This window comes from Oncorhynchus kisutch, linkage group LG6 (assembly GCF_002021735.2).
Source record: "Oncorhynchus kisutch isolate 150728-3 linkage group LG6, Okis_V2, whole genome shotgun sequence".
Taxonomy (NCBI): Eukaryota; Metazoa; Chordata; class Actinopteri; order Salmoniformes; family Salmonidae; genus Oncorhynchus; species Oncorhynchus kisutch.
Genome location: NC_034179.2, coordinates 29895169 through 30039347, shown reverse-complemented (window position 1 = coordinate 30039347; position 144179 = coordinate 29895169). Strand labels below are relative to the sequence as shown.

The 144179-nt window shown below is 41.6% G+C and overlaps 2 protein-coding genes and 1 long non-coding RNA gene across 10 annotated transcripts in view; 2 read left to right on the top strand and 1 right to left on the bottom strand.

Moving 5' to 3' along the window:
* LOC116374379 (uncharacterized) overlaps positions 1-9236 on the top strand; it is a 29942-nt gene extending 20706 nt beyond the window's left edge. For all 8 annotated transcript variants that reach the window (XR_004210271.1, XR_004210270.1, XR_004210273.1 and 5 more), the window contains 5 exons: positions 4079-4224; positions 4340-4451; positions 6534-6617; positions 6879-6926; positions 7008-9236. This is a non-coding gene — a long non-coding RNA (uncharacterized LOC116374379). The remainder of the gene's footprint in view (positions 1-4078; positions 4225-4339; positions 4452-6533; positions 6618-6878; positions 6927-7007) is intronic.
* A 9659-nt stretch (positions 9237-18895) lies between these two features.
* Positions 18896-32340, bottom strand: LOC109891785 (uracil phosphoribosyltransferase homolog). Its single transcript, XM_020484269.2, has 8 exons — positions 32317-32340; positions 25938-26007; positions 25737-25799; positions 25333-25512; positions 24550-24612; positions 24254-24275; positions 20398-20499; positions 18896-19739 (listed from the first exon to the last, which is right to left on the bottom strand). Exons 1-8 carry the CDS (start codon positions 32338-32340, stop codon positions 19670-19672), a joined length of 594 nt encoding a protein of 197 aa, XP_020339858.1. The 3' UTR covers positions 18896-19669.
* Positions 32341-71071: 38731 nt separating this feature from the next.
* Positions 71072-143967, top strand: LOC109892666 (neurite extension and migration factor). Its single transcript, XM_020485371.2, has 3 exons — positions 71072-71462; positions 136499-136623; positions 137618-143967. Exons 2-3 carry the CDS (start codon positions 136548-136550, stop codon positions 141613-141615), a joined length of 4074 nt encoding a protein of 1357 aa, XP_020340960.1. The 5' UTR covers positions 71072-71462; positions 136499-136547; the 3' UTR covers positions 141616-143967.
* Positions 143968-144179: the final 212 nt, after the last annotated feature.

Here is a 144179-nt window from a genome sequence, read left to right as displayed (position 1 = left end):
GCCATCGTCAATGGTGACGACATTGTGATTTGACGACAGAAGATACCTATTTCAACTTGACTGGCACCATGCAGTAAAGAGCAAGGCAGTGCATGGGTGACATTCACAGTAAATTGCCTATATTGCTATTTGCTGTAGCCTATTCAAATAAATGTTATATTTACAGAATGCAAGAGAACAATGTAGCACCAGCTGTTCTGGATGACTGTGTGATAACGCTCTCGGTAGCCGATGTGAGTAAGACCTTTAAACAGGTCAACATTCACAAAGCCGCGGGGCCAGACGAATTAACCAGGACATGTACTCAAATCATACATGGACCAACTGGCAAGTGTCTTCACTGACATTTTCAATCTCTCCCTGACCGAGTCTGTAATACAGTTGAAGTCGGAAGTTTACATACAGTTAGGTTGAATTCATTAAAACTCGTTTTTCGACCACTCCACAAATTTCTTGTTAACAAACTATAGTTTTGGCAAGTCGGTTAAGACATCTACCTTGTGCATGACACAAGTAATTTTTCCAACAATTGTCTACAGACATTATTTCACTTATAATTCACTGTATCACAATTCCAGTGGGTCAGAAGTTTACATACACTAAATTGACTGTGCCTTTAAACAGCTTGGATAATTCCAGAAAATGATGTCATGGCTTTAGAAGCTTCTGATAGGCTAATTGACATAATTTGAGTCAATTGGAGGTGTACATGTGGATGTATTTCAAGGCATACCTTCAAACTCAGTGCCTCTTTGCTTGACATCATGGGAAAATCAAAAGAAATCAGCCAAAAACATTGTAGACCTCCACAAGTCTTTCATCCTTGGGAGCAATTCCCAAATGCCTGAAGGTACCACGTTCATCTGTACGAACAATAGTACGCAAGTATAAACACCATGGGACCACGCAGCCGTCATACTGCTTATGACGGCTCCTAGAGATGAATGTACTTTGGTGCGAAGTGTAAATAAATCCCAGAACAACAGCAAAGGACCTTGTGAAGATGCTGGAGGAAACCGGTACAAATGTATCTATATCCACAGTAAAACGAGTCCTATATCGACAACAGCTGAAAGGCCACTCAGCAAGGAAGAAGCCACTGCTCCAAAACCGCCGTAAAAAACCCAGACTACGGTTTGCAACTGCAAATGGGGTCAAAGATCATACTTGTTGGAGAAATGTTCTCAGGTCTAATGAAACAAAAATAGAACTGTTTGGCCATAATGACCATCGTTATGTTTGAGGAAAAAGGGGGAGGCTTGCAAGCCGAAGAACACCATCCCAACCGTGACGCACGGGGGTGGCAGCCTCGTGTTGTGGGGGTGCATTGCTGCAGGGGGGACTGGTGCACATCACAAAATAGATGGAATCACGAGGAAAGAAAATGACGTGGATATATTGAAGCAACATCTCAAGACATCAGTCAGGAAGTTAAAGCTTGGTCGCAAATGGGTCTTACAAATGGACAATGACCCCAAGCATACTTCCAAAGTCAAGGTATTGGAGTGGCTATCACAAAGCCCTGACCTCAAATCCTATAGAAAATGTGTGGACAGAACTGAAAAAGCGTGTGCGGGCAAGGAGGCCTACAAACCTGACTCAGTTACACCAGCTCTGTCAGGAAGAATGGGCCAAAATTCACCCAACTTATTGTGGGAAGCTTGTGGAAGGCTACCCAAAATGTTTGACCCAAGTTAAACCATTTTAAATGCTACCAAATACTAATTGATGCAATGCTATCAAATATTAATTGTGTATATAAACTTCTGACCCACTAGGAATATGATTTAAAGAAATATAAGCTGAAATAAATAATTCTCTACTATTACTGACATTTCACATTCTTAAAATAAAGTTGTGTTCCTAACTGACCTAAAACAGGGAATCTTTACTAGGATTAAATGTCAGGAATTGTGAAAAACTGAGTTTAAATGTATTTGGCTAAGGTGTATGTAAACTTCCGACTTCAACTGTATTTACATGTTTCAAGCAGACCACTATAGTCCCTGTGCCCAAGGAATCGAAGGTAACCCTGGGGCGGCAGGGTAGCCTAGTGGTTAGAGCGTTGGACTAGTAACCGGAAGGTTGCAAGTTCAAATCCCCGAGCTGAAAAGGTACAAATCTGTCATTCTGCCCCTGAACAAGCAGTTAGCCCACTGTTCCTAGACCGTCATTGAAAATAAGAATTTGTTCTTTTATTTTTTTTATTTTTACCTTTATTTAACCAGGCAAGTCAGTTAAGAACACATTCTTATTTTCAATGACGGCCTGGGAACAGTGGGTTAACTGCCTGTTCAGGGGCAGAACGACAGATTTGTACCATGTCAGTTCGGGGGTTTGAACTCGCAACCTTCCGGTTACTAGTCCAACGCTCTAACCACTAGGCTATGCTGCCGCCCCTTAACTGACTTGCCTTAAATAAAGGTTTTTAAAAAACTCCCTAAATGAACTGCCCTGTAGCACTCACGTCGGTAGCCATGAAGTGCTTTGAAAGGCTGGTCATGGCTCACATCAACAGCATCCTCCCGGATACCCTAGACCCACTCCAATTCGCATACCACCCCAACAGATCCACCGATGACGCAATCGCACTCCACACGGCCCTTTCCCACCTGGACAAAAGGCACACTTATGTCAGAATGCTGTCCATTGACTACAGCTCAGCGTTCAACACCATAGTGCTCACCAAGCTAAGGACCCTGGGACTAAACACCTCCCTCTGCTACTGGATCCTGGAATTCCTGATGGGTCGCCACCAAGTGGTAAGGGTAGGCAACAACACGTCTGCCACTCTGATCCTCAACACTGGGGCCCCCCATATTATTTTAGTAATGTGCAACCTACCTCCATCGCATAGTAGCCTAGGCCTAATAAGTGAGGAGGATGTGAATCAGTTTAATTATCCAGTTCTATGGACAGCAGAGTTGCTTGCTCTGCAGACTGTAGCCCATGATTTTACAACCCATCACACGACTCGCAGGCAGCGCCAGCGAGTTTCGTTGACTGTATATCCCTCTCTCCACCCGTGCGCTTCGGCACTCAGCGCTACTTATCTCTTTCGTGCCACGGTTACACCAGAGTGGAATCTGCTACTAGAAGATATTTGGCTACACTATACTCCCAAGTTTTTGTCAATGTCATGGTTCCTCTTGTGCCTCTCATAGCATGCGAGCTCGTGCTAGCTGACTCTTATTATTTATTTTTTCTTTAATGGATGGCCACTAGGGGGGCGATAATTGTCTACCAGGCGATCATGATAGGACAAAAGTTGACATCGCCCAACCCTAATCTTATGTCAACCCAATTTATGTAGACTAGTAAAACTCATAACCCATACTCCTACTGGCTGCCCCTCACTCTGTTAGCAGCTTTGGGCCTGTGCGTTCTTATCTGGTTTAGACATGCTCTGAATCGCCCTTTAGTTGTAATTGATGCTGGCTCATAAGCGATTGGCTCAAACACTCACAAACTTTGTTTACATGCAGTCAATGAATGTTAGCATGTAAACAAAGCTGAGGTAAAATGGGGTCAAGCTGTGTAGCAGGGATGGGTGCCAGAGATCTGAGTAGTAAATGTTTGTTTTTCAAGTGGCATACCTTCCAGGCTGGGGATGGCAGGCAAGTGTTGTAATTCTGCCCTACTGATTGATAATCACCAATTTGAGGTTAAAAAGATGCATTGATTTGCACTTGAATTCTCACAAAAAGGCACTGTCCTCGCCTTGTCCTCTTGTAACTGCATTTAGGAACAACATTGCATTTGATTAAAGTTGTTGAGCCCTGACAAGTAGAGTAGTTGTGGAATGTTAAGCATGTGAGTGGGTGAATTGAACAGGGGGGGGAAATAGGCTTGTCTGGCCACATGAACACTGATCGACTGTAACACAAATCAAAGCCCTGAGCTTTAAGAAAGACTGGTCAGAAGTCCGGTTGAAAACCATTCAAAGTTTTCTCTAGGATATTGACCATTTAACCTTTTGCATTGTGGTTTAAGAAATCGATGTGCATCACTGATCCATCTCAATGTTATGACTTAATGCTTGTGATATTGTTTTTCTAATATAGTTTTTCTCTCTCAGGTATTTTTCCCCTGTGCGAGCCAGAAACAGACCCCAGACGGCACCTGAATATCCAGGCCCTCCCTCCTCTCAGCCCTCTGCCACGGCAAACCATCAGACCCCTTGGCACCCCAAGTCAAACTCTCTCAGCCTCTTCTACAAAAAATGTAAACATTTCACTAGATAATAGTTGGGTCTACAGTAATCCTCTGTGAGGTGTTTGTGTATGACTGGCTGTCTGTCTTTGTAACGGGTTTCTAACTTGCTGTCTGTGTTCTGTAGTGTACCGTCTGGCCCACATGACGCTGAAGATGCTCTATACACACCTGCTGACCTCTCACCCTGAGCTGGAGCCAATCATGTGGACTTTGCTTCAGCACACACTACAACATGAGTATGAACTGATGAGAGACCGCCACCTAGACACACATACTCAAATGCAATTCAGACATGCAATCAAAACACACTAGACATTAGTGTTGTCATGATACCAAAATGGTACTAATGATACCAGGCCAAGTGTCACGATGCTGAGTAGTATCGCAATACCACGGGGAATTCAGTGGCCCCCGACACTTGTTCTCGTTTTTTAAAAGTTATATGCATGTGCTACACAACACATGTCACTGATATTCACACTTGTACTCAATACAACACATATTGCATTTAACTTCACACTGTTCACTGTGTAATAGAATTCTGCATATAATGGATAATATTTGCAAAGACCTACCTGTGATTTGGCTGGAGGGATGGGAGGTGGGAATATACTGTGGCAAGAAAATGTGAACCCGTTGGAATTACCTGGACTTCTGCATAAATTGGTTATAACATTTTATCTGATTTTCATCTAAGATTCAACAATAGACAAACGCAAACAAACAATTATACGTTTTCATATCTTCATTGAACACACCGTGTAAACATCCACAGTGCCGGGTGGAAAAAGTATTTGAACAATTGGATTTAATAACAACTGGTTGACCCTCCTTTGGCAGCAATAACTTCAACCAAACATTTTCTGTAGTTGCGGATCAGACCTGCACAACGGTCAGGAGTAATTTTGGACCATTCCTCTTTCCAAAACCGTTTCAGTTCAGCAATATTCTTGCGATGTCTGGTGTGAACCACTCTCAAGGTCATGCCACAGCCATCTCAATCGGGTTGAGGTCAGGACTCTTCATCTGACTTTTATTCTGTTGAAGCCATTCTGTTGATATTCTTCTGTTTTGGGTCGTTGTCCTGTTGCATCATCCAACTTCTGTTGAGCTTCAATTGGCGGACAGATAGCCTTACATTCTCCTGCAAACTGTCTTGATAAACTTGTAAATTCAATTTTCCGTCGATGATAGCAAGCTGTCCTGGCCCCGAGGCAGCCCCAAACCATGATGCTCCCTTCACCATACTTTACAGTTGGGGTGAGGTTTTGATGTGGCTGTGCTGTGCCTATTTTCACCACACAGTGTTGTGAGTTCCTTCCAAACAACTCCACTTTTGTTTCATCTGTCCACAATATTTTGCGCTACAGGAACATCCAGCTGCTCTTGCGAAATTCAGACGTGCAGCAATGTTTTTTTTTTTTTTACAGCAGTGGCTTCTTCTGTGGTGTCCTCCAATGAACACCATTCTTGTTCAGTGTTTTACGTATCGTAGACTTGTCAACAGAAATGTTAGCATGTTCCTGAGATTTCTGTAAGTCTTTAGCTGACACTCGGATTCTTCTTAACCTCATTGAGCATTCTGCGCTGTGCTCTTGCAGTCATCTTTGCAGGACGCCCACTCCTAGGGAGAGTAGCAACAGTGCTGAACTTTCTCCATTTATAGACAATTTGTCTTACCGTGGACTGATGAACATCAAGGCTTTTAGAGATACTTTTGTAACCCTTTCCAGCTTTATGTAAGTCAAGCATTCTTAATCTTGGGTCTTCTGAGATCTCTTTTGTTCGATGCATGGTTCACATCAGGCAATGCTTTTTGTGAATAGCAAACTCAAATTTTGTAAGTGTTTTTTATAGGGCAGGGCAGCTCTAACCAACATCTCCAATCTCGTCTCAGTGATTGTAGTCAAGGTTAGCTGACTCCTGACTCGAATTCACCAAAAGCTCATTGATTAGCCTAGGGGTTCACATACGTTTTCCAACCTACACTGTGAATGCTTAAATTATGCATTCAATATAGACAAGAAAGATATACAATACTTTGTGTGTTATTAGTTGAAGCACACTGTGTTTGTCTGTTGTGACATAGATGAAGATCAGATCACATTTTATGACCAATTTATACAGAAATCCAGATCATTCCAAAGGGTTCACATACTTTTTCTTGCCACTACATGCATAATGATCTACATGTCATTGTGGTAGTAAAGGGAGAACACTGCATGAAACCTTTACTCTTAGCACAGACCAACACTCTCCCTCCTCCCTTCCTCACACACTGTCTCCCTCATAAATGGACACACCTCTCTCTCCGGAAGGGCCAGTATGTGTCCATCGTTTTCTACAACCTGGTGTTCATGCAGAAACTGACGACCAACATCCTGCAGTACGCCTCTCCAAGGGTGAGACAGACAGTCAGTGCCCCCATTTGGCATCATAACATACTTCACATGGTCCTGATCTCTCATATGCATGTTCAAAATGACTGCCTACCTAATGTGCTAGTATTCTCTACTGACAGGACGAAGCTGACGGTAGGTAGGACACTTCCCCAGCTAACTAGCTTGAATTACGGTTATAGTTGACAGCAGAATGTTGTGTTCATGCAGAGGTGAGGCATGGCTGGTACATATTGCTGTCTTCTTGCTCTCTTCTCATCACAGGAAACCTGATGGAGATTTGACACTGATTACAGAAGCTTTCAGAGATAAGTGAGTTAGCGTTTTATCTTCATCCTCAAGTGCTGGAGTCTCTTAACTGTAATGAAACTAAATGTCTCTGTTTGTTTCCAGGCTCCACTTGGACCTGCATGCAGGAACAAAATATGAAGGAGGATGCAGAGTCAGAGAAGGACAAGCCTTGAACTTAACTGAAGGACTTACTGTCCAGCATTGTTTGAGAGTATAGATGCCAGATACTACTTTCTACCCCCCCCCCCATCTCTTTTTAAAAAAGGAATACTTTGAGAGTAATTTTGTGAATTCTAAAAGTGGATGTTTTAGATGAGTGCTTTTAATATATTTTTATCCTTGTTATTAAATAAATTTATGGGGGATCATGTGAGTATCACCATGTTTTATAGAGAGACACTCGTTTTAAGGGTCTGCTACAGTTGCAGCCAAATATATTGGTTCCCTTGCACTTTTCTTAAATGATTTCCTATTTCTTCTAAAATAAGTTGAACTTAAAATGCATTTGGTCTCCACACCTTGTTATTGGATTTTCAACATTGCAAAACCAATTATATTTTTGTAAACTTAAGTTTTTAATTAGGAAAAGTAAGACATAACATGGACAAACTTATTTGCACCCATGGAGCTTGTTCTTGGTTATACAGCCTTTGCCAACATAACTGCAGACAAACACTTCTTGTAGCCATCAATGAGCTTGTTGTACATTTCTCCTGGCAATTTGGACCACTCATCAGCAGCAAACTGCTGTATGTTTGAGGGGTGGCCTCCAAGTGCTGTTTTCAGATCTCACCATAGGTTTTGGATGGGATTCAGATCTGGCCACTTTGCTGGCCACTGCAGAACAGTCCAGAATTTCTTCTTGAACCATTCCTGGGTGCTTTTTGAGGTGTGTTTGGGGTCACAACCTTAAGTTGAGATCCTGTTTTTAGACACTGGGTAGAACTCCAAAACACCTTGATAATCTGTTGATTTCATTATTCCTTGCACATGTTCAAGGCCTCCAGTACCAGAGGCAGCAAATCAATCCCACATCATTATCAATCTTCCATGTTTGATTGTGGGTAGGGTTCTTTTAATTGAATGCTTAATATGGTCATCGATAAACAGCTGAACTGTATTTTTCAATGGTCCACAGAACATTTTCCCCAGGATTTAGAAGTTTAATCAGGATTTGTGTATCCTTCAGTATTGTGGTCTATATTTACCAGTGACCCAAATGAAGCATTCAAAGAAAAGAGTGCCCTCCCTACAATCAAACATGGGGGAAGTTCGATAATGCTGTGGAATTTCTTTGCTGCCTCTGGTACTGGGGGCCTTGAACGTGTACAAGACATCATGAAATCGGTAGATTATCAAGGTGTTTTGGAGTGCAATGTTCAACCCAATGTCCAAAGACGGGGTCTCTGTTGAAAGATGTTGGTCTTTCAGCAGGACAACACCAAACACATTAGAAGCACCCCGAAATGGTTCAAGAAGAAGCACTGGACTATTCTGGAGTCCAGATCTGAACTACATCCAATACCTCTGGCAAGAGCTGAAAACAGCAGTTGGTGGAGGCACCCCTCAACCGTTGAAGAATTATAGCCGTTTTCTGCTGAAGGGGCCTCATTGCCAGTTGAAAGGAGCAGCAAGCTCATTGATGACTACAAGAAGCATTTGTCGGGAGTTATCTTGGCCAAAGGCTGTGCAACTCCAGGGAGCCAATCATTTTGTCCATGCCATTTATCTTTATTTTCTAAAATAAATATGAAAATGTAAATAGACAAAGAATCCAATAACCAGGTCTTTGAGAAGAAATGGGGATTTCTTAAGAAAAGTGCAAGTGTGCCAATATATTTGGTCGCAACTGTATACAAAATCCTTGTTTCTTGAAAAGTCAAGGTGTATAATTTTGTATAATTTCAGCCACTAGTTTTGAAAGTGGTGTTCACGAGCCAAAACGGATCCCCCCCCTTTTTTTTTAGTACTACGTCATCCATTTTGTGTGACGTTACAAATTTTGCAATTTGTATGATATACAATTCGTGTGACATGTTATGAATCCAATTTGTGCAATATGATACGAATTTGTAGGGCTTAGGATCTTTAAGGTGACTTGAAGTAACCTCATAATTCTGAACAGGCACACCTGCATATGTTTTTGACAAACTATACGCATCTTAAGTTCATGGACATCCTGACATGTTTTATAAATCATGTGACTATACAACCTGTAACTCAATTTGCTTTCTAAAGCATTAAAGATTGCAGCCTTGCTATAGTAACATTAGTTACCTTTTCAATATATCAAATCCATAAACGTGTATTAAAATCTCCTCTCCACATTGACTTTTGAATGGCTACATAGGAATGTTTGGTTTTATGTATTAAGGACATTCTTTACAGTTCAAAGGGACTCAGTAGCACTTTTTACAGTACAGAAAAGACTTAGAAATAATATTTTGGGTAAATGTGCAACTCAATATTAGGAAGGTGTTGCTAATGTTCGGTGTTCTCTGTATAAGTGGCATTTCGGCAACTTTGAAAAAAATCAACTATCGGAGTTGTGCATATTGTCATAGAGAGGACTCATCACGGATATAACTCGTTTTAGCATGGACATTGCCATTGAGGACTTCCACCATTTTAAAGTAGTTACTGGGTGGGGATTCCTATAAATTAGGAGCGATCAGCCAATGAAGAAAATTGACTTCTTTAAAATGGAGAGCCTCAATGGTGCTGCTTTGCACTTTGCATCTACCCACGAGTACGTAATGATTCCAACTTTCTACACTGCCAGAGGGCGCTACATACATGACATATTGTCTCAGTCTGACATAGTCCTGAAATGTGAACCATTCTTTGCCTAAGCATACTACAGTGGGTTGAATGTAATGGACTGGTCAGATAGAGGGAAAACATGATTCTATTAGGGATGTTCAGGTGTGTGAGGATCTTCTCCTGGATTCCTGTCCTCATCATCACCTCTGTGGTGTTCAGGTCATATTATGCCCACCTGGTTCAACTTTGTTGCTATAAGTACTTCTATATATATATATATACTTTCGGTGAAAAAGCTGAAAAAGTTTGAATATATAGTTTAATATAAATATATTTAATATAAAGTTTGAATATATATATATATTCACCGAAAGCTGAAAATGTCCTCAATTTGAATTACCACTTTGAGGAAAGACTAGAGAGCAAACAGCAGATCCTCCTGGAGATCTCAGAGACTTCTCGTTTTCTCCCGCTCTGTGTCCGGAGGTACAGTAAGCAGGCTGATAATGATACAATAGAAATACAAAGCAGAGTACGTTTTCCCTAGAGGTTCAGGTATACTTCACCTACAGTAAACAAACGGGTGCAATTAATGGGATAGACACCTCTTGAGTGGAGGGTGCATTATAATGTGGCAAATAATATCTCTAATCCCCATAGTAATTCATGTTAGTCTGTGTCCCAACACTTCTTCCCCTCAGGTGTAGCTGAACCACTTCAGTCCACAGCTTCCTCTTTCATTTCAGCGCTCAAAACACTCAATTGGGGAAATGAATATCCTAACTGACAGAGAAATCTGAGCATGCCTCCCTCTTTCCTCCCACCCTGGCCCTAAGGGCTCTATGATTTAAAGATGAAGTGCTGTGTGACATCAGAGGGCAGGATAGCATGGCCGCTACCTAGCACAGAGGAATCTATCTGTGCTTAGGGATCAGGCTTGCAACATTTGTATCATGGGGGTGGAAGGGAGTGTAGGGTGTGGGATCTTATAGCCCCCTCTGGCCTTTTAATCCCAAGCGAAATGTCAATTTAATTTGTATAGCATTTAAGTATATTAAATAAACTTACAATGATCTAAATGCTGTGCGTCTGCAGCTATCAGGCTCTGACAAATCTGCCACCACTGCTCCGCCTGTGAAATGTAAGTCTTCTGTCCTTGTTCTTTGCCCCCTCTTCTCTTCGCAGGGGAAGTAAAAAGAGGATATGTCGCTCTCTCTCTCTGTGCCTGTGTCCAGAGCCCTAGAAAATGGTTGCAACATTTATCTGTGTCAACACAAGAAATCCTGGAAAAGTGTTTGATGAGGGCAGGAAGCAGATGCTCGGTGTCTTACTACATCCCATCTACAGCATACTGTATGTAGTAAGACACAGAGCATCTGCTTCCTGCCCTCATCAAACACTTTTCCAGGATTTCTTGTATTGACACAGATAAATGTTGTAACCATTTTTGTGCCTTAAATTCAAGTGCTCGGTTTCATTTCTCTGCCTTTCAATCCCAATCGGAATGTCAATTTTATTTGTATAACATAAGTATATTAAATAAACTTACAATGATCTAAATTGGGACACTTTTATTATATTATTTTTGAGGGGAGGGGGTAGATCAGCCTTAATATTGCATATTGTAGCTTCCATCAATGTAAGTGTCTGCATCATTTCCAATCCCTCCTATATATTTTTGTAAATATATTTCCCTTTATTTTCCCTTAATCCTACCACCCCTCCCTAATTGGAGTAAACTAATGGACAAAAACACTTAGGCTTCTACTTCCAGCTTATACATATTATATGTACTTGTGCATGTGACATTATAAATTGAAACCGTATACATTTTACAGACTGTATATTTTACAATAGTTCTCTTTTGTATGTTTTTAATCCCATCCTTCAGCTACCCTCAACCCCTCCCATCTACTGTGTCTCTGAATTTGTATTTGCCATATATTTTTAACTGTGCTGTTACACAAAAGATCTGAACCTTTATACATTTTACTGACACAGTATGTTTTACATTAGTTATCTTGTTGTTATTAGTCTCACCCTTCAGCTCCACTCAACCCCTCCCATCTATCTCTGAAAACCATCCAATTTCTATTTTTCAACTGTGCTGTGACTTAAATATATTTAGTATAGTATATTAGAGCAAAAAATCTATACTTCAAATACATTTTATGTATATTTCTCAGAAATTATACTGAATTCAAATATAAATGCAACAATTTCAAAGATTTTACTGAGTTATCATTCATATAAGGAAATCAGTCAATTTAAATGAATTCATTAGGCTCAAATCTATGGATTTCCCATGACTGGGAATACAGAAAAGGCAAGGGTGTGGATCAGAAAACCAGTCAGTATCTGGTGTGACGGCCTCATGCAGCACGACACCTCCTTTGCATAGAGATGACCATGCTGTTGATTGTGGCCTGTGGAATGTTATCCCACTCCTCTTCAATGGCTGTGCGAATTTGCTGAATATTGGCGGGAACTGGAACACGCCGTCTTACACGTCGATCCAGAACATCCCAAACATGCTCAGTGGGTGAGATGTCTGGTGAGTGTGCAGGCCATGGAAGAACTGGGACATTTTCAGCTTCCAGGAATTGTGTACAAATACTTGCATGGGACCGTGCATTATCATGATGAAACATGAGGTGATGGCAGTGGATGAATGGCATGACAATGGGCCTCAGGATCTCGAAAATTCCATTATATACTCAAACTGCCAAATGTTGATCTACTGTAGAGGAAGTCATTCATTCATTTATTCTCACTCTCTCACAGGCCTGCTAAATTACATGTGCTCTTCCTCATGCTGATGGCTCTGATGTTCTTGGTGACTGTTGTTCCTGGGTACCACTACTGGCTGGTGGCCAAAAACAGATCCACATTGGGTAAGTACAAATGCCTTTATAGCTACATCAAACTGAAGTTTAACATGTGAGATTATCATTAATTTAGTTGAATCTAAGATCATTTTAAGCATGAAATACATTTTGTACATATTCTTATCTTATCACAACATGCAGGGGTTTGGGTGTGGTTTTATGGAACAGTTTGTCTGTTCCAATCCAAGGCATCTAATGTAGATGGACGTCTTGGAGCGGTGCCGAACACTATCCAGCAGGGAAGAGCTCTGTAGTGCCTGACTCCTGAGAATCGCATAGCCAGCTACTGTTCATCTGCCTGTGACTGGATGAATGGCCCATACATTCAGTGAGCTCTTGGAGCAATAGGAAGGATTGTGGTGAATACTGTAGTTTCTATGTGTCTATGGCAACTGGAAGCTATGTTTTTCTCTCTGATTAAGATAATTTAATAGGTAATTATAGCACTTGGTAGAAAACGAAGTGGCTCTTTAGGTGCACTGACAATTGCCAGTAATGACGTCATGTCTTGGTGCTGGTCACAACAAATAAATGACTGTATAAGAGCAGTCTTCCATTGGTGAATATTTTTAAGCTGTTCTAAATGGGGCCTCTGTCTCGGTTGAATCAGATCCCTTGTTTTGGGAAATCACCATCAAATCAAATCAAATGTATTTATATAGCCCTTCGTACATCAGCTGATTTCTCAAAGTGCTGTACAGAAACCCAGCCTAAAACCCCAAACAGCAAGCAATGCAGGTGTAGAAGCACGGTGGCTAGGAAAAACTCCCTAGAAAGGCCAAAACCTAGGAAGAAACCTAGAGAGGAACCAGGCTATGTGGGGTGGCCAGTCCTCTTCTGGCTGTGCTGGGTGGAGATTATAACAGAACATGGCCAAGATGTTCAAATGTTCATAAATGACCAGCATGGTCGAATAATAATAAGGCAGAACAGTTGAAACTGGAGCAGCAGCATGGCCAGGTGGACTGGGGACAGCAAGGAGTCATCATGTCAGGTAGTCCTGGGGCATGGTCCTAGGGCTCAGGTCCTCCGAGAGAGAGAAAGAAAGAGAGAAGGAGAGAATTAGAGAACGCACACTTAGATTCACACAGGACACCGAATAGGACAGGAGAAGTACTCCAGATATAACAAACTGACCCCAGCCCCCCGACACAAACTACTGCAGCATAAATACTGGAGGCTGAGACAGGAGGGGTCAGGAGACACTGTGGCCCCATCCGAGGACACCCCCGGACAGGGCCAAACAGGAAGGATATAACCCCACCCACTTTGCCAAAGCACAGCCCCCACACCACTAGAGGGATATCTTCAACCACCAACTTACCATCCTGAGACAAGGCTGAGTATAGCCCACAAAGATCTCCGCCACGGCACAACCCAAGGGGGGGGCGCCAACCCAGACAGGATGACCACAACAGTGAATCAACCCACTCAGGTGACGCACCCCCTCCAGGGACGGCATGAGAGAGCCCCAGCAAGCCAGTGACTGAGCCCCTGTAATAGGGTTAGAGGCAGAGAATCCCAGTGGAAAGAGGGGAACCGGCCAGGCAGAGACAGCAAGGGCAGTTCGTTGCTCCAGAGCCTTTCCGTTCACCTTCCCACTCCTGGGCCAGACTACACTCAATCATATGACCCACTGAAGAGATGAGTCTTCAGTAAAGACTTAAAGGTTGAGACCGAGTTTGCATCTCTGACATGGGTAGGCAGACCATTCCATAAAAATGGTGCTCTATAGGAGAAAGCCCTGCCTCCAGCTATTTGCTTAGAAATTCTAGGGACAATTAGGAGGCCTGCGTCTTGTGACCGTAGCGTACGTCTAGGTATGTACGGCAGGACCAAATCAGAGAGATAGGTAGGAGCAAGCCCATGTAATGCTTTGTAGGTTAGCAGTAAAACCTTGAAATCAGCCCTTGCTTTGACAGGAAGCCAGTGTAGAGAGGCTAGCACTGGAGTAATATGATCACATTTTTTGGTTCTAGTCAGGATTCTAGCAGCCGTATTTAGCACTAACTGAAGTTTATTTTAGTGCTTTATCCGGGTAGCCGTGTCTGTTGTTAATGTCTAATTCAACAATGTAAGTGTATGACTACTGGGTGTACGGTAACAACCACACATACTGATTGAGCTATGAGGTACAGTGCCTTGCAAAAGTATTCACCCCCCGTAGCATTTTACTATTTTGTCATTTAAATCAATTTATTTGGATTTAAATCAATTTATTTGGATTTCATGTAATGGACATACAAAATAGTCCAAATTGGTGAAGTAAAATGAAAAAAATAACTTGTTTCAAAAAACATTTAACGGAAAAGTGGTGCGTGCATATGTATTCACCCCCTTCGCTATGAAGCCCCTAAATAAGATCTGGTGCAACCAATTACCTTCAGAAGTGACATAATTAGTTAAATAAAGTCCACCTGTTTGCAATCTAAGTGTCACATGATCTCAGTATATATACACTTGTTCTGAAAGGCCCCAGAGTCTGCAACACCACTAAGCAAGGGGCACCACCAAGCAAGCGGCACCATGAAGACCAAGGAGCTCTCCAAACAGGTCAGGGACAAAGTTGTGAAGAAGTACAGATCAAGGTTGGGTTATAAAAAAATATAGAAACTTTGAACATCCCACGGAGCACCATTAAATCCAATAATACAAAAATGGAAAGAATGTGGCACCACAACAAACCTGCCAAGAGCCGGCCGCCCACCAAAACTCACAGACCAGGCAAGGAGGGCATTAATCAGCGAGGCAACAAAGAGACCAAAGATAACCCTGAAGGAGCTGCAAAACTCCACAGCAGAGATCGGAGTATCTGTCCATAGGACCACTTTAATCCATACACTCCACAGAGTTGGGCTTTATGGAAGAGTGCCCAGAAAAAAAGCCATTGCTTAAAGAAAAAAATAAGCAAACACGTTTGGTGTTCGCCAAAAGGCATGTGGGAGACTCCCCAAACATATGGAAGAAGGTACTCTGGTCAGATGAGACTAAAATTGAGCTTTTTGGCCATCAAGGAAAATGCTATATCTGGCGCAAACCCAACACCTCTCATCACCATGAGAACACCATCCCCACAGTGAAGCATGGTGGTGGCAGAATCATGTTGTGAGTATGTTTTTCCATCGGCAGGGACTGGGAAAATTGTCACAATAGAAGGAATGATGAATGGCGCTAAATACAGGGAAATTCTTGAGGGAAACCTGTTTCAGTCCTCCAGAGATTTGAGAGTGGGACAGAGGTTCACCTTCCAGCAGGACAACGACCCTAAACATACTGCTAGAGCAACACTTGAGTGGTTTAAGGGGAAACATTTAAATGTCTTGGAATGGCCTAGTCAAAGCCCAGACTTCAATCCAATTGAGAATAAGGGGTATGACTTAAAGATTGCTCTACACCAGCGGTACCCATCCAACTTGAAGGAGCTGGAGCAGTTTTGCCTTGAAGAATGGGCAAAAATCCCAGTGGCTAGATGTGCCAAGCTTATAGAGACATACCCTAAGAGACTTGCAGCTGTAATTGCTGCAAAAGGTGGCTCTATAAAGTATTGAATTTGGAGGGGTGAATAGTTATGCACGCTCAAGTTTACCGTTTTTTTGTCTTATTGCTTTGTTTGTTTCACAATAAAAAATATTTTGCATCGTCAAAGTCGTAGGCATGTGTAAATCAAATGATACAAACCCCCCAAAAATCTATTTTAATTCCAGGTTGTAAGGCAATAAAATAGGAAAAATGCCAAGGGGGGTGAATACTTTCACAAGCCACTGTACATATTCATTTGCACTAATTACAGGTACTCACTCAATCATTGTCAAGACACCCCACATGTTCGTTCACTGGTGTACCTATTGGTCATCTACATGTCATAGCAGTCCGGAAATAGGTTAGGTTGGTTAGTATGATGATAGGCAGCCTTGCTAAATGGTCTGTGGACAAGACATCTTTCGCTCTCCAAGCTCTTCATAGATATGGAATTTAATCATATTTCCCGATATTAATCTTCTTAGATTTGATTAACTGTTCAAATTAATAGTGGTTCCTTTCCCCTCATTATATTCCAGACTGGCAGAATGCATAATAAACTGGTGACTGTTTGAAATCAAACATGCTCTCTATCCTTGCCACTTAACACACTTTAGAATGACATTCACCACAAATGTAATTAATGTGCCTGAAAATCATGCCAGTGCACCAGAAATGCAGTTTGTAGTGCCACCTAGTGGCCAGAGGGTTTATCACGTTGAGCACTTTGTATTATTATGTCTCTGAACATTTTCACGAGAGCCTCAGTGAATGGTGTTTGCAGAGCAGAGGTATTGTTTCTGTCGGTGTTTGCCGTGTTGACATTTCATTTCAGGATGGTAAGTTGGTGGTTGAAGATATCCCTCTAGTGGTGTGGGGGCTGTGCTTTGGCAAAGTGGGTGGGGTTATATCCTTCCTGTTTGGCCCTGTCCGGGGGTGTCCTCGGATGGGGCCACAGTGTCTCCTGACCCCTCCTGTCTCAGCCTCCAGTATTTATGCTGCAGTAGTTTGTGTCGGGGGGCTGGGGTCAGTTTGTTATATCTGGAGTACTTCTCCTGTCCTATTAGGTGTCCTGTGTGAATCTAAGTGTGCGTTCTCTAATTCTCTCCTCTCTTTCTTTCTCTCTCTCGGAGGACCTGAGCCCTAGGACCATGCCCCAGGACTACCTGACATGATGACTCCTTGCTGTCCCCAGTCCACCTGGCCATGCTGCTGCTCCAGTTTCAACTGTTCTGCCTTATTATTATTCGACCATGCTGGTCATTTATGAACATTTGAACATCTTGGCCATGTTCTGTTATAATCTCTACCCGGCACAGCCAGAAGAGGACTGGCCACCCCACATAGCCTGGTTCCTCTCTAGGTTTCTTCCTAGGTATTGGCCTTTCATGGGAGATTTTCCTAGCCACCGTGCTTCTACACCTGCATTGCTTGCTGTTTGGGGTTTTAGGCTGGGTTTCTGTACAGCACTTTGAGATATCACATTTGTCACACTTAAATGTTTCAGATCAAACTAAATTAAATATTACACAAAGATAAACCAAGTAAACACAAAATGCAGTTAAGTGATGATTTTATTTATTAAGGGAAAAAAGCTATCCGAACCTTCAAGGCCCTATGTGAAAAAGTAATTGCCCCCTAAACCTAATAACTGGTTGTGCCCACCCTCAGCAGCAACAACTGCAATCAAGACTTTGTGATAAATGGCAATGAGTCTTTCACATCTCTGTGGAGGAATTTTGGCCCACTTCTTTGCACAATTGTTTTAATCCAGCCACATTGATTGGAGGGTCTGAGCATGAACCGCCTTTTTAAGGTCATGCCACAGCATCTCAATCGGATTCAAGTCCAGACTTTGACAAGGCCACTCCAAAACCGTTTAAAAAAAAAGCCATTCAGAGGAGGACTTGCTGTGTGTTTTGGATCATTGTCCTGCTGCAGAACCCAAGTGCGCTTCAGCTTGAGGTCACGAACTGATGGCTGGACATTCTCCTTCAGGATTTTTTGGTAGAGAGCAAAATTCATGGTTCCATCAATCACAGCAAGTCGTCCAGGTCCTGAAGCAGCAAAGCAGCCACAGACCATCACACCACCACCACCACCATATTTGACTGTTGGTATGTTCTTTTTCTGAGATGCTGTGTTACTTTTACGCCAGATGTAACTTGACGCATACCTTCCAAAAAGTTCAACTTTTGTCTCGTAAGTCCACAGAATATTTTCCCAAAAGTCTTGGGGATCATCAAGATGTTTTTTGCCAAAAGTGAGACGCGCCTTTGTTATTTTTGGTCAGCAATGGTTTTCGGCTTGGAACTCTGCCATGGATGCCATTTTTGCCCAGTCTCTTTCTTATCAAATCAAATTTTATTTGTCACATACACATGGTTAGCAGATGTTAATGCGAGTGTAGCGAAATGCTTGTGCTTCTAGTTCCGACAATGCAGTAATAACCAACAAGTAATCTAACTAACAATTCCAAAACTACTGTCTTATACACAGTGTAAGGGGATAAAGAATATGTACATAAGGATATATGAATGAGTGATGGTACAGAGCAGCATAGGCAAGATACAGTAGATGGTATCGAGTACAGTATATACATATGAGATGAGTATGTAAACAAAGTGACATAGTTAAAGTGGCTAGTGATACATGTATTACATAAGGATGCAGTCGATGATAAGAGTACAGTATATACGTATGCATATGAGATGAATAATGTAGGGTAAGCAACATTATATAAGGTAGCATTGTTTAAAGTGGCTAGTGATATTTACATAATTTCCCATCAATTCCCATTATTAAAGTGGCTGGAGTTGAGTCAGTGTCAGTGTCAGTGTGTTGGCAGCAGCCACTCAATGTTAGTGGTGGCTGTTTAACAGTCTGATAGCCTTGAGATAGAAGCTGTTTTTTTATGGTTGAGTCATGAACACTGACCTTAACTGAGGCAAGTGAGGCCTGCAGTTCTTTAGATGTTGTTGTGGGTTCCTTTGTGACCTCTTGGATATGTCGTCACTGCGCTCTTGGGGTAATTTTGGTAGGCCTGCCACTTCTGGGAAGGTTCACCACTCTTCCAAATTTTCTCAATTTGTGGATAATGGCTCTCACCGTGGTTCGCTGGAGTCTCAAAGCTTTAGAAATAGCTTTGTAACCCTTTCCATACTGATAGATGTCAATTACTTTGTTTCTCATCTGTTCCTGAATTTCTTTGGATCGCGGCAGGATGTCTTGCTTTTTGAGATCTTTTGGCCTACTTCACTTTGTCAGACAGGTGCTATTTAAGTGATTTCTTGATTCAACAGGTCTGGCAGTAATTATGCCTGGGTGTGGCTAGTGAAATTGAACTCAGCTTTCTAAAAAATGTGATTAACCACAGTAAATTCATGATTTAACAAGGGGGGCAATTACTTTGTCACAGGGTCATGAAGGTTCGGATTGCTTTTTCCCCTTAATAAATAAAATGATCACTTAACTGCATTTTGTGTTTACTTGGGTTATCAGTGTGTAATATTAAAATTTGTTTGATGATCTGAAACATTTAAGTGTGACAAATGTGCAAAAAAATAAGAAATCAGGAAGAGGGAATATACTTTTTCACAGCACTGTACATGAAGATGACTCCGTATCCTCTACAAATGTGATATATTCCATCCTCAAACCTGCTCTGAAAGAAAAGGGGCATGCTTTGTCAATACATCCAATAGACTGAAGAGTTCTCAGAATGTAGTTAATCATTCACTGTTGTATTTCTATGGGTTTTATCTGTGTATTCCTTGTCAAAAGGGAAATGTCTGAGCTTCTTTTTCTCGACTTTTCCACTCTGAAATGTCCAAATTGTGCATACCATCAAATTCCACTTTAGATCTGGTCAGCGTTGAGTGGTTTGTTTCTTCTGAGTTTTATGATATATTAAAACAGTTTGTGGCAATAATAATGACAATAGAATACATTGAAAACACTTTTTTTTTGTATTTGACTTTTTTAGACTTTCTGTTGAGGGAAAACAACCTAGAATGAACTACCATAACTGAATAAATAAAATGGCAGCAGTACATGCAAGCTCGCTAGACTAGTTCCTAAAAGACCTGCATGGAATGTGCTTGTTTCCAGGAAAATCTTTGCATTGTTTGTGTCAGACTGAGGAGCACAGGTTAAGGCGGAGTACACAGCAAAGCAGAATTCTTGAGCGGGGTAACAAGTCCTTTTGAAATAAGCGGACAAATTGACATCAGACAGAGAGAGGGACAATTCAATCGTTGGTTCTCATAGTATGGTATCCCAATGAATGGCCCTGGAGGGCTGACTAGTCTGTCCCAAGGTACCTCTGGCCAAAGTGTGTGGGAAGCACAGGGTACACCTTGGTGGTCAGTATGGTGATCTCTGGGAACTCTTGAATGATGGACACAACCATTAGACTTGCAGTGCTTTCAATAAGACTGAGGGCTCTATTTTAACAAACATAATGCCATGGTAAATCTTAGCGCTGGCAGAAGCGTTATAGGTTTGGGAGTGTGTCAGTAATAATTGCTATTTTCACAACTGGAATTAAGGGTGCAGTAGCTGGTGATGGCACGAAATGGCTGGGTTTTGATTTAAAAAAAAGTTGTGGATGTGTCAAGACTTGTGTCAATGCTTGGACCCTCACTGGCCAATCAGAACATGCTCCACGGCTAAATACACTACTGGTCAAATGTTTTAGAACACCTACTCATTCAAGGGTTTTTCTTTATTTTGACTATTTTCTACAGTGTAGAATAATAGTGAAGACAAACTATGAAATAACATATGGAATCATGTAGTAACAAAAAAAAGTGTTAAACAAATCAAAATCTGTTTTATATTTGAGGTTCTTCAAATAGCCACCCTTCGCCTTGATGACAGTTTTGCACACTCTTGGCATTATCTCAACCAGCTTCACCTGGAATGCTTTTCCAACAGTCTTGAATGAGTTCCCACATATGCTGAGCACTCATCCCAAACCATCTCAATTTGGTTGAGGTCGGGGGATTGTGGAGGCCAGGCCATCTGATGCAGCACTCCATCACTCTCCTTCTTGGTAAAATAGCCCTTACACAGCAGAGGTGTGTTGGGTCATTGTCCTGTTGAAAAACAAATGATAGTCCCACTAAGCCCAAACCAGATGGGATGGCATATCGCTGCAGAATGCTGTGGTAGCCATGCTGGTTAAGTGTGCCTTGAATTCTAAACAAATCACAGACAGTGTCACCAGTAAAGCACCCCCACACCATAACACCACCTCCTTCATGCTTTACGGTGGGAATCACACATGCGGAGATCATCCGTTCACCTACTCTGCGTCTCACAAAGACAAGGCGGCTGGAACCAGCAGACCAGAGGACAGATTTCCACCGGTCTAATGTCCATTGCTCATGTTTCTTGGACCAAGAAAGTCTCTTCTTATTGGTGTCCTTTAGTAGTGGTTTCTTTGCAGCAATTTGACCATGAAGGCCTGATTCACGAAGTCTCCTCTGAACAATTGATGTTGAGATGTGTCTGTTACTTGAACTCTGTGAAGCATTTATTTGCAATTTCTGAGGCTGGTAACTCTAATGAACTTATCTTCAGCAGCATAGTTCACTCGGTCTTCCTTTCTTGTGGCAGTCCTCATGAGAGCCAGTTTCATCATAGCGCTCAATAGTTTTTGCAACTGTACTTGAAGAAACTTCCAAAGTTCTTGAAATGTTCCGTATTGACTGACCTTCATGTCTTAAAGTAATGGTGGACTCTGGTTCTCTCTTTGCTTATTTGAGCTGTTCTTGCCATAATATGGACTTGGTCTTTTACCAAATTGGACACTCTTCTGTATACCACCCCTACGTTGTCACAACTGATTGTCTCAAACGCATTAAGAAGGAAAGAAATTCCACAAATGAACTTTTAACAAGGCACACCTGTTAATTTAAATGCATTCCAGGTGACTACCTCAAGAAGGTGTTTGAGAGAATGCCAAGATTGTGCAACGCTGCCATCAAGGCAAAGGGTGGCTACTTTGAAGAATCTCAAATATAAAATACATTTAGATTTGTTTAACACTTTTTTTGGTTACTACATGATTCCATGTGTTATTTTGTAGTTTTGATGTCTTCACTATTATTCTACAATGTAGAAAATAGTATAAATAAAGAAACCCTTGAATGAGTAGGTGTCCAAACTTTTGACTGGTACTGTACATTCAAATTAATAAAATTAAATCAATATATTTGACTGGTACTGTATGTTTTTGTGCAATATACCAAATGGCTGTATGGCAAGAATCAAGGTTTTGTTGTTTTTATGAGGGTTTGAGTTATAACGTTGGCAAATGCGACATCTTGCTCTGTCAACCCATAGTGAACCGAACCATGTCCCAACACATGCACAAAAGTTGTCCACAAAGCACAATCCTGGCCAGCCTTTCCCCAAGTTGTAACCATGCTCATGAAGTGTAGCGGCAGGCATTCTACAATGGGGAAGCCAGCTCAGCCTCTTGTGAGCATGAAATCATTCCCAAAAAGGGTAGCAATGTTTGTTCTATCATAAGGAAGTGGTTCAGGTTTGAGAAGTTACATGTTCAGCAAACCAATGTCCCGTGCAAAGTGTGTCGAAAGACAATTGCTACGAAATATGGCATGCCATCGCGCGCATGTTGATTTTGTCCATCCACACCAGATGTGATCAGGACGCGCAGGTTGAAATATCAGAACGAAGTCTGAACCACCATTGTTATTTTGTGATAGGTTCGAAACGCATTAAACATTCATGGCCATTTAGCAAGCTTGCTTTTGCTAGCTAATTTGACCTGGTATATAAACGTTGGGTTGTTATTTTACCTGAAAAGCACAAGGTCCTCTACTCCGACAATTAATCCACAGATACTTAGTTCGTTTTTAGTCATCTCTCCTCCTTCAGTCTCTTTCTTCTTGTTATGACTTTATATGGCAGTTGGCAACCAACTTTAAGGTGCATTACCACCACCACCTGGGCTGGAGTCTGGACCTCAGTTCAGATTTTAAATCCCCCATGTGGGTATATGCTCCTAAAAACTAATGAGGATATGGGAGAGGCGGGACTTGCGGTGCGTCAATCATAAAAAATTGAACCAAGTTGCATTTTAGTGCCTGTAACATGTACATTTATTTTGTGTCTTTCATAAGAACAGCCTTTAGCCTCGGGCCTTATTGCTTAAATATACCATAGCCGCATAATTTTCAAACATCATCCCATATGACAAGAACTTTGAGGTGGAAGGAGATAACAGGTGCGGTGACCTATCATATAGCAAAATATATGGTCCCCTTCTATACAGTGGAGAAGCCTGGCTTCAAAAAGCTACTAAACACAATTGACCCCAAATATCAGCTACCAAGCCGCAAGTATTTTGCAGAAGAAGCAATGCCGCGGTTATACATTGATACCCGCCAAAGAGTCACTGAGAAGCTGGCTAATGTGTCTTACTTTTCCACCACAACCGATCTATGGTCGAGCAGAATGTCGGAGCCATACCTAAGCTTGACAGTCCCACCAAATAGATGAAAAATAGACATTGCTTAATGTATGCCTCAAGACGTCATACTTCCCCGATGACCATACCAGTTAAACAATAGCCCAGGGTCTCAAAGACGCACGAAGACAGACAGGTGTGCATGACAACCGACAGAGGGAGCAACATGATAAAAGCATTGCGCTTGAGCAGGTATGTCCTTAAAAACCAGCGCAAAAGTTACAATTTCAAGCAGCGTTAATGGGAAGTTTTAAAAGCACAGTGCCCATGGAAGGAGAGGTGTGCCTTTTGTTCTGGTGAATCTCGTAATTAGAAACATAAAAATACTATTGGTTTCCCCCCATTTCGTTTAATTTGATTAAAAGCCAAGTATAGCCTGCCCGCCCCCTTAATCAAGGCTGGTTTAGCAGCAACGCATAGGTGTGTCTTTTTGTCCTCGTCATTAACCAAAAGTAGCCTATAGATAAAAGGGGGTTTAAATGGTCTACTGCGAGTGCTTTGAAATATTTTGGAGGGTTTTTACTGTAATGCTTTTTAATTATTTACAATTCACATGCCTGCATTTGTCTTGTTCAAGTAGGCTATCCATCCCTATTATCATAGAGTTCCCCTCGACCGGTGGCCATATTTGAGGTGTGTCCTTAAAAACAAGCCTCAAATATGGCTACCCCTCCCACCTTAGCGCAAGCAAGCTGATATTAAACGCGTAAATTGCCAAACCGGGCGTTAAGGCTGGAAAATGCCACTGTGTCAGTTTTGCATGACGAAATTGCAAACTAACACACGCTTCACACTTGCGCAGTTACAAATATAGCCCGGAATGAATGGAAAACAGGGTGTAGTATGAAACCCTAGAATGTTGAACCTTATGAAGTCTACTTCCATATTAAGGTAGGGACTATAGCTGAGGCAGTGTTATATAGGTGAGGCAGTGTTATTGTGGTGAGGCAGTGTTATATAGGTGAGGGGTGGAGTTTGGCCCGGAGACCATGTTCAGTCAGAACTCTCACAGCCTCAATCACTGTGTTATCTGTACCTGAAGGCAGAACATATGTATATTAGATAGCATAAAAACAGGACAAACATCACAGTGACTTGACCGAGGAACAGGCAACATGAATGAAGTCTTGAAGAAAAGTCTGTCCTTAGTACTAGCCTTGAGTGATCGTTACTATGACTCATCTGCTGATACTTTCTATAAAATAATAAAATGTCATTTTGATCTGTCTCAAGGCAGGTGTTCCATCCTCCCAGAGAGGGATTCTAGTTAGTGGACAAAAAGATGACCATTACTTCACTCTCAGTGGCTCCATGTGGCCTATTCATAATTTTCATTGCCGTCCAGTGAGCTCTTTATGGTTTCCCTTAGAAATGTGTAATTATCTGCCTGGGGTAAATTATGCTGAAAAATATGAAGCACGCTACCTACCAAGGTCATTTTCAGAGCCGAATAAAAGACACCTTCCCACAATTATCTTAGCTGGAAGGTGTAATTTAACAGAAATCGTGTTGCAAAGAGCAAATCAAGTGGAAAAGTCTCACTGTCAAGTGTTCTTCATAAAAACAGGGGATGCCCATGACTATTACACTATTGCCTTGCTAACGGGAGCAATTTAGTCCTAATTTCTGGTTCATTCAAAAAGGTACTCCAACAGCACAGTTCCTTGGGCCCAGGGTAGAGCAACACTTCACCTGAACTCTTTGTCCCGAGGAGGAGTTAGTACTGTATTGAGTCTGTTGGTGATCCATACTTGACATGATGATCCATACGTAGTGAGAATGGGATACACTAGGAGGACTTTCCTCCTGTTGATATCTAGGGGGAACTTGGCGTTGTAAACTTTGATCTTCTGGGTGTCCTCGTCACTCTGGATGAGGATCTTACCGATATGGATGGACCGGCAGCAGTCTCTGAGTCCCTGCTCCATGGCCTCGCCTACACACACACACAGAAATGGATAGATGTTGAATTCCACTCAGTTCATTCAAATGAAACCTCATACAAGACGTAGTAATGATGAGCAACTGATAAGTCAAACAGTGATTGCATAGTACTATGTATGTCAGATGCTTATAGGCAAATCTACCAGTCAGGGATTCTAGTCAGAGACCAATTCAGATGTATTTTTCATTTAATCTCCTATATAATCAGTGTCGTACCGCTTCTCATAATGCTGACACCGCAGTTGCCTTTCTCAAACTTCACGCCATCATACTTATGCCCTGAAGGAAGAGTTGGGAGAGAGAGCGAGAGATTCAAATAGTCAGTTCTGGTCTTGGTGAGACATTTTACAGTAATGCATAGTATTTGCTCAATTTCTATAATTTCAAACGAATTTCACTCTGTGGGGTCTGTCTAACCTGTGGGAGTGGTCACTGTACACTCACTGTATGGCAGCTGATTGAGTCCCTCTTCAACCACTGCTCTGATCTGTGGAAAAACAGAGTGGGTCAAAACAATACAATGTGCATTATACAAATGAGTCTTTCACAAAATCTCTAGTTTGAAAGCGACTGTTTTTCTGGAAGCTGTGCTGCACCATTTTCCCCAATGTGGGCCAGCCCCTTAGCAATTAGAGTTCTAGCCAATGAGCTTCAGCTCCTCACCATTTTGAGTGACAGCTAGAAAAATACACACAAAGCAGAGCGAGAGAGTGAGCAATGACATGGTGCACATCACTCTTTATGCGATGCACATGGCAGAGAACACTGGAGTTAATTATTGTGTTAATTACAGTTAATTATTGTGAAGTTTGTTTGTCAATTAATCACATAAGGGATGGGCTGCCAACTGGCGATTTGACAAAAAATAAAATGTCATTCATTCATACAGTGCCTTCAAAAAGTATTCACACCCCTTGACTTGTTCCATATTTTGTTGCCCTACAGCCTGAATTTAAAATGGATTCAATTTAGATGTTCTGTCACTGGCCTACACACAATACCCCATGTCAGTGGAAGTTTATTGACATTTTTACAAATGAATTAAAAACAAAAAACTGAAATGTCTTCAGTCAATAAGTATTCAACCCCTTTGTTATGGCAAGCCTTAATAAGATCAGTAGTAAAAATGTGCTTAACAAGTCACATAACAAGTTTCATGGATCTGTGTACAATAAGCAGTCATTTTTTCAATGACTACATCTCTGTACCCCACACAATTAATTATCTGTAAGGTCCATCAGTCGAGCAGTGAATTTCAAAGACAGAGCCACTCACACAGACCAGGGAGGTTTTCAAATGCCTTGCAAAGAATGGCACCTATTGGCAGATGTTTTTTATTTATTTTTTAAAACAGACATTGAATATTCCTTTGAGCATGGTGATGTTCTTAATTACACTTTGGATGGTGTGTCAATACACCCAGTCACTACAAAGATACAGGCGTCCTTCCTAACTCAGTTGCCGGAGAGGAAGGAAACTGCTCAGGGATTTCACCATGAGGCCAATGGGGACTTTAAAACAGTTACAGAGTTTAATGGCTGTGATAGGAGAAAACTGAGGATGGATCAATAACATTGTCAGCCTTGAAATGCTTTATTATCCAAATGTTTAAAGTGCGTGTGGGAGACGGAGAGAATGCATTTGACTGTTTTTAATATTGGCCATCAACCAAAAACACAGCTTCTACCGGGGTAGAAATATGTCAATTGAATTTTTTATTTTTTATTTCACCTTTATTTAACCAGGTAGGCTAGTTGAGAACAAGTTCTCATTTGCAACTGCGACCTGGCCAAGATAAAGCATAGCAGTGTGAGCATACAACAAAGAGTTACACATGGAGTAAACAATTAACAAGTCAATAACACAGTAGAAAACGAAGGGGGGGTCTATATACAATGTGTGCAAAAGGCATGAGGAGGTAGGCAAATAATTACAATTTTGCAGATTAACACTGGAGTGATAAAAGATCAGATGGTCATGTACAGGTAGAGATATTGGTGTGCAGAAGAGCAGAAAAGTAAATAAATAGAAACAGTACGGGGATGAGGTAGGTGAAAAGGGTGGGCTATTTACCAATAGACTATGTACAGCTGCAGCGATCGGTTAGCTGCTCAGATAGCTGATGTTTGAAGTTGGTGAGGGAGATAAAAGTCTCCAACTTCAGCGATTTTTGCAATTCGTTCCAGTCACAGGCAGCAGAGTACTGGAACGAAAGGCGGCCAAATGAGGTGTTGGCTTTAGGGATGATCAGTGAGATACACCTGCTGGAGCGCGTGCTACGGATGGGTGTTGCCATCGTGACCAGTGAGCTGAGATAAGGCGGAGCTTTACCTAGCATGGACTTGTAGATGACCTGGAGCCAGTGGGTCTGGCGACGAATATGTAGCGAGGGCCAGCCGACTAGAGCATACAAGTCGCAGTGGTGGGTAGTATAAGGTGCTTTAGTGACAAAACGGATGGCACTGTGATAGACTGCATCCAGTTTGCTGAGTAGAGTGTTGGAAGCCATTTTGTAGATGACATCGCCGAAGTCGAGGATCGGTAGGATAGTCAGTTTTACTAGGGTAAGCTTGGCGGCTTGAGTGAAGGAGGCTTTGTTGCGGAATAGAAAGCCGACTCTTGATTTGATTTTCGATTGGAGATGTTTGATATGAGTCTGGAAGGAGAGTTTGCAGTCTAGCCAGACACCTAGGTACTTATAGACGTCCACATATTCTAGGTCGGAACCATCCAGGGTGGTGATGCTAGTCGGGCATGCAGGTGCAGGCAGCGACCGGTTGAAAAGCATGCATTTGGTTTTACTAGCGTTTAAGAGCAGTTGGAGGCCACGGAAGGAGTGTTGTATGGCATTGAAGCTTGTTTGGAGGTTAGATAGCACAGTGTCCAAAGACGGGCCGAAAGTATATAGAATGGTGTCGTCTGCGTAGAGGTGGATCAGGGAATCGCCCGCAGCAAGAGCAACATCATTGATATACACAGAGAAAAGAGTCGGCCCGAGAATTGAACCCTGTGGCACCCCCATAGAGACTGCCAGAGGACCGGACAGCATGCCCTCCGATTTGACACACTGAACTCTGTCTGCAAAGTAATTGGTGAACCAGGCAAGGCAGTCATCCGAAAAACCGAGGCTACTGAGTCTGCCGATAAGAATATGGTGATTGACAGAGTCGAAAGCCTTGGCGAGGTCGATGAAGACGGCTGCACAGTACTGTCTTTTATCGATGGCGGTTATGATGTCGTTTAGTACCTTGAGTGTGGCTGAGGTGCACCCATGACCGGCTCGGAAACCAGATTGCACAGCGGAGAAGGTACGGTGGGATTCGAGATGGTCAGTGACCTGTTTGTTGACTTGGCTTTCGAAGACCTTAGATAGGCAGGGCAGGATGGATATAGGTCTGTAACAGTTTGGGTCCAGGGTGTCTCCCCCTTTGAAGAGGGGGATGACTGCGGCAGCTTTCCAATCCTTGGGGATCTCAGACGAGATGAAAGAGAGGTTGAACAGGCTGGTAATAGGGGTTGCGACAATGGTGGCAGATAGTTTCAGAAATAGAGGGTCCAGATTGTCAAGCCCAGCTGATTTGTACGGGTCCAGGTTTTGCAGCTCTTTCAGAACATCTGCTATCTGGATTTGGGTAAAGGAGAACCTGGAGAGGCTTGGGCGAGGAGCTGCGGGGGGGGCGGAGCTGTTGGCCGAGGTTGAAGTAGCCAGGCGGAAGGCATGGCCAGCCGTTGAGAAATGCTTATTGAAGTTTTCGATAATCATGGATTTATCAGTGGTGACCGTGTTACCTAGCCTCAGTGCAGTGGGCAGCTGGGAGGAGGTGCTCTTGTTCTCCATGGACTTCACAGTGTCCCAGAACTTTTTGGAGTTGGAGCTACAGGATGCAAACTTCTGCCTGAAGAAGCTGGCCTTAGCTTTCCTGACTGACTGCGTGTATTGGTTCCGGACTTCCCTGAACAGTTGCATATCACGGGGACTATTCGATGCTATTGCAGTCCGCCACAGGATGTTTTTGTGCTGGTCGAGGGCAGTCAGGTCTGGGGTGAACCAAGGGCTGTATCTGTTCTTAGTTCTGCATTTTTTGAACGGAGCATGCTTATCTAAAATGGTGAGGAAGTTACTTTTAAAGAATGACCAGGCATCCTCAACTGACGGGATGAGGTCAATGTCCTTCCAGGATACCCGGGCCAGGTCGATTAGAAAGGCCTGCTCACAGAAGTGTTTTAGGGAGCGTTTGACAGTGATGAGGGGTGGTCGTTTGACTGCGGCTCCGTAGCGGATACAGGCAATGAGGCAGTGATCGCTGAGATCCTGGTTGAAGACAGCGGAGGTGTATTTGGAGGGCCAGTTGGTCAGGATGACGTCTATGAGGGTGCCCTTGTTTACAGAGTTAGGGTTGTACCTGGTGGGTTCCTTGATGATTTGTGTGAGATTGAGGGCATCTAGCTTAGATTGTAGGACTGGCGGGGTGTTAAGCATATCCCAGTTTAGGTCACCTAACAGAACAAACTCTGAAGCTAGATGGGGGGCGATTCAATTTTTTTTATACAGGTCGCTAGGTTCAGGCAAAACCATAAGCAAATAGGTAAACTGTGATATGACTAAAGAGTTAACCAGGGTGATTTTTCCACGAATAGCCAGGCATTTTGCTTTCCATAGCAAGATCTTAACTATTTTTGCTAACTTTCTATTAACATTTATTGGAGTGAGATCATTTCTTTCGGGATATGTATACCGGGTATGTCCACATCCCCGTCAGTCCATTTTATTGGTTAACTACATGGTAATGTAAAAGTTATATTTTTTTATCCAATATGTAATATGTAATATATGGTGCCGTTTGAGGCCATGAGGCGGAGAGTGATGCGGGCGCTGGAGATAAAATAAATGAGTAAAAAAATAAACAAGGAACAATAAAGCTTGCAACACGCATCTGATTATTCAATATGAATAGGATTTATTTAGTTTACATTCTTCATTGTAACCACAATGTCACAAATAATTGAACACACACAACATGAGCAGATTAACTTGGTCAAAACAGTCAAAACATGTATTTATTAAAGTCTATCAGACTGAAAACTCATTCATTAATTTACGAACATATAGTCAATTTGTGCAACAGTTTAGACTACCGATAGATCAGCGTTCTAACTCCCCCTTGTGATAGTGTGGTGCAATGACAGAATGCCACCATCTACCACTAACGGTCGCAGCATAAGCTTAAAACTTTAAAGGAAGAACCACTGTACTGCTGTGAACACAAATGTCAGTTTTGGACATTATTTCCTTTCTGACCAATTTATTCATCACTGTGCATGAATACCAAAACTACCACATCTTGAATGGATATATGGACAGTTAATTGGATAATCACAGCTGAGTGATGTGGAACAGGATTGCAAACATTGTTAATTTCCAATTAATATTAAAGAACCCTAAACTGAAGAATTGTCTCTCTCACCATCTCTCTAGAAGGTATTCAATCTCCATAACTTTACCTACTCAATCAGTACACACATTTCAGAGGCATCAACCTCTAATTCAAAAACCAAAAAGTAAAACAAAGTTACTTTTGTATATACAGTGGGGCAAAAAAGTATTTAGTCAGCCACCAATTGTGCAAGTTCTCCCACTTAAAAAGACGATAGAGGCCTGTCATTTTCATCATAGGTACACTTCAACTATGACAGACAAAATGAGAAAAAAAATCCAGAAAATCACATTGTAGGATTTTTAATGAATTTATTTGCAAATTATGGTGGAAAATGAGCATTTGGTCACCTACAAACAAGCAAGATTTCTGGCTCTCACAGACCTGTAACTTCTTCTTTAAGAGGCTCCTCTGTCCTCCACTGGTTACCTGTATTAATGGCACCTGTTCGAACTTGTTATCAGTATAAAAGACACCTGTCCACAACCTCAAACAGTCACACTCCAAACTCCACTATGGCCATATTGGGGACAAATAACGTTATTAACCGGGTATAGAACAGTATAGATAATTTTCGTTCCCGGTACCGTTTCTGTACCTTGGATAAAATGATTTTACCCATATGATTTTACCCATATTTGTCCCACAAAAAAAACACAACAAAGCAACTATGCAAAGCCCTCACTCTGTCATTCAAAAAGGTATTCCAGCATCTGCCTGTAAGCTGAAAATCTTTGCCAGTGTGTGTGCGTGTTTAGGCTACGTGCCACTCCCCCCTCTGAAGCATAGGCTACTTTACTGACGTTAGAAGCGCAAGAAAATAGGGCTCGATTTTTTTCATTAGCTAGAGATGAATGGATGAACATTTTCAATGCTAGTTAAGGATACTATAGGCCTAGTTATCACATTGGTATAATTCTGTGGACCTAATTCAGATAATGCATGTCATAACAAGATGCCTAGTGCTTCAAGCCTGCTCCTCAACCCTCTCTCGCTTTCTCTCCACCCATAAAATGTTTGTCACATCTTGCACCATAGGCTACCCTTATCTGTCCACCACACATGTAAACAACTAGCTTTCCTGTTCTATCCACACTGACAGGTGAAGTAACTTAATAAAAAAAGCTACAAACAAAAAAAAGATTTCACAGGTAAAAAAAAGAGGACCAGAAAGGAACAATATAAACCAGTACTGTTTTGGGTTCGAACCGGTTCTGAACTTTTTTTGCTGGTCGGAACAGTGGAACGGAACAAAAAACTAGTGGTTCTGTTCAGAACAAAACTATCGGAAAATAATTTGGTCCCAACCCCTGTTTTTTTTACATGTTCAATCTCTCTCTAGCACAGGCTGATATCCCCACCTGCTTCAGGATGTCCATTATCATCCCCGTGCCCAAGAAAGGGAAAGTAACTGAACTGAATGATTACCGACCCATAGCACTCACTTCCGTAGTCATGAAGTGCTTCGAGAGGCTAGACAAAGACCACATCACCTCCTCCCTCAACGACACACTCGACCCGCTCCAATTCGCCTACCACCCTGACAGATCCACGAACGACACAATCACCATTGCACTGCACACTGCCCTCTCCCACCTGGACAAAAGGAATGCATATGTGAGGATGCTGTTCATCAACTACAGCTCGGCCTTCAATACCATAGTGCCCTCTAAGCTCACGGCCCTGGGACTGAACTCCTCCCTATGCAACTGGGTCCTGGACATCCTGACGGGCCGCCCCCCAGGTGGTGACATTACATACTGTACACTGATTCTCAACACAGGGGCCCCACAAGGGTACGTCCTCAGTACCCTCCTGTACTCCCTGTATACACACAACTGTGTGGCCTCACACAGTTCCAACTCCATCATCAAGTTCGCTGACGACACGACAGTAGTAGGCCTGATTACCAAAAACAACGAGACGGCCTACAGGGAGGAGGTAGGCACTCTGACGGCGTGGTGCCAGGGAAACAACCTCTTCCTCAATGTCAGCAAAACAAAAGAGCTGATTGTGAACTTCAGGAGGAACCAGGTTGGGCACGCCCCCATCCTCATCAACGGGCCCATGATGGAGACGTCGAAAACTTCAAGTTCCTCGGCGTACACATCTTCGAGGAGCTGAAATGGGCAAACCACATAGACACTGTGGTGAAGAAGGCAACCTCAGGATGCTGAAGAAATCGGTATGTCTCCAAGGGCCCTCAGTGTTCCACAGGAGCACCATCGGGAGCATACTGTCAGGCTGTATCACTGAATGCAAGGTGCTAGTGAGAGTGGTACGCTCAGCTGAACGCACAATTGGGGGCACACTGCATGCCCTCCAGGACACACCAGGTGTTGCAGAAAGGCCAAGAAGGGACCCCAACCCCTCTAATCAAAAGAGAACCATCGCGCTCTCCCAAAAGCTTGGCTGGTGGGTAAAACCTGCAAATTCAGACAGAGGTGTAATGGGTTCGCACTCAAAATTTTGTTGCATAAAGCTTACTTCAATTTTTTTTATGTTACTGCATCAGGGATAGCATAGTGTACACAGACATTTTGGCTTTACAGCCTTCACCCTAGCCATAAAAATTCTCCCTGTGTCCATCACTCAGGACAGTATAAGAGCATCATGGCAAAAACTGAAAGACTGGTCAATAGCTTCTACCCCCAGACCATCAGGCTGCTGAATAGCCACCACTAGTCAGATACACCCCACCCCCTCTCCGGACTTCCTCCCCTCTTCTGCTCCTCCTATGGACATTCCCATTTATCATCGCTATATATTATTATTTGTATATTATTAGTATGATCTATTTTTATTATTTGTATTGTTTTATTTAACTGTGTACTGCATTGTTGGAGCTCAAGAATTTCACTGTGCACTGAAATTACATATGCAACCCTGTACATGTGACTATTAAACTCTTTTTCTCTGAAACTAGTGACGACCATGATCAACTTTCAAAAACGTAACATGTAGGCCTATTCGTGGTATCACCTTACAACAGCTTGTTATTCAAAATGGAAACTCAAATTGTGATTATTGCAATCATTTAATGTTGAGTTATCAGTATAGTGTCGATTGTTCTGTAAGGTCTAACATTATTTGTATTAGAAACCTTGTGCTATATAGTTTTTCTTTATTTGTACTATTTTCTACATTGTAGAATAATAGTGAAGACATCAAAACTATAAATAACACATATGGAATCATATAGTCACCAAAAAAAGTGTTAAACAAATCAACATATATTTTATTTTTGAGATTCTTCAAAGGAGCCACCCTTTTCCTTGATGACAGCTGTGCACACTCTTGGAATTCTCTCAACCAGTTCATGAGGTAGTCACCTGAAATGCGTTTCAATTAACAGGTGTGCCTTGTTAAGTTAATTTGTGGAATTTCTTTCCTTAATGCATTTGAGCCAATCAGTTGTGTTGTGATAAAGTAGGAGTGGTATACAGAAGAGTGCCCAATTTGGTAAAAGACCAAGTCCATATTACGGAAAAAACTGCTCAAATAAGCAAAGAGTCCATCATTAATTAACGTATTCTCTGCATCAGAGGTAAATGGGTCTTCATGAGAGCCAGTTTCATCATAGCGCTTGATGGTTTTTACGACTGCACTTGAAGAAACTTTCAAAGTTCTTGAAATGTTCCAGATTGACTGACCTTCATGTCTTAAACTCGAGTTAACTGCACCTCAGATTGCAGCCCAAATAAACGCTTCACAGAGTTCAAGTAACAGACACATCTCAACATCAACTGTTCAGAAGAGACTGTGTGAATCTGGCCTTCATGGTTGAATTGCTGCAAAGAAACCACTACTAAAGGACACCAATAAGAAGAGGAGACTTGCTTGTGACAAGAAACACGAGCAATGGACATTAGATTGGTGGAAATCTGTCCTTTGGTCTGATGAGTCCAAATTTGCGATTTTAAGTTCCAACTGCTGTGTCTTTGTGAGATGCAGAGTAGGTGAACGGATGATCTCCACATGTGTCATTCCCACCGTGAAGCATGGAGGAGGATTTGTGATGGTGTGTGGGTGAATTGCTGGGGACACTGTCAGTGATTTATTTAGAATTCAAGGCACACTTAACCAGCATGGCTACCACAGCATTCTGCAGCGATATGCCATCCCATCTGGTTTGCACTTTGTGGGACTATCATTTGTTTTTCAACAGGACAATGACCCAAAACACACCTTGAGGCTGTTTAAGGGCTATTTTACCAAGAAGGGGAGTGATGGAATGCTGCATCAGATGACATGGCCTCCACAATCACCCAACCTCAACCAAAATGAGATGGTTTGGGATCAGTTGGACCGCAGAGTGAAGGAAAAGCAGCCAACAAGTGTTCAGCATAAATGGGAACTCCTTCAAGACTGCTGGAAAAGCATTCCTCATGAAGGTGGTTGAGAGAATGCCAAGAGTGTGCAAAGCTGTCATTAAGGCAAGTGTGGCTACTTTGAAGAATCTCAAATCTCAAATATATTTTTTGGTTACTACATGATTCCATATGTGTTATTTCATAGTTTTGATGTCTTCACTATTATTACACAATGTAGAAAATAGTAAAAATAAAGAAAAACCCTTGAATGAGTAGGTGTGTCCAAACTTTTGACTGGTACTATAAGTCCAGTGTAATATGACAGTTATAAATAGTAACATGGTGTCGATTGGCCATTCACTTGGTATACGATGTGTAATTTCCACATTATTAAACAGTCATCGTCTGGTGCATGATAATACAGATCAATACCCAGTGCCAGACACGCACTCTGTGGTATTATTATGTACTGACAAAAGATTATTCACTTGTCTCTAATGAGGGTCTGTAATTCTCGAATTTGGTCATTCAAAGGAAGCAGTTTTAATTACAGTCCAATCTTCCTCGGTAGTTCATTGTTGAACACATGATCTCAAGTTTCAGAGACCTCTGCATTTCTATGCGATACTGGCAGGAGGCTGTTGCCACAGCTATTAAACCGAACATGCTTGGTGCTGCTCATTGCCACGTGCTCTTGACTGTCATTGTTGTTGAGCTGCTGATTTTGCAAGGCATGTTGATTTCCGTACCAGTACCATTGTCAAAATACGTCCTCATTGAATAAAGAACACGTTAAATAGTTAAATAAGCAGTATCCTTTTGCTATTCATATGAATGTCTTGGTAGACATTTTTTGTCTTCCCCGTTTCTGGGTGGAGGGAGCAAAAAACAACAACTTATTAGCATGAAGCTACAGGCACATAAACAGGAAATTAGGTCACACCTAATTCTCACCTCTGAATGGCCAGAATTTCTGTCGGTCTGGACCGCTTGAGGGCGCATTCTGTCAATGAGTGCATGAGACTATTTTTAATGCCTACGATACAATGGGCGAGATGATGATGATAGTCAAGTGACCTACATCGATTTTGTTACGCCCTGACCTTTCTTGAGCTTTTTATGTCTCTATTTTGGTCTGGTCAGGGTGTGATTTGGGTGGGCATTCTATGTTCCCTTTTCTATGTTTTGTATTTCTTTGTTTTTGCAGGGTATGGTTCTCAATCAGGCACAGCTGACTATCATTGTCTCTGATTGGGAACCATACTTATAGGCAGCTTTTCTCCACCTATGCTTGGTGGGTAGTTATTTTCGGTTTAGTTTTTTCATGCACCTTACAGGACTGTTTGGGTTTCGTTCATTATCTTTGCTATTTTGTTATTAGTGTTCAGTTTAAATAAAAAGCATGAACACTTACCACGCTGCGCTTTGGTCCGATTCCTCCACTTCAGATGACGACACCTGTTACAGATTTGCCTGTTACAGACTTCGGTCCAAAATAAGCCCATAGAAACGCATTGGGCTTATTTAGTACAGCTTTAGGCTAAAGTGAAACCTCTCGCTTCACCTCTTCTCTGTCTTAGAACAACAACAATCAGCAAACAGTCAGTGGTTGGATTTGAATAATGTTTATTGAAAAAGTATGGTTTGAGGCGATCAACCAGTTGCAGCATAAATCATGGACAAAAATGTACTCTTGAAAAAACATGAGTATTTTTTGTAACATTGTTCCAATAATGAAAATGAAAGATCTTTCAAATTGATCACCTGACAATAGTTCAACAAAAAAATTGACTCATCATCACCTAATTTAGTAGTGATGTTTGGCCTTCGGAGGTTTAGTTTAGAAGGTTTCGTTTTCTTTCAGGAGTGCTTTCGTAAATGAGTTTATTTTTTAGATTAGATATATTAACACCATGTTACAGTTGTAGGGTGCCATATTGCCTGGATTAGAGGATTTTGCACTTGCATCTGCGACCGCAGTCGTCCCAGTGGCAGCTGCGTTAGACAATAGGCGGCAGAGTATATAGTCATGTTGGTATCCCTCTGCCTGCTTGCTTGCGTCTCTATTAAGTCTCTATTAACAGACAAGTACCCCCGATCATCTGGAACCTGAGTTGCTGTTCTGTCGTGTAGCACTACTGATTCAACTTTCAGAAAGGACATTAGTACTGGTGATATTCTCGCAACAAGTTTTCGGTTGAAGCTCACTAAACACGTTTCCATCCAACCGTTTTATCCAGATGAATTATCTGACGCATGAAAAAAGTCACGACCGGGTTGATGGAAGCATGAAATGTCGGTACAATTTATAAATGCCGATGGATATTTTTGGTCGTTCGACATGGTAGGATCTTTATGTGTCGGTAAAATTAATTATGCGAGTAATGGCGGTGGAAACGCCTTTGTAGGCAAATATTGATACACGTATTTATAACCATCATATCCAAGCAAACTTGGAGTCACGCGATGTTGTTGTGTGGTCCTACCACTACGACTTGGGAAAACATTCAGTTTATTAGGCTACAGATGAACTTCACAGGGTGGTGAATGTGCAAGGTAATGAGCCTGGAATGAATATCAATGGTCTTATTCTGGTGACATGATCGATGCTTGGCTGCCATTTGACAAATACAAATAATATTGCTCATATCCATAATAATCTTTAATAATGTAGGTAGCCGACCCGCACTGTATCTATGAGCTGTTGGCTAGAATGCATGTGCCATGACCAGAGTGTGAGAACATTTGCAATATAACGCAACAGTTTTTGTGACAAAACCATCAGGAGAGTTGAAAATGTGATGGAAACCCATTTAATTTCTATTTTCATTCGATATATGGGAATTTATATATCGATATATGCATATTTTTATGTGCACTACGTCATCACGCACATGCTTTTATCCGCAAACAGTAAGTTCATGTAAACACATCTCTGGTGGAAAAATGCTCATATTGTTTTAGGTAGATGAGAATATTCGCATGAAAATCTGTAGCAATTTAGATGGAAACCTAGCTATAATTTAGATGGAAACCTATCCATATTTTAGATGGAAACCTATCCATATTTTCACCTGTTGCTAACTGTGTGTGTGTGTGTGTATGGTTTTACTATCCTTGTGGGGACCAAAAGTCCTCACAAGTATAGTAAAACAAACAACATTTCGCTGGTCTCCACAAGGAAAAAGGCTATTTAGGTATAGAGTTACAGTTAGGTTTTTAATTTACATGTTTTTATTTAACTAAGCAAGTCAGTTAAAAACAAATTCTTATTTACAATAAGATTGAGACTCCCAATCACGGGGGATGTGATACAGCCTGGATTCAAATCAGGGACTGTAATGACACCTCTGGCACTTAGATGCATTGCCTTAGACTGCTGCACCACTTGGGGTTAGAGGTTATGGAACATAGGATTTTGAATGAGAGTCAATTCTTTGGTCCCCACAAGAATAGTAAATCAAACGTGTGTGTGTGTGTTGAAAAATCTGATTTGGAATTCTGCCACATGAGAAGAAGAAGGAAGGAACACCCTTGATAAAGATTAGCAAAAAATATAGTATAATGAAAATACTGAGCTATACTGTATGCTCCATAAAATTGGGAAATTGTATTATTTTATACTAATACAATTGTGCAGAGAAAGAGATTTTGTTTAAAAAGTAATATTTGTTTTTTCTAAAAAAGATTAAGGTAAAAATTATTTGCACCCGTTTTCAATATCTTTAATACACCTCACCTTGCGAGGAAAACGGCACAGAGCCTTTTTCAATACACATGGAGAACACATTGGGAGGGATCTTAGACCATTCCTCCATTCAGAATCTGCACTTACACTATCTGCTTATGGACTGCCTTCTTGAATTCAAACCACAGGTCTGGAGACAGATGGCCATTGCAAAATGCAGATTTTGTGGTCAGTTAACAATTTATTTGTGGAATTTGTGTGCTTGGGGATACTGTCTTTCTTGAAAATCAACTTGTGGCCAAGATTTAGCCTCCCGGCAGAGACAACCAGGTTTTTGGCAAAGATCATGATGCCGTTAACTTTAACTAAGGCCCCAGGATCCACCACCATATTTTACAGTAAGTATGGAGTTATTGTCTGCCTATCAAATCCTTCTTTCGTCACCAAACCCACAACTGGTGTGCGTGGCCAAAGAGCTCAATTTTCATTTCATTTGACCATACAACTGGTTTCAATCCAAGTGCCAATGTCCTTCAGCAAACTCCAGGCGTTTAAATTTGTTGGATGACGTGAAAATAAAGCTCTTTAGCCATGTACACCAGTGGTGGGTTGATGCCCCCCCTTGGGTTGTGCCGTGGCGGAGATCTTTGTGGGCTATACTCGGGCCATGTCTCAGGATCCCTCTAGTGGTGTGGGGGTTTTGCTTTAGCAAAGTGGGTTGGGTTATATCCTGCCTGTTTGGCCCTGTCCGGGGGTATCGTCGGACGGGGCCATAGTGTATCCCGACCCCTCTTGTCTCAGCCTCCAGTATTCATGCTGCAGTAGTTTATGTGTCGGGGGACTAGGCTGTTATATCTGGAGTATTTCTCCTGTCTTATCTGGTGTCCTGTGTGAATTTAAGTATCTTTCTCTCTCTTGGAGGACCTGAGCCCTAGGACCATGCCTCAGGACTACCTCAGGACTACCTGTCCTGATGACTCCTTGCTGTCCCCAGTCCACCTGGCCGTGCTGCTGCTCCAGTTTCAACTGTTCTACCTGCTGCCATGGAACCCTGACCTGTTCACCGGAAGTGCTACCTGTCCCAGACCTGCTGTTTTCAACTCTCTAGAGACAGCAGGAGCGGTAAAGATACTCTGAATGATCAGCTATGAAAAGCCAACTGACATTTACTCCTGAGGTGCACCCTCGACAACCACTGTGATTATTATTATTTGACCCTGCTGGTCATCTATGAACATTTGAACATCTTGGCCATGTTCTATTATAATCTCCACCCGGCACAGCCAGAAGAGGACTGGCCACCCCTCATAGCCTGGTTCCTCTCTAGGTTTCTTCCTAGGTATTGGCCTTTCTACAGAGTTTTTCCTAGCCACTGTGCTTCTACACCTGCATTGCTTGCTGTTTGAGGTTTTAGGCTGGGTTTCTGTACAGCACCTTGATATATCAGCTGATGTAAGAAGGGCTTTATAAATACATTTGATTTGATTTGATTTGGTGGGTTTGGCATCGAAAGAAGGATGTGAGAAGCAGAAAATAACCCAAAACCTACTGTAAAATATGGTGGTGGATCTTTTGGACCATACTGTAGGTTGTGTCCTTCAGAGTTGTAATCAGTGAGGGGAAGGAAGGTTACTGTTGTGGTTTATTTAATTGGTAAATGCTCATCCCCACCCGGCACAGCCAGAAGAGGACCCTCAGAGCCTGGTTCTTCTCCAGGTTTCTTCCTAGGTTCCTGCCTTTCTAGGGAGTTTTCCCCTAGCCAATGTGTTTCTACATCTGCATTACTTGCTGTTTGGGGTTTTAGCCTGGGTTTCTGTACAGCACTTTGTGACATCAGCTGATGTAATAAGGGCTTTATAAAAACATTTAATTGATTTGATTGATATAATGTGAGGCCATTGATATTTCTGTTTTTATTTTAATAGTTTTTTCCTGTGAAGCGCATTGCATTGCATTCATGTCTGAAATGTTCTATATAAATCAAGCTTATTTTTGATTTGATACTGATGGAATAGTGCGAAGAGTTCCCTTTTACTTATCACAAACTATGCTTATTAACTATTTAATGTATGATGAACATTCATGTTTTTGATGAATGAACTGTTTTACTGTTTTGAGTAGGATGTCTGCTCACTGTACAGTTGTTTGTATATCCTTTTCAAACCAATATTAAAGCATTATATGTCATCCCCCTGGGGTTATTAGCCCAGTATGTGACAGCAACATTGGCAGTGGGAGTTCAGGCTTTTCATGGCACTCTGGTGATAAGAGAAACTTATATTCCATTCACCTGTCCTTTACTTTCATGTGGCGTCAACCTTTCTTGTCAAATTGACTGACATGATTGAATTGTATGAATGTTTATTGTTTGGAAAAAGGTGGCGACCGAATTTCAAGAATGTGGGAGGTATTGTTCATGGCGTGAGATTATTGTGTGATAAATCTGTAGAGCGCCTTGCCAAAGTAGAGGGCCAAATGAAAATTGACGACAGACCATTAACACCATAGAATGTGCCCAAGGCTCCTATGGCCCCAATCAGGCAGTAGCTCCTAAACGATTAACACTATACTGCATGTGTGTGAAAAGCCTGTGAATAGACCTGTGCTCTGTTTCAATGAAAGGCCTTCGTTTGGCCGATAATCACAAAGACAACATATTCCTAAACCATTTTCTTTCACCGTCCCATTTTCATTTTCATTTAGTTGAACGTATTTTTAAAGATATTAATTAAAGTCTCGATCTATGGTTCGTCTTAAGCAGGGCGTATACATGTAATGAGAAAGGGAGCGAATGAGAGAGATAACAAGCATGTTTTTGTGTAAGGGAATGAAAACTATCCCCCTCTGTTTTATTGATTTCTATTCAAGAGGTGATCAGCATGGTGCCTGCCATGTTTTGATCTGCAGGCAGTGAAGGGCCAGTTCCAGATGTCATGTTGAAATACATTGGATTGGCACCAAGTCACCAAAACCCCATTGCTCATGACAACCTCTCCCCTGGCTGGCTGCATGGCTGGGGGGCCAGCTTAGCTTAGTTGTCCCTTGGCAGAGGCTGGTTCCAGTCAAAAAGGTTTCTGAATGTTACGCAACAATTGGTTTCTTCCAGAAAAGTCATTTTAATGTTGCTCTTATTTCTGCCCCTTTCCTGTCACTTAATATAGCATGGGTCTGGCTTGCCAATTGTTCACCTACCTGTTAATGTGCTTAATTGTGACTGCAGGGTTGTTTGGTTTCAAAGCCAAATGTACCTGTCGACAAGGGAAAATAAGTGGCTTTGGCTTTTTATATACAATCCAATTCTCTTTTGTTGTTGTTTTGGTTAGAGATGTACAGTGTATTTGGAAAGTATTCAGACACCTTGACTTTTTCCACATTTTGTTACGTTACAGCCTTATTCTAAAAAAGATTAAATTATTTTTTGTCCCCCATTAATCTACACGCAATACCCCATAATGACAACATAAAAACTGGTTTTTAGAAATGTTAGCAAATTTCACATTTACATAAGTATTCAGACCCTTTACTCAGTACTTTGTTGAAGCACCTTCGGCAGCGATTACAGCCTCAAGTCTTATTGAGTATGACGCTAAAAGCTTGGCACACCTGTATTTGGGGAGTGTCTCCAATTCTTCTCTGCAGATCCTCTCAAGCTCTGTCAGATTGGATGGGGAGAGTCGCTGCACAGCTATTTTCAGGTTTCCAGAGATGTTCGGGCTCTGGCTGGGCCACTCAAGGACAGGACATTCAGAGACTTTTCCCGAAGCCATTCCTGCGTTGTCCTGGCTGTGTGCTTAGGGTTGTTGTCCTGTTGGAAGGTGAACCTTTGCCCCAGTCTGAGGTCCAGAGCGCTCTGGAGCAGGTTTTCATCATGGATCTCTCTGTAATTTGTTCCGTTCATCTTTCCCTCGATCCTGACTAGTCTCCCAGTGCCTGCTGCTGAAAAACATCCCCACAGCATGATGCTGCCACCACCATGCTTCATCGTAGGGATGATTCCAGGTTTCCTCCAGACGTGACTCTTGGCATTCAGGCCAAAGAGTACAATTTTGGTTTCATCAGACCAGATAATCTTGTTTCTCATGGTCTGAGTCCTTTAGGTGCCTTTTGCCAAACTCCAAGCGGGCTGTCATGAGCCTTCTACTGAGGAGTGTCTTCCGTCTGGTCACTCTACCATAAAGGCGAGATTGGTGGAGTGCTGCAGAGATGGTTGTCCTTCTGGAAGGTTCTCCCATCTCCACAGAGGAACTCCAGAGTTTTGTCAGAGTGACCATCGGGTCTTTCTCACCTCTTTGACCAAGGCCCTTCCCCCCGAATTGCTCAGTTTTGCCGGGCGGCCAGCTCTAGGAAGAATCTTGGTGGTTCCAAACTTATTCCATTTAAGAATGACAGAGGCCACTGGGTTCTTGGGGACCTTCAATGATGCATACATGTGTTGATACCCTTCCCCATATCTGTACCTCGACACAATCCTGTCTTGGAGCTCTATGGACAATTCCTTCAATCTCATGGCTTGGTTTTTGCTCTCTGACATGCACATGTGGGACCTTATATAGACAGGTGTGTGCCTTACCAAATCATGTCCAATCAAGTTGTACAAACATCTCAAGGATGATCAATGGAAACAGGATGTACCTGAGCTCAATTTCGAGTCTCAAAGCAAAGGGTCTGAATACTTATGTTTTTTTATTTTTTTTATTTATTTCACCTTATTTCACCTTTATTTAACCAGGTAGGCTAGTTGAGAACAAGTTCTCATTTACAACTGCGACCTGGCCAAGATAAAGCATAGCAGTGTGAACAGACAACACAGAGTTACACATGGAATAAACAATTAACAAGTCAATAACACAGTAGAAAAAAAAGGGGGAGTCTATATACATTGTGTGCAAAAAGGCATGAGGAGGTAGGCGAATAATTACAATTTTGCAGATTAACACTGGAGTGATAAATGATCAGATGGTCATGTACAGGTAGAGATATTGGTGTGCAAAAGAGCAGAAAAGTAAATAAATAAAAACAGTATGGGGATGAGGTAGGTGAAAATGGGTGGGCTATTTACCAATAGACTATGTACAGCTGCAGCGATCGGTTAGCTGCTCAGATAGCAGATGTTTGAAGTTGGTGAGGGAGATAAAAGTCTCCAACTTCAGCGATTTTTGCAATTCGTTCCAGTCACAGGCAGCAGAGTACTGGAACGAAAGGCGGCCAAATGAGGTGTTGGCTTTAGGGATGATCAGTGAGATACACCTGCTGGAGCGCGTGCTACGGATGGGTGTTGCCATCGTGACCAGTGAACTGAGATAAGGCGGAGCTTTACCTAGCATGGACTTGTAGATGACCTGGAGCCAGTGGGTCTGGCGACGAATATGTAGCGAGGGCCAGCCGACTAGAGCATACAAGTCGCAGTGGTGGGTGGTATAAGGTGCTTTAGTGACAAAACGGATGGCACTGTGATAAACTGCATCCAGTTTGCTGAGTAGAGTGTTGGAAGCAATTTTGTAGATGACGTCGCCGAAGTCGAGGATCGGTAGGATAGTCAGTTTTACTAGGGTAAGTTTGGCGGCGTGGGTGAAGGAGGCTTTGTTGCGGAATAGAAAGCCGACTCTTGATTTGATTTTCGATTGGAGATGTTTGATATGAGTCTGGAAGGAGAGTTTACAGTCTAGCCAGACACCTAGGTACTTATAGATGTCCACATATTCAAGGTCGGAACCATCCAGGGTGGTGATGCTAGTCGGGCATGCGGGTGCAGGCAGCGATCGGTTGAAAAGCATGCATTTGGTTTTTACTAGCGTTTAAGAGTAGTTGGAGGCCACGGAAGGAGTGTTGTATGGCATTGAAGCTCGTTTGGAGGTTAGATAGCCCAGTGTCCAAGGACGGGCCGGAAGTATATAGAATGGTGTCGTCTGCGTAGAGGTGGATCAGGGAATCGCCCGCAGCAAGAGCAACATCATTGATATATACAGAGAAAAGAGTCGGCCCGAGAATTGAACCCTGTGGCACCCCCATAGAGACTGCCAGAGGACCGGACAGCATGCCCTCCGATTTGACACACTGAACTCTGTCTGCAAAGTAATTGGTGAACCAGGCAAGGCAGTCATCCGAAAAACCGAGGCTACTGAGTCTGCCGATAAGAATATGGTGATTGACAGAGTCGAAAGCCTTGGCAAGGTCGATGAAGACGGCTGCACAGTACTGTCTTTTATCGATGGCGGTTATGATATCGTTTACTACCTTGAGTGTGGCTGAGGTGCACCCGTGACCGGCTCGGAAACCAGATTGCACAGCGGAGAATGTACGGTGTAAATAAGGTATTTCTGTTTTTATGTGTAATACATTTGCAAAAATGTCTGAACCTGTTTTCGCTTTGTCATTATGGTGTATTTTGTCTAGATTGAATGTTATCAATTGCAGAATAAGGCTGTAACATAACAAAATGTGGAAAAAGTAAAGGGGTCTGAATACTTTCCAAATGCACTGTATATTTGATTTGGATGGCAATATACATGGAGGTCAATAAAGACACCCACTGTAGCATCTGTGCATGCATTCAATAAATGCTGTAACATTTAAATTAATAGTATTCTGCTCATTTCAAATAGCTTAAATTAATTCTAAACGGCATCTATCGACAGCAGCGTTTCTTGATGTATAAGTCAGTCTTTTGTAGAATAACATGCAGCACAGCAGCCTCACTTTCAATCTCTGCCTCTGCTGAATATTTTAATGAAACCGTTTTAAGTCTTGTTCATGGAACACTGTGGAGATTAATTGGTTCTGTGAAAAGGGAGGAATGGCTCTTGCTGGAAACAAAGGCAAAACATTTTTTTTATTTTTTATTTTTTTTACATATGACAGAAAGCCTGGCTCCTCAAATAGAATTCATGTAAGCAGCTTATTTGAAATGCTTCCAAATCACCTCAGCATCTGAGTGGAATTGTGCTGCTGACTTTTCTGTTCTTTAATGACAGTAAACAGGAGAGTTTATTTTGTCAGATTATGTCAGCATGCTGTGTGTTTCATGTCTGAATATGTTACATTTGTGCAATAAAACACGGCACAGTGAGCCATACAAAGTATGAAATCTCATCACACACTGGTCCTGTAGAAACTTGTGGGTTTTCAGATTTCCATAAACCATCAACACTGAAAGCAAAAAGAGATGCAAAAATCCTGGCTGGCTTCAATGGGACCAGGTCTGAGTAACCATGTCTGGCAAGGCAGTCCCAGTCAGCAGAGAACACACTTACACTATTCCAACAGCCAGTCCCATATCTACATAATAGGACAGCATCAGTGCCCTTACATCAAGGTTATTATGGTTTTGTGATTTAATATTAGTTTTTTTTAAATTAGTTTTGAAATGTATTTTAAATTCAGTTTAGTTTCAATTTGTTTTCAAAGTTGATTTACTAGTTTTTATTTAGTTTCAGTTTGATAAAAAAAAGTTTAGTTTTTATATGATTTGTTTTCAGTTTTAGTTTTAAATATTATATGTGTGGGAGGCTAGGAGCCATTCATGTGTTGTTGGCCTATAGTTTGGGGATGTCACTTCTTGCCACCGGGGGACTGTAATGCATAAGGTGATGGGCCAGGACCATAGACTTAGATAGACATAGCATCTCTGTATCTGTGTCATGATGGGGTGAGAGCATGGGTAGCACCGTGTCATGGAATATTCTTTCTACAAACGCTTGAGATGCAGGTGCAGAATCCAGATCCAGTGCCACAGGGTACAGTTTTGGATAAATAGCCATTCTTGCCTGCCAGACCTGGAGAGGTGACTCTGTAAACATGCACCCTTTACCTATACCAGGTATTTTCGCAGTTCACACTGGGCACTTAATCCACTGTCAGGTTGACCCTCCAGCTGCACAGTGACCTCAGACACAATCTTTGATGCGAGGAAGCTATATTTATGAAGCACTGTGTTCGAGATGATTGCTGGATTCATTGTGCTGGCATCTTCCTGGGTTCCTGCTTCTCCGCGGCTGTACTCTCGGATTTGCTAAAGTACATACAAAAGACTGCTTCCCTCATCAGTGGCTCCATCTCTGTTGAGTGAAGTGCCAGAGACACACTTGGGTCCGTCAGACAAGCTGCTGCATCGGTTGGCTCGAAATTGGCTGCCAGAGGATTCAGTATGCATGTGAAGCCCTCATGCAGTGACTTCAGTAGGACCTGTGCCAACTGTTTTGCAGCAGTAGTTGACTGCAAGTGTGCCTCCAAGTTTGAGAAGGTACTGTACCACATCAGACAGCGACTGGCTGTCAGTTTGAAGTTGGTCGGTGTGGATTGTGAACGGCTCCAGCAACTTCACAAGCTCTTTTAGTTTGTCCCAGTCACCCTATGCTCACCTTCAGATTTCTTCCCTGTTAGCTAGTTATAGCTAGTGATCGTTTTGCACAAGCTAGAGCTATTTGAAACATCAGCATTTACTGGCAGCATTTACCCGCCAGATTCAGAAGCTGGAAAACCCATTTGATTTTTGCCCAAAGTTGCGAAAATAACTATTTATTTATTTTAGTTAGCTTCGCAGTCAAAAATAATTTTTTGTTTACTTTTTATTTATTTTAGTTTCAGTTTTTGTTTACTATAGTAACCTTGCCTTACATCCCATGTTAGTTGACTGTGAATTAAGCCTTATAAATTACATGTTGAAAATGGCAAAATAAATTGAATGATTGTGAAAAAATCTGCATTAAATTGACCTTTGTAGACAATGATATTGACAACAGGAGCCTTGTCTACAAACGGCCCCTGCATGGACACTGTGTACAGGCAACATCCAGGGTCAGAGGTCACCTGAGTCCCACCTCCTGTAACAGCTGCTGCTGCTCCAGTCATAACGAGCTTCGGGTTCACCAGTGTCACCTGACTGACTGCTGTAGCTCTCACTGTCTGTCTGTCTGTGCACTGGGTTTCTAAGAAATCTGATGTGGATGGATTAACCCTCATTATTAAGAAATAACCCCTCGGAATGGGGTATGGATCTCTGCAGCTCCAACCTAACTCTGCAGCTCCAACTACAAAATGAGTATAATAGACAGAAAAACTCCCTGGCTCATATTTTATACCTGGGCTTATTAACTTCCACCCTGAAAAATAAATAAGATACCTGCACACTCTTCTTCTCTGATATAATGGCGTTTGCACTCATTTAATGTGCATGCCGCCACCAAATGTACAGGTACTGAACTGGAGAAATCCATTGCGCAAAGGAAAAATAAAACAACATCACACAAAAGACAAAAATAGATTAAAAATAAATAAACATCCTAGTCCAATCCAAATCACATCACCATACAGTGGCTCAGAATAATCTTCAGTCAGTATTCCCTGCAATGTTTCAGCTGTTAATTCTTGAATACCCCTAAACCTTGCAGCCGCAAATACAATCATGTCCAGATTCTTGGACTTCTTGCTCATTTGGGCAGTACAATTAATCCCTTGCACAATAAACGCCACAAAATCCACCTTCTTCACTATCAATGTATATGTAGCCTTCAACTGATGAACAACATTCTGAATCTCAACTGGCTGCTGAGCATCCACTGTCATAACTTCCTCAGCTCTACTCACTCCTTCAACAATTTCCCGCGTCTCCGTGTAGGAGACCTGCTGTACAGCCGGATCCGTGCTACTTCAAACTCCTTCACCCTAGCAGGGCAGTCCGGGAATTCGGCACACACATGATAAAAAGAGTCATGACCATACCTTTTGCAATTTCGACACTGTAAAGGTTTATTCACAAATGGTCTCACTGCGTATCTTATGTATCCCAGCTTCATATGAGTAGGTAGATACTCTTCTTCAAACATCAGTAACACTGATTGACTTTCTCTTTCTATTCATCTACTACATGGTTTAGATGATGTGTTCCAATCACTCCTGGAATCTGTTTCGTCCGATAACTAGTCACAATGTCCAACGAGACTGCAGATATAACACCTTTTATCTGTGATTAAAACTCCTGATAATTTATGGAGACACAATGCCTTCTGCACTTTTGAGACCCAGGAAATCAAACAAAACCACTCCTGGTCACTCTGACTGACTCTACCTTTCCTAGTGCCTCCTTGACCATCTTTGTGACCTCAAATGGATCTCCCAGAAATACATCATTGTTGATGAATCGCACTCCTACAAGAAACTGATGTTCGTTTCCAACTTTTGCTCTTTTTGCTCCATTTTCCATTGCCACTGTCTGCCATTCAATCTCACCGACTTCACTCAACCGCACACCATCAACCAGCACTTCCACTTCCGCCATCTCTCCCATTTCCCTGCACGCTGTTGAATGCATTCTTTGTTTTTGTTGTAAAGGCTCATCGTACCCCTACAGGACTCCAGTTGCTTCCAATTACCCTAGACCACGCCCCTTTCCTCCACACCTGTTTCCACTTCCAAATCACCTCTCCTCTGCCCTTTTTACCTTAGCCTTCCGCCTTCCATTGTGCATGATATGCTTAAGTAAGTGACTTATATTGTAGGATTACTTATGTTGTATTCTTTATATCCATGCTATACTAATGCCACTTTTATGTTTAGTTCTGGCATCCTCCTTGGTTTGTAATAATGTTAAGCCCTTTCCCTGTAAGTCACCTGGCACTACGTTGTCATGTCAGCACCTTTATGTTGATGTGTTCCTCATGTTTCTCTTTTGTATCACCCTTCCAGACCACCACATCCAATCCTATCTCCAAGGCCTTACAAGCCACATCCTAAAGCATATCCTTCCTACCGGCCTTACAAGCCATACCTCTGTTCCAAACCCTCCCCATGTGCCTCTGTTCGTTCCTATGTAATGAATACCCCTAAACCTGGATTCATGCTCCATCTCCTGATTCACATTCTGACTGATGCACCATGGTGGCAGAAACAGTCCTGAACCTACCTTACAGTCCGTCCTAGTCCTTTACTTATGTTTTATTGAGTGCATCGTTTCAACCAGGTCTTTGTTAGGCTTTAGTAACTCTCTTCTACAACGGACACGGGCATAAACTAACTGCATGTGGTTACTGGTATTTGAACATCATAAGTATATGCTATTTACAATGGCAGTTTAATGAGTAAGTTGCCGTTATACGTCTAAGCCTTTGGGGAAAACTCTGCATTAATGTCTATGGAAAGTTAAAATCATTAAGGATTAGGAACATGGTAACCAGAGGGTAGCCTGTTGTGAGCCAAGTTATTAGTGAAATCGCTGTGTCGCCTTGAGGGGGAGCTTACATGTATAGTTTAACAAATGTATTTCAAGCTCCAATGCAGCAGTTTTTATCTCAATATTAAATCATTTCTGGATAACAATTGAGTACATACTGTGATTGTTTTCAATAAAAAGAATAAAAAATAAACAATAGTTTCCTATCGAAGATCAATTTCTAAAGAAATCATTTTGATAGGACTGTCTGGGAGTGGTCTGAGTGGGGAGGGGGAAACTTAAAACTAACTGTTATTGGCAAAGAGGTTTGGAATCCGCCTTATTTGTCTAACTAATTTACCAATATAAATCATGAGCTGGCGCACACCCAGAGAAAAGTATTTGGTGTAGAGGTGCTGACTAATGGGGAATAAACTTGAAGCTATAAAAACAAAGAGTCGCACACTCAGTATGTATAAACTCCCAGTCATTTATTGGGGAAACCACCAACATTTCTGCATAACTGTGCCTTCTTCTGGATCTTCAGAGTTTATACATAGAGTTTGTGACTCTCTTGGTTTTTATATCTAATTTACGGGCAGGCCAAAACTCCATCCTACCAAAACAGGCAGAAATTTCAGACGGTCTTTAAAAAGATCTCTTACACTAAAAAGGCATGTTCACAGCTTCACAGTATTGTTCCAACCTCAGTATGGAAATGTGTATAAAACACAGGGAAATCTAGTTTTGACTGCACTGGGCCTTTGACAATATGTACATGTTTTTATGAGTTTACACAAGAAACACTGGACCAGAATTCGGGGGGCATTTGTAACTTGATAGATTTTATAAGCCATGTGCTGTTATGATATATAACATTATTGTTGTCAATTATATGAATCGATAGACAGACAATCAGAAATATGTAATTACACTGTAGATACAGGGATACATCAATTTTTACTTGCTCAATCATTCCTTTCTCCCACTCTGCATCTGTGATCTCAGAAGCAACTGTTCCCTCAGTGAAGGCTTTGTTTTGCCCCCATCCAAGTGCTGAGCAGGTTTAAAGACCCAGTTTAAAGCTGCCACTGTAAAGGGCCAGCCGCCCACTCACAGTCTGTGTAACTCTGTGGGGTAATGAGGAAGGGAGAACCAACACTTAGTTGGGCAGAAAAGTATCGTAACAGTATGAACACTTCTAGTTTGGCAGAGCAGTATAAGAACAACAACAACAGTATGGCAGTATTAAATAAAGTTCCCAAAAGAGACAGGCCACTACTCAGGGCATGGTATGAAGAGAGCACCTGCAGCATCTGTGGTACAGAATATAGCAGATGTTTGAGTGGTTCTTTTCAGTAAATTAAATATGGAGAAGGTTAGGGGGCAGGTTGACTGTAACCCCAAACTCCTAGTCTGCCAGCATGGCTTGCTTCTGTTCCGCAGGACCTTCTCTCTCATAAGATATCTCATAAGGATAATCTTACTCAGACAAAATAGACTGATTATGTCTGTGTAGGCTTTGCAGCATACAACTAAATTGAGTTATGACATTGTTATTAATAACATTTTAGCGATGGGTTGATTTCAAACTGAAATTCAGTTGTCTTTCTCAGTCAACAGTCAGAATTGAGCCTTTATTAAGCTCTATTAAGTCCATTTAATTGTCCCCCTTACATATAAAAACACATCAGATAAGTGGAAAATAATGGGGAGAGGGTGGGATTGATGGTTTAGATTGACAGTTTATAACCTGAGCAGCATGGTGAAAGTCACAGCTAAAGGGCCTATGAAATCATACCCGGTAAATGGATTTCTGTGAAGTCAGATATAGCATACCTCCGGCATGTGAGAAAACATGTGATCACCTTCACAAAAAGGTAACATAAAAATGTGACCACTTTAGAAAGATATGAATGTAGTATATTTCAACCATTCTTTCAATAAATCATCAGAATTACTGTTGTTTTCTGATAACAATGCACAGATATTCAGTATGGAACATTTCTATAAGGACTCTAAAGACAAGATTCATTTATTGGCTGTGAGTAGGAGAAGAAGCATTCTTGATCAGAATGAGAGATAAATAGATTCAAGGTCACTTATTGAACCTGCAGGCATCTGTCTCCTACTCGCATGATTCCAAAGAGAAAGCTGAGCTATTCTTCCTATAGTTCTGCATATGCTAGGTTCATGGGTTATGCATGCATTGCTCTATAGCAGCTTCATCATAAGCAATAGCCTTGTTCCTTCTGTCAATTTTCTTCAGTTAGAACACCACAAGGCCTCGTGTCAGTCAGGTCATGTCTACACTTGACACTTGACAATTGACACGTATTCTGCTATCAGAATACGAAGATCGCATTGAAAAGACGGGTGTGTTCCGATCTGACTGACCACTTCAGGAGGTGGTCAGGGATGCATTGTGTACAGATTTCTCCTCTGTAATCAGGATACCAAAAGCTCATACAGTGGCAGATGTCATCAGCACTCCTCCCAAAAGTCTCCAGAAAACCTGTGTTTTGTTATGCTAACCCGTTTGCAATCTCTTTAACATTGCTTGCTAGCTACAGAGGTTACCTGGCTAGTAAGCAACAGTAGTTAGGAACTGCCATCAGTTGTTTTTGTGTTATTATCATATTTTGTAGAATGCATACTGGCATTTGAATATAGTGTGGGAAAAGGTCATTCGGACACACTGTGGACACGGTAGACACATTTAAATGTAGGTGTAGATGCCCGTTCGGAATTCCACGATCATATAGTTCTGAATACTAAAGCTGCATGAACCACCAAGTCTAGACAAGGCCTCAGTGAACATGATATTGAGTGGACAGACTGCATGTTTGCCAATGAGGACAGGGCAATAATTTCCCTCTCCAGCCTCTCCACAGGGAGGTGAGAACTGAGCAGCCAGCTTTGTTTACTGAGCTTGGAGACTTGCCCAGCCAGTTTGGCAAACGTATACCATGGTATTGAAACTAATGGAGGTCACATGATGGCTCCCCGCTGTGCCCCGCATGGGTTCCTGAATGACAGCTTCCTACTTTGAACCCAAATGGGAGTGCGCTGCTAGAAACAGGAGTGTTAATATATAGAAAGTACATGGAGACATAGTGTGGTAAAGCTGTAGGACAGCTTGTAAGGGAGGTCGCCACTAAATCATGAACTAATTGCTCGCACCTGTGCCTGCTTGTAAGACTGCCTTGGACTCTGGGAAACTGATATAAGGCAGAGAGTTTAGGTTGCTTTGATGAATGTTGGGCTTGTAGCCTTTGCAAGTATCCACATTGCATTCACCTTAACGGGGAGGTTGTCGTTCACTGCTGGGTAGGGTGGCAGGTGATGAAGACAGGTAGTGAGGGGCAATTTTGGAAACCAGATAAGCTAGTGGGGTTGCTAAGAGTGTGAGCCATCACCCCGGCTTTTGGGAAGAGACTGCGCTGCGCATTGTAGCGTGTCCTTGGACATTCAAATTAATTAGCTAGGCTTTATCAGTGTTTGTAAACAGAGCGTGCTGCGAATGTAGTGCGCTCCACTATTATACCTATGGTGATTAGCCTGAATCCGAGTATAGCCTAGTTGTTGTTCCTGTCCAGTTTGTAGCCTATTCAGCGCACCATATTCACTGCCAGTCTGCCACTAGCCAAGTTGATCAACCCAGGGGTGGTGCACATACCCAGACCCCATGGGGGGAGGGGGGGGGGGGGGGGGTCTGGATTGTGAGTAGGATATTATGCACCTGTGTGCAGTGAATTTACATGTGTGTACAATTGTGTTTCATTGGGCTAGGCTCAGTTTGGAGTGAAGTGGTAGTAGAACCTTGGATGTTCAGGTCTATTTAACTGTATACCTCACTAGTGTGTGGAGTGCCATGTTTAAGTGTGTTATCACATTTAATAGCCTGAGTGCTTTATACCTTCTTCAGATTGGGTTACAGAGACTGCAGATATTTAGTAGGTTGCCTAGTATTGCAAGCACTCTGTCTTATGAAATTGTGTAGTTAATAAAGATCATTGTTTGCTATATCTGTGTTGAGTTTTAGTGTCCTATCCTTTGTCACCGGACCATACTGGTCAAACAAAGAGGGTGGCAGCATCACGCTGGTGGTCTAGCGAGAGTTATCACAATAACAACAGTTTAGAGATATTATGCAACGCTGAATCATCGATTTCATGGTGATTCCTATTTATGAAAAGATTGCTGGCAAGTCGATGTGTTGGAGTATACACAAAGCTGATGTATTAACCAAAACGAGGAGGATTGCAATGCAACTGAATCAGTTGGTGATTGATATTGAAATCCGAAGCTTTTGAGCACCAATATTATCAACCAGTTGCTTTTCTTTGCTCCGCTCATTGATCCAAGACCCTTTCATTTCTTTCAAATGTCATTTGAATTAGTCTTTAAAAAAAACATTTGCCTTGAATGTGCTATAGAAATGGGGGGACCCCTAAGATGATCATTCAGCAGGACTAATATATGAATGTATTGTCATCATAAAATTGAATACAACGAATCTGCACAATATATATATTTTTCTCCTCAAACTGTCACTGGAGGTTATCAGAACTGCCAGTTCAGTTCTCTTGGTGTTATTTCTATAAAATATGTATCATGTGGTAGTGAGTGAGGCATCATTGATGAGGAGAGCTCAGTTGCCTTGTACATTCATGTGATCTCTCAAGGATACCTGGGAAAAAGGCTGCTCAAAGGAAAGAAAGGTTGTTAGCTAAAGGAAAGGTTAGTATAGATTAGTATGGAGTGCTATTACGTGACATATTAAATACATTTATTGTTCACTTAATTCAAGCGGATCCTGCAGCCTCTCCTAACATAATCCTAATTGCAGGTCTAGTTGTTCGACAATTATCATTGTCTGAGTTGAGGGTGCCAAGTCCAGGGATCTATTTTCTCTTCTTTCCAGAAGAGGAAGAACTTATCACAGCCATAAAAGCTGGCAGAGCACGTGGGGACATTGCTTGCATCCGCTATGACAGGCTCATTGTCCACCCTGCCTCCCAAAAGCCTGGAAGGGATGAGAGAGTCAAGCTTGTGGTTTCGTAATGTCAACACCACAACACACAAACACTTACACACCAACTGGTTGATGGACTGCCGAATTTTTTGTTGTTGTTGCTTTGTTTGTTCTTTTCCATTTGTCTATCTCTGATAAGCTACCCAGGAAAGGGCTAAAAAATAACATATTTTAACATATGTCGCATTAGAAATAGTGGTGGTCGGTGACGTTTAAGATGAGGGAGGACAATCTTTTTTTTTTTTTTACAAGCATGGCCTTTTTTCTATTACACTATATTGGATGACTGTCATTCATATTCCATTCCCCCAACTCAATGTAACATCAATCGGTTTATGCTACTACATGATACATTTTCCCTATACCCATCATGAAGTTGCTACAACCTAGCCTATGAAATAAGGTTTACAACGGGCTAAACACTGTATGCTGGAAAAACACTTGGTTTGTTAGTTTTGATTAAAACGAAACCGCTATTAATGAAATACAAATACCAAACGTGATTTGTGTGGATTCCGCGAGTGCTAGCTGGCAGTACTACAGACACCTGTCGTCTTCGTGGGTAAGACTCATTGTTATCTGCAAAAACTGGTTGCAGTAAAGAGCCGACCAGGATACTAAGGAGATCCTGAGGGAAATCGACAAGTACCAACAGCTTTACTCTACGGAGGAACAACATACTCCATCATGGAAAGATCCGACTACCTCACAAAATAACTTTAACCTGACAAAAAAATTAAAACAGATTCATCTACAGACACGGATGATTTACTTACCATTGAAGTAGAGGCTAGTGCTCTGGCTGGAATCCATGCAACACTGGAAAAGTTGTGTGAGGAGGTAACAGGGCTGAGGGGGAGTTTGGAGTTTAGCCAGAGTGAAATTCTCACGCTCCAAGGAGAGAACAAGGCACTCACAGCAAAGGTTAAAATCCACGATTCCAACATGGATTGTCTACTCAAGAAAACAGGGTGATGAAGGAGTAGCTACTAGACATATAAAGTTGTAGCATGTGTGAAAACAATTTTTTTCTGGGATTCCTGAGGACGCATCCAATAATCCAGAGGGCGCGATCAGAGAATTCATGCAATCCGCCTTGAAACTTACTATAGAGACTGTAAACAAGGTGGCTTTCCACCGAGTACACAGACTTGGAGCGACAAGACCAAGGGTCCCCGACCGATCATCGCAAAATTTGAACACTAACAACAAAAGGAGCTGATCAAAAGCAGGGGAAGGGCGCTTAAAGGGATCAAATTCGGTCTCAATGACCAATTTCCAAGGGAGATAAACAAACGTCCTAAGAGACTGTATCCGGTACAGAGACAACAGAGGGAGAAGGGTAAGCGTGCCTTTCTCATTGTGGACAAACTCTTTATAGATGGACAGCTATTCCAAGAGAGCTCCATAACACCATGGCTGCACTAAATTCTACCGGGACTTCAGGCTACAAAAAAAAGATGTTTGGGAACTATAAAAATATCTGAACACTATGAAGTGGATATGAACACACACGTACTCAATTACATGCTCGCTTACACGTACGGACTTATACATACACACACACACACACCTAATCTCGCTCTCTTATCTCACTCTCTCTTTCTCTCTTTTCTCTTCTCTCCCTCTCCCTCTTTCACCTCTCTCTCTATTGTCGAGAACTGGTTTATAATTTAATATGTTTCTTGTTTGTCTATCTTTTTCATACATTTGTCTCCAAGTTTATATATGTTTACAACAAGCAAGGGGAAGATATCAGAATAGGGGCATTGGGGAATAATAACATATTGTACGGAATACATTTGTACTGTAGTGAAGGCATCTCTATAGTAATGCAAGGTCTCTTTCATGATCATGTGAAACATCAATTGCTATGGAAATGCTGGGATGTGTTTTTCAATTATGTTAAAGGTAATTATGATGCAACTATGACGGTGATACAATATGAATTACAATTATCATCATGAATATTAAGGCTATACTACATGTTACACACATATACACTCAACCATGCAAATTGGCAGAGTCATTTTTTATTTGGACAGCAAACATTATAGTCTTACTCTTATACAGACATCGTACACTCTCACTAAATCACATCCAATATCATACACATCAACCTAATCAGACTTATTACACACATAATATCTTGTCTCAATTTTCTAACATCTGTGGCATTGGCTCACAGGCAAACAGGCAAGAGAATAAAACAAATATTGCTAGAACCTATTTCTTGAATTCTAAATATCAGACATTTGAAAGCTCTACTTTTGACCGTCATAATACCTCTGATGGCAGTAACTTTACAAGCACTAATTATGGTCAGTTTAGACTGAGAATAGTATCTAGTTATGGTAAGGGGTGAAATAAGTATAGCAAGTTATAATTGCAACGGTTTAGCAGATTATAAAAAATAAGATCCGTCTTTACATGGCTAAGAGAAAAGGAATATAACATATACTGTTTACAGGAAACTCACTCTACATCCTTAGGTGAAGTTGTGTGGAAAAAGGAATGGGGTGGTGAAAGAATTTTCTGTCATGGACAAATGAACTCAAAAGATGTGATGATATTAATTAACAAAAATGTTGATCTGAATGTGCAAACAATCAGGAATGATTCGCAAGGAAGGTGGATCTTTTTGAATATGAAAGTGGATGAAAAAGAGATTTGGCTCATTAATCTAAATGGTCCAAATCAGGATTTATCCATACTTATGGCAGGAGACTATAACACAGTGTTAAGTACCTCAATAGACTATAAAGGTAATCACACTACAAACTTTTATCACCGTGCCCTTAAGGAAATCACAAATATTATGGACATTTTAGAAATAGTTGATATTTGAAGACTAAAAAACCCCGACCTAGTGAGATATACATGGAGGAGATTTAATCAAGCTAGTCATCTTGACTACTTTCTTGTCTCTTTCTCTCTTGCATCAAAGGTTAAACAATTTTTTTTATAGGAGACAGAGTACGATCGGATCATCATCTAATTGGGCTTCACATAACTGATATATAATTTCCATGTGGTCGGGGATATTGGAAATTTAATAAAAGTTTACTGGAGGACAACTTATTTTTTAACTAAAACAAAATGATTTATAACTGAATTTTTCCAGTATAATATAGGTTCAGCAAATCCCCTTATTGTTTGAGATATGTTTAAATGTACCTTCAGAGGTCATTCAATTCAATATTCATCAATAATGAAAAAGCAGTTTCTGGCTAAAGAGACAAGACTAACAAGGGAAATACATGAACTAATAGTACAGGTAGACAGCAATAAAAACTATTCTACAGAGATACAACATAAGTTAGAGGAAAAACAAAAAGAACTTGTGGAACTTATTCAAGAACAATCTAATGTCATATATTACAAAAATAAAGCAATATGGAATATGGAGAAAAATGCACAAAATTCTTCCTGAATCTCCAATACAGGAACGCTAACAAAAATAATTTGCAGAAACTTGTTACTGAAGGCGGAGTCATCTATGATTCTCCAAATGATATTTTAAAAGAGGAAGGTAAATATTGTAGGCAGATGTTCTCTTTTCTGTGTGGTGACTTATTTCTGCTTTACCAAATGAGGAGAGTTACAAACTTCACACACCAGTCAGAGTTATACTTAAACTATATTTTTAATAATAATAAGAGCTTTGCAATAGCCTTTTGACTTTCAATGATGTGCTACCGTCAACGAACCATTGAAAGTACCAACAGAAAAGTACAAATATGTTTTATAGCCAAGATACATCCCTCTCAACTTATATGACGAACAACAGATACATAGAATGGCACAAGGTTAAGATTTGTATGAAAGATATCTATAAAATATAGCAGACAGCAACTGCTGTGTCAACAGTTTCCATTGTAAAGACCAGTGTCTGGCCCTCCTACTCCAAACTGGAACCCGTCTCACCCTGGTACGGTATAGCACAAAAACATTACCTCATGTTATCTGGAATGCTCTTTAGGCTTTATTACCCAAAGACATTGTACATCTCCTCTGTCAGTGCTATCTCATAGAGGCCCATCCTCAGTGGAACACATACACACAATAGTTAACAGAATACTATATTCTGTCGAATAAAACAACCATTATAATGCAATACAAGCATTATGACATAATCTTGCAATTTTCCACGACATCTATCTCATCCTCTCCCACTGAATGAAGATTATGGTAAGGAATTCTTTCCAAATAATAAAAAAAAAAGAAAATTAACAAATGTCCAGAAAGATCAGTGAGAAGGCCAAATTACAGAGGAATAACTTTTTTAGGCTGTTAAATCCTTTCAGTCTGGAAAAACCCCAGGGCTTGATGGCATACTGGTAGAGTTATATCAAACTTTTTTTGATATACTAAAAGATCCATTGATAGATTGTTTTATCTACTCCTTTAGAAATTGTAGTCTGTCAGGTACTCAGCAGGAGGTCTGATTTCTCTATTATTAAAACAAGACCCAGGTGGAAAATATAAGGATCCAGTCTATCTAAAAAACTGGCGCCCCTTACACTTCAATGTTGTGATGCAAAAATACTAGCGAAATGCATAGCACTCAGAATTAAAAGGGTTTTACCAGGTATTGTTCATCCTGATCAGACAGTTTTTTTTTACATGGACGATACCTTGGAGATAATATACGACAACTACTATAAATAATAGAACATCATGAAACATCCAAGAAGCCAGGCCTGGTATTTATAGCGGATTTTGAAAAGGCATTTGATAAAGTAAGACTGGATTTTATTTATAAATGCCTGGATTTTTTCAATTTCGGTGTATAGGGGGGCCTCCCAGGTGGCGCAGTGGTTAAGGGCTCTGTGTGGTTCTATGTGCCACCAGAGACTCAGAGACCCTGGGTTCACGCCCAGGCTCTGTCGTAACCGGCCACGACCGGGAGGTCCGTGGGGCGATGCACAATTGGCCTACCGTCGTCTGGGTTAGGGATATCCTTGTCTCATCGCGCACCAGCGACTCCTGTGGCGGGCCGGGCACAGTGTGCGCTAACCAAGGTTGCCAGGTGCACAGTGTTTCCTCCGACACATTGGTGCGGCTGGCTTCCGGGTTGGATGCACGCTGTGTTAAGAAGCAGTGGTTGGGTTGTGTATCGGCGGACGCATGACTTTCAACCTTCGTCTCTCCCAAGTCCGTACGGGAGTTGTAGCGATGAGACAAGATAGTAGCTACTAAAAAAAAAATTGGATACCATGAAATTGGTGAGAAAAAGGGGTCAAATAAAAAAAAATATATATATATAGGTGTAAAATAGTAAATAGCGACTACTTCTCAGAGAGTTTTGAATTGTTTTGAATCTATTCGTTATGGCCATTAAAATGCTAGCTATTAAAATCAGATCCAATAACAACATTAGAAATTCAAGGCTTAAAAACAACGTTTTTTTTTATGCCAATTACTCAAGTTTTATATTAAGCCCACAAGCTAGTCTCATTGAAAATCTAGATAACTTTTCTGTATTCTCTGGACTTAAACCTAATTATGATAAGTACACAATATTACATTAAAAAATACAACTTTTACATTACCCCTGCAGTTTACCTATAAAATGGGCTGATGGTGAAGTAGACATACTTGGTATTCATATCACAAAATATATAAACAAGCTCTCCACAGTGAATTTCAATAGAAAATGTAAAAATAGACAAGATCCTACAACCTTGGAGAGGTAAATACCTGTAGTCATATCTCAGTTTACTCAATTACTTATGGCTTTGCCTACTCATGATGATTTGTTTTTCACATCATATGAGCAAAAAAATATTTTGCTTTTTCTGGGACGCTAAACCAGACAAAATAAAGTGTGCCTATCTATATAATGAATATGAATTGGGTGGGTTGAGATGATTAAATATAAAAGCACTAAACCTCTCTTTAAAAGTTTCACCTATTCAGAAGTTTTACTATAACCCTAAATGGTTCTCAAGTAGACCACTAAGAAAGGCTTATCCATTGTTTCAAAATGACCTTTTTGTCTTTGTGCAGATTGCCATGTCACATTTTCGATTAATTGAAATTTATACTTTTTTCAAAGTATTGTAGAGCTGGCTACAATTTAAATGTCATCCCTCTGAAAAGATAGAACAAATATTACAACAAATATTATGGCTGAACTCAAATGTGCTGGTTGATAAAATACCTGTATTTATGGGAAAGATGTTGTTGCTAGGGTATTTTGTTCTTAAATTATATTGTAAATTGGAATTGTTGAGTTAAGTCCTTCATGGAGTTATCAGAATTGTACGGGAAAGTCTGCTCAATCCAAGAGTACCACCAATTGATTACAGCATTACCCCAAAAATGAAGGAGGCAGATGGCAGAGGGAGGAGGTAGGGAACTGGTCTGTTTGCCCAATATAAAGAATCAAAACTGGTGGAGGAATAAAAACAGCATAAATAGGAAAGTATTCCAGTTTCATTTGAGTACCAGGATGTTGACAACTGTACCATACAGATTGAAAAATAGTTGGGAAGAGAATTTTGATGTACTGATTCTATGGTACAGTGTGTATGAGTTGATATATAAAACAACGCAAGATTCAAGACTTTGTGCTTTTCAGCTAAAATTATTATATCGGATTCTTGCCACTAACAAAATGTTGAATATTTGGGGCATAAAATCATCAAAGCTCTGCAGATTTTGTTATGAGGACACAGAATGAATAGACCATTTATTTCGATATTGCCCTCAGGTAGCCTGTTTCTGGTTTCAGATTCAGGAATGGCTGAAAATGCATAGTATTGGTCTAAAATTGACCCTAGAAATATTACTGTTAGGAGATCTGGAGAGACTGGGTCAGTCAATTACTAATATACTAATATTCTTAAAATGATTTATCTTCAACTCGCAATCTGTGGATTATATTCGATTAGATAGATTGAAATTGTTCGTTAAAAATCACAGCTGAGTTGAAAGATACATGTTTCTTAGAAATCCGAAGAGGTTGGCCAGCAAAGATAGGTGGGATGGGCTGAGGGAAGCTGAGATTTGGGATGGCGAATTGGAGACAAGTGGGAGTGGAGTTGCTGTGCGAGATAGAATGATGGTCAAAGATAGAAGTCAAAAATAAAACATAATAAAAAGTATGATTGAATGACACTTGAGGGCAGTGTTTTTACAACTAATGCCGGTTTGCCTGAGGCTGATGCCGTGCAGGTGTTTGTACACATGCGTATACACACACTCATTCAAATAAATGCATACAAGAACACACACATACATGTAATAGTGCCAGACATGCACACAAACATATACAGTTGGCATTGGTGTTACATGTACGATTTTAGTTGTCCTTGATGTCCTTTGATTTTTCGTTTTCTGTTGTTGTTTGTCTGCATTGTTGTTTGCTGTTTTCTTCTGTCTTTTTCTTTTTCTCTCTTTAGTTCATTTTCTTGGTTGTTGATGCATTGGGGGGTTCTTGGGGGTGGGGAATGGTATTAATTATATATATATATTTTTCTTCTTCTTGGGGGGGACTGTGGGAAGGGTCTCGAATGGTTGAGGGACAGCTATTGGGGAACTGTGGGGGGGATCTTGGAGGGTTCGGGTTCAGGTTAATGTCTTTTGGCCTGGTGGGACATCTGTCAACATAACCTTGAGCAGGACATTGACCCTGGAAGCTTCTGTGTGTCACTCTGAATGGGAGTCTGTTGGATGACTGGTGTGGTGTAGTTGTTGAGCGGCTTCACTGCAAGTATAATGTATGTTTTGGATATTCAATAAAACATTTAAATATATATATATATATAAAAAATATAAAAATTTAAAAACAAATAAAATGTTTACAATGCAGGTGCACAGGTCGAGAGAAAATATTGAGTAATCGAGGTGACAGACAGTAACACATTCAATACCTCCTTGCACACTCTTGCCTGCATCTACAGTTGAAGTCGGGTGTTTACATCCCCCTCAGCCAATACATTTAAACTCAGTTTTTCACAATTCCTGACGTTTAATCCTCGTGAAAAATCCCTGTTTTAGGCCAGTTAGGATCACCACATTCATTTTAAGAATGTGAAATATCAGATTGATAGTAGAGAGAATTATTTATTTCAGCTTTTATTTCTTTCATCACATTCCCAGTGGGTCAGAAGTGTACATGACTCATTAGTATTTGGTAGCTTTGCCTTAAAATTGTTTAACTTGGGTCAAACGTTTTGGGTAGCCTTCCACAAGCTTCCCACAATAAGTTGGGTGAATTTTGGCCCATTCTTCCTGACTGTTGTAACTGAGTCAGGTTTGTAGGCCTCCTTGCTCGCACGTGCTTTTTCAGTTCAGCCAAATACATTTTCTATGGGATTGAGGTCAGGGATTTGTGATGGCCACTCCAATACCTTGATTTGGTTGTCCTTAAGCCATTTTGCCACAACGTTGGAAGTATGCTTGGGGTCATTGTCCATTTGGAAGACCCATTTGCGACCAAGCTTTAACTTCCTGACTTATGTCTTGAGATGTTGCTTCAATATATCCACATAATTTTCCTCCCTCATGATGCCATCTATTTTCTGAAGTGCACCAGTCCTTCCTGCAGCAAAGCACCCCCACAACATGATGCTGCCACCCCCGTGCTTCGCATTTGGATGGTGTTCTTCGGCTTGCAAGCCTCCCCTCCCCAATGCAGGTGCTTCTACACCTGCATTGCTTGCTGTTTGGGGTTTTAGGCTGGGTTTCTGTACAGCACTTTGAGATATCAGCTGATGTACGAAGGGCTATATAAATAAATTTGATTTGATTTGATTTGATTTTTCCTCCAAACATAACGATGGTCATTATGGCCAAACAGTTCTATTTTTGTTTCATCAGACCAGAGGACATTTCTCCAAAAAGTATGATACTTGTCCCCATGTGCAGTTGCAAACCATAGTCTGGCTTTTTTATGGCGGTTTTGGAGCAGTGGTTTATTCCTTGCAGAGCGACCTTTCAGGTTATGTCGATATAGGACTTGTTTTACTGTGGATATATATACTTTTGTATCTGTTTCCTCCAGAATCTTCACAAGGTCCTTTGCTGTTGTTCTGGAATTGATTTGCACTTTTCGCACCAAAGTACGTTCATCTCTAGGAGACAGAACGTATCTCCTTCCTGAGCGGTATGACGGCTGCGTGGGCCCATGGGGTTTATATTTGCATACTATTGTTTGTACAGATGATGTCCTAACCGACTTGCCAAAACTATAGTTTGTTAAAACCTGTTATGGCTAGCGTAGGGAACCCCCCCCCCCCCCCCCCATTCAGCTGAAAAAATATTCTTTAGAAATATTTAACTTTCACACATTAACAAGTCCAATACAGCGAATGAAAGATAAACATCTTGTTAATCTACCCATCGTGTCCGATTTTTAAAATGTTTTACAGCGGAAAACACAACATATATTTATGTTAGACCACCACCAAACCCCCCCCAAAAAAACACTGCCATTTTTCCCTGCCACAGATAGTCACAAAAGCAGAATTAGAGATAAAATGAATCACTAACCTTTGATAATCTTCATCAGATGACACTCATATCACATCATGTTACACAATGCATTTATGTTTTATTCGATAATATGCATATTTATATCCACAAATCTCGGTTTACATTGACGCCATGTTCAGAAATCCCCCCAAAATATCTGGAGTAATTACAGAGAGCCACGCCACATAACAGAAATACTCATCATAAACTTTGACGAAAGATACATGTTTTACGTGTAATTAAAGATACACTGGTTCTTAATGCAACCGCTGTGTCAGATTTTTTTTAAACGTTACGAAAAAAGCCTACCATGCAATAATCTGAGACAGCGCTAAGACGTAAATATATTTCGCCGCCATGTTGGAGTCAACAGAAATATGAAATTACATCATAAATATTCCCTTACCTTTGATGATTTTTCATCAGAATGCAGTGCAAGGAGTCCTAGTTCCACAATAAATCGTTGTTTTGTTCCATAATGTCCAATACTAGTCTCCAATTAGCTGCATTTGCTACCACTTTCAGCTCACGTGCCCAAAAGCTGACGCTGGTCCAGGCGAACTCGGACGAAAACTTCAAAAAGATATATTCCAGGTCAAATAAACTGGCCAAACTAAGTCGAGAATCAATCTTCAGGATGTCATTTTCATATATATCCAATAACGTTCCAACCAGAGCATACGTTTTCATCTGCAGCCAAATGGAACGATGGTGATATCAACAGACAAATGCACAACAGGGAAATTGCATTCTGCCAGGACAGTGACTCATTCCTCTCCCATTTGGTCAAAGTTCACACCAGAGGTGTAGGAAGTGCTAACAGATTCATATCTTATTTGGAAGTGAAGAGGTGATGACTTAAAATTAGACCTGCATTCAAAATTTCACTTCATGTTTGGAAGATTGCCTGCCCTATGAGTTCTGTTATACTCACAGATATAATTCAAACAGTTTTAGAATCTTCAGAGTGTTTTCTATCCAATAGCATATATTAGTAATCTAGGACAGAGTAGAATGCAGTTCACTATGGGCACGCAATTCATCCAAAGTGAAAATACTGCCCCCTATCCCCAACAAGTTTTAACAAGAAATTTGTGGAGTGGTTGATTAACGAGATTTAATGACTCCAACCTAAGTGTATGTAAACTTCTGACTTCAACTGCAGCTGATCAGGGGTGTAATCATTACAGTTGCAAATTAGAGTTTCTATTGGACAAATTCAGATATGTTTATTCCTGTTTCTTTCTGTTTGCTTCCGTTTAAGAGTTTTTCAACAGAATACTGGTCACACGTAAATACGGTTCACTTTCATAGCAGCCATTTACAAACAGCATGAACGTTTTTCTTGTTGTATAATTCCTTCTCGCATCTACGTGCTCTCTTCTCACCTTTTACTTAGCTTGTGGAATTCAGTGCACAACACATCAGCTGTCAGTGACCAGGCGGAAAAACATTTCCAAGCCAAACCTTCATATCATAACCGCTAACCGCTAAACACAGCCTACATCGTTGTCACCATATTAGCTAACATTAGTAACGTCATAGTCGACATAGCTACTAGTACTTATGCCTTAGTAAACCCACTACAATCTTGCAGTACAGTGTATGGTCAGCAAGCAGTTTAGCAGTAACACCCGCGGGCCCCGGTGGCAATATATAAAACCAAACGCTAGCTTTGACTTGGAAGGGTTCCAGTGTTGGATAGCCATAGCCAGCTAGCAACATAGCATCGCTCTCTGAGCCAGATGTTTGAGTAGGCTAAAGTAGCTAGGTGCATTTGCTAGCTAAGTCAAAGTGAAAATAAGAAAATACAACTAAATATAGCGATCTCTCTCTCTCTCTCTCTCTCTCTCTCTCTCTCTTTCTCTCTCTCTCTCTCTCTCTCTCTCTCTCTCTCTCTCTCTCTCTCGCTTATCCTTCATTTTTAAAGAAGTTATTTTGTTTTAAAGCTGTTCTTCAACTATAGTATTTCTCTCTTTGCTAACTAGCTGTAGCTTATGCTTTCAGTACTAAATACATTTTCTTTGATTGGGTGGACAACATGCCATTTCATGCTGCAAGAGCCCTGATAGGTTGGAGGACGTCATTCGTAAGTTGTCATAATTACTGTGTAAGTCTATGGAAGGGGGTGAGAACCATGAGCCTCCTAGGTTTTGTATTGAAGTCAATGTACCCATAGGAGGATGGAAACTAGCTGTCCTTCGGCTACACCCTGGTGCTACCCTACAGTGCTGTTGAGGCTACTGTAGACCTTCATTGCAAAATAGTATGTTTTAATCAATTATTTGGTGACGTGAATATATTTAGTATAGTTTTATTTAAAATTCACTGAAGAGCATGGTACTCCCTTTCCTCCTCTCAGGAGCCTCCACTGCTTAGAGATAAGGTTAATGAAATCAATAACTTGCTAACGTCAGATAACATTCACATACAGTGCCTTCAGAAGGTATTCACAACCCTTGACTTTTTCCAAATTTTTTTTGTTACAGCATTAATTTAAAATGGATTAACTCTAGATTTTGTCACTGGCTTACACACAATACCCCATAATGTCAAAGTGGAATTATGTTTTTAGAAATGTTTTCTAATTAATTAAAAATGAAAAGCTGAAATGTCTTGAGTCAATAAGTATTCAACACCTTTCTTATGGAAAGTCTAAATGCACTGTACACAAATATAAATGCAACATGCAACAATTTATACAATTTTAATGACTTACAGTTCATATACACTACTGGTCAAAAGTTTTAGAACACCTACTCATTCAAGGGTTTTTCTTTATTTTTACTATTTTCTACATTGCAGAATAATAGTGAAAATATCAAAACTACAAAATAACACATATGGAATCATGTAGTAAGCAAAAAAGTGTTAAACAAATCAAAATATATTTTATATTTGAGATTCTTCAAATAGCCACCCTTTGCCTTGATGACAGCTTTGCACACTTTAGGCAGTTCAAACCGAGGTTCATCCATGAAGAGCACATTTCCCCAGCGTGCCCAGTGGCAATCGAAGGTGAGAACTTGCCCACTGAAGTCGGTTACACCTCCGAACTGCAGTCAGGTCAAGACCCTGGTGAGGACGACGAGCATGCAGATGAGCTTCCCTGAGACGGTTTCTGACAGTTTGTGCAGAAATTCTTCGATGGCTGGTCTCAGACAATCCCACAGGTGAAGAAGAGGGATATGGATGTTCTGGGCTGGCGTGGTTACACCTGGTCTGCGGTTGTGAGGCCGGTTGGATGTACTACCATATTCTCTAAAATGACATTGGCAGTTTATGGTAGAGAAATTAACATTCAGTTCTCTGGCAACAGCTCTGGTGAACATTTCTGCAGTCAGCATGCCAATTGCACGCTCCCTCAAAACGTGTGACATCTGTGGCATTGTGTTGTGTGACAAAACTGCACATTTTAGACTGGCCTTTTATTGTCCCTAGCACAAGGTGCACCTGTGTAATGATCATGCATATCAAGAAGCTGATTAAACAGCCACACCTGTCAGGTGGATGGATTATCTTTGCAAATGAGAAATGCTCACTAACGAATGTAAACAAATTTGTACACAACATTTTAGAGAAATAAGCTTTTTGTGTGTATGGAAAATTACTGGGATCTTTTATTTCAGCTAATAACACATGGGACCAACACTTTGCATGTTGCATTCATATTTATGTTCAGTATAAGTTCAGGAGTAAAAATGTGCTTAAAAATTCACATAATAAATTGCAAGTTACCTCATCTCTGGACCCCACATATACAATTATCTGTAAGGCATCTCAATCGAGCAGTACATTTCAAACACAAATTCAACCACAAAGACCAGAGAGGTTTTCGTTAGTTGCTAACCAGTCAATGTTCAGGTCACCGAAAAAATAGACCTCTTAACATCGCACACACAAGCATTTTACACACATTATCTAGATACTGACTGTTAGCACTTGACAGCCTATATAAACACCCTAAAATCATAGGCTAAAGATGAGGCAGGTAGACTTGCAACTACAACACTTGAACACTTGACATGAGATCATCTCTAAGTATTATAGGGATATGGCTCTGAACATATACCACAACAGTGATGCGTTGTGTTGGATTTTCCCCAAACATAACGTTTGTATTCAGGACATAAAGTTCATTTCTTTGCTACATTCTTTGCAGTTTTACTTTAGTGGCTTATTGCAAACAGGATGCATGTTTTGGAATATTTTCATTCTGTACAGGCTTCCTTCTTTTCACTCTGTCATTTACGTTAGTATAGTAGAGTAACTACAATGTTGTTGATCCATCCTCAGTTTTCTCCTATCACGGTCATTAAACTCTGTAACTGTTTTAAAGTCACCATTGGCCTCATTGTGAAATCCCTGAGCGGTTTCCTTTCTCTCCGGCAACTGAGTAAGGAAGGACACCTGTATCTTTGTAGTCACTGGGTGTATTGATACACCTTCCAAAGTGTAACTAATAACATCGTGCTCAAAAGGATATTCAATGTCTACAAATAAGTGTGCTTCTTTGCGAGGCATTAGAAAACACTAACTGTCCTAACTGTCCTCTCATGTCGCAAGGGGGCGGTGTTGCAATCTACTGCAAAGATAGCCTGCAGAGTTCTGTCCTACTATCCAGGTCTGTACCCAAACAATTTGAACTTCTACTTTTAAAAATCCACCTCTCTAAAAACAAGTCTCTCACAGTTGCCGCCTGCTATAGACCACCCTCTGCCCCCAGCTGTGCTCTGGACACCATATGTGAACTGATTGCCCCCCATCTATCTTCAGAGCTCGTGCTGCTAGGCGACCTAAACTGGAACATGCTTAACACCCCAGCCATCCTACAATCTAAGCTTGATGCCCTCAATCTCACACAAATGATCAATGAACCTACCAGGTACCACCCCAAAGCCGTAAACACTGGCACCCTCTTAGATATCATCCTGACCAACTTGCCCTCTAAATACACCTCTGCTGTTTTCAACCAAGTTCTCAGCAATCACTGCCTCATTGCCTGCATCCGTAATGGGTCAGCGGTCAAACGACCTCCACTCATCACTGTCAAACGCTCCCTGAAACACTTCAGCGAGCAGGTCTTTCTAATCGACCTGGCCGGGGTATCCTGGAAGGCTATTGATCTCATCCCGTCAGTAGAAGATGCCTGGTTATTTTTTTTAAATGCCTTCCTCACCATCTTAAATAAGCATGCCCCATTCAAGAAATTTAGAACCAGGAACAGATATAGCCCTTGGTTCACTACAGACCAGACTGCCCTTGACCAGCACAAAAACATCCTGTGGTGTACTGCATTAGCATCGAATAGCCCCCGTGATATGCAACTTTTCAGGGAAGCTAGAAACCAATATACACAGGCAGTTAGAAAAGCCAAGGTTAGCTTTTTCAAGCAGAAATTTGCTTCCTGCAACACAAACTCAAAACAGTTCTGGGACACTGTAATGTCCATGGAGAATAAGAACACCTCCTCCCAGCTGCCCACTGCACTGAAGATAGGAAACACTATCACCACAGATAAATCCACTATAATTGAGAATTTCAATAAGCATTTTTCTACGGCTGGCCATGCTTTCCACCTGGCTACCCCTACCCCGGTCAACAGCACTGCACCCCCCACAGCAACTCGCCCAAGCCTTCCCCATTTCTCCTTCTCCCAAATCCAGTCAGCTGATGTTCTGAAAGAGTTGCAAAATCTGGACCACTACAAATCACTACTTGACAATCTGCACCCTTTCTTTCTAAAATTATCTGCCGAAATTGTTGCCACCCCCCTGTTCAACCTCTCATGTCACCCATTGAGCATTTTGGGATGCTCTGGATCGACAGCGTGTTCCAGTTCCCACCAATATCCAGCAACTTTGCAAAGTGATTGAAGAGGAGTGGGACAACATTCCACAGGCCACAATCAACAGCCTGATCAACTCTATGCGAACGACATGCCGCGTTGCATGAGGCAAGTGGTGGTCACACCAGAAACTGACTCGTTTGCTGATCCGTGCCCCTACCTTTTTTTAAGGTATCTGTGGCCAACAGATGCATATCTGTATTCCCAGTCATGTGAAATACATAGATTCGGGCCTAATGAATGTATTTATGTTGACTGATTTCCTTATATGAACTGTAACTCTGTAAAATATTTGAAATTGTTGCATGTTGCGTTTATATTTTTGTTCAGTATATAATCCATCCAATTTATAAAGCCCAAAAACTAGGCTCCGGTTTAGCTAAATATAAATTGTAAGAGAAGAGACCTCTGCTTGTCAATTAAAGTGTCAACTCGAGTGATGGCATTGTAATAGCTAATTTCCTTGAGAACCAAACTGCACCTGTTAAACTGGGCATGGAGAAGCGCGGTCCCGAGTGAAATTTGTGGGCGAGCTCTTTATGGCACGTCGCAAAAGAGGGGGAGCAAACTGGCACGAGCCTACCGTCGTTGTCAGGGACGGGGTGCATCTGTGGAAAAAAGATAGGACATAACAATAGCATCATCCAGTTTCGGTGTACATTGATCCAGGGTGCGTCATAGGAAACGAACACGAACATGGCGCCCCTTTATATAACATAATGTACACGACACATGGAATGGCCAATATATTTTTTTGTTTGCTGGATTACGAAGAAGATTGTACAATAAAATGGAGTGGTAGGGGGGCAAAGGCGCGCTGTCTCCATCATAGGGAGGCGCGTCCACCTGCTGATACAGGGAGTCCGGGCTTGGGAAAAACATGGTGAGGTCGCACTCGCTGCATTGAGGAGAAGATACAGTTTCCGTCTGTCAAATAAATAACTGTAAATGGAATGATGACGACGGGAAAAGCGCAGCCCGTGTGAAAAGAGAGGTAAGTTAAATGTTGTACAATGACGAATATGGTTCTCAGTTCAGGGCAACACACTTGCATAAAGAATATGCAACGTCAAATAGCCTACAATTTCTTCGTCTGCATTCGAGAGAAAAGGGGGGAGGGTATTTCATGTATCACGTTAAATCAACATTCATCTGTTGTGTTTGTATATTTAAGAATGTATTTCATTGTATACAGTTACTTCACTTTTAAACTGTGCAGAAAAGCAATTGTCATAAAATGCATTGAAAGACAACATTCCTTATTAAGAAAAAAAAGTGATACCCTACATTGGAGCATTAGAGGTACCAGCAAACTGCACCCCATATCCCATCCCCCAAAACACACAGACACCACACACAGGCAATATGAGAATTGTCAGTCCAGGTCCTGGACAACCTTTGCAGTATTTGGCAGTGCTTAGTTCAATAAACAAGATGCTTAAACTTGAACATTTCACTGAATAATGTGCTCCCCTTGGCATGAAATCGACCATTGCTCTGTGCTCCCAGATTCATTTATTTTCAGCATGGAGTTCCCAGCTTTTCTTCTTTCCCTGTGGTTAGATGCTGTGTTCAATTTCTGTTCATATTTGTATGTGACATAAGGTCAGACCTGTCGCACTCGCATAAATGCACTCTTAGTGTTTACACAAAGGACAAGCAAATAAAAATTGTCTCAACATTATTGTTATTACAGTATTATTATCATTGTAAGATTAAATCTCGATCCTAATCTCACATGGATGGCAATAACATATATGGAGCTCTCTGCCAAATTGCAGGGATAGCACAACTAAATGATTCACCATCTTTCCAGAATAATGCCTGGTTAAAGCTATCCTTCACAGGTGGTTGTCCCTAAGAGGCAGAGTTTAACTCAACAACATTCCTTTGTGAAAGGGCTGGGGAATTGTTTATCAGGCTTAATTATGCACAAGTGTTAATTTGAAATTGAAGGTCATTTTTTTTGGTTTCATGTTTTTGAAAATACAGTAGATAAGAGGACGAAATACACCCTCTTAATTTAGCCCAGAGTGTCCCCAATAATAGGCACTGAAAATCCTTTAACTTGATCAGGTCTGTATATCAACTCAAGCAGGGTTCCTGCTAAGAGCTACCCATCCCAGTGCCAGACCTAGTACGTTTCCTTTACTGTCCCAATGTGTTGTTTGGTTGTCCAGCCCCAGGTCGCTCCATTGATGTTATAAGGTACTAAAGTAGTTTTGAAGAAACATGCTGTTTTTTCCCCATCCCATTTTGCCTATTATGTTTGAAAGTGAATAGGATTAGGCATGTTCAGGGTGAGACAACAACAATCCACTTAATGTAGTCCTCTGTGCCTCCGTTCTATGGGTTTTTGTCTTCCTTACTTCAGCAGCCCAATGTTCTCAGAGAGAACAGAGAGAGCAGGTCCTTGAAGGCTGGGCTGCACACAGCACTGCATTGTGTTTATCTGAAAGTAGTGCCAGAGGGGGAGGAGCGAGGCTGCCTGGGAGGTTGGGTGAAAGGTTGTACCAATACCTGGGTAGACGTCACACTGATTAACACATTTCAGTCTTCTATATAGGAGCCGGTATGTATGGTATAAACCGGTATTTCCCACCAGTTAAAATGACCATACAGAACATGAACAGACATGTTTTCATATGATTTCACCTGTTGAATAGTGGGCAAATGTTTTTGTGCCTGGTTGTCAGTCATTCATTAATTCACTCAGAGATAACCCTCTCGGCTCAGTACTGCATTGTTGCGGTGACTGTGGCGCTGCTTGGCATCGGAGGGAGTTGAGGTAGCATGCTGTAATTAACAGAAAGGTAACGACCCCGTGAGATGGGTGGCTCAGCCCTTTTTGATTACTTTCATGACCGCAGGGAAAAAGTCTGAACTGAGCTTCCTCTCTAGTGGGACAGACAGACAGACATTAGAGCAGAGCAGAGTGCTGAGATCTTTAGCTGCCCATGCTGGGCCTGTAACATTCACAATGCTTCTAACCTCTATCCTCCTCACTGGCAGGCAGATACAAACACCAACCCCACTGCTGTGATCCTGGATGACTCTGGTTTGTCTCTCTATGTCAAATTATGAAGGAATCACTTGCTGTATTTCTTTATTGAAAAATATCCTCTGTGTGACTTTTGCATATGGTATTATACACTGAGTATACAAAACATTAAGAGCACCTGCTCTTTCCATGACATAGATTGACCAGGTGAATCCAGGTAAAAGCTATGAGCCCTTATTTATGTCACTTGTTAAATCCACTTCAATCAGTAGATGAAGGGGAGGAGACAGGTTAAAGAATGATTTTTAAGCCTTGAGACATGGATTGTGTATGTGTGCCATTCAGAGGGTGAATGGGAAAGACACAAGATTTAAGTGCCTTTGAACAATGTATGCTAGTAGGTGCCAGGCATAGCAGTTTGTGTCAAGAACTGCAATGGGTTTTTGTCACAGTTTCCTGTGTGTATCAAGAATGGTCCACCACCCAAAGAACATCCAGCCAACTTAACACAACTGTGGGATGCATTGGAGTTAACCAATGGCGATTTTAGCACATCAATCTTGGTGGAGCAAAAATTATAATGTGGGATGCATGCCAGCAAAGCCACTACACAACACAACACTAAACAATGCATTCATTGCACTATAACGGTGACAAACAGTGGCCCACAAACTGTTAGGGCCTACCTAAAGCTGTCCCAACAGCAGAGTCCAAACAGCAGTCCCAACACCTTACCACTGCTACACCTGGCTATCAGCAGAGCCTTGTCTGGCAGCGAAACAGTTAATTCAGCCTCATTTACTGCCTTTCAGCCTCATTTACTGCCTTGCTTAAACAAATGTGGTTTCTACTGACAATTGAGATGTACAAAATATGGAATAAGGGCGGATAAGATGCAATCCGTTATTTCGATTAAGACATTAATGAGCAAGCTTGGATGTACGTAGTCAGTATAACTATTTGTTCAGCACTTTTGAAATGTACAGCGACAGAATTCAGAACATGGGCCGCTCTTACAGTGTTCTCCCTGTACACCAAGTCAGAACCATAGGATAAATAAAGGGGGCATATAAGCAGACAATTAAAGTTCTTACATTATGTGATGATTACATTTCTCAAAAACAGGTTATAGGCTACATGTGCACCACCAAGTCAGAACAGTAGGCGAAATTAAGAGGTGAAAATAGACCAAATTATTAGGGTGAGGCACATGGGCTACTAACAGCTTACTACACAATATACACTTAGTATTACTTTCTTAACTACAGTATACATATCTCCTTGGCATAGAACATCATTTATGCAGCAGCATACAGAACATTTTTGGACTCACCTTGTTGTACTGTGCTCACTTGAACAGGAAGGTGGCGCAGTGGTCCTTCGTGGGCAAATTTTGTCATCAAACTTTGTCATCAAAGTCTGGCATTCTCTGGATTTATGGTTCTTTCAAGACAACTGGGAACTAAAAAAAAAGTTGAATCATGATGACGTCATTGATCTTCAGGTCGTAGCTCTAGAAAGAGGCCTGAGATCCGATTTACAATTCCAAGTTGGATGAAAGTTCAAAACTTATCTTCCCAGTTGTAGCTCGTTTTTCCCAAGTTCCCAGTTGTCTTGAACTCACTAAAGTCAGATTTTGTAGTTCTGAGTTAACAATTGTTTTGAGCGAGGCACAAATCATGCTTCATTGACAGCAAGGCCAATGTTGAATGTATATCATTTTAAACTAAGAAAAGAGACCATTAAACTTAGACTTGGGACCACACAGCCACTCCACTGAATAGCAGGCTAATGATTGCTTTGCAATGCTTGCAGTTATCCACTGATTCCTTCCAAACAACTCATTGTTGAATTTGCGATTTCCAACTTGTTGTGTAATGTTTATGTCCAATGGCCGATAAGCACCGATACGTTTTATCTATAATTATTTATCTTCATATGACAAGGATTTAAAAGGATTTGCCAGTAGATTGGCGAATTGATTCATGATGATGACTGCTAGCTAAGATTTTGAAAGTATGATGTTCATAGTCCAATCAAAGCTACAGTAGATATAACGTGATTTGACTTAATTTTGTCTGTGGCCAATGACCTTGAGCCTTCTTGGATGAGCACTTCTAATGTAACTCTATGGCAGCACCCAAGGGGCTTGACATTTCTCTACCGTTAGACTTGGCGGTGACGTAGTGTTCCCATGAGTGACAGAACACTGAGCCAATCAAGGGGCAACGCTCCGTATCTTCTGCTGGCTTGCCCCACCACCACAGAAAGTACTGAGCTAGGCTGGAACACCGGCATTTTGTAGCTGCCTTATTAGGGTTGCAAACTTTGGAGAATATTCAGAGGTGGAAACCTTCTGTGAGAATTAACGGGAATATATGGGAATTAACGGGTATATATGTGAATTAATGGAAATATATGCAAAGTAATATTAATACCATTTAAATGTAGATGTTTTTTGCATTGCATATATTTACCATATGATATGGAGACAGAAACATAAACCTTTTACATTATCATAAGTAGACAAAATTAAAAAATGATTAAATCCTTCCAATATACATTTTTAAAAACAATTTAGTTTTTACAATTTACGAATTGATCTTTAATTAAATGAGTTGACTCTTTGCATGGGATGATTTCACTGAACAACAAAGAAAGGGAATATTGAATGATCCCCAATGATTCATCACATCTCCCAAAAACGTTTTCAACATACATCTGTGAATGATAGTCTAGAAACTAAAGCTTTGTTTGTCTTCCTCTCAGGCTTCCCGGTCTTCTCCCTGGACCTCCTCAATGTCCACCTCTTGAACATTAGACTCTGAGGCCTCATCTTCACTGTCACTTTCCAACCATGTTGAGGATGGTTCGTTGTCATCCTCAACGAGTACCCGCAAAACACCAGTCTCAACATCAACAGTGAAGAGTAGACTCTGGGATGCTGACCTTCTAGGCAGAGTTGCAAATAAAAAGCCATATCTCAGACTGGCCAATAAAATGAAAAGATTAAGATGGGCAAAAGAACACAGACACTGGACAGAGTAACTCTGCCTTGAAGGCCAGCATCCTGGATTTGCCTGTTCACTGTTGACGTTGAGACTGGTGTACTATTTAACCTGTCTAGGACACAGGTTCCGCTAACGAAACCCCCCCAACATTCCGCTGAAAAGGCAGCACGGGAAATTCAAAAATATTTTTGTTGAAATATTTAACTTTCACACATTAACAAGTCCAATACAGCAAATGAAAGATAAACATCTTGTTAATCTACCCATCGTGTCCGATTCTTAAAATGTTTTACAGCGAAAACACAACATGTATTTATGTTAGATCACCACCAAATCCAAAAAAACACACAGCCATTTTTCCCAGCCAAAGATAGTCACAAAAGCAGAATTAGAGATAAAATTAATCACCCTCCTTTGATAATCTTCATCAGATGACACTCATATGACATCATGGTACACAATACATTTATGTTTTGTTCGATAATATGCATGTTTATATCCACAAATCTCAGTTTACATTGGCGCCATGTTCAGAAATGCCTCCAAGATATCCAGAGTAATTACAGAGAGCTACGTCAGATAACAGAAATACTCATCATAAACTTTGACGAAAGATACATGTTTTACATATAATTAAAGATACACTGGTTCTTAATGCAACCGCTGTGTCAGATTCTTTAAAAACATTACGAAAAAAGCATACCATGCAATAATCTGAGATGGCGCTCAGACGTAAATATATTTCTCCGCCATGTTGGAGTCAAAAGAAATACAAAATTACATCATAAATATTCCCATACCTTTAATGATCTTTCATCAGAATGCAGTGCAAGGAATCCTAGTTCCGCAATAAATCGGTGTTTTGTTCGATAATGTCCATTACTGGTAGAGGTCGACCGATTAATCGGAATGGCCGATTAATTAGGGCCGATTTCAAGTTTTCATAACAATCGGAAATCGGTATTTTTGGGCGCCGATTATTTTAAACATTTATATTTTAATTGTATTTTTTATACCTTTTATTTAACTAGGAAGTCAGTGAAGAACACATTCTTATTTTCAATGACTGCCTAGAAACTGTGGGTTAACTGCCTTGTTCATGGGCAGAATGACAGATTTTCACCTTGTCAGCTCAGGGGTTCCAATCTTGCAACCGCACAGTTAACTAGTCCAACGCTCTAACCATTGCACTCCACGAGTAATCTGCCTGTTACGCGAAAGCAATAGAAGCCAAGGTAAATTGCTAGCTAGCATTAAACTTATCTTATAAAAAACAATCAATCATAATCACTAGTTATAACTACTAATCCAGTTTAGCAGGCAATATTAACCAGGTGAAATTGTGTCATTTCTCTTGCGTCTCATTGCACGCAGAGTCAGGGTATATGCAAGTTTGGGCTGCCTGGCTCATTGCGAACTAATTTGCCAGAATTTTACGTAATTATGACATACATTGAAGGTTGTGCAATGTAACAAGAATATTTAGACTTAGGGATGCCACCCGATAGATAAAATACCGAACGGTTCCGTATTTCACTGAAATAATAAACGTTTTGTTTTCAAAATTATAGTTTCCGGATTCGATCATATTAATGACCAAAGGCTTGTATTTCTGTGTTATTCTGTTATAATTAAGTCTGATTTAATACAGCAGTCTGACTGAGCAGCAGCAGGCCCGTAATCATTCATTCAAACAGCACTTTCGTGCGTTTTGCCAGCAGCTCTTCGCAAGCACAGCGCTGTTTATGGCTTCAAGCCTATTAGCCTAATGGCTGGTGTAACCAATGTGAAACGGCTAGCTAGATAGCTGGGTGTGTGCTAATATTGTTTCAAACGTCACTCGCTTTTAGATTTGGGGTAGTTATTCCCCTTGCGCTGCAAGGGCCGCGGCTTTTGTGGAGCGATGGGTAACGATGCTTCAAGTGTGGCTGTTGTCGATGTGTTCCTGGTTCGAGCCCAGGTAGGGGCGAGGAAGGGGACGGAAGCTACACTGGCAATACTATAGTGCCTATAAGAGCATCCAATAGTCAAAGGAATATGAAATACAAATGGTATAGAGAGAAATAGTCCCATAAATACTATATTAACTACAACCTAAAACCTCATACATTGGAATATTGAAGTCTCATGTTAAAAGGAACCACCAACTTTCATATGTTCTCATATTCTGAGCAAGGAACTTAAACGTTAGCTTTTTTACATGGCACACATTTTACATGGCACATATTTTTACATGGCACATATTACTTTCTTCTCCAACACTTTGTTTTTGCATTATTTAAACCGAATTGAACATGTTTCATTATTTATTTGAGGCTAAATGGATTTTATTGATGTTTTTAAAATAAGTGTTAATTCAGTATTGTTGTAATTGTCATTATTACAAATTTAAAAATAAAAATAATCGGTATCGGCTTTTTTGGGCCTCCAATAATCAGTATCGGTATCGGTGTTGAAAAATCATAATCGGTCCATCTCTAATTACTATTGTCCAATTAGCTACTTTTGCTAGCACGTTTAGCTCACATGTCCAAAAGCTGGCGCCGATCCAGGCGAACTCAGACGAAAACTTCAAAAATTTATATTCCAGGTCGAATAAACTGGTCAAACTATGTAGAGAATCAATCTTCAGGATGTTATTATCATATATTTCCAATAACGTTCCAACTGGAGCATTCGTTTTTGTCTACAGAGTAATGGAACGCAAGGCGATATAATAAGTTCTGTGTGTAACCAGGAACTGGCATTCTGCCAGACCAGTGACTCAAATAGCTGCCATCCGGTCCCACATCACACTAGCGGCTTCATTCCACGTGCTACTGACTGTTGACATCTAGTGGAAGGCGCAGGAAGTGCGAACAGATCCATATCTTATTTGCATGTGAATGGGCGATGAGTTGAAAATCAACCAGCCCCAGAATTTCCTTTTCCTGTTTGGAAGTTTGCCTGCCTTATGAGTTCTGTTATACTCACAGACATAATTCAAACAGTTTTAGAAACTTCAGAGTGTTTACTATCCAATAGTAATAATAATATGCATATATTAGCATCTGGGACAGAGTAGGAGGCAGTTCACTATGGGCAAGCAATTCATCCAAAGTGAAAATGCTGCCCCCTATCCCTAAAAGGGTATTAATGAAGCTGCCAGTTGAGGACTTGTGAGGCATCTGTTTCTCAAACTAGACACTCTAATGTACTTGTACATTCCTCTTTCTATTCTGGTTATAGCCAGTTTGCTCTGTTCTGTGAAGGGGCTAATACACAGCATTGTAAGAGATCTTCAGTTTCTTGGCAATTTCTCGCATGGAATAGCCTTCATTTCTCAGAACAAGAATAGACTGATGAGTTTCAGAAGAAAGTGCTTTGTTTCTGGTCATTTGGAGCCTGTACTCGAACCCACAAATGCTGATGCTTCAGATATTCAACTAATCTAAATAAGGCCAGTTTTATTGCTTCTTTAATTAGGACAACAGTTTTCAGCTGTGCTAACATAATTGCAAAATAGTTTTCTAATAATCAATTAGCCTTTTAAAATCATGAACTTGGAGTAGCTAACACAACGTGCCATTGGAATACAGGAGTGATGGTTGATAATAATGTTTCCATCTACAATAGTCACTTACAACATTGACAATGTCTACACTGTATTTCTGATCAATCTTATGTTATTTTAATGGACAAAAAATGTGCTTTTCTTTCAAAAACAAGAACATTTATAAGTGACCCCAATCTTTTGAACGGTAGTGTATATATATTTTTACATTGTTTGCAAACTGATATGTAGCACGTATTAATGCAAAATAACATGCAAAACAGGCAAGTCCCCCCCAAAAAATTAAATGCGGGTCTCAAAACAGGCTGACAGAATGCCAAGAGTGCAAAGCTGTCATCAAGGCAAAGGGTGGCTACTTTGAAGAATCTCAAATATCTCAAAGCACTTTTTGGTTGCTACATGATTCCGTATGTGTTATTTCATAGTTTTGATGTCTTCACTATTATTCTTCAATGTAGAAAATAGTACAAATAAAGAAAAAACGTTGAATGAGTGGGCGTATCCAAACTCTTGACTGGTACTGTATATAAATATATTTTTCCTTTATTATTTTCCCCTAACCCTGCCACCCCTCCCCTAATCGGAGTAAACGAATGGACAACAACACTTCTACTTCCGGCTTATACATATTATATGTACTTGTTTGTGCATGTGACATTAAAACTTGAAACTCTATACATTTTACGGACACAGTATATTTTACATGAGTTATCTTTTGTTTGTTTTTAGTCCTTCAGCTACGCTCAACCCCTCCCATCTATCTATGAAGACCATCCAGTTTCTATTTGCCATATATTTTTCAGCTTGCTGCTGGGACTTGCTTCCATTCAGCCACAAGAGCATTAGTGAGGTCGGGCACTGATGTTGGGCGATTAGGACTGGCTCGCAATCGGCTTCCCAATTTATTCCAAAGGTGTTTGATGGGTTTGAGGTCAGGGCTCTGTGCAGGCCAGTCAAGTTCTTCCACACCGATCTCGACAAACCATTTTTGTATGGACCTCGCTTTTTGTATGGGGGCATTGTTATGCTGAAACAGGAAAGGGCCTTCCCCAAACTGTTGCCACAAAGTTGGAAGCACAGAATAGCCTGGAATGTCATTGTAAGCTGTAGCATTAAGATTTTCCTTCACTGGAACTAAGACCATTTTTCCTCCTCCACCAAACTTTACAGTTGGTACGATGCATTGAGGCAGGTAGTGTTCTCCTGGCATCCGCCAAACACAGATTCGTCTGCCAGATGGTGAAGCGTGATTCATCACTCCAGATAACTCGTTTCCACTGCTCCAGAGTCCAATGGCGTCAAGCTTTACACCACTCCAGCCGACGCTTGGCATTGCGCATGGTGATCTCTTAGGATTGTGTGCAGCTGCTCAGCCATAGAAACCCATTTCATAAAGCTGAAGACGAACAGTTATTGTGTTGACGTTTCTTCCAGAGGCAGATTGGAACTTGGTAGTGAGTGTTGCAGCCGAAGATAGACGATTTTTACACGCTCAAGCACTCGGCGGTCCCACTCTGTCAAATCAAATCAAATGTTATTGGTCACATACACATGTTCAGCAGATGTTATTGCGGGTGTAACAAAGTGCTTGTGTTTCTAGCGCCAACAGTGCAGTAATATCTAACAAGTAATATCTAACAATTTCACAACAATACACACTAAGGTAAAGGAATGGAATTAAGATTATATAAATATTTGGATAAGCAATGTCAGAGCGGCATAGACTAAGATATAGTAGAATAAAATAGAATACAGCATATACATATGAGATGAGTAATGCAAAATATGGAAACATTATTAAAGTGACTAGTGTTCCATTATTAAAGTGGCCAGTGATTTCAAGTCTATGTATATAGGCCAGCAGCCTCTTAAGGTGCTAGTGATGGCTATTTAACAGTCTGATGGCCTTGAGATAGAAGCTGTTTTTCAGTCTCTCCATCCCATGATAGCGTAGTGAACAGGTAGTGGCTTGGGTAGTTGTTGTCCTTGATGATCTTTTTGGCCTTCCTGTGACATTGGGTGCTGTAGGTGTCCTGGGGGGCAGGCAGTTTGCCCCCGGTGATGCATTGGGCAGACCGCACCACCCTCTGGAGAGCCCTGCGGTTGCTGGCAGTGCAGTTGCCGTGCCAGGCGGTGATACAGCCTGACAGGATGCTCTCAATTGTGCATCTGTAAAAGTTTGTGAGGGTTTTAGGTGCCAAACCCAAAAAAATTCTGCCTCCTGATGTTGAATACACTGTCTGCGTGGGGGGACCATTTCAGTTTGTCAGTGATGTGAACGCCGAGGAACTTGAAGCTTTCCACCTTCTCCACTGTGGTCCCGTCGATGTGGATAGGGGGGTGCTCCCTCTGCTGTTTCCTGAAGACCACGATCATCTCCTTTATTTTGTTGAGTGAGAGGTTATTTTCCTGACACCACACTCCCAGGGCTCTCACTTCCTCCCAGTAGGCTGTCTCGTCGTTGTTTGTAATCAGGCCTACTACTATTGTGGCATCTGCAAACTTGATGATTGAGTTTGAGGCATGCGTGTGCACACAGCCATGGGTGAACAGGGAGTACAGGAGGGGGCTGAGCATGCACCCTTGTGGGGCCACTGTGTTGAGGATCATCGAAGAGAAGGTGTTGTTTTCTACATTCATCACCTGGGGCGGCCCGTCAGGAAGTCCAGGAGCTAGTTGCACAGTGCGAGGTTCAGACACTAGTGCCCTGGGCTTAATGATGAGCTTGGAGGGTACTATGGTGTTGAATGCTGAGCTATAGTCAATGAACAGCATTCCTACATAGGTATTCCTGGCAGTGTGCAGTGTGATGGCGATTGCATCGTCTGTATTGGGGCGGTAAGCAAATTGACTGTGAGCTTGTGTGGCCTACTACTTTGCGACTGAGCCGTTGTTGCTCCTAGACGTTTCCACTTCACAATAACAGCACTTACAGTGGACCAGGGCAGAAATTTGACGGACTGACTTATTGGAAAGATGGCATCCTATGACGGTGACACTTTGAAAGTCACTGAGCTCTTCAATAAGGCCATTCTACTGCCAATGGTTGTCTATGAAGATTGCATGGCTGTGTGCACGATTTTATACACCTGTCAGCCATGGGTTTGGCTGAAATTGCCAAATCCACTAATTTTGTACATATAGCGGGAACTCAAATCATGACGTTGGTGATATTCAGTTTGAAAAGTCTGCTTTCTAGAGAGATGCCTGAGTGTCCGACTTGGAATTCCAAGTTGGATGAGTTCAAATCTATTATTCCCAGTTGGATCTCGTTTTTATTTCCGATTTCCCAGTTGCCTTGAATGCACTGAGGTTTGAAGTTGGATATATAGGAGTTCCCAGTTGTTTTGAACACAGCATTAGTCTCAGTGGAGGGAGGAAGAGAGCAGCAGAGGGTCTGCCTCTCACGGTCCCTGTTCTCTCCTTCTTTTCCTCCTGTGAGAATGACCTGTTTTTGCACCTACTGTTACCCCGTTTATCTTTGGCTTTTCTCCAGAAATGTTTGGTGATCGACTAGGAATGCCTGGAAGATCGACCAGTCAATCGACCAGTTGGCGACCACTGACTTGGAAGTTAAATCATAGGGATTTATTTTTACCCACTGGCAGAACGTAGGCTTTCACCAAATCAACTGGAGTTTCATGATTTTTATTTCTGGGGGTGGATTATCCCTTTTAATGTTTTGTATACTCAGTGTATTATTAATAAGGCATAAATATGGCACACAAACTCTAAAAAGAACTAACATTTTGTAGATTCCCTAAGGCATTAGAGAGTTAGAAGCAGTGAAGACAGTTGTTACATTGTACCTTTAGATTGTTCTCTCAGCTCCATCCTTATTTGCTAAATAACCTATTCCAATGTCTCTTAGCTGAGGACTCTTGCACGTTTCTATTATTAACAAATATGTGACTATTGGCTTTGATTCACAATGATATTTAGGGAGAAGGTGTTGCTCTTGTAGTCTGAGTGCATGTTGGCATTCTGGGCTGTTGCAGAATGTCAGGCTGTCCGTCAGAGGTCTTTCTGTAAAGAGGCCCTAGTGCTGTTGTTGTAGGGGCATGCATTCAGAGAGGATTGGCAGGAGGTTTTTGTGTCGTCGTCGTCCCCCCCGCTTGAAAATGGAGCCTCCAGTTTAATGCACTAGAGTTGTGAAGGGGGAGGAGTCGTTCTGCCAGCCATTAATGACTTGTGTCATCAGAAAAGTTCCTCCTTGCATTCAAACAAAAAAAACAGCAATGTTTTACGTTTCTATTTTGATAGGGCCCAAGTTTTCAAAGGTACGGCTGTTGTTATGTCCTGTCTCTCACAATCAGACACCTCAACATTTTGGTTAACCTCTCAGGTCAACCTCTCAGTAAATGACCATACTCTCCAGTCTCTCAGAGTCAGTGTTTCCTCAATTACATGTTGTATTGATACAGTGCATTCGGAAAGTATTCAGACCCCTTGACTTTTTCCACATTTTGTTCACATAAGTATTCACACCCCTGAGTCAATACATGTTAGAATCACCTTTGGCAGCGATTACAGCTGTGAGTCTTTCTGGGTAAGTCTCTAAGAGCTTTGCACACCTGGATTGTACGATATTTGCACATTATTCTTAAAAAATATATATTTCAAGACAATTTAAGTCAAAACTGTAACTAAGCCACTCAGGAACATTCAATTTCGTCTTGGTAAGCAACTCCAGTGTATATTTGGCCTTGTGTTTTAAGTTATTGTCGTGCTGACTGGTGAATTTGTCTCCCAGTGTCTGTTGGAAAACATACTGCACCAGCTTTACCTCTAGGTTTTTGCCTGTGCTTAGATCTATTCCATTTCTTTTTATCCTAAAAAACTCCCCATCCTTGCTGATGACAAGTATACCCATAACATGATGCAGCCACCACCATGCTTGAAAATATCAAGAGGGGTACTCAGTGATGTGTTGTGTTGGATTTGCCTCAAACATAACGCATTGTATTCAGGACATAAAGGTATTTTCTTTGCCACATGTTTGCAGTTTTAATTTAGTGCCTTATTGCAAAATGTTTATTCTGTCCAGGTTTCCTTCTTTTCACTCTGTCTATTAGGTTAGTATTGTAACTACACAATCCGTCCTCAGTTTTCTCCTATCACAGCCATTAACCAGTTAAATGTAACAAAATGTAACCGGAAATGTAATCTACTTAATCCCCCCAAATAATGATTTATTATGAGAGGGCCATAAACAATATCTAGTAATGCTGCATACTCCAAGAAAGGTTAAAATCTCACCTTTCTGGTAGAAAAAGTTATAAATTGCTGTAGTCAATTTTGAGGACACAAGCTCAAGTATCCAGTACAAATATGATAAAAATATGAAAATATGAAATATTTTATGATGTATTTCCTATTCTACAAAACTGTATGACTAAGGCTTGAAATTACATATATGCTTTCTAAATATAGTATAATCAAATTATAAATTGAATAACTATGAGATTTCACCTTCCTTATAACTGTAAAATACATATTTGTATGTCTAGAGTTAGAGAAAAGGTGGATATTTTCTAAAGGTCTCTCTTGTTCAAAACGTCTGCCCCCACCGCTGTGAACTTCTCACAGAGCTCTAGTGTGGCTTCATGAACTCATTAGGAACTCACCTTTCATCTCATATTAATCGTGGCTCATATTAGACTACTGGCTCTAAATCGATCTCTGAAGGTGCTACAGCGACAAAACCACGCTGCGCTATGATGTAATGAGTCAAGGCTTATGCATTGTTTGTGGCTGTGACGTAGGGTTCAGTCAGGAGTTGATGGAAAGTCTGAAGAGCCAATGAAATGGTAGGAGGGACATTCCAGATTCTAGTGGTGACAGATTTCACATCCTGCTTCACACAGGCAAAAGAGACATACTCCTGCGTCTGTGAGAATCAGGGCTAACGCTCAATGCAAGCCGTTTTGATCTATGGTGTCCACAGATCGATTTAAAAGTGAAAATGTTGGTCAGAACCAGTACCAGAACAAAGCAGTTCCCCAAAACAGGGGACATTAAAACCTCTTAGTTGTGGACTCTGTAACTGTTTTAAAGTCACCATTGGCCTCATGGTGAAATCCCTGAGTGGTTTCCTTCCTCTCCGACAACTGAGTTAGGAAGGACATCTGTATCTTTGTAGCGACTGGGTGTATTGATACACCATCCAAAGTGTAGTTAATAACTTCACCATGCTCAAAGGTATATTCAATGTCTCCTTTTTTTTACCCATCCACCAATACAGTAGGTGCCCTTCTTTGCGAGGCATTAGAAAAGCTCCCTGGTCTTTGTGGTTGAATCTGAATTTGAAATTCACTGTTCAACTCAGGGACCTTACAGACATGTGTGGGGTCGATAGATGAGGTAGTAATCTAGTGGTAGTCTAGTGGTTAGAGCGTTGGACCTAGTAACCGGAAGGTTGCAAGTTCAAATCCCCAAGCTGACAATGTACAAATCTGTCGTTCTGTCCCTGAACAGGCAGTTTACCCACTGTTCCTAGGCCATCATTGAAAATAAGAATTTGTACATAACTGACTTGCCTAGTTAAATAAAGGTCAAATAAAAAATTATTGCACACAGAGTGAGTCCATGCAACTTATGTGACTTATTAAGCAAATGTTTACTCCTATTTAGGCTTACCATAACAAATGGATTGAATACGTATTGACTCAAGACATTTCAGCTTTTCATTTTTAATGAATTTGTAAAAATGTATAAAATCATAATTCCACTTTGACATGATGGCATGTTGTGTGTAGGACAGTGACACAAAATATAAATTGAATCCATTAAATTCAGGCCGTAACACAACAAAATATGGAAAAAGTCAAGGGGTTTGAATACTTTCTGAAAGCGCTGTAGGTCAATGTTCAGTGGTGCATAGGTCAGAGGTTGGATGAACCTTTAAGCGGTGTAGGGATAAAAAGTTGGACTCAATGCTGTTCTGCTACTCCTTTTTTATTTTATTTAACTAGGCAAGTCAAATTCTTATTTACAATGACAGCCTACCCTGGCCAAATCCTCCCCTAACCCGGATGATGCTTTGGCAGTTGTGCGCTGCCCTATGGGACTCCCGATCACGGCTGGTTGTGATACAGCCCGGGATTGAACCAGGGTCTGTAGTGACGCCTTTAGCACTGAGATGGTAGCACTGAGATGCAGTGCGTTAGACAGCTGTGCCACTCGGGAGCAAAATTGCTAGAAACGTATCATCTTTTCAACCCTACATATGATAAACAAAATGCAAATACTACCTCCCACAAAGAAATTGACGGCATAGACATTTACCTTTATGTACTGTAATTCTGTCAGGACTTTGCATAACGCTTTTATTGAGGATTAACTAATATTCCTAAAATTCCTTTCTCCAGCCTTGTGATTCCAATAAATCTTCAAGGCTTGAAAAAGAATAATGACTTTCAGCTGGTTTTCCCTTCTTCCATAACTCCTTGACTGGGGGGGGACTGTCTAGTCCGTCTAGTTTCAGTCTTAAGGATGGCTCTAATGCTGGATAAATATTAATCACATTTTTTATAAAAAGGAGTTTGCTGAAGGAGCTGCTGTCAGGCCCGTCCATCAGTAGAAGCGGAGGCACCTCCTCGGAGAGAGGACCGGCCCTGGCCCTGCTCAAATCAATGGCTGTTTACTAGGCTTTGTACTGCCCTGCCCTTGGGCTGCTCAGCGTTATTTATATTGCCCACTCTTTATTCGGCTCCTTCATTTTTGTTTGGGGCGAAGATGAGAGAAATCAAACAAAGACCTTCCACAAAACAGTGCGGAGGGAATTAGAGGAGCTATAATATTGAACAACAGTTATTGTTGTCCCCAGTCTGAGCCTCAGGTACAGTACTATTATGAGAGTCTTTACCAATCCAATGTACCGATGATTCTGTAGATGCCAATTGCTTGTCAACTTCTCCTCTCACTATGCAACTGACTAATTATGTCAGCACGTCATCACACCAAATATAAGTAAAAAAAGGTTCTGTAACAATTTGAGCCTCTTTGTTCATCAGCATTTTGTTCTCTAGCACTGACAAGTAATAGATTACGGCGCTCCATGATCTTCGGAGGATAGGTGGTTTGATAGGATATGAAAATGGAACTGAAAAGGAATTCAGTTAGATGGCAAACCTAAAGCTCTAGCTTCACACATTCTGTTCCTTCCTCTCTGCATCCTCTGAGCTTTTGACCCACAGCATCTCTCTCTCGCTTTCTCTCTCTCTCTCTCTCTCTCTCTCTCTCTCTCTCTCTCTCTCACACACACACTCATACTCACACACACACCAGCTCACTGGCATTTGGGCTGAGTGACAGAGCAGCCCATCGGTACAGTAATTGGTATTCAGAAGGGCAGCTGGGATGCACGCCTCACAGACAGAGGGGGAATTTAGTCAATACACTGCTTCATTAGAGCTGTGAGTCACCACGCCATGCTTCATTTGTTTGTATTTGTCCAGTACTCTATCAGGAGAAATCAACACCTCCTCCCATGCAACATGCCTAACCCCATGCTAACCTCTGATTGGTGGTTAACTTGTCCCCTGCTCATTATTTACCCAGGAAGATATTTACTGTGGTACAGTGATTGAGAGGTGGCGTCAATATGCTCACAGTTACACATCCATACCAGAGCTGTACTGTATGTCCTTTGAACCGTATTGGCCAGAAGGACAGTTTATCTCAGAATACATCTCATCCTGAGGCAGGGGCCTTAAACCCTTGAGTCTAGGATTTTATTTAATCTCTTACAACAAATATGTTTAATTCATCACAATATTTTCATATTTTACCATAATCCAGGCTACTGGATGCTGAATATGTTACAATATGATTATATCAGAAGATAAAGTGGGAGTAGTCGGCTCCAGGAAATAAATTGAAATGTATGAATGAAGGGGGACCTGACCACTTTATTGTGTGTTTTTTTCAGCAACAATGAAAGTCAAACCAAAGTACTGTCAATGGGTTATGGTATAGGCAGACATGATCTACGGACAACGAACACAATTGCATTTGATCAATGTCAATTTGAATGCACAGAGATACCGTGACAAGATCCTGAGGCCCATTCTCGTGCCATTCATCTGCTGCCATCACCTCATGTTTCAGCATGATAATGCACAGCCCTATGTCGCAAGAACCTGTACACAATTCCTGGAAGCTGAAAATGTCATAGCTCTTCCATGGCCTGCAGACTCACCAGACATGTCACATATTGAGCATGTTTGGGATGCTCTGGATCAACGTGTACGACAGCGAGTTCCAGTTCCCGCCAAATATCCAGCAACTTCCCACATCCATGGAAGAGGAGTGGGACATTCCACAGGCCACAATCAACAGCCTGATCAACTCTATGCGAAGGAGATTTGCCATGCTGCATGAGGAAAATGATGGTCACACCAGATACGGACTGGTTTTCTAATCCACACCACTACCTTTTTTTAAGCTATCTGTGACCAACAGATGCATATCTGTTTTCCCAGTCATGTGAAATCCATAGATTAGGGCCTAATGAGTTTTATTTGAATTGACTGATCTCTTTAATATGAACTGTAACTCAGTAAAATCTTTGAAATTGTTGCATGTTGTGTTTATATTTTTGTTCAGTATATTAGTCCTTTTCACAATACCCTCCTGAAAACATGTTTTGAAAACTCTAGATACTAAAGATACTAGAGGTCGACCGATTAATCGGAATGGCCGATTAATTAGGGCCGATTTCAAGTTTTCATAACAATCGGGAATCGGTATTTTTGGGCGCCAATTATTATTTTTATACCTTTTATTTAACTAGGCAAGTCAGTTAAGAACACATTGTTATGCTCAATGACTGCCTAGGAACTGTGGGTTAACTGCCTTGTTCAGGGGCAGAACGACAGATTTTCACCTTGTCAGCTCAGGGGTTCCAATCTTGTAACCGCACAGTTAACAAGTCCAACGCTCTAACCATTACACTCCACGAGTAATCTGCCTGTTATGCAATGCAGATGAAGCCAAGGTAAATGGCTAGCTAGCATTAAACTTATCTTGTAAAAAACAATCAATCATAATCACTAGTTATAACTACTAAACCAGTTTAGCAGGCAATATTAACCAGGTGAAATTGTGTCATTTCTCTTGTGTTCATTGCACGCAGAGTCAGGGTATATGCAAGTTTGGGCTGCCTGGCTCATTGCAAACTAATTTGCCAGAATTTTACGTAATTATGACATACATTGAAGGTTGTGCAATGTAACAAGAATATTTAGACTTAGGGATGCCACCCGTTAGATAAAATACCGAACGGTTCCGTATTTCACTGAAATAATAAACGTTTTGTTTTCGAAATGATAGTTTCCCGGATTCGATCATATTAATGACCAAAGGCTCGTATTTCTGTGTGTTATTATGTTATAATTAAGTCTGATTTGAAAGAGCAGTCTGACTGAGCAGCAGCAGGCCCGTAATCATTCATTCAAACAGCACTTTAGTGCGTTTTGCCAGCAGCTCTTCCCAAGCACAGCGCTGTTTATGACTTCAAGCCTATCAGCCTAATGGCTGGTGTAACCAATGTGAAATGGCTAGCTAGTTAGCTGGGTGTGCGCTAATATCAAACGTCACTCGCTTTTAGATTTGGAGTAGTTATTCCCCTTGCGCTGCAAGGGCCACGACTTTTGTGGAGGGAAGGGTAACGATGCTTTGAGTGTGGCTGTTGTCGATGTGTTCCTGGTTCGAGCCCAGGTAGGGGCGAGGAAGGGGATGGAAGCTATACTGTTACACTGGCAATACTATAGTGCCTATAAGAACATCCAATAGTCAAACGTATATGAAATACAAATGGTATAGAGAGAAATAGTCCTATAAATACTATATTTAACTACAACCTAAAACCTCTTACCTTGGAATATTGAAGTCTCATGTTAAAAGGAACCACCAACTTTCATATGTTCTCATGTTCTGAGCAAGGAACTTAAACGTTAGCTTTTTTACATGGCACATATTTTACATGGTACATATTTTTACATATTACTTTCTTCTCCAACACTTTGTTTTTGCATTATTTAAACCAAATTGAACATGTTTCATTATTTATTTGAGGCTAAATTGAGTTTATTGATGTTTTATATTAAGTTAAAATAAGTGTTAATTCAGTATTGTGGTAATTGTCATTATTTCAACAACAAAAAAACAAAAAAAATGGGCCGATTAATCGGTAGCAGCTTTTTTTTGGGGTCCACCAATAATCGGTATCGGTATCGGCGTTGAAAAATCATAATCGGTCGACCTCTAAAAGATACACTCTAAACCGGATGAAGTGGCGAGTTCATTTGTGACAGACATGTCTCACTCTGTGAAGTTGTTTTTATTTCCTGTCATTTGTGGCATCAGGCACCCTAGAATGAAGTCTTTGTGCTTTATAATGGAAAAGTTATCACATTTGTGACTGTAAAAGGAAAAACTAATTTCAAAAGCCCTGGGATGAGGGCCGTTTGCATGTTAATGAGCATATTGAGCGTTTGCTCCTTTGTTACAGTCACCATGTTTTTCCTCCTTGTGTCCTCTGGTTGGATCTGAAATAAAATGATAATCATACGCATGATGACAAATAAGTTGTGACAACGGAGGACAAAGGGATATGCAGTCACCAGCAATTCTGTTTTTGCTTGTTTTTTTCTTGCACTGGAAATGTGGGAAGAATATAATTCATTTCTTCAATGATGTACAAAATGTACACAATACACGAAGGCCTAAATTATATACTCTATTAGATTATACTCTAATAATGCATTGTATACAGTATGTTTCATAAGAGGTTAACCTAATTGCTCATTCGTCTTTTAATTTTGACGTGCTGTCTAATGATTTGGAGTGAAACATAAGAGGAGGCTGATGTATGGGAGAATGAAAGGGCAGGTCAGCCAGCAATGTTGACAGTTGTCTTCAATAGAAAATCTAACACTCGAAACTGGTCAGAGTGATAACGAATGGCACCCATCCACTATGTGTGTATTAGGTTTGTTTGTGTGCTGGAGGTGTTATTGACTGTATTAAGGAAGAGCTCCTCCTGTTTACTGCAGAGGCTCCTCTTATCATGTAGCTGTACTCCTTCCCAGTTCCCACCTGAAGGAAGAGGGCGAAAACATGCTCAACCATCACGTCTCCAGTTCTACCCAGGACATCTCCTATATGGGCTGTATCGTGCAATCGGCATTCAACCCCCCTACTTCTCTGTTCTTTTGCCCCCTTTCTGTCACACACCCCTCCCCCCACTCCCCTTCCTTAGCCCCACTCCATCCACCTCCTTACCCGCCCCACTCTGTTTGAGATGTGGCCTGCCTGTGTAACTGGAGGGGGTTAGTGGAGGGGGTTGAATGGATACAGAGATGAGAGGCTGAATCTCAATTAGCTTGAGTTTTTGCCTCTCAATACAGCAACACAAATGGGCCAAAGAGTCTTGAGCTACAAGAGACGTCAGACAGGAAAAACAGGACCAGAAAATGTCACATATTGTGGATTCGTTGTTTGAACGTATTTGTTATTTCATCTCAAATAAAAATCTATTTAGCGTCCTTGAATAACCTTTATTGCTCCATTTGTTTTCTCTCTAAATTAATATCAAAAAGGCAGAAATAATATAGATATGAGAGAAATCCAGAATCATGATTCATGCCTCAAACTGTAGCCATTATAATTGCTTATTGAACCAGATGAGAGCCGAGGCTTCTAAAGTCTTGACTTTACAGCAAAGTTAAATATGTCACCTTAGCTTCGTTATGTTTTATGGAGAAAAATGAATGGCTGAAAACAAAACTTTCTAATTTACAAGGTTGTTGCTATAATCTTTGGCCCCTCTTTTGGGTTCTGTCAAGGCCTACATCACATTGACATTCTGTTGGCTCTCTTTCTGGTTAAACTTTCCATGCGTTCTTCAGCAGAAATCCTTTCTCAATACTTGAATGAATTATCCTCTTATGGGTGAACACCCTGTATAGAGTCATTTTCAAGGTTTATACAAATATGTCCATTCAATAGAACATTCAGTCAGAAAAGCAATAGTACAAACCCCATGTCTCTACCATATAAGGTTCAAAAGTTACATACGATGTCTTCACAGGCAGGATCAAAAAGTGGTCACTGCTCATAGAACTCTGTGGTGCTGCTCTGCGGCAGAACGTCGCTAACTTTGAATGTCAACTGACAACTGCAGGTTCGTGAGTGAAAACATCAGCTTTTTCTAAATGAAATCCGCTGAATACAAAACTAAATAGGGACTAAATACACTGCTCAAAAAAATAAAGGGAACACTTAAACAACACAATGTAACTCCAAGTCAATCACACTTCTGTGAAATCAAACCTTCCACTTAGGAAGCAACACTGATTGACAATACATTTCACATGCTGTTGTGCAAATGGAATAGACAACAGGTGGAAATTATAGGCAATTAGCAAGACACCCCCAATAATGGAGTGGTTCTGCAGGTGGGGACCACAGACCACTTCTCAGTTCCTATGCTTCCTGGCTGATGTTTTGGTCACTTTTGAATGCTGACAGTGCTTTCACTCTAGTGGTAGCATGAGACGGAGTCTACAACCCACACAAGTGGCTCAGGTAGTGCAGCTCATCCAGGATGGCACATCAATGCGAGCTGTGGCAAGAAGGTTTGCTGTGTCTGTCAGCGTAGTGTCCAGAGCATGGAGGTGCTACCAGGAGACAGGCCAGTACATCAGGAGACGTGGAGGAGGCCGTAGGAGGGCAACAACCCAGCAGCAGGACCACTACCTCCGCCTTTGTGCAAGGAGGAGCACTGCCAGAGCCCTGCAAAATGACCTCCAGCAGGCCACAAATGTGCATGTGTCTGCTCAAACGGTCAGAAACAGACTCCATGAGGGTGGTATGAGGGCCAGACTTCCACAGGTGGGGCTTGTGCTTACAGCCCAACACCGTGCAGGACATTTGGCATTTGCCAGAGAACACCAAGATTGGCAAATTCGCCACTGGTGCCCTGTGCTCTTCACAGATGAAAGCAGGTTCACACTGAGCACATGTGAGAGACGTGACAGTCTGGAGACGCTGTGGAGAACGTTCTGCTGCCTGCAACATCCTCCAGCATGACCGGTTTGGCGGTGGGTCAGTCATGGTGTGGGGTGGCATTTCTTTGGGGGGCCGCACAGCCCTCCATGTGCTCACCAGAGGTAGCCTGACTGCCATTAGGTACCGAGATGAGATCCTCAGACCCCTTGTGAGACCATATGCTGGTGCGGTTGGCCCTGGGTTCCTCCTAATGCAAGACAATGCTAGACCTCATGTGGCTGGAGTGTGACAGCAGTTCCTGCAAGAGAGGAAGGCATCGATGCTATGGACTGGCCCGCCCGTTCCCCAGACCTGAATCCAATTGAGCACATCTGGGACATCATGTCTCGCTCCATCCACCAACACCACATTCCACCACAGACTGTCCAGGAGTTGGCGGATGCTTTAGTCCAGGTCTGGGAGGAGATCCCTCAGGAGACCATCCGCCACCTCATCGGGAGCATGCCCAGGCATTGTAGGGAGGTCATACAGGCACGTGGAGGCCACACACACTACTGAGCCTCATTTTGACTTGTTTTAAGGACATTACATCAAATCAAATCAAAATCAAATTTATTTATATAGCCCTTCGTACATCAGCTGATATCTCAAAGTGCTGTACAGAAACCCAGCCTAAAACCCCAAACAGCAAGCAATGCAGGTGTAGAAGCATGGTGGCTAGGAAAAACTCCCTAGAAAGGCCAAAACCTAGGAAGAAACCTAGAGAGGAACCAGGCTATGTGGGGTGGCCAGTCCTCTTCTGGCTGTGCCGGGTGGAGATTATAACAGAACATGGCCAAGATGTTCAAATGTTCATAAATGACCAGCATGGTCGTATAATAATAAGGCAGAACAGTTGAAACTGGAGCAGCAGCACGGTCAGATGGACTGGGGACAGCAAGGAGTCATCATGTCAGGTAGTCCTGGGGCATGGTCCTAGGGCTCAGGTCCTCCGAGAGAGAGAAAGAAAGAGAGAAGGAGAGAATTAGAGAACGCACACTTAGATTCACACAGGACACCGAATAGGACAGGAGAAGTACTCCAGATATAACAAACTGACCCTAGCCCCCCGACACATAAACTACTGCAGCATAAATACTGGAGACTGAGACAGGAGGGGTCAGGAGACACTGTGGACCCATCCGAGGACACCCCCGGACAGGGCCAAACAGGAAGGACATAACCCCACCCACTTTGCCAAAGCACAGCCCCCACACCACTAGAGGGATATCTTCAACCACCAACTTACCATCCTGAGACAGGGCCGAGTATAGCCCACAAAGATCTCGGCCATGGCACAACCCAAGGGGGGGCGCCAACCCAGACAGGATGACCACATCAAAGTTGGATCAGCCTGTAGTGTGGTTTTCCACTTTAATTTTGAGTGTGACTCCAAATCCAGACCTCCATGGGTTGATAAATTTGATTTCCATTGATAATTTTTGTGTGATTTTGTTGTCAGCACATTCAACTATGTAAGGAAAAAAGTATTTAATAAGAATATTTTATTCATTCAGATCTAGGATGTGTTATTTAGTGTTCCCTTTATTTTTTTGAGCAGTGTATATATTTACAAAGCAAACAGACTGAATTTCAATATCCACCCACCGCAAAGACTAGCAGTTCCAGTTTTCATTGTGCATTTCTGATTATTTCCCTTTAAGTCGGTGTAGAAACAGCCCCTCTCAAGGTAGATGATTGCCAATATAGGCAATGAAAGCCAAGGATCTGTGCCCAGATTCACAAAACACTTCTTACGCAAAAACGTTAGAAGCTTATTAAAAAAATAATAAGTGCAATTCCTCAACAATCTTAAGATTTTATGATTTTCTTCAAAAATGTTTTACATGAATTAAACATGTTGGTTCTTCCTTTATAAGTGGTGTCATACTGCAGCACAGCTTGCGGGCAGCCGCACAATTCTATGGCACGCTATTTAAGTGACACGTTATTTAAGTGTCAGCCATTGTTGCCATTAATGGTAGCTAATGCTAGTTTGCCCACCAGAGACATATAGCTGTAGGCCTAAGAGTCAAAGGGAGCCTTGAATGGAACAGACTATATGGGATTGATATTTTAGAAATGTAGCTTAATTAATTTGATGAATATTATAGTTTTTCTCTTCCAAGAAAACCGAAAATGCATGTAGCTGATGTACTGTAGGCTAATGGGGTTCAGTTAGGAAAATATGGCACTGTACAACGTGTTTCTATTCCAAGAAAACGAATATGCATTTGTTACTACAGCTGTTTTATTGGCATGAAGGCCCACTTAAATATAGAGTACTTCAATCCATCACTCATTAATTTGTGTATGTCATCACACATCATACAAGTCATCCATGTCTTTAAATATAGTCAAGCATTTTAGTTATAAAACTAAATAACAATGGGAGCCTTCATTAATTTTACTATCACGGCTAAAGCGATTTAACTAAGGGTTTCAGTTAGGAATATATGGCGCTGTACAACATGACCGGTCAGGAGTAGGCCTAAGCTACTAAGTGACTGCGAGTGTAGGGCAAAATAATCCTTACATTTCCTTACATACATTTTCTTACATAAACATCTGATTAATTTATAAAGACCAGTCCCCATGCTCTGTCATTCAGCGATATTTATTCCTATAGTAATTCGTTATGGATCCATCTAGATGTGGTAAGAAAACAGTGCATTTGGTGGGCTATGCAAAAGATATGGGAGAAGTGACATGCCTCGCAAACATCCATTAACCTCTCCTCACAAGTATTACTAGCGTTTTCCAACCAAGCATTAGCGTCATGAAAGTCAGAAATAACAATAAAATAAATTGCTTACCATTGAAGATCTTTCTCTGGTGGCAATGCCAAGTGTCCTATCTACACAGTGAATGTTTGTTTTGTTTGATAAAATCCACATTTATAGCCTAACATGAAACATTTGTAAACCGCTTGCATCATGATTTCCGTCTCATTCAACTTTGGAAGATGCGTTCATGGTAATTACACACACTAAACAAATGTTTATCCAGTCATGGTTGGTTTCATTGCAATCCTCTGGTTGTTACTAACACAACCATACTTGATGGTTCTTTTCCCGGGACATATTGACCGAAACAAACCGATTTGAAGACACCAATCAATGACATCATTGTGCACCAATGGCAGGACTGGTCTATCGTTGATTGACAGTATTTTGGCCCAATGACCACTGATCATCTTGAAATCTAGCTTGGAAGATAGCCAATGAGGTGAGGTAAATGGCAATATGTAATCGTTATACATTTGAAGACCAGCCTTTGTCGTAAACTCTGGCGTAAAACAGGTTCATTCGCCATTGCAAATCCTACTTGACGGAGCCACGGGTGTTACGCATAGTAGTACATATACAATAGCATTTTCAACAAGTTTATATATTTAAAATATGGCGAATAAATCAGGAAAAGCTAAAACAAAGTCTAGGTATACAGATTTAGAGGAAATAGACAGATAGATACGTCGTCAGGCGTGTGAAGGACGGTGCCGGGGCACGGACCACAAAAAATTTCCCCATTACAGCTGCTGTGAAGGACTACAACAAGAGCATGGGAGGTGTGGACCTGTCTGATGCGCTGATAGGATACTACAATGTTCTCCACAAGACCATGAAATGGTACAAGACATTTTTCTATCATTTCATTGACATTGCTGTGGTGAAAGCCTTCATCCTCCAGAAGGAAATGGCTAAGAGCTGTGGACAGTCCCCCATCTCACAGCTAGCCTTCAGGGAGCTGCTCATCCAGGAGCTTGCTAGCTACAGCAATTCCACTGTATATTTTTTAAATATATATATATTAAAAAAAAAAATGGGGGGGGGTGTTAGAATAGCATTTATGTATTTTGTATATAGTTCTTTCCTTCAAAATGTATCACTGTACCAATTCGGCCACTTGGGTTCATTTGGGTACATTTGTGTGGGACACCTGGGTGACTTCATGCTCAATGTCATGTACCTCGCTCATTTTTGAAGTTATCTGTCCAAAACTTTGCTCAGCTATTGTTGCCATCTTATGATCTTCATTCAAATCATCCACAGCATCTTATCTGTATGTTTGGCTGTTCTTGGTAATTTGAAAGATGATGCAGCAACAATTAAAAAACTGAAAACTTATGTTTATTTCCTTGTATTTTCTTCTACCAGATCTATTGTGTTATATTCTCCAACATTCAATTCACATTTCCACAAAAGCCACAGTGTTTCCCTTCAAATGATACCAAGAATATGCATATCCTTGCCTCTGGCAGTTAGATTAGGGTATGTCTTTAGGCGGAAATTGAGAAGAAGGGGGGGACCCCAAAGAAGTTAATACTGTACATTTAAAGTCCCTAAACTCAGCAAGAGTCTATTGTCCTGCTGATAGCCCATCATGGGTGGATCGATTCTAGCCCATCAAGGACATGTTGTTTGCAGAGTCCACAAACAGGAGGTGGAGATCCAGAGCTCACAGGTGTGCCTGGCATGGATTGTGACTCCATCCCATTCCTCGCCCTCTTCAATGCGTCATTCCCTGTCTGACTCTCCGCCAATGCCGCCTGACTCTCCGCCAATGACGAGTGACTCTCTGCCAATACCACCTGGCTCTGGAGAAATGCATCAGCTGATTAATTTTACAATCACAGCTAAAGCGATTTAATTAAGGGTTTCCGTTAGGAAAATATGTCACTGTACGGGACCAGTCGGGAGTAGGCCTAAGCTACTAAATGACTGCAAGTGAAGAGCCAAATAATCCTAACATTTCCAAATAAAAATCTGATTGATTTGTCAATCAATTTTTCCTATTGTCCTGCTGATAGTTGAAAGAAACATCTGCATTTTGAAATAGTATTTTTATTATAATTTTATTAACGAAAGCATAAATACTGTACAGTATATCCTTGATCCGACATGTTCAGTATCCTCCGCTAGGTGAAGGCATGAGGTGTGGAGTTAGAAATGTAAACGTTTAGAGTACTTTTTTTTGGTAAAGGCTGTCCTGCTAATAGCCCATCCTGGAAACGTTGTTTGCAGAATTCACAGCCCGCTACGCTTGTGAAAAACAAAATGACTCAAGCTGTCCATCACTACTGTAAATAAAAACAGAATAACTAAGGGGATTTTATATAATTATAATGCAGGGTTAATAATAATAATAAGCGTTGGATAATAGATCGGATCTCGGAACTCATTATACATTTTTATCACAATTTTCTTTAACCTATTTTGGTCTTTAATGCTGGCCCGACAGACAAGTTCCTTACTTCCCTTCCACTTGATAAAGTTTTTGATCAATTAGTATATTTAAGTTTAATCACAATATCGGTTGTATTATTTCTTTGGTCTTTTCTGGATTAAACTGAAATTGCAAGCAACTTTCTATGGCTTGTTAAAAATATATATATATATATATATATATATTTGAGATTTCATTTTCAAATAACCGAAAGTGAGCGGTTGTAATCTGAATAAAAGCCATTCTTGAACATGGGGTGAGACATTCTTACTAATTTGTAAATAAAGCCAGTTTGTTATTTACAATTTTGTTTTTAGAGGGAGAGAAATCAAAAGCCCACCGTGCCCATTTTTCGAAAATCGTCAATCCACATGTCAAGTGTAATTCCTCCAAGGTCTCCTAATATGTAAATAAATTATCAAATTTAAGATGGCGAATAGTATATTAATTACCGGAGATAAATAACGAAGTGTGCGCCCTTACCGGAACACGCTACAAACACTACAGCCAAAATGGAAGCCACTTACAAAAACTACAAATTCTAGCTCATTTTTCAAAAAACAAGCTGAAACTCTTTCGAAAGACTGTTGACATCTAGTGGAAGCCCTAGGAACTGCAATCTGGGAGGTATTCCTTTTATATTCCCATTGCCGGCCATTATGATCAGTGGTGAGCTGGGGGAAAATATTCTGGATGGATTGTCCTCAGGTTTATGCCTGCCATATCAGTTCTGTTATACTCAGACATTATTTTAACAGTTTTGGAACATTTAGAGTGTTTTCTATCCAGTACAACCAATGATATGCATATTCTAGCTTCTGGGCCTGAGTAACAGGCAGTTTACTTTGGGCACCTCATTCAGCTAAACTTCCGAATACTGCCTCCTATCCCGAAGAAGCTAACTCCAGGACTACCAACAGTTTGTTGTTGCCTAATACAGGACTCTAGTGCCAGAGACTGACTGAAAACACATCCATTAATTTACAATAATATAGTCAATTCATGCCACAGTTTAGACTACTGATAGATCAGCGGTCTAACTTCTCTCTTGTGATAGTGCAGTGCAATGACAGAATGCCCCCCATCTATCACTAACGGCATAAGCTCGTAACTTTTAAAGGAAGAACCACTGTAGACGCTGGAAGTTGAGAAGCAGGTGATAAGTTTAATATAAGAAATAACATGGAACGATACAACGTAGGAGTAGCGTCTTGACATGAACAGAAACAATACTGCCTGGGGAAGGAACCTAAGGGAGTGCCAGATAAGGGGGGGGGGGTAATGGAGTCCAGGTGTGCTTAATGATGGAGTGCAGGTGCACGTAAGGACTGGTGATTAGTAAACTGCCAATGTTGAATGCCGGAGGGGAGGAGTAAACGTGACAGTACTGAGGGAGGGAGAGAAGTGATGAGTACCGACACTTCCAAAGTAGGTTTTCCATCGCATGGCCATCGCGATGAGTGCAGCCAAGGAGAGGTTGTCGTCTCGACAGACCAGTTCCGTCTGAATCTCCTCAAGCAGTTCCTCTTCTGAATAGCGTACGAAGCGCCATCTCATTCCAACCGCTGGATGCTGCCATTGTCCGGAAGGTTAGCGTGTACTCGGCAGCCGCCTGGTCCTCCTTCCCTAGTTGGAGTAGGCACTCCCCCCCTCTCTGCTCTCCGGTGGAAGACACCTCTGAACCGAGCCATGAACCCATCATACGAATCCAGCTCCTCTCGCCCATTGGCCCATTCCAACGCCCGCCCAGTCAGCAGAGAAATAACTGTGGCAGCCTTGGACCTCTCAGTGGTAGGAGCTCCCAACTGGTGCGCAAGGTAGAGGGAGCACTGTAGTTGAAAGCCATGGCATTTAGATGGGGTGCCATCTGGGAGGGACAAATGGGCATCGCTGGCCTGGGCAGGTTACTGAATGGGCTGGTGTGTTGGCTCGACTGGTGGTAGAGTATCCTCCGCTAGGTGAAGGCAACGCCTCTCAGGTATGTTTGAGTCATTGAACACTGAAGAACCTCTTCCATACCCATCCCAATTTTGCCAGCTGGTCGTGGTGTTGCTGAAGTAGGTATCCCTGCTCATCGACCGTCAGATGCTCTGATTTCCTGCTGCTTCCATTTTGTGAGGCAGTATTCTGTCATGTAGACCCTGGGAGCTGAGAAGCAGGTGGTAACTTTAATATAACAAATAACGATACACTGTAGGCATAGCATCTAGACATGAACAACAGAAACAATACTGCCTGGAGAAGGAACCTAAGGGAGTGCCAGATAAAGGGAAGGTAATGAGTGAGGTAATGGAGTCCAGGTGTGCTTAATGATGAAGCACAGGTGCGCATAATGATGAAAGTCAGGTGAGCGTGATGATGGTTCCCAGGACCTGTGATTAGTAAACCGGCAATGTCGAACGCCCGGAGTGGAGGAGCATTAGTAGACATGACAAAGGGTTTAGCCATCTTGGAATTAAGAACATTTCCAAGAACTTTATTTTCAATAATCTAATTTCTTCTTAACTTTTTGCGAGAAACATAAGAAATAGCTAAATAAAATGTCCAAGAACCTTTTTGAGGAATAGCAACTTTGCTTAACTTTCTTCTTAAGTCTTCAAGGAAAATTGGCAGTTAAGAAGACATTTCTTCTTAAGAAGGTTTTGTTAATCGCAGATTAATCGCAGATGGAGGTGAAAATTGTGAAGGTATCAAGTTGATTTGGATTTTGATCATTTAACTTGTATTCTTTAATTCTGTACATGGAAATTGAACCACAAAAGTTGTATTTATATGCACTAAGTCATCACGCACTGCCTTTTATCCGCAACAGGTCAATTTGATGGAAACGCATCTCTGGTGGCAAAATGCGCAAATTGTTTTTATTCGGATTTGGATGGAAACCTAGCTACTGACAGTGTTAAATTTAACACTGTCCCAGTGTCTATACGGATCCACACTTTTCACTGTTAAATTAATACACTGCTTAGTGTAAAGGCTTATTTTCAAATTTCCCAGAGTACCTTGCCTGTCTGGTGAATTGTAGAGTTACCCCCCATGACTGTATTTGTTAGTGACAGAGACATGGTCGTTGCAGTCTCTCTTTTTTTCCCCTTTTGCTTTCACCAAGGGAGATCCTAAGCAAATATGTCATTAAAATTAAATGATTCAACACAAAATGATTTAATAAGGCATTATTTTGAGGGCCTGAATCTGCTGGTTTTCAGGCCTGCAAGTCACATTGTACTGGCTTGCAAAGTGAAGTGTAATTCCTCTTGGAATCCATCCAGAGTGGGGAAGTGTTAAGACATGATACTACCTAAACCATCTTAACTGGAACAATTTGTTTAGAAAAATGTATGGTTTCAAAAAATATATTTGAGTAGCATAAGATTAATGAATCCAGGGTTTCTCTTGTTTATTTGAATCAGCCGTGTAGTGCTAAGACAAAAAACAAAACGTGTACCCAAATTAACACCAACACTTGGGTTCTTTTACACCAATGAGTGTTTATTTGACACTTACAGAGTTAATTTAACACTTGAATCAACACTAGAAATGTTACACTGAAAAATCTAAACTAGGTAACACTGGTCAACTTGCTGTGTGGCTTTAATAAAATGATAGTTACAGATTTCAATATTTTAACATGTGTAGGGCCCTATAAAACTTGATTCTGTTTAGTTTTTCCCAAATTGCATTTCCATTTTCCCAGCAGTTTTTTAAAAGAAAAACAACAGAATTGGATGCTGTAAGTCCACAACAATGATTAAACCGCATCAGGAGACCACTTTTGAGGTCTGGGAAAAATAGAAGAAATTTGGAATTTGGGTATAGTTACCCTTTAATGCAAGTGCAAACAAGAAAGAGACCGTTGTTTGGTTTGCAATTTTTCTGTAGCACTCATGTGAATGCAGAGTTTGCAAAACAAATGGCCACTGGATTGCTGCAAATAATCATGATATCATTCTGCCAGGTACGCATAGGCTACTAGGCTACTTTGTAACATTTAATTTAGACCGTTTTTGGGAAAGCCTTTCCATCTCTACCAGAAGGAGGTTATAATTAGCATCATCGTAGCCATACTGTATGTGTGCACTGCACACACAGACAAGGGCATTCCTGTGCCTTTTCAGAAAGTTGCAAGAAAATAATAATCACTGATTCATTTTGTTCATGTCTTATGACCAACTTGGGAAAATGAATGTATTTTCGAATAAGTTCAAAACAATAGTTGATTTCCGACTAAGTTTAACACATTTTCTAATATTATTAAATCCCGTTTTAATGTCTGGATTCTGTGATTCCGTCCACGTTTTCTGCGATGCGTATTTTATGGGGACCTACATGTCGGCCCTACATTTATCTTATCTTGGCCAATCCATCCAATCATCATTGCACATGCTTCTATGCTTTTAGCCAAACCTATGTTAGCTAGTTCATTTGGCTTGCTTTGTCATGCGCAAATGCTTTGTGTTCATTCTCCTAAAGTGAGATGCATGTGGACCACCAATCAAGTGCTTTCTAGCTGATCTACTGAGATGTTTTTAGATGCGGTCCCTCTCTTTTGTTCTCTCTGACTGTGCTCTGTTCTGGACCAGTCGACCATGTGGATTTCCCAATCTGTCACTTAGGGTCCCATATGCAGTGAGTCTGAGAACTCACTTTTGGATGGAGGAACGTTTTGGATGGATGCAGTGCTATCTGGTCATACAGAGGATGGGTAGTTGAAATAGCCTATGTAGGTGTCGGATCATAATTTGACCCATCTTTTCGCTGGTGTAAAATAATCCTGCAGCAGGAGGATTTCTTTTTTTTTATGTATGTAAAAATAATTTCTAATGGGAAATTAGTTTTGATAAGCTGCACTGTAGGCTATAGTTTACATGTGAGATGTAGTGAGAGAAAAAAACTGCGGGTTTTCAGTTCATTTAAATCGCAAGGATCATTTAAATTTCCTGTTGCGCAGTACAATTCTCTGTGACAACAGAGTGATCAAATTAGGATACAACATCTGTACATGAGGTATTCCTGGATCTAGAATTGAGACTAAAAGTCCAACCGTATTGTGATGAGTATAACTTTGGAGTATAACTTCAGCAAGTGTTTTCTCTGTGCTGTGTTTTCCTTCCAAAAGTCAGTTGGTGAATTGACAGTTGAGGGTGGATGCATTTGACTGCACTGTTAAGACCTGATTTCTTTTTTTGTGTTGCTTTGTTTATGCAGGGCAGGCAATTGGCAGGCGTTCCAAGTCTAGTACACCATGCTTGGAGGGGGCGGGGGTGTCTATTGGAGCGCCAACTATTTGCTTCCAACAAAAGACACTGGGCAAAATATAGTCTGTCAGGATTTACATGTGCTTCAATCGTCACCAAAACATATCGACTAGCCTACAACCTTTTTTTCTCTGCTTTATTTTCTGCCGTCTTTCAGGATATTTTATCCAGTATTTATTTGAAGGCTCTAAAAGTATTTAATGTCTCGGAATTAGCTCTTCAATTATATGAAGTTTGAATCCAGCAACTCTCAGTCAGTCTTATTCAATGACAACATGGTTGGAGTCAGAAGGCTAAGTAGCCAGTGCATTACTAGACTATTTCAGCTAGCCTGCATGCATAAACAGCCCCACACCAGGAAGGGAAAGCAGTTGCAGCTTTGGTATTTCCCCAGGAGGATACACAAGTGTAATTTTATCTTTTTCACTCTCCAGCCATATCCCCATCCCCATGAATAGGATCACAAAGAAAATATGCTGTGTATGTATGAGTACAACAGCAATTGTATCTCTCCCTCTGTCTTTTGGCCGCTCTCTGGGCAAGATCATTTTGCAATTAGAGGCAGTTCAAAATGTACTGGGGGGGTCCAAAATAGGAAGTGTTATGAAACATATTTTGTGGTTTACATTCCCCATTTTACATATTTTACTACATCATTGCTTTCATATAGCCTCTCTTATCTAGGTGTTTTGGGACTTCCCTTATGCACTAAGCTTTTCTGCGAACTATACAGTCAACTCTATCTTGACCTCTATCCACAGTGACAATAGTGGTAAGTGGATCGTTTGTCCAGATCTGCAATAGGTTAACTAGCAATCATACCCAGGGCTGTTGCGTTGACCATATTACCGCCACACCGGCAGTCCCCGTTCATGAATGCAGTCAAATTCCATATGACCGTTTAGTCACGGTAATTAGGCATCTCCAAGCTCTGATGCTGCTGATGGTCATTAGTAGCCTACCTAACTTACTAACTGCCTGGTACTCAGCACTATAGCACTATATTGTCCCTCTAATCACTCTGACATCAATGCAAATGTTATTGAAAATCTAATCAAACACTTCATGAGAGCCCATGAGCTCATGTTGCGCAACATTTCTATAGGCAGAGTGATGGCCTCCATTAAAAAGAATAGGATAGACCTGCTTTATTTATTTCTCAACCTTCCTAATATTAAGCACATTGCTTATCTTTACAACAGGAGTATAGCCTACCTGGTGTTAACCGATCAACACAGAATAGTCGCATGTTTACACTCCCTCAAATCTTTTGGAGAAAATATCATTTCTATTTTTTTCAGCTGTATTCAATTGTATTCTTCATACTATAGAATAGTATAAAATAATGATACAGCAAATCTTGTCTGCTAAATGAGCTAGTCTAGCCCACAGCTATTTGTCATAGCCACATCAGGACCTAACATGGATAACTCAGAGTATGCTATTCTGTTCTTCTGAAATAGACTATGTGTTCTTCATATCATGCTTCTTTACAACTATCTAAAATAAATAATGGATTTATTGTGAAGGTGTAGGCTATATTACATGGATTTATTATACTTTTTAAAATGTAGATGTTCCAAAGGTCTGCATCAGTGGCTTGTACACGTGTGGAAGCCAGGAGATGCTAAATGTGTTTATGTTAATTAACGGTCAATTACCGTGAGACAGTTATTTGCTTGACAATTACCGGCTGACGAAATTTTGTGACCACCACATCCCTAAACATACCACACATAAAATCATTCAAATCTGCACCAATTGTCTATATAAATCCATAAGAACATAGAGGTAGCTGATAGGCAGCGGAGAGGCCAGGTGCGTCATTGGTCATGAAAGAGCAGTCAAGACTGGAGACACACAGATCAAAAAGCTCCCCTATTTATTTTATTTAGGCCATACAAATTTGATTTGCTATATAACGCATGCCCCTCTTTACATTTCTCAAAATAGTAAAAACTAATGAATAAATAGTGACTAATTTAATTCATATGAAAATATTTTTAAACTATTATTTTTGACAAATTGAATGATGCGCTTCAGGGTCCGGTTAAATCAATTGAATCATGGGAATCAAAATAATAATTTGTGAATCGCAAACAGTTGTAACGGATCTCGTCCTCCTCTTCTGAGGAGGAGTAGAGAGAAGGATCGGAGGATCAATTTGCAGCGTGGTAAGTGTTCATTATGTAATATTTAATTAATCAAAAATGAACACTGAAATACAAAAAACAATAAAGTGAACGAATGAAAACCGAAACAGTCCTGTCTGGCGACATACACAAAGACAGAAAATAAACACCCACGAAACACAGGTGGAAAAAGGCTACCTAAGTATGATTCTCAATCAGAGACAACTAACGACACCTGCCTCTGATTGAGAACCATACTTAGCCGAACACAGAAACCAACATAGAAAAACAAACATAGACTGCCCACCCCAACTCACGCCCCGACCATACTAAAATAAAGACAAAACAAAGGAAAAACTTCACCATAGTTTTTCTCCGCCTCCGTGGCCTCTTAAAAACCTCGGACTGGGGACCCAAGCCACGGTCCCGAATGGACGGGAGATTCCGGCAGCGCTGGACAGGTGGGACACTCCGGCATCGCCGGACAGGCGGGAGCACCTGTAGGGAGGAGACAGAGAGACAGCGTGGGCCCTGTGGCAGCCCCACGCACCAGGCTGTCTCTCTGGGGAGACCTACAGGAGGCCTGGTGCATGGAGAAGGCACCGGATGGACCGGGCTGTGGGGGAGCACTGGAGCTCTGGTGCGCAGCCTTGGTACCACTCCTCCAGGCTGGATGCCCACTTTAGCCCGGACCCTCCCGAGTGCAGGCACAGGTTGAACCGGGCTGTGGGTAAGCACTGGAGCTCTGGTGCATACCACTCACACCTCTCCCTTCGACTCAATACCCACATTCACCCGGCACGGGCAGAGCGCAGGCATAGAACGCACTGCACCCTCCCAGCGCCTTGGAGACACAGCACGCAGCGCCGGCGCAGGATACCCTGGACCAAAACGGCGTACTGGAGACCAAACACGCTGGGCCGGCACAACACGCCCTGGCTGGATGCCTACTCTCGCATGGCACTTGCTGGGGGCTGGCCTATAGCCCACCAGGCTATGAGCGCGTACTGGCGACACCGTGCATTTGACCGCATAATACGGTGCCTGACCAGTACTGCGCTTCTTCCGATAAGCACGAGGAGTGGGCTCAAAATTGGGGGGGCTGCCTCTCGTGCTGCCGTGCTGCCTCCTCATATCGCCGCCGCTCAGCTTTCGCTGCCTCCAGCTCTGCCTTGGGGCGGCGATATTCCCCAGCCTGTGCCCAGGGTCCCTTGCCGTAAAGTATCTCCTCCCATGTCCAGGATTCCGGAGATCGCTGCTGCCCGATACCACGCTGCTTGGTCCTTGGTTGGTGGGTGTTTCTGTAACGGATCTCGTCCTCCTCTTCTGAGTAGCGAGAAGGAACGGAAGACCAATTTGCAGGAGGACCAACTCACGCCCTGGCCATACTAAAATAAAGACAAAACAAAGGAACTAAGGTCAGAACGTGACAACAGTAAAATTTAAATAAAGTAGCTGTAGCCTTCCATTGGAGTTGTTTGCTGCAAAACTCATTTTGTAAATACAGTGCATTCGGAAATTATTCAGAGTTTATTTCCACCTCATCAACCTACACACAATATCCCATAATGACAAAGCAAAAACAGGTTTGTGTAATGCATTTTAGAATAGGGCTGTAATGTAACACAATTTGGAAAAAGTAAAGGTGTCTGAAAACTTCCCGATAACACTGAACTTTAAGTAGATTTGGACATAATATTTATGGGACTTTGCAACGGCTCTATCGGCTCTATAAAATCTGTGGTGCATGCTGAAACAGTATTTTCATTGTTTTACCTCCAAACCCTACCCAATTAAATGTTGATTGCAAAGTAGGCCTACCTGACATAATGACATCATCATGATTTGTATCAATCAGGTGTACATTTGTTTTGCATACTCTACCATCACATGTGCAGTACAGAAACCTGACAGAATCACTGCTAGCCTAACACAGATGTACTGGAACTAAAACCCAGCTGCGACATGCTTTCAATAGTGTTCTCCAACACCTGACACCAATATAGTGGATTAGGTGGGTACTCTGACTGGGACTCAAACCCTAGACCCTGTCACTGTCATTCCTGAAAATGACCTTGTCACAATCCTCACAATGAGGGTGTCAGGTAGCCTAGCAGTTAAGAGCGTTGGGCCAGTAACTGAAGGTTCTCCCAAATGACAAATTTAAAATGTAATGATACTATTCCTACTAAATGGGTTAACCCTATTGCCACGATGCATAGGGTGTTTGCTTTTCACGCCAACGACCCGGTTTCACTTCCCCGTCCTTGCATTTGGACCAATTGAGGGTCTAATCTCAACAGATTATAGAAAGGCAGAGTACAGGACAGTCTGGCTGTATTTTTACTTCTGATACTGATCGCTTTCTGATGCAGATCATCATTATCCCAAGTCGTTCTGTAGTCACATAGGCCTATGCTCCCAGCAGGCCCAGTTATTCAGGAAAGCTTAACTCGCATTCTGCCTCCTTTCCAATCCGAGCTGCTATTCCTTGACCTGTAACCTTGAACACTTCAGTATAGGCTAAATATGTCATTTAACTTTTAAAATGTATTACCTTTTATGTGTGGCATAAACACAACCAGTCACATTGTTTTAATCAGATTAGGCTACTTCAAAAGTCTACTGTAAACTACCTGCACACATTCATCCATGCCACTCTTAACATAATTCCAGCATCCAAACTGCGCATCGGCCATTCGATGAATGGAAGAGACATCTGTTAAAAAACACAAGTTTAATGACATTTGGAGATTGTCAAGCCAAGCCTTCAATACTGAGTAGGGAGGGATGTATTTTCTGTTTGTCGAGATTGACATACTCTATTTGATGGTGGCGTTTAAAACGCAAACCATGATGAAGCACTCATCGCTTTGCAGTGGTCCGACAGACGATTACGTGAAACCCAGTATATCAACAAACATGGCTCCACACATAGCCGGAATTAGCTTAGCTCATCATAATCAGTACAAGCTTCAAAAAAGTATTTTACAAACATAATATATGCCCATTACAATCTATGCAAGAATCGGAATGCATGATTTATCACTGGTACTTGAAAAACGTGAATAAACAGTAAATATATCAATAATTACCACACAACATTTTCTGTTAGTGATTTATTGATACAAATGGCGCGTGCAGGCAGTCAATCACATAACCTCTCATCCCCACTCTGAGCCATTCAGTGTTGTTGTTTATGTATGTAGCTAGTGAGCTAAGCTGTAGCATTAGCAATGTCTTTCAAAAGGAGACAACTCACAAATGCAGAAATTCTGGAGATTTAAAAAAATTCTGACAATGAGTCTTGAAAGTCAGGAATCAGATTCTGACAGTGACAGTGAGGAGCTGCCTCCCAGCCAATGAGAACCCTGAATCTGAGGACCCCTTGTCCACTGACAAAGTCCCAGTTCCCTTTGAAGATGCTGGTGGTGATGGAGGCAGACCGACAGTGGATGAAGTACAGGAGTTCTGTGGTAGCTGGAATGCTGCCAGCCATTTCACCCCTCCTGGCACTGCTGTTTGCTTTGATGAGTCCCAGTCTGGAGTGCAACGCCCCTTGCCATTTCCATCTGAGGCAGAGTGCTTCAAGTTGTTTCTGACAGAGGAGCTGGTGGGAGACATAGCAGAGACCAATCGCTATGCCTTGGAGCTACAGGAGAAGAGAGAGTCAGGAGTGGGGGGACAACCACAATTAGTGAAATGTATACCTTCCTGGTGACAGTCCTTCTCATGGGGATAGTAAAGAAGAACTCCCTAACAGAATACTGGAGCACAGATCCTATGTTTGCAACTCCCTTCTTTGCCACCCTCTTTTCCCAAGACTGCTTCCTAGTTCTGCTGCGGTGACTGCATTTCATCAACAATGCTACTGCCATCCTAAATGACCCGTTATACAAAATAAGAAATGTCAACAGCTGGCAGTAAAGTGGCATGACAAACGAGACATCCATGTCCTCTCCACTGTCCATACAGCAACCATGTCGGCCTCAATCCCATAGAACATTTGTGGACAGAACTGAAAAAGCGTGTGTGAGCAAGGAGGCCTACAAACCTGACCAAGTTACACCAGCTCTGTCAGGAGGAATGGGCCAAAATTCACCCAACTTATTGTGGGAAGCTTGTGGACGGCTACCAGAAATGTTTGACCCAAGTTAAATAATTTAAAGGCAATCCTACCAAATACTAATTGAGTCTATGTAAACTTCTGACCCACTGGGGATTTATTTTTTAAAATTTTTATTTCACCTTTATTTAACCAGGTAGGCTGGTTGAGAACAAGTTCTCATTTGCAACTGCGACCTGGCCAAGATAAAGCATAGCAGTGTGAACAGACAACACAGAGTTACACATGGAGTAAACAATTAACAAGTCAATAACACAGTAGAAAAGAAAAAAAAGAAAAAAACGAGAGTCTATATACATTGTGTGCAAAAGGGATGAGGAGGTAGGCGAATAATTACAATTTTGCAGATTAACACTGGAGTGATAAATTATCAGATGGTCATGTACAGGCAGAGATACTGGTGTGCAAAAGAGCAGAAAAGTAAATAAATATAAACAGTATGGGGATGAGGTAGGTAAATTGGGTGGGCTATTTACCGATAGACTATGTACAGCTGCAGCGATCGGTTAGCTGCTCAGATAGCAGATGTTTAAAGTTGGTGAGGGAGATAAAAGTCTCCAACCTCTGTGATTTTTGCAATTCGTTCCAGTCACAGGCAGCAGAGAACTGTAACGAAAGGCGGCCAAATGAGGTGTTGGCTTTAGGGATGATCAGTGAGATACACCTGCTGGTGCGCGTGCTATGGGTTGCCATCGTGACCAGTGAACTGAGATAAGGCGGAGCTTTACCTAGCATAAACTTGTAGATGACCTGGAGCCAGTGGGTCTGGCGACGAATATGTAGTGAGGGCCAGACGACTAGATCATACAGGTCGCAGTGGTGGGTGGTATAAGGTGCTTTAGTAACAAAACGGATGGCACTGTGATAAACTGCATCCAGTTTGCTGAGTAGATTATTGGAAGCTATTTTGTAGATGACATCGCCGAAGTCGAGGATCGGTAGGATAGTCAGTTTTACTAGGGTAAGTTTGGCGGCGTGAATGAAGGAGGCTTTTTTGCGGAATAGAAAGCCGACTCTAGATTTGATTTTAGATTGGAGATGTTTGATATGAGTCTGAAAAGAGAGTTTACAGTCTAGCCAGACACCTAGGTACTTATAGATGTCCACATATTCTAGGTCGGAACCATCCAGGGTGGTGATGCTAGTCGGCGTGCGGGTGCAGGCAACGAACGGTTGAAAAGCATGCATTTGGTTTTTACTAGCGTTTAAGAGCAGTTGGAGGCCACGGAAGGAGTGTTGTAAGGCGTTGAAGCTCGTTTAGAGGTTAGATAGCACAGTGTCCAAGGAAGGGCCGGAAGTATACAGAATGGTGTCGTCTGCGTAGAGGTGGATCAGGGAATCGCCCGCAGCAAGAGCAACATCATTGATATATACAGAGAAAAGAGTCGGCCCGAGAATTGAACCCTGTGGCACCCCCATAGAGACTGCCAGAGGACCGGACAACATGCCCTCCGATTTGACACACTGAAGTCTTTCTGCACAGTAGTTGGTGAACCAGGCATGGCAGTCATTAGAAAAACCGAGGCTACTGAGTCTGCCGATAAGAATATGGTGATTGACAGAGTCGAAAGCCTTGGCCAGGTCGATGAAGACGGCTGCACAGTACTGTCTTTTATCGATGGCGGTTATGATATCGTTTAGTACCTTGAGCGTGGCTGAGGTGCACCCGTGACCGGCTCGGAAACCAGATTGCACAGCGGAGAAGGTACGGTGGGATTCGAGATGGTCAGTGACCTGTTTGTTGACTTGGCTTTCGAAGACCTTAGATAGGCAGGGCAGGATGGATAAAGGTCTGTAACAGTTTGGGTCCAGGGTGTCTCCCCCGTTGAAGAGGGCGATGACTGCGGCAGCTTTCCAATCCTTGGGGATCTCAGACGATATGAAAGAGAGGTTGAACAGGCTGGTAATAGGGGTTGCGACAATGGCGGCGGATAGTTTCAGAAATAGAGGATCCAGATTGTCACAAACAAATCGGTTGCACTGCACACAGTTTTCATGGGCCTTGTTTCATGTGCAACTGCCGCAGGTGTCTCATAATCTCTGAAGCAGTTGCATGGCATGGTCTCTCGGAAAGAGTCCACGCCGTACCTATCAGACCAAAACGACTCCACTTCCATGCTCTTTCTGCTGTATGCCCCACGGATATACAAGAGTGCAATAAATGCTTTGAGTTCATCCATAGACATGTCCTAGGACATTTACATGTCACATAAACTCATCACTCTTTTCTACCCAAACCATGCCTCCCTCCCAGACTCCTGTCTCATCGTGGCAGTTGGGATCACCTTCTCAGTTGGCTCTGTTATGTGTTTTCTGCGGCGATGCTCAGGCATTGGAGGCGGAGGCTCAAAGTCGACATCAGAATCAGATGAAGACACTTCATCATCAATGTTGATTTTAAGCTCAATATCTGATCCGACTAAAATTCATCTAAATTCTGCAGCATTTGCAATGCTGTCAGTGCATCCATTCATTTGATTTGGCTTGCCATTGTGAACTACACACATTGAATGTTGTATCTCCGAGGGGTAATTATATACCATTTCCAGCCTTTCACAATAAAATAATTAGACTGCCCACAATTCTTAATCATCATTACACTATTGTTCTAAATTCAATCACCCTCATCACCCTCCTCATCATTCAGTTCATGCAACACCTCACATGCACCTTTATCAGTTTCTAGCTGGATCTATTGCCCATTCATCCAATGACGACAGAATAGCATTGTTTAATTTTAAGTTTATTATGTTACTAGTTTTTGCTTAGTTGTCAGAGCAATGCTGCTTCGCGAATGGTCATGTGCTGAATGCATGGACAGCACGGATATTCTTGGAAAAGTGATTTTTTTTGTTATTTGACAAACATAAGTGTCATAGAAACTGCAGAATCTGCTCTTTCTGATAATATACTGAAGCAAAATATAAACGCAATATGTAGTGTTGGTCTCATGTTTCATGAGCAGAAATAAAATATCCCAAAATTTTCAAGAGCGTGTAAAACTTTCATCAATGCAATGGGTAGCTACTACTAGCTACTTTGAAGAATCTAAAATTTTATTTTAAATTTGTTTAACACTTTTTTGGTTACTACATGATTCCATATGTGTTATTCTGCAATGTAGAAAATAGTACAAAATAAAGAAAAAACTTAAATGAGTAGCTGTGTCCAAACCTTTGACTGGTACTGTAGAAATCAACATGTTTCACCTGCATGTGACTCTGAAGGAGGATTTGATAAAGTGATGGTCCTTTCCATGCATCTGTCAATTACATGATGCGTCCTTCACTTCATGTACAATTTGACAACAGATAAGCCTAATATTGTCACTCATCAGATTATTGTCAATTGAATCTTGTCTATAGCAGTAGCGGTCAGTGCCGTTTATGATGATTGAGGACAATTTTATTTTCCATGAGCATGGCCTTATTTCTATTACAGCATGTTGGATGATTGTCATTCATATTCCATTCACCCAGTTCAATGTAACACCGTAGTTTAGGCTACTACATGGTACATTAATTTTCCCTATACCCATCATGTGGTTGCTACAACCTAGCCTATGAATGAAAGTTCACAACGTAGGTGCACACAGGTCGAGAGAAAAATTTGAGATAACAGACAGTGACACATTCAATACCAGCGGGCACAATCTTGCCTGCATCTAGCTTATCTAGGATGTAATCATTAGTCCAACAGTCCCTGTTTCATTTGCTTCCATTTAAGTAACGTTTTTCAACAGAATCGTCGGAATGAATACACACCTGATCATAGCAGGCACGTTATATTCATTCTAGCTTCTATGCACTCTCCTCCTCTCACCTCCTCTCAAAATTCCCTTTTTTGGGTCAGTTAGGATCACCACTTTATTTTAAGAATGTGAAATGTCAGAATAATAGAAGAGAGAATTATTTATTTCAGCTTTTAATTATTTCATCATATTCCCAGTGGGTCAGAAGTTTACATACACTCAATTAGTATTTGGTTGCATGGCCTTTAAATTGTTGAACTTGAGTCAAACATTTTGGGTAGCCTTCCACAAGCTTCCCACATTAAGTTGGGTGAATGTTGGCCCATTCCTCCTGACAGAGCTGGTGCCTCCTTAATCGTATATGCTTTTCTAGTTCTGCCCACACATTTTCTATGGGATTGAGGTCAGGGCTTTGTGATGGCCACTCCAATACCTTGACTTTGTTGTCCTTAAGCCATTTTGCCACAACGTTGGAAGTACTCCTGGGGTCATTGTCCATTTGAAATACCCATTTGCGACCAAGCTTTAACTTCCTGACTGATGTCTTGAGATGTTGCTTCAATATATCGACATCATTTTCCTCCCTCCTGATGCCTTCTATTTTGTGAAGTGCACCCTCCTGCAGCAAAGCACCCCCACAACATGATACCACCCCCGTGCTTCACTGTTGGGATGGTGTTCTTCGGCTTGCAAGCCTCCCCCTTTTTTGCTCCAAACATAACGATGGTCATTATGGCCAAACAGTTCTATTTTTGTTTCATCAGACCAGAGGACATTTCTTCAAAAAGTATGATCTTTGTCCCCATGTGCAGTTGCAAACCGTAGTCTGGCTTTTTTATGGCAGTTTTGGAGCAGTGGCCTCTTTCTTGCTGAGCGGTCTTTCAGGTTATGTCAATATCAGACTTTTTTACTGTGGATATAGATACTTTTGAACCTGTTTCCTCCAGCATCTTCACAAGGTCCTTTGCTGTTGTTCTGGGATTGATTTGCACTTTTCACACCAAAGTACGTTCATCTCTAGCAGACAGAACTCGTCTCCTTCCTGAGCGGTATGACGGATGCATGGTCCCATGGTGTTTATACTTGCATACTATTGTTTGTACAGATGAACGTGGTACCTTCAAGCGTTTGGAAATTGCTCCCAAGGATGAACCAGACTTGTGGAGGTCTACCATTTTTTTCTGAGGTCTTGGCTGATTTCTTTTGATTTTCCCATGATGTCAAGCAAAGAGGCACTGAGTTTGAAGGTATGCCTTGAAATACATCCACATGTACACCTCCAATTGACTCAAATGATGTTGATGCTAAACTACAGGACTGTTTTGCTATCACAGACTGGAACATGTTCCAGGATTCTTCCAATGGCATTGAGGAGTACACCATATCAGTCACTGGCTTTATCAATAAGTGCATCGAGGACGTGATCCCCACAGTGACTGTACGTACATAACCCAACCAGAAGCCATGGATTACAGGCAACATTCGCACTGAGCTAAAGGGTAGAGCTGCCGCTTTCAAGGTGTGGGACTCAAGGTGTGGGACAAGAAATAATGCTATGCCCTGCGATGAACCATCAAACAGACAAAGCGTCAATACATGGCTAAGATTGAATCATACTACACCGGCTCTGTCGCTTGTCTTACGTGGCAGGGCTTGCAAACTACAAAGGGAAGCACAGCCGCGAGCTTCCCAGTGACACGAGCCTACCAGATGAGCTAAATCACTTCTATGCTCGCATCGAGGCAAGCAACACTGAGGCATGCATGTGTGGATGACTGTGGATGACCGGATGACTGTGTGATCACGCTCTCCGTAGCCGACGTGAGTAAGACCTTTAAACAGGTCAACATACACAAGGCTGCGGAGCCAGACGGATTACCAGGGCGTGTGCTCCGGGCATGTGCTGACCAACTGGCAGGTGTCTTCACTGACATTTTCAACATGTCCCTGATTGAGTCTGTACTACGAACATGTTTCAAGCAGACCACCATAGTCCCTGTGCCCAAAAACACAAAGACAACCTGCCTAAATGATTATAGACCCATAGCACTCACGTCTGTAGCCATGAAGTGCTTTGAAATGTTGGTAATGGCTCACATCAACACCATTATCCCAGAAACCCAAGACCCACTCCAATTTGCATATTGCCCAAACAGATCCACAGATGATGCCATCTCCATTGCACTCCACACTGCCCTTTCCCACCTGGACAAAAGGAACACTTATGTGAGAATGCTATTCATTGACTACAGCTCAGCGTTCAACACCATATTACCCTCAAAGCTCATCACTAAGCTAAGGATCCTGGGACTAAACACCTCCCTCTGCAACTGGATCCTGGACTTCCTGATGGGCCACCCCCAGGTGGTGAGGGAAGGTAGCAACACATATGCCATTCAGGACCTCTACACCAGGCGGTGTCAGAGGAAGGCCCTGAAAATTGTCAAAGACCCCCAGCCACCCCAGTCATAGACTGTTCTCTCTCCTACCGCATGGCAAGCGGTACCAGAGTGCCAAGTCTAGGACAAAAAGGCTTCTCAACAGTTTTTACCCCCAAGCCATAAGACTCCTGAACAGGTAATCAAATGGCTACCCGGACTATTTGCATTGTGTCCCGTCCCCCCCCCCCCCAGCCCAGCCCATCTTTTACGCTGATGCTACTCTCTGTTTATCATATATGCATAGTCACTTTAACTATACATTCATGTACATACTACCTCAGTTGAGCCGACCAACCAGTGCTCCCGCACATTGGCTAATCGGGCTATCTGCATTGTGTCCCACCACCCGCCAACCCCTCTTTACGCTACTGCTAGTCTCTGTTCAACATATATGCATAGTCACTTTAACCAGTCCTACATGTACATACTACCTCAATAAGCCTGACTAACCGATGTCTGTATGTAGCCTCGCTACTTTTATAGCCTCACTACTGTATATAGCCTGTCTTTTTACTGTTGTTTATTTCTTTACTTACCTATTGTTCACCTAATACCTTTTTTTGCACTATTGGTTAGAGCCTGTAAGTAAGCATTTCACTGTAAGGTCTACACCTGTTGTATTCGGCGCACGTGACAAATAAACTTTGATTTGATTTGATTTGATTAAGCGATGGGTAGCTGTAGGAACAGGGTTGGAGAGCCCATTGTATACAGATTTTGGGCGGAATATCTCCTGTCGTGCAGTGAGAGCCTGCTCCTCAAACAGTGTTTGATGCATGGAGTGAATTAAGTGTTCTTATATTTATTTCTCAGCTGCTCATATTAAGTACATGCTCTGCTTTGAAACCGAAGTAGCCTACCCAGCATCATTGAAAAACGGACTGGCTGGAAACCGCAAGGCCTCCATTCACTATTCGAGTGCATACAGATGATGTCTTTTTCCCCCTGCACCTGTTCCTGCCCATTTGATAATGGCTTTCTAAACCTAAACTATTTGTACATATTAGTAAACACAAGATTACATTGAGAATAGACTGGTGGGTGAAAATATTATCATTTGATGAGAAATCAGCTGGGCAGCCTGAGCGCATGTTTTTTTGCGACTTTCTAAAATCATCAATAGCCTATAGTCACATCATGCAGACCATATACGTTTTGATTTCTACGACATTCTAAAGTTCGTATCATTCACAACTAAAGTTAACAAATAACTCTAAATCTAGTGTATAGGACTTACTTCAAATTATCACTTTTACACTCAATATAGTCAATTCATATGCGCACTCATTCCCGGAATGTGGAAAATATCCTTTCTATTTTATTCAGCTAAGTTCAATTATATTCTTCTTGCTATAAAATCATATAACATATATATAACACACACATATATATATATATATATATATATACATATACATATACATATAACATAATGGCACAGGATTTATAAGCATATCTTGTCTGCTAAATGACCAAGCATGGCGCAGAGCCAGAGAACATACAGTAGGCCAACTCATATTCTGTTCTTCTGAAATGTCTTCATATCATAATGTTTCTTTAGACCTGACTAAAATAAATCATGGATTTACTGTGAAGGTCTATATTAAATTGATTTATTCAACTTTTTAAAACGTAGATGTTCCAAAGGCACGCATCAGACTCTTGCAGCTTGTATGTGTGGAGGCCTGGAAATGCTAAACATGTTTATGTTAATTAGCAGTAAATTACAGTGAGACCGGTAGTCTTTTGCATGACAATAACCACCTGACAAAATGTCATGACCACAACATCCCTATAATCTGAGTGAGACTGACTAACCAAATCAATGGGGGCCCCCTGGCCAGTAATTCGACCATGATTACTACGTTTAGATAGCTGGCCCTAGACTAACTTACCAATCAAAAAATGTGAGCTGACATTGGCTAATTGAAGGACTATCAGTGACTGACATAACAAGATAAAATTGCATATCGTGTATTCAACTATTCTAACTTGCAATAGTAAATTGAGACCCTGACTGAGTTTAAAAATAATAAAACATATTTTAAATTGATCTGACGGCTACATGAGCCGGCAGGTTGCCAATCCCTGAACTAAACAAAGTGAACAGGCTATGTTGTTCAAACAGTTGGAGACAGACAGGAGGGTGTATTCATAACAGTTCAACTGTTCTACATGTTAGTTAACCATTAAACAAATCAACTTTGGTTTGATTTGTTGACTAGATTTTAAATACGGTCAGGTCCATAAATATTTGGACATTGACATTATTATTATTTTAGTTGTCTACATATTGTCATCATATTGGAGTTTAAATTAAATAATGAATATGAGTGCAGACTTTCAGTTTTAATTTGAGGGTATTTACATCCATATCAGGTGAAAGGTGTAGGAATTACAGCACTTTTTATATGTGGACCCCCCCCCCCTTTTTAAGGGACCAAAAGTAATTGGACAATTGGTTGTTCAGCTGTTCCATGGCCAGGTGTGTGTTGTTTCCTCATTAGCTCATTTAAACATAAGCAGATAAAAGGTCTAGAGTTGATTTGATGTGTGGAATTTGCATTTGGAATCTGTTGCTGTTAACCCACAATATGAAGTCCAAAGAGCTGTCACTGCCAGTGTAGCAAGCCGTGATTAGGCTGAACAATCTAAACAAACCCATCCAAGCGCCAGCGCCAATGCGCTGCTCAGGAGCTCACTTTGTGCGTTGTCGAATCATTCTAACTTTGTAAAGGCAGTCAAACATAAGTCAAATGACCTAAGTTGCTAAGCTTGCTAGATAACCTCCTTCAATGAATGACAGAATATCTCCTATATTTAGAAAAATCTATTTTTTCTAGGCAAGTCAGTTAAGAACAAATTATTATTTACCCTGCCAAACCCATCCCTAACCCAGATGACGCTGGGCCAATTGTACACCACCCTATGGGACTCTGGATCATGATACAGCCCGGGATCAAACCCAGGTCTGTAGTGACACCTCTAGCACTGCAATGCAGTACCTTAGACCGCTGCGCCGCTCAGGATCCCTTGGTGATTATAGAGATAGCAGATCAGTTTAAGAATAACGGGGAGATGAATATGGAGATAACAGATCAGCTCAGGAATAACGGGGAGATGAATATGGAGGTAGCAGATCAGCTCAAGAATAACGGGGAGATGAATATGGAGATAACAGATCAGTTTAAGAATAACGGGGAGATGAATATGGAGATAACAGATCAGCTCAGGAATAACGGGGAGATGAATATGGAGATAACAGATCAGCTCAGGAATAACGGGGAGATGAATATGGAGATAACAGATCAGCTCAGGAATAACGGGGAGATGAATATGGAGATAGCAGATCAGCTCAAGAATACGGGGAGATGAAGTTGAAATACCGTTTGTTGATCACACATTCTCTCCCGAAATGTTATAGCGGTATTTTTTAAATGCATAGGAGAGAGACGTGCTTTGATAATGCAACCTATGGAACACAGAATAAAGTTAGGAGTTTTCATGGGACACAGGAGTCAGGATTTTGAGTATCAGTGGGATTAGGACTGGACAGAAAAATAGCCTAGGCTATAGGACAGGAGATATCATTTTCCCTCGTGCCTCTGATTTGTTAACAGACTTCATGACTGTGACAGAGATGCCTATGTAGTGAATTGTTCATAAGCCTATGAAATGTGTGACTAAAGACTCACATGGGTGACAGGGTAGCCTAGTGGTTAGAGCGTTGGACTAGTAACCGGAAGGTTGCAGGTTCAAACCTCCGAGCTGACAAGGTACAAATCTGTCGTTCTGCCCCTGAACAGGCAGTTAACCAACTGTTCCTAGGCTGTCATTGAAAATAAGAATTTGTTCGTAACTGACTTGCCTAGTTAAATAAAATAAAAACAATGACAGCTCAAAGAGGCACGTGTACTTTTCCAGACTATACTGTAGAGCTTTCCTGTAGGGTTTATCAACTACCTTCAGTTTACGTGTGCAGTCCGGCAGTGTCAATTATGCATGCGCTTTGAATTCATGGCGATTTTGTGTGAAGTAAATACGCTAGGTTAAAGGCTTCCATGCAACAACCTGTTTGGATAATGTGCTATATTTAATTTTTTTGATCATCTGATACTGCGCATGTTGTGTATTTTGTGGAATTGCATTAGCGCCGACATTGGGGAAACTATTAGTAATTTCCTGGGTATTGCCCTTTCTTTTTTTCTGGAAATATGAAGTGTTCCCGAGGATCCCGGTTACCCATGCTAATCCCTAGTGGGCGGTGCTTCCTCCTCTCCAGCCCTCTGTGGAGTTTTGTTTCATTCTATTTTGTATTATTTTGTCCTGTGTTTATGCCTCAGTAGTGGAATCACTTGGGAAGTCTTTCATATCCCCACTCTGTGCTGTCCTGATGGCTGTCAGTGTAATAGTATGTGAGGTGGGTTGTGGGGTTATTTCCCTGGAGTGAAAATACGATTGTTGCATCAATCAGTCAGTCAGTGCCTTCCCAGCCTGCATCTTAACACTTTGGAGTTAAACTTATTCAGAAAGCTCTTGAAGACCACCATTCACGAATTCGCAGATTTCTTTTTTACATAAAATATATTGGTGGTCAAAATTGGAGTCAGTTTTATCAGTGAATGCAACAATAATTTTGTTATTATTATTTTAAACCATTTGCATTGTGAAAATTAATGTACAATTGCTTATTTATTTATTTGGATTTAACCTTTATTTAACTAGGCAAATCAGTTAAAAACAAATTCTTATTTACAATGACGGTCTACCAAAAGGCAAAAGGCCTCGTGCGGGGAGGGGGCTGGGATTAACAATTTAAAAAAATATATATATATATATAAATATAGGACAAAACACACATCACGACAAGAAAGACAACACTACATAAAGAGAGACCTAAGACAACAACATAGCAAGGCAGAAACACATGACAACACAGCATGGTAGCAACACAACATGACAACAACATGGTAGCAACACATGGTAGCAGCACAAAATATGTTACAAACATTATTGGGCACTCATTGAGAGAGGCAGTTAGCAAACCAGGCCAAAGACCCCTCAGAGACACCAATACTCCTTAGCCGACCCACAAGAATGGAATGGTCTACCATATCAAAAGCTTTGGCCAAGTCAATAAAAATAGCAACAAAACATTTCTTAGAGTCAAGGACACTGGTGACATCATTGAGGACCTTTAAGGTTGCAGTGACACATCCATAACCTGAGCGGAAACCAGATTGCATACCAGAGAGAATACTATAGACATCAAGAAAGCCAGTCAGTTGGTTATTGACAGGTTTTTCCAACACTTTTGATAAACAGGGCAAAGTAGAAATAGGCCTATAACAGTTAGGATCAGCTTGATCTCCCCCTTCAAATAAAGGATGAACCGTGGCTGCCTTGCAAGCAATGGGAACCTCCCCAGAAAGGAGAGACAGGTTAAAAAGGTCAGAAATAGGCTTGGTGATGATAGGGGCAGCAACCTTAAAGAAGAAAGGGTCTAAACCATCTGACCCAGATGTTTTTTTAGGGTCAAGTTTAAGGAGCTCCTTTAGCACCTCGGACTCAATGACTGCCTGCAGGGAGAAACTTTGTAGCGGGGCAGGGGGAAAAGAGGGCGAAGCATTGGGGATAGTCGCATTAGAAGGGGTGGGAGATGAGGAAATGATGGACGGGCAAGGAGGCATGGCTGAGTCAAATAGGAATCCTGACTTAATGAAGTGGTGATTAAAGAGTTTAGTCATGTGCTTCTTGTCAATATCAACCACATCATCAACTTTAAGGTACATGGGCAGCTTACTCTCCAGGTCTTTAACAGTTTTCCAGAACTTCTTGGGGTTAGACTCACAGAGAGAGAACGGCTCCTTAAAGTAACGAACTTTGGCCTTTCCGGATAACCTGAGTGCACTTATTTATCATTCTCAGCCCGAGTATGCATGTGCTGAGCATTTTGCCAAATGCAATTCTTGTGGTGGAGTAACTCTGCAAGATCACGGTCAAACCGATCAAGCTGATTCTCGTTAAAGTTCATTCAAGTTTTTTACCAAGCGTCTATGACGAATCAGGACAGGTCGCCATTACGAACACAGGCTGTAAAACAGTGATCACTAAGGTCATTACAGAAAACACCAGACTGATAGCTATCACAAATATTTGTGAGGATAACATCAAGAAGAGTAGCCTTTTCTGGGTGTTTGGAGTCATACCTTGTGGGATTGGTAATAATCTGAGAAAAATGTAGGGAGTCCCATTGCTTTAGGACTTGGTCAGGTGGTTTAAGCATGTCCCAGTTTAGGTCACCTAGCAGGACAAATTCAGACTTAGTGTAAGGGGCCAGGAGAGAGCTTAGGGTACAGGCTGGTGCTGATGGTGGACGATAGCACCCAGCAACAGTCAACAAAGAGCTATTTGAAAGTTTAATACTTAAAACCATCAAATCAAATTGTTTGGGGACAGACTTGGTGGAGACAACCGAGCACTGAAGGTGATCCTTGGTAAAGATTGCCACTCCCCCACCTTTGGAAGATCTTTTTTGCCGAAAAAGGTTATAACCAGAAAGGTTAACATCAGTATTCAAAACACTCATCCTTAACCACATCTCAGTAATGACCAACACATCTGGATTGGAGTGGTGAACCCATACAAGGTCATTGAAGATGAAACGTGGCTGGGTCTTTCAGCATGACAATGATCCCAAACACACCACCTGGGCAACGAAGGAGTGGCTTCGTAAGAAGCATTTCAAGGTCCTGGAGTGGCCTAGCCAGTCTCCAGATCTCAACCCCATAGAAAATCTTTGGAGGGAGTTGAAAGTCCGTGTTGCCCAGCAACAGCCCCAAAACATCACTGCTCTAGAGGAGATCTGCATGGAGGAATGGGCCAAAATACCAGCAACAGTGTGTGAAAACCTTGTGAAGACTTACAGAAAACGTTTGACCTCTGTCATTGCCAACAAAGGGTATATAACAAAGTATTGAGATAAACTTTTGTTATTGACCAAATACTTATTTTCCACCATAATTTGCAAATAAATTCATTAAAAATCCTACAATGTGATTTTCTGGATTTTTTTTCTTCTCATTTTGTCTGTCATAGTTTAAGGGTACCTATGATGAAAATTACAGGCCTCTCTTATCTTTTTAAGTGGGAGAACTTGCACAATTGGTGACTGACTAAATACTTTTTTGCCCCACTGTATATCATTGTAGAGTATTTTTCTTCATGGCTTTTGAAAGTAAGAAATTGCTTCAGGCTAAGCATTACTCACTCAGCTCCAGGTTGGATGGTGTTTTCAGGTTTCTGTTTGTTTGCCAGAGCATTTGCTGTATAACTATTGCTGTATAAGCATTCCAGGTAATTCCATCCAAAATCAGGTTGTAAGTTTGGAGTTTCGACTTGGAGTGAAAGTTATTTTGTTTAGCGTAGCATCCTGTATATGTCCCTGCCAAATACTCTATGTTTGTCTAACTCTAAATCTATCAATTTTTTTAAAAACATGCTGAAAAATGTGGGAGCTCATCTGCTCTCTCTCTCTCTCTGCTTATAATACTGGTAATACTCCCAACTGTTATTATTTTTTGAAGAAAACATAAAAAAACAAAAACAAGGCTAGACCACCTGCAGTACCCCAGGTTGAAAACCAGACACACTCTCGTACACAAAATGTGTGTATATACAGTTAGTACTCTAAGTGTGACTGTCAATTTGAGCCTGCGCGAGTAGTCCATCCATCACGCAAGTAGATTAAATGAATCATAATATGATGCAAGACAGAAGGGACACGCCAGATATAGTCGTCTGTATGCTCAAAGTAATGGTATGGGTCGGGGTAATAAATAACCAATAAAAAGCATAAAACATATTTTCCTCCTCAGTACCTCCAGTTTTCCACTGCAGGTTTTCCACCTCTGCAACCTACCTGTCTACTCTGTATTTCCAGTACAAGGTTGCCCCTCGCCCAGATGGCCTTTGAAATCCTGTAGTACACCTGTTCAATAAAAATGTATGCTGCCCTTCTAAGCTGTTTGTGGAAGTCACAGTAAAGTGCTATTATGGATTTACGGATTAGAGCTTCTGTTATCAGAATTTATATTAGTAGCTTTGATATGAAAAAAAGCAGCTCCTCCTTGGCCTTGACAATCCTCCTGATATGTATGGAAGGTCACAGGTTTAAAACACTGCACTATTGGAATGGCTTCTAAATTCAAGTAATGTACAGCGATGGTATCATTGGTGCTGCTGGTTGTTTTATTTGTGTTGAATTTCAAGTGTTTACATTTACATCTTATCCAGAGTGACTTACATTTAGTGTATTCATCTTAAGAGAGCTAGGTGGGACAACCACATATCACAGTCATTGTAAGTACATTTTTTCGTCAATAAGGTAGCTATCAGCAAAGTCAGATCTAGTAAGGGGGGGGGGTGCTTGCCACAACTACAGTGCCTTCGGAAAGTACTCTTGACTTTTTCCACATTTTGTTACGTTACAGCCTTATTCTAAAATGGATGACATTTTTTTAAATCCTCAGCAATCTACACACAATAAATGCAATAAATGCAAATGTATTTAAAAAAAAACTGAAATACCTTATTTACATAAGTATTCAGACCCATTGCTAATAGACTCAAAATTGAACTCAGGTGCATCCTGTTTCCATTGATCATCCTTGAGATGTTTCTACAACTTGATTGGAGTCCACCTGTGGTAAATAAATTCAATTGATTGGACATGATTTGGAAAGGCATACACCTGAAAATACAAGGTCCCACAGTCGACAGTGCATGTCAGAGCAAAAACCAAGCCATGAGGTCGAAGGAATTTTCCGTAGCGGTCCGAGACAGGATTGTGTTGAGATGCAGATCTGAGGAAGGGTACCAAAACATTTCTGAAACATTGAAGGTCCCCAAGAACACATTGGCCTCCATCCTTCTTAAATGGAAGAAGTTTGGAACCACCAAGACTCTTCCTAGAGCTGGCCGCCTGGCCAAACTTAGCCTTGGTCAGGGAGGTGACGAAGAACCCGATGGTCACTCTGACAGAACTCTAGAGTTCCTCTGTGGAAATGGGAGAACCTTCCAGAAGACAACCATCTCTGCAGCACTCCACCAATCAGGCCTTTATGGTAGAGTGGCCAGACGGAAGCCACTCCTCAGTAAAAGTTTGCTAAAAGACACCAATAGACTCTCTAACCATGATAAACAAGATTCTCTGGTCTGATGAAACCAAGATTGAACTATTTGGCCTGAATACCAAGCGTTACATCTGGAGGAAACCTGGCACCATCTCTACAGTGAAGCATGGTGTTGGCAGCATTGTGCTGTGGGGATGTTTTAAAACGACAGGGACTGTGAGACTAGTCAGGATCGAGGAAAATATGAACGGAGCAAAGTACAGTGAGATCCTTGATGAAACCTGCTCCAGAGCGCTCCGGACCTTAGTCTGGGGCGAAGGTTCACCTTCCAACAGGCCACCGACCTTAAGCACACAGCCACAACAACACAGGAGTGCCCAGCTAGAGCCCAGACTTGAACCCGATCGAACATCTCTGGAGAGACCTGAAAATAGCTGTGCAGCAACGCTCCCCATCCAACCTGACAGAGCTTGAGAGGATCTGCAGAGAAGAATGGGAGAAACTCCCCAAATACAGGTGTGCCAAGCTTGTAGCGTCATACCCTAGAAGACTCGCTGCTGTAATCGCTGCTGAAGGTGCTTCAACAAAGTACCAAAGTGGTCTGAATACTTTCCGAAGGTACTGTAGGTAACATTGATGTCCTGGGAGATGAACATTCTGTTGTTATTTTACCTGACATGCATATGGTCCTCTTTTTAGCTGGTTCTTTGTAGAATTTTATCTGGAGTTTTACATAATCTTGTTTCTCTTCTCGGACAATTAATCCACAGATAAAAAGGTAAACCTATTTCGTTTTTAGTTAGTTATACTTGATTAATCTATCCTCGTGGGTTTGTATCTTTGTGATATCCAGCAAGGAGGGGACTTGCAGCACGTGAAGCGCCTCTACTAGAACCAAGTTCTATTTTAGCGCCTGGCTACGCAGACGCATTTATTTTGCTACGCTTGTGCACGCAATGTGGCCGGTCTAGTAAGGGTGTTACTGTACTGAACGTGGACTCAAGCAAATGATCCAATAATCAACATTTCAGGAGATTATTTTTTATTCACTTGCTTAGCAGCTATGTAAGAGCACGGTTTTGACTAATATTTCTCAATATGGCTTCAAGCAAAGGAATGTGTGTATCTAACCTCCGAACGAGCTTCAACGCCATACAACACTACTTCCGTGGCCTCCAACTGCTCTTAAACCCTAGTAAAACCAAATGCATGCTTTTCAACCGTTCACTGCCTGCACCCGCACGCCCGACTAGCGTCACCACCCCGGATGGTTCCGACCTTGAATATGTGGACATCTATAAGTACCTAGGTGTCTGGCTAGACTGTAAACTCTCCTTCCAGATTCATATCAAACATCTCCAATCTAAAATAAAATCTAGAGTCGGCTTTCTATTCCGCAACAAAGCCTCCTTCACTCACGCCGCCAAACTTACCCTAGTAAAACTGACTATCCTACCGATCCTCGACTTCGGCGATGTCATCTACAAAATAGCTTCCAATACTCTACTCAGCAAACTGGATGCAGTTTATCACAGTGCCATCCGTTTTGTTACTAAAGCACCTTATACCACCCAACACTGCGACCTGTATGCTCTAGTCGGCTGGCCCTCGCTACATATTCGTCGCCAGACCCACTGGCTCCAGGTCATCTACAAGTCCATGCTAGGTAAAGCTCCGCCTTATCTCAGTTCACTGGTCACGATGGCAACACCCACCCGTAGCACGCGCTCCAGCAGGTGTATCTCACTGATCATTCCTAAAGCCAACACCTCATTTGGCCGCCTTTCATTCCTGTTCTCTGCTGCCTGAGACTGGAACGAATTGCAAAAATCGCTGAAGTTGGAGACTTTTATCTCCCTCACCAACTTCAAACATCTGCTATCTGAGCAGCTAACCGATCGCTGCAGCTGTACATAGTCTATCGGTAAATAGCCCAATTTACCTACCTCATCCCCATACTGTTTATATTTATTTACTTTTCTGCTCTTTTGCACACCAGTATCTCTACCTGTACATGACCATCTGATCATTTATCACTCCAGTGTTAATCTGCTAAATTGTAATTATTCGCCTACCTCTTCATGCCTTTTGCACACAATGTATATAGACTCTCTTTTTTTTGCTACTGTGTTATTGACTTGTTAATTGTTTACTCCATGTGTAACTCTGTGTTGTCTGTTCACACTGCTATGCTTTATCTTGGCCAGGTCGCAGTTGTAAATGAGAACTTGTTCTCAACTAGCCTACCTGGTTAAATAAAGGTGAAAAAAAAGGGTGCAGTATAATGTTCATTAAAGTTCAAAAGTTTGGGGTCACTTAGAAATGTCCTTGTTTTTGAAAGAAAAATTCAAATTGATCAGAAATACAGTGTAGACATTGTTAATGTTGTACATTACTATTGTAGCTGGAAACGGCTGATTTGGGAGGCGGCAGTGTAGCCTAGTGGTTAGAGCGTTGGACTAGTTCAAACCCCTGAGCTGACAAGGTACAAATCTGTTGTTCTGCTCCTGAACAGGCAGGTAACCTACTGTTCCTAGGCCGTCATTGAAAATAAGAATTTGTTCTTATTTGTTAAATAACGGTAAAATTAAATACCCAAAAATTTATGGAATATCTACATAGGCGTACAAAGGCCCATTATCAGCAATCCATCACTCCTTTGAGAAACAGATGCCTCACAAGTCCTCAACTGGCAGCTTCATTAAATAGTACCTGCAAAACACCAGTCTCAAGTCAACAGTGAAGAGGCGACTCCGTGATGCTGGCCTTCTAGGCAGAGTTCCCCTGTCCAGTGTCTGTGTTATTTTGCCCATCTTAATCTTTTCTTTTTATTGACCAGTCTGAGATATGGCATTTTCTTAGCAACTCTGCCTAGAAGGCCAGCATCACGGAGTCGCCTCTGTACTGTTGACGTTGAGACTGGTGTTTTGCGGGTACTATTTAATGAAGCTGCCAGTTGAAGACTTGTGAGGCGTCTGTTTCTCAAACTAGACACTCTAATGTACTTGTCCTCTTGCTCAGTTGTGCACCGGGGCATCCCACTCCTCTTTCTATTCTGGTTAGCGCCAGTTTGCTCTGTTCTGCAAAGGGAGTAGTACACAGTGATCTTCAGTTTCTTGACAATATCTCGCATGGAATAGCCTTCATTTCTCAGAACAAGAATAGACTGACGAGTTTCAGAAGAAAGTTATTTGTTTCTGGCCATTTTGAGCCTTTAATCGAACCCACAAATGCTGTTGCTCCAGATACTCAACTAGTCTAAAGATGGCCGGTTTTAGTTAACAGGCAGTTAACCCACTGTTCCTAGGCCAACATTGAAAATAAGAATGTGTTCTTAACTGACTTGCCTAGTAAAAATAAAGGTAAAATAAAATTTTAAAAATCTTAACTGACTTGCCTCGTAAAAATAAAGGTAAAATAAAATTTAAAAAATCAGGACAACAGTTTTCAATTGTATCTTGCAAACAGAACTTTGTATAATTTTGAAAGTTGACTGTTGAAGACTTACAATTTGCTATAACATCAACATACTCCTGTAATGGGATACTGCTGTGCCCTAGTACAAATCCATAGCATTTCATTATTTTAAGTGAAACAGGTCAACCATGGCTATGTTGTAGTCTAGCACCACCATATAGCATGTCTTTTAGAAAGTCTTCTGTAGTTAAAACATAGTACAAAGAGTAACCATTTCAAATTTCAAGAAAAACATATCTGGTTCATATGAAATTCAGGGTTTTATCTGGGAAGTCAGTTGTTCCTCCTGAGAAGAAAGGCACAGAGCAGTGTCAGTGTGTGTCACAGATCCTCCCATTTAGATCCCTGACTGCAGCAGATGGATCAGGTGATGTGGACGTAATTGTGGACTTGTACAAGTGAAGGTGATTCTCCTGCATCAGCAGTGATCCTTTCTGTTTAACAGTGACCCCTTCTGAGTAGAGAGAGAGCTATGATAACCTGGGCCTTCATTTCAGATGATAGGACCTGTTTTCCTTTTCTCTGCATACATACTTTAAAAAAAAAATACATTGAATGTGCCTCACGAGGGTTTGACAACCACATATGCTACTCCATGCCAGTAATGGATTCAAGTCTGGCAGTTATACTTTCACGCATTTGTCATCTTGGGCCCACCAGGTGTTGTTTTCAGTTGTAAAAAGATGCTGAGCATCTCCCGCTGAAGATAATGTTTCATATCTCTGCAAACTCTCTCCCTGTACTACTCTGTTTCCAGTGGTCTCTCTCTACGCAGTGCTGAGATAAGACAATTCTGCAGTTAAGATTTTAATTCCACTTCCCAAGGACTCATCATGATAACTTAAGAGTAGACCAGAGTCTTTTCAGTAAAATTTGTGCACAGTGGTAGACAGAGTGGCCAGGGTAAAACAGAGACCGATTGCCATGATAAAACAGACAGAGAACCATGGCCAGGATAACACAGAGGCCCTTTGCCAGGTTAACCTCTACAGGCTCGGTGCACCCCCCCCCCCCCACCCCCCCCCCCCCCCCCCCCCCGTGGGAAGGTTGAGTAAACGTGTGATTAGCACGGTGTTGTAAGTAACACAATCATTTCCCAGGACATAGACATATCCGATATGGGCAGAAAGCTCAAATTCTTGTTAATCTAACTACTCTGTCCAATTTACAGTAGCTATTACAGTGAAATAATAACATTATATTGTTTGAGGAGAGTGCACAGTTATGAACTTGAAAATGTATTAATAAACCAATTAGGCACATTTGGGCAGACTTGATACAACATTTTGAACATAAATGCAATGGTTCATCGGATCAGTCTAAAACTTTGCACATACACTGCTGCCATCTAGTGTCCAAAATCAAAATTGAGCCTAACCTGGAATAATACATTGTGACCTTTCTCTTGCATTTCAAAGATAATGGAACAAAAAACACAAAGAAACACGTATTATCTTTTACCAGATCTAATGTGTTATATTCTCCTACATTAATTTAACATTTTCACAAACTTCAAAGTGTTTAAAATGGTATCAATAATATGCATATCCTTGCTTCAGGTCCTGAGCTACAGGCAGTTAGATTTCGGTATGTAATTCTAGGCGATCATTTAAAAAAAATATGTATTCGATGTTTCTGTATTCCTATTGGTTGGTTGAATTTACAATAAGGTGTTATGCCATGAGTCATGCTTGCAGATAGGGGGAGATGGCGAAAATACATTCTTCCCAGTCTGATATTGACATGCAAGCATGTAGGTCACCTTCTGAAATAACGTATTCTACAATGTGTACGAGTCCACTACGTACATGTCCTGATGTGTATACAGTGCCTTCAGAAATTATTCACGCCCCTTGACTTTTTCCACATACTCTTGTGTTGCAGATGGAATTTAAAATTGTCGCTGGCCTACACACAATAATGCCCCATAATGTCAAAGTGGAATTATGTTTTTCGAGAAGGAAGCCTGGACAAAAAATTTAAAATTCCAAAACATGCATCCTGTTTGCTAAAAGGCACTAAAGTAATACTTCAAAAGATGTTAAGCAGTTAAGTTTTTGTCCTGAAAGCGAAGTGTTATGTTTGGGGCAAATCCAATACAACACATTACTGAGTGCCACTCTCCATATTTTTATTCATAGTGTTGGCTGCATCATGTTATGGGTATGCTTGTAATTGTTAGGGACTGGGAAGTTTTTCAGGATAGAACATGTACAGAATGGAGCTAAGCACAGGCAAAATCCTAGAGGAAAACCTGGTTCAGTCTGCTTTCTACTAGACAATGGGAGATGAATTCACCTTTCAGTAGGACAATAACCTAAAACACAAGGCCAAATCTACACTGGAATTGCTTACCAAGAGGACAGTGAATGTTCCTGAGTGGCTTAGTTACAGTGTTGACTTAAGTCTGCTTGAAAATCTATGGAAAGACCTGAAAATGGTTGTCTAGCAATGATCAACAACCAATTTGACAGAGGTGGAATGTTGCACAATCCAGGTGTGGAAATCTCTTAGAGACTTACCCAGAAAGACTCACAGCTGTAATCACTGCCAAAGGTGATTCTAACAACAACAATACTTATCTAATCAAAATATATTAGTGTTTTATACTTCATAAATCTTTTACAAATGTTAGAATTTTTCTTCCACATTTTTCTCCCAAATTCTTCCACATTTTCTACCACATTAGAATATTTTGTGAGGATTGTTGACAAAGAATGACAATTAAATCCATTTGAATCCCACTTTGTAAGGCAACAAACTTTGGAAAAAGTCAAGCAGTGTGAATACTTTATGAAGGAATATGTGTACAGTACCTGTTAGATATTGGGAGCATCTTGGGATGTGCTTTTGCATGTTATTTCTGTAAGAGTGAGTTAGCTAGCATGCTCAAGATGGTAATGGTCACATTAGTCCCTGCTAAATCATAGTCATTTCCATGCTAACAGACAAACCATGAAACTACAGCCATCAACATACTGTTGACCTGCACATCTAATGTGATTCCTTGTGTCTATCATCAGGTACTTACATTTAATGTATTTTGTACTCTTTTTGTCATGGTTATGTTTGATTACAAAATACCCATTCTGATATTGACATGGAAGCGATGGATCGCAAATCTACAGCCATCAACATACTGTTGTCTTGCACATCTAATGGGCAACCCTTGTGTCTATCCTCAGAACAAACACCAATCAACTTGGCCCGCTGGCTGGGTATTCCTTTCTTTAAAATCACAACACAAGAGAGTTACGATACATGATCACATATATTACACTTGTGCCGAGACCAGTCTTCTTGTCTACGCTGGACATCTGTTACACCCGTGGTCAGGTTAACACTGAGACCCGTGGTCAGGTTAACACTGAGACCCGTGGTCAGGTTAACACAGACATGGTCAGGTTAACACTGAGAACCATGGTCAGGTTAACACTGAGACCCGTGGTCAGGTTAACACTGAGACCTGTGGTACGGTTAACACTGAGACCCGTGGTCAGGTTAACACTGAGACCTGTGGTACGGTTAACACAGAGACCCGTGGTCAGGTTAACACAGAGACCCGTGGTCAGGTTAACACTGAGACCCGTGGTCAGGTTAACACTGAGACCCGTGGTCAGGTTAACACTGAGACCCGTGGTCAGGTTAACACAGACATGGTCAGGTTAACACAGACCCGTGGTCAGGTTAACACAGAGTCCCGTGGTCAGGTTAACACTGAGACCCGTGGTCAGGTTAACACTGAGACCCGTGGTCAGGTTAACACTGAGACCCGTGGTCAGGTTAACACAGACATGGTCAGGTTAACACTGAGACCCGTGGTCAGGTTAACACTGAGACCCGTGGTCAGGTTAACACAGAGACCCGTGGTCAGGTTAACACAGACATGATCAGGTTAACACTGAGACCTGTGGTCAGGTTAACACTGAGACCCGTGGTCAGGTTAACACTGAGACCCGTGGTCAGGTTAACACAGAGACCCGTGGTCAGGTTAACACAGCAACCCATGGTCAGGTTAACACAGACATGATCAGGTTAACACTGAGACCCATGGCCAGCCCGCTGGCATAGACGTCAGTTCACCGTCTTTTTTTGTTGCCAACTAACGTGAAATCAGATTGACATTGGATTTAGGTTGGGTAAAAATAGATACACTGATGACATTTTGCAAATCCAATCAGTTTTTTTACATTGATTCAACATCATCACATTACATTTTTTGGGTTGAAATTATGTGGAAACAACATTGATTCAAACAGTTTTTGCCCAGTGGGAGGTTAACACAGATAACCGTGGCCAGGTTAACACAGAGAGAGAACCATGGTCAGTTTAACATAGAGACCCATGGCTGGTCAGGTTAACACAAAGACCATGGCTGGTCAGGTTAACATAGAGACCATGGCTGGTCAGGTTAACATAGAGACCATGGCTGGTCAGGTTAACACGGAGACCATAGCTGGTCAGGTTAACATAGAGACCATGGCTGGTCAGGTTAACACAGAGACCATGGCTGGTCAGGTTAACACAGAGACCATGGCTGGTCAGGTTAACATAGAGACCATGGCTGGTCAGGTTAACACAGAGACCATGGCTGGTCAGGTTAACACAGAGACCATGGCTGGTCAGGTTAACACAAAGACCATAGCTGGTCAGGTTAACACAGAGACCATGGCTGGTCAGGTTAACACAGAGACCATGGCTGGTCAGGTTAACACAAAGACCATGGCTGGTCAGGTTAACACAAAGACCATGGCTGGTCAGGTTAACACAGAGACCATGGCTGGTCAGGTTAACACAAAGACCATGGCTGGTCAGGTTAACACAAAGACCATGGCTGGTCAGGTTAACACAAAGACCATGGCTGGTCAGGTTAACACAGAGACCATGGCTGGTCAGGTTAACACAAAGACCATGGCTGGTCAGGTTAACATAGAGACCATGGCTGGTCAGGTTAACACAAAGACCATGGCTGGTCAGGTTAACACAGAGACCATGGCTGGTCAGGTTAACACGGAGACCATAGCTGGTCAGGTTAACATAGAGACCATGGCTGGTCAGGTTAACATAGAGACCATGGCTGGTCAGGTTAACATAGAGACCATGGCTGGTCAGGTTAACACAGAGACCATGGCTGGTCAGGTTAACATAGAGACCATGGCTGGTCAGGTTAACACAGAGACCATGGCTGGTCAGGTTAACACAGAGACCATGGCTGGTCAGGTTAACACAGAGACCATGGCTGGTCAGGTTAACACAGAGACCATGGCTGGTCAGGTTAACACAACGACCATGGCTGGTCAGGTTAACACAAAGACCATAGCTGGTCAGGTTAACACAGAGACCATGGCTGGTCAGGTTAACACAGAGACCATGGCTGGTCAGGTTAACACAAAGACCATGGCTGGTCAGGTTAACACAAAGACCATGGCTGGTCAGGTTAACACAAAGACCATAGCTGGTCAGGTTAACACAGATACCATGGCTGGTCAGGTTAACATAGAGACCATGGCTGGTCAGGTTAACACAGAAACCATGGCTGGTCAGGTTAACACAAAGACCATAGCTGGTCAGGTTAACACGGAGACCATGGCTGGTCAGGTTAACACAAAGACCATGGCTGGTCAGGTTAACACAGAGACCATGGCTGGTCAGGTTAACACAAAGACCATGGCTGGTCAGGTTAACACAAAGACCATGGCTGGTCAGGTTAACACAAAGACCATGGCTGGTCAGGTTAACACAGAGACCATGGCTGGTCAGGTTAACACAAAGACCATGGCTGGTCAGGTTAACACAAAGACCATGGCTGGTCAGGTTAAAACAGAGAATAATGGCCAGGTTAAAACAGAGAATAATGGCCAGGTTAAAACAGAGAATAATGGCCAGGTTTAAACATAGAACAATAGCCAAGTTAACACAGAGTACTCAGGCCAGGTTAACACAAAGACCCATGGTTGGCCAGGTTAACACAGAGACCCAGGTTAATTACACAGAGACAGAGACCCAGTCCAGGTTACCAGCATCATTCCAGCTGGCAGTGAGTCAGCACTGCACTGGCAGAAAGTCTTGTTTCATGCGGCTCACAAACCTTTGTCGCAAATGGCCTCCAGGAGATGAAACAACATGGCTTAATAAGGTGTTAAATTGGACATGATCGTTAGACAGAAGGCTAATTTTATGCAACCTCTTATTGCTTCTTCTCCATCTTCATTAATCTGGCCATTTGTTTTTGCTCCTTGGTTGCAAGAAAATGGATGGTTGGAGGAGGACGGTGAGTGGGAAAGAGTGAACAGGAGAGTTAGAGAGCTAAGAATATTGAATATGGTACAGAAATCGGATCTTGTTGGTGTGATTTTATACTATTGTTACTTCTGACATTTGCTTAGAGCAATTCTCATAAAGCAAGCAAGTTATTGAGGAGTTTTCAGAGCTGAGAAATGCTTGATTAAAGCAATATACAAAAGGCCAGGAGGATTTGCCTACAATTTGCATACAGCCTGAGGCTCAGGTGTTGAAAAGTCTACTAGATACAATATACAATATATGTCAGTCTCCTATATTGGTGCCCAATATCCCTTAATAGCCCGTAGATTGGGACAGATATTTTAGGGGAACAAAGAAATAGAATCGTCGGCAAAAAGCCATGTTATTGAGGAGAAATATAGTTTTTTTTTAAACATTTTCATACATAAAATCTCCATTCCCTAGGCACTTTTGAAGCCTTTCATACATTGTAGTTGACAAAGACGAGGGTCAACAGAGATGTACGTGACAGTGTATATTGTTATGATGCCATAATAAGCCTTCTCCTTTTGTCAGCTCCAGTGTTTTTATTTCTCCATGTGTCTCTTTCTCTGTGTTTTTGCAGGTTGGATAGTGGCAAAAGTGTAAGGGACAACTAGAACCAAGCTAAATTGATGGATGTTTTTCAAGAACCCAACTTTTCTGTGCTGGCTCCAAACCTGGAACAGATCAACAAAGAGGATGAGAATGGTAAAGACATTTCATACTTGAATTTTAAAAATGATGGACACACCAAGATGTAATTCCTCACCCCTGTATATCAACACTTCATACTGTATGTTTTAGCATTTTAACATGTTTCTATTAAGGAACAGAGGGAATGCTGTCACATTACCACAGTACATGATGTCCTGCTGGTTACAAGGAGGCACAGAGTTCTTATGCTATGCATTGTTTTCACCTCCTCTGCTATTGAGTTTGCCTGTTACCTTCACAGAACTGAAAGGCAAGAAGCCCCAGCCTTGATATTTAGTGACCTTAACCTTTGCTGCATCTGAATGGATGAGCAATGTTTCAGTGCTCAGAAACGTTCCAATGTGTGGAATGTTTTCCTCCATTTTTTACTTCTGAAAGTACTTATCATCCTTTCCCACCCCTAATGATCCTGAATGTCAAAGGGGGAAGACCACTCACAAAGAGCAGGGGAAAGGTTATTACGTTTGTCATTCCTTCCATGTATCCTTTAAATACATGAACCAGAGTAATAGAAGAGGCAGTGCAGAGGCCTTATTTAAGAGTGAAAAATAGACTAATGGTGTATTTCCACTATAATTGTCCCATTACTTTCTATTGGGTATTTTATTCTCAGTGTATTCTTATCACAAATTATAAAGCACAAGAAACACAATGATGAGAAAATTATGAGCATTTCATTTTCCTCAATAAAAAGCAGAATTCACCTTTTCAGCTTGAATTAGCTATATTATTCCTTGTCTTTGTACAAAATGATTACTTTGTGCAGCCTGTTAAAAAAAAACGACCTGTACATTTTATCAACTGTAAGAGAGGCTAGGAACATACATTGAGCTGAAAATGAAAAATTATTAAAGATAGGAAATAGTAGAGTATATTAAAATGTCCTCTCATATAGGACAGTATATTAAAGTACTCTCACATTGTCCATCAGTGAGTTCACTGGTGAATTAGTTATTATCTGATATCATCTCTCTGTTCTGCTCTACAGAATCACACATCCAGGACAGTAATCTGCAGCCAGACAGCACCGCCATCTCACCTACAGCCAATCAACCAAAAGGAGGCCATGAGAGTGAGAGGACCTCACTGAACCCATTCTCACCCCTCAGCCCAACAGAGACCTCTGAGCCCAGCATCACCACCACTACCACTGATGAATCCTCTTCTATCCATGCCATCTCCCACACGTCCTCTTGCACAACAAAAGAGGTGAGTCCCTGGGCTCTTCCAGAGGACTGTAGTAACAAAGCAGCTTTCACAATAATGGAGGTAGGGAGTGTATCAGCCCTGTCTGGAGGGGACTGCCTCATGCCACAAAGCCGCACATGCCTGGGCTGTTTCATCGAGACCAAGGATGCTACAGAGCCTGAGCCAGGGCTGGACCTGGGCCGGGACTACGACCCCTGTCCTGTCTCCTGTCCTGACATGGCCATGCAGTGCATGAGTTCTGGGGATGGAATCCGCTACGGGGATCAGCTGCTCTCAGACCAGCTCCTCAGCTACCCAGAGCACAAGATCAGGGCAGAGGAGAAGACAGATGATGAGAAGTCAGCGGAGGACAGCGACTCGGAGGACGCCACGTCGAAGAGTATCTATGAAGGCCTGCTCCTGGACAAGTGCAATGGTGAGGAGGCTCTACTGGCCAACTCCAGCCAGGACTGGGGCTGCTTTGAGTCCTTTATCAGCGAGAGTAAGATCGAGCTGCTGGACCTCTGCTCTAAGAACGAGCTCTCTGTCAACCTCTTCTCAGAAGAGGACGTAGACAACTACATGTTTGATGATGAGGACGAGGACTCCACCCTGGGCAGTGACGTGTGCTCGCTGAAGATCCGCTACGAGTCCTTCCAGGACAACGTCCGAGAAAAGACCAACCCCATTCAGGAGGAAACCCAGTTCAACTTCTTCCCAAGTGTCGTGGCCAAAAAGGAAGGTGAGGGAACAGTGAAGAAGGGAGCTGAAGGGGCACAGGTGAAGGGAGAGATAGTTGAAGTCTGGGCAGCTGGAGAAAAGGTTGACAAAAACAACAGCAGCAGCTCTGCTGAGGTGACACCGAATGTCAGTCCAGAGAGCAGCTACCTGTTTGACTTCAACAATTCCACAGTGGACTCTGGAGAGTACAGCGATGACAGCTCCTGTACTGGATCCTCCCTTGACACCTGCCAGACCAAACAGAAACACTGCTTCCTCTCCAGGGAGAACTCCAGCTCCTCCAGCCAGCTGAGCTATGGGCTGAGGTCCAAGAGGAAAGTCAGATACAGCGACGACTATCTGTACGACGTGGATTCTATCGAGAGCGAGAGGAACACAGAGAAAAAAGACAAGGAGACGGTGGGTGCAAAAAAAGAGGAGGATGACGACTGGTGTCCAAAGAAGAGGAGAAAATCCTCACGAAAAGAGCCTCCGGTGATAATCAAATACATCATCATAAACCGATTTAAAGGGGAGAAGCACATGTTATTAAAGCTGGGAAAAATTGACACATCAGAGACAACAGTAAGCTTAAGTAAGGACTTAGTTCATAAGTACCAGAGAATGGCTCCTCTGAAAGACTACTGGCAAAAGAGGCGCCAGGAAATGCAGGAGCAGCGCATGCTGGCTGCTGGTGATAAAAACACATTTCCAAATGGCTGCAGGCGTTCCCTTAATTCGAGCCTGACAAAAAGAAAATACAGGATTGCAAATAGAGTCCGGATTCAAAGAATTCACGCTGTAAAGCTCTCGCCAAACCTCACCGATCACAAGCAAGAGGTGGGCGCAGCTGAGAATGAAGCTGCCTGTACAGATATGGAATCTATAACAACAACGACCTCTGACTGTGCTGCTAGATTAGACCAAGGCAGTGTGACAGGAAAAAGCAGATCGCTAGAGAGGGAGGGGAAAAGACTTGGGAATAAGACTGTGCAAATAAAGAAATTTAAAAGCGAGGCCAGACTGAGGTTGAAAAAAATGAACGAGGCTCAGCGGGAGGATGGTAAAACTGTGATACAGCTACAAGAGGTTGGCCCACTATCCCCAAATCAGCACCCTGACATAGTTTACTCCACTGCAGGCAGCCCCCAGCTTTGTGATGACTCCACTGTCAGTGTCGACCCCAATGAAAAGTCCCCTTTTACACCAGCCCCCTGCTCCCCTTCCAGTACAATGACCCATCCTGTAAATGTGAATAGTGGTCTACATGTCATCCCTGGAGGCTACCTGCAGACATTACTAGAGGCCTCTGACTCATCCAGTAACACTGGGCTGACATATTACTCACAGCAGCATCAGCAGCATCCCCGACAGCAGTTTCCTCATGGCCTCTCCCAGGAGGAGAATCCATTCACTAACCTACAGCTGGCCCAGAGCTGTGTTCTATCCCCACCCTCAGAGTCTGAGCTCCAACAATCTCCTTCTAACTGCTCCAATCAAATGGAGCCAAACTTCACTCACACATCATGGCAGTCTGAAGGTAAACATTTATCATTTACACCTGATATTAAACCTGAACCTTCTGTCTTTTCCAGCACCATTTCTTTGCCAATGACAAACAACTTGCCGTTGTCAGGATATAGTCAAGTCAATGTAGATGGCAACAGACTGCTGTATGATAAGGCATATTTACCTGAGGGGCCACCAGGACTAGACTCAGGCCTACAAGTCAGCCTGTCAGCTGAAGAGGAACAGGTGCAGTTCCATAGAGTCACTCTAAACACAGAGAACGGCAGGCTGGCCAGCTATGACTCTATGAGTTCACTGTCTGCCACCTCCAGCAACTACAGCTCTATGAGTCTCAAGTCCTGTGAAAAGGAGAGTGAAGAGGATGTGAACGAGAACTTCCTGGCCCACTGCAGTCCCAAACTGGTGATCCAGCAAAGTACCGATGAAATCACTCCCCTCAGGGAGTCTACAGACCTACTGGACATCTCCAACTTCACCCCCGATAAGTTCAGGCACTCGCCGTTGTCAGAGATGTCGCCACCCGACACACCAAATCTCTCCCCACAGGTGATGGGGACAGAAATGAGGGAAAGCCTAGGAAAGGCCAGGGAGTTTCAGGGAGAGACAGGAGACATGACTCTCTCAACTACACCTGATGGGACTAAGTGGGACTGTAATGTCCTGCCAACACAAAACCATGATGGCAGAGCGATAAACAATCATCAGTTCCAGTTCCATACTTTCAATGATAATGACGGCACATGTAAGGTTGATGGCCCCAACGTCTTTGATGAGCAGCCCGAATCCATCGGAGGTCGAATTAAAGGTCCCAAGTCAAAAAGGAAAACAACCAGTAAACAGAAAACCAAGGCTCCAAGGGCCCCCAAGACAGAGAAGAACAAAGCCCCTAGACAGAATTCTAGTTCATCCAAAAAGCTAAAAGCCCTGCTTGATGCAAAGGCAAATGCAAAAGGTGAAGAAAGTGAAGGCCTTGCTGGACTGTCAGAAGACTGGCCTTTACTGGAGGAGCATGGTGGGGGCTGGGCAGACGGCAACAACAACAGTCCTGTGGATGACGACCAGCGAGAGTTTGAAGAGCCCTCCAACATCCTGTCCAACATAGCCTCTGGGATGGCAGAGGTCCAGAGGTTTATGAAGGTGTCAATCGAGCCACTGTGGGACCCCATGTCTGGACTCTGTCAGCCTCCAGATGCCAACAGCCTTAAAACTAAGACACTTAAAATCCTGGCGGGAACAACAGCTAATGTCAGGAAAAAGGGTGGTTATACCACCTCCCCTGTGGCAGGACGGGGCAGGAAGGCAACGGGCATGGGAGCCAAAAACCAAGCCAAGTTAATTCCTTCAAACCCCTTCTTCCCCCCTCTCATGCTGGACTGCAACATGTTTAACAAGTCCAGCCTCGGTATACCTGGCATCTGTGGACCCGCACACAAGAAAATGTACCGTCACAAAACCGGTGCAAAATTTGCTCGAGACGAAAACAATACAGGGAAGCGGGACTCGAGCAAGAACGTAGCTCTGATGGCCTCTTATGAGAAACTGAGGTAATATTTTGTACCGGTGGCTGCAAAATATGTCCCACTCACTCTATTTCCTCCTGCCCCTTGCTCAGTTCCCTGGGTTCCCTTACTGCTCTCCCTTTTTGACTTAAATCCAAGTGTTGCATGGCAAAGACATTAACCTTGACTACCCCACCTGCTTATTTTACCCTAAATAGAGCCGAAATAACTTGCATGTAAGATTTGATTTGTTCCTGAGAAGCTACCTATTGAGTGATTGATTGTCTTCAGCTTGACTGGGTTTTCAAACTACCGTGGCTCCATTTTGTTTCTGACTGCTGCTTGATTCACCTTTCTTGGTCTTTAGATTGTTTTGTTTTTTGTTACTTTAGGTTTGACTTTTGTATAATAAGAAAGATTGCCTTGAAACTGCTTTGAAAATATTTTTTTGTGATACTTAGTGGTTTGCTTTGTGTTTTTATTTCTCCATTTCAGCAGAACAACTTGCCCCATCTTAATAATGTCAAAATTCTGTCTGTGGCGCTCCACAAAATAAAATCCCAGTTCAAAGGTTGTCCGTCCTTACATTCAGACAGTGGTTTTCTTCAGTGTAAGAAGAGAGAGTGGAGTGAGTCATAAGTGAACAGTTACAGTAGGCCTATCCTATCATTACTGATATCACCCTGCCATTCTAGTTGTGGATGTTTCGCTGGTGTTGGAGAACTGTATCACTGTTCTGCTGGGAACCAGACTTTTCAGAATGAAAAAAGGGACTCTTTTTGTATTAACAATAAGACAAATTTATCAAACTGTCCTAATTGTATTAATATCTTTAAATGGTATTATTTGTCATTGGCTTATTGCCATGGTTTGGGGAGAGTTGGTGGGAGGGTAAGTGGAGTAAGTACCCAAAATTGCAATTTGTTAATGCTATTGTACAGAGACATATGCACTATTTGCAGAATATGACAATAATTATAATGTTGAAAATGGAATTAATGTGCCAAACGTTGATCAAGTACCTGTATAAACATTTTCTATCTGTATGTATATTGGCTGTTTCATGTTCTTTTTGTTACGGTTGTGCGGTGGGGGTTCTGGACTATGGTGGCCGGTCGACATTCCAGAGATCTTACACTTGGGATCTATTCCGTTTGCCAAGCACCTGCAGCTGACAGTGATACACATTTTACCAAAATGCAAATGACTGTCTTTTCTTTCATACATTCTTCTGAAATGATTGCCATCTGAACTCAAAATCAACAGCCAGCATGGAGATACAGAGAAGGGGATTAAATATGCTCTAACAGGTTAATTAAATCGAGATCATCGGACTACAAGGTTCTATCTGCATTTTTGTAAAAATGTAGTTATTGGCATAGCCTTGATCTGTTCAATGTTCTCTACCTATATAGTACTGTAAATACACCAATTCATGTTGTTAAGTTCAAAAGAATAGAAGATAAATATTGCTGACACCATTGAAACCAACGAGGGTTCGGAACTTTAAAGCCAATTATCTCAGAATCATATTTTTGCAGATAGAACCTTATAGTCCCAAGCGCTCAAAATCTTGAGGTTTGCATTTGTACTATACTCAAGATTAACACACAGATTCATGTAATCTCATGCATTCACCTACCACTGCACCAACATGGAGCTCTATATTAGATTTCTACAATTTATTTCAATTGACATAAATTGATATTATCCATCAGAGCTCAATATTTATTGTGAAGACCTTTGTCTCTCGCAACCCCCCTTCCCCTCCATCTTCTCCAAGTTGCCAGGCTAGTCATTTAGATGTGGGATCACGACAAGTGTCACCATCAGGTGATGTGGAGTAGACTGCCTTATATCATCCCTGCCCATTGTCAATTGAATGTACTGTACTTCCTCTCCAACAAGAGTTGTATATGATGTACCACTGTTGAGCTGCCTGTGAAAGGTGCTTGAAAGCAAATTCATTTACAGGTCATTGAAAAAAGGATGAAGAAATCCTCTGTGCCCTATTTATGAATGTATTAGATACTGTTATGTTTGATGTAGCCTAATTCTGCCATGATTTTGACATGAATTGAAATTATGTTTTGCCTTTTTTTTGTTGAAAAGAATATTGAGCTTTATAAATATTGTCAGAGTTGTTGTCAGAGGGATTCCAGAAGAACTCTTGACGTCCTCGATGAATCTTGTATATTTTTCAGTGTGCCGATTTGTAAAATATTTTCTAAGTGTATATTTTTCTTAGAAAGTGCTGTGAAGTATTTGTGAGTGTGGATACTCTTTTTTCACCTTTACAGGCAGTGAAAGGGATGCATAATGACATGCCTCTGGTTTTAAAAACCAAAATAACAAACATGACAACAAAAAAACTCCAAAAAAGAAGAGGGTAAAACACTGGGAAAAAAGTTGTAACATTTTGTTGGAAGTTTTGTAATCAGACCAATCTTGTTGTGGGAGTATAGTGCTACTGTGTAAAAAGTATGATAAAACAAAAAGAAAAACTGAAATAAAGACATGTTTGTGATTTTATTGCTGTTTTATAGATTTTCATGTAAATCATTCTAGTATTATTTTGTTTTGTTGTAACTGTTGCAAAGGTTTAAATATTTG

Coding starts and splice junctions, on each gene's coding strand:
- LOC109891785 (XM_020484269.2), bottom strand. CDS start 32,340: ATGATAATGGACATCCTGAAGCAG. Junction 26,008..32,316: donor TAATGGACATCCTGAAGCAG/GTGGGGATATCA, acceptor GTTTTTCCACAG/ATCAGAGCAGTGGTTGAAGA. Junction 25,800..25,937: donor TACAGTGACCACTCCCACAG/GTTAGACAGACC, acceptor CTCTTCCTTCAG/GGCATAAGTATGATGGCGTG.
- LOC109892666 (XM_020485371.2), top strand. CDS start 136,548: ATGGATGTTTTTCAAGAACCCAACTTTTCTGTGCTGGCTCCAAACCTG. Junction 136,624..137,617: donor CAACAAAGAGGATGAGAATG/GTAAAGACATTT, acceptor TCTGCTCTACAG/AATCACACATCCAGGACAGT.